At 50.7% G+C, this 144,179-nt stretch overlaps 2 protein-coding genes across 14 annotated transcripts in view; one reads left to right on the top strand and one right to left on the bottom strand.

Moving 5' to 3' along the window:
• The window catches only part of rabgap1l (RAB GTPase activating protein 1-like), a 626,729-nt gene extending 591,338 nt beyond the window's left edge, over positions 1–35,391 (top strand). For 5 of the 6 annotated variants that reach the window (XM_070887462.1, XM_070887464.1, XM_070887466.1 and 2 more), the window contains 6 exons: positions 13,579–13,689; positions 22,728–22,832; positions 23,196–23,279; positions 23,856–23,927; positions 29,774–29,971; positions 33,967–35,391. In XM_070887462.1, coding sequence (XP_070743563.1) covers positions 13,579–13,689; positions 22,728–22,832; positions 23,196–23,279; positions 23,856–23,927; positions 29,774–29,971; positions 33,967–34,113 — 717 coding nt within the window. In that variant the 3' untranslated portion in view covers positions 34,114–35,391. The remainder of the gene's footprint in view (positions 1–13,578; positions 13,690–22,727; positions 22,833–23,195; positions 23,280–23,855; positions 23,928–29,773; positions 29,972–33,966) is intronic. The other variant, XM_070887463.1, reaches the window with a different exon arrangement.
• A 5,234-nt stretch (positions 35,392–40,625) lies between these two features.
• LOC139268782 (2-5A-dependent ribonuclease-like) lies at positions 40,626–143,634 on the bottom strand. 8 transcript variants are annotated; one of them, XM_070887473.1, is made up of 10 exons: positions 143,438–143,632; positions 143,148–143,307; positions 136,799–138,470; positions 130,624–130,799; positions 123,341–123,558; positions 119,919–120,051; positions 118,162–118,298; positions 97,924–98,016; positions 65,913–66,004; positions 41,333–41,410 (listed from the first exon to the last, which is right to left on the bottom strand). In XM_070887473.1, exons 3-9 carry the CDS (start codon positions 138,435–138,437, stop codon positions 65,917–65,919), a joined length of 2,484 nt encoding a protein of 827 aa, XP_070743574.1. In that variant the 5' UTR covers positions 138,438–138,470; positions 143,148–143,307; positions 143,438–143,632; the 3' UTR covers positions 41,333–41,410; positions 65,913–65,916. The 8 variants fall into 8 exon arrangements, 7 of the variants coding, with proteins under 7 accessions (XP_070743570.1, XP_070743571.1, XP_070743574.1 ...); XR_011594107.1 differs by having other exon boundaries at positions 41,335–41,410; positions 63,461–66,004; XM_070887469.1 differs by lacking the exon at positions 65,913–66,004 and having other exon boundaries at positions 40,626–41,410; positions 143,438–143,634.
• Between the last annotated feature and the right edge of the window lie 545 nt (positions 143,635–144,179).

Here is a 144,179-nt window from a genome sequence, read left to right as displayed (position 1 = left end):
TCCTCCTCGGTGACTTCAACGCCAGGGTTGGCAAAAACACAGCCCTCTGGGGAGAGGCAATTGGCAGAGAGGGGGTAGGGAAAGCCAACTCCAGTGGACCCCTACTCCTGACAAAATGTCTAGAACGTGAACTTCTCATCACCAACACCTGTTCCGCCAGAGGGACAAATACAAGGCATCGTGGCAACACCCTCGCTCCAAACACTGGCACCTGCTCAACTATGTCATCGCAAGGAGGTGCGCATCACCCGCGCCATGACAGGAGCTGACGACTGCTGGACGGACCACCGTCTATTCCGCAGCATCATCAATATTAACATTGCCCCAAAGTGGCGGGGGCAGCAGAAGCAGTGCCAAAAAAAGTTAATGCCGGAGCACTTAAAGAACCAGCTAAGAGGGCCCTATACAGCCAGCGCCTCACAGCTAACCTGGCGTGCCTTGATGACCCTGAGAAGCAGAATGCCCACAGTGCTTGGTCTGCCCTCCAGGCCTCCATAACCAGTGCCTGTGAAGAGACACTTGGTCACTCAACCAAAAAACATCAGGACTGGTTTGATGAGAATGATCAGGAGATCGAAGAACTAATAGATCGCAAGCTTTGGCATTTCTGAGCCTCAAGTAACAGCCCAACTCTGGAGCAGCAAAGCAACATTACAGGCGGCTCAAGGCTGAGTTCCAACAAAAAACCTTGGACCTAAAGAACAGGTGGTGGATGGAGAAAGCACAGGAGATACAACAACTGGCCGACAGCCATGATATGCAAGGATTCTTCACTGCAGTCAAGGCCACCTACAGTCCAAACTCCCAAGGCCCCACCCCATTCCTGGCCAAGAACGGGGAAACTCATCAAGGACACCGAGGCTGTCAGGGCCCGATGGAAGGAGCACTTTGAAGATCTCCTCAATCGAGACTCTGCCTTTGACCCGAGTGTTCTCAACGCCATCCCGCAGCATGCGACCCGCCACCACCTCAGTGAAACTCCAACACCGCACGAGGTAGGTAAAGCCACAAGACAGCTCAAGAATAACAAGGCTATAGGTATGGAAGGAATCCCTGCTGAGGCGCTAAAGTATGGAAGGAGAGGCGCTGTTGGCGCGGATACATGACCTCATCTCTCTCATCTGGAGGGAGGAGAGCATGCCGGGAGATCTCGGAGATGCAGTGATCGTGACCATCTTTAAAAAAGGGGACAAGTCCGTTTGCTGCAATTACAGAGGAATCTTCCTGCTATCAGCCACTGGGAAAGCTGTTGCTAGAGTCCTCCTCAACCGTCTTCTCCCTGTGGCTGAGGAGCTCCTCCCAGAGTCACAATGCGGATTTCGTCCCCTCCGGGGCACAACGGACATGATCTTTGCAGCGCGACAGCTGCAGGAAAAATGCAGGGAGCGGCGCCAGCCCTTATACATGGCCGCCTTCGACCTTACAAAGGCCTTTGACGCTGTCGGCCTCGAGGGTATATGGAGCATCCTCCTCCATTTCGGATCCCCCCAAAAGTTTGTCAACATCCTTTGCCTGCCCCATGACGACATGCAGGCCGTGATCCTTACCAACGGATCCATTACAGACCCAACCCACGTCCGGACCAGAGTCAAACAGGACTGAGTCATCACTCCAACCCTCTTCTCAATCTTCCTCGCTGCCATGCTCCACCACATGGTCAACAAGCTCCCGCTGGAGCGGAACTAAACTACAAAACCAGTGGGAACCTGTTTAACCAACGCTGCCTCCAGGCCAGGTCCAAGACCACCCCAACCTCTGTTGTTGAGCTACAGTACACAGACGGCGCTTGTGTCTGTGCACGTTCTGAGCTGAACTCCAGGATATAGTTGACATATTTCATCATCATAGGCAGTCCCTCGAGTCGAGGATGATTTGCTTCCACGTCAAAAAGTTCACTGGTGTTTCAATGATGGACCTAAAATTCCAGATCCGAACTAAATCTTCAAGGCTGGAAGATGCCTATGCGTGGATTTTTTTAATGTGTGGTGGCCGTTGCACACCAGCCACCACACAGGCTTGACAGAGCTAGGTCTTGGTCCAGTAGCAAGGATTAACCAAGACAACTGGAGACCAGCTCTGCTGCACAGACCTAGTGCACACACACATCGCAGTGTGGGCTGGCCCGTGCTGCCCCTGGGCCCTGGGCCCCGATCACGTCGCTGTACAATCTCTCGCCGCTCCTTCGCCCCGACCTCACCGCTCCTGCTGTTCCTGCCCACGCTCCAATCACTGACCTGGACCTTGCTGATGTCCCTTTTCGAAGCACTGACCACACTTGATCAGCTCCGCTGGGCAGGCCACATTGTTCGCACGCCAGACACAAGACTCCCAAAGCAAGCACTCTACTCGGAACTCCTTCACGGCAAACGAGCCCCAGGTGGGCAGCGGAAACATTACAAGAACACCCTCAAAGCCTCCCTGATAAAATGCAACATCCCCACTGACACCTGGGAGTCCCTGGCTAAAGACCGCCCTAAGTGGAGGAAGTGCATCCGGGAGGGTGCTGAGCACCTCGAGTCTCATCGCCGAGAGCATGCAGAAATCCAGCGCAGGCAGCAGAAAGAGCGTGCAGCAAATCTGACCCACCCTCCCTTATCCTCAACCACTGTCTGACCCACCTGTGACGGGGACTGAGGCTCTCGTATTGGACTGTTCAGTCACCAAAGGACTCATTTTGGGAGTGGAAGCAAGTCTTCCTCGATTCTGAGGGACTGCCTATGATGATGATCTAGGAAATGGTGCCGAACACATTTCTGAACACATTCTCTAGACTACCTACCCGTTTAATCTCCTTCCACACACCATGCCCTCGCTACCCATCTTGGACTCTGCCACCCATTTAACAGTTGTACACACATCATGAACAATCTGCCCGATCCTGGAGTTCATGACCTCACTGCGGGTGTTGCTGTATTTAATGTCCCCCTCACTGCGGGTGTCGCTGTATTTAATGTCCCCCTCACTGCGGGTGTCGCTGTATTTAATGTCCCCCTCACTGCGGGTGTCGCTGTATTTAATGTTCCCTCACTGAGGGTGTCACTATTTAATGTCCCCTCACTGAGGGTGTCGCTGTGTTTAATGTCCCCCTCACTGGGTGTCGCTGTATTTAATGTCCCCCTCACTGCGGGTGTCGCTGTGTTTAATGTCCCCCTCACTGCGGGTGTCGCTGTATTTAATGTCCCCCTCACTGAGGGTGTCCTGTATTTAATGTCCCCTCACTGAGGGTGTCGCTGTATTTAATGTTCCCTCACTGAGGGTGTCGCTGTATTTAATGTTCCCTCACTGAGGGTGTCACTATTTAATGTTCCCTCACTGAGGGTGTCACTATTTAATGTCCCCTCACTGAGGGTGTCGCTGTATTTAATGTTCCCTCACTGAGGGTGTCGCTGTATTTAATGTCCCCTCACTGAGGGTGTCACTATTTAATGTCCCCCTCACTGAGGTTGCTGTATTTAATGTCCCCCTCACTGAGGTTGTCGCTGTATTTAATGTTCCCTCACTGAGGGTGTCGCTGTATTTAATGTCCCCCTCACTGAGGGTGTCGCTGTGTTTAATGTCCCCCTCACTGAGGGTGTCGCTGTATTTAATGTCCCCCTCACTGAGGGTGTCGCTGTATTTAATGTCCCCCTCACTGAGGGTGTCCTGTATTTAATGTCCCCCTCACTGAGGGTGTCGCTGTATTTAATGTCCCCCTCACTGAGGGTGTCGCTGTATTTAATGTTCCCTCACTGAGGGTGTCGCTGTATTTAATGTTCCCTCACTGAGGGTGTCACTATTTAATGTCCCCTCACTGAGGGTGTCGCTGTATTTAATGTCCCCTCACTGAGGGTGTCACTATTTAATGTCCCCCTCACTGAGGTTGTCGCTGTATTTAATGTCCCCCTCACTGAAGGTGTCGCTGTGTTTAATGTCCCCCTCACTGAGGGTGTCGCTGTATTTAATGTCCCCCTCACTGAGGGTGTCGCTGTATTTAATGTCCCCCTCTCAGGGTGTCGCTGTATTTAACGTCCCCTCACAGGGTGTTGCTGTATTTAACGTCCCCTCACTGAGGGTGTCGCTGTTAATGACCCTCACTCTGAGGGAGTCACTGATGGAAGATGCCAAGGGTGCCCAAGGTGGAGAATTCCATCGAGGGAGCACGAGTGGGTTAATCCCTGGGATTAGGGTAGAGTCTAATGGTGGTGTCACCCCAGTCTTGCTTGCGCCAGCTCTCGTGTTGCAGCCTTGTATTTTACCGAGTTTAGTTGCAGCCTTGTTTTTCTGTTTCTGGAACCAAAGCAATTTGCCACAATTACTGTCGCAGCTGTTCCTCAAAGTATAATAGCATAATTTGAAACTAAGTTTGGAAAGCCGATTTTAATTCTCAGAACACTGTCCTTATTGATAAAACTATTGAAATTAATAGATATTTTTTAGGAAAAAAGACTTGTATTTATATAGCGCCTTTCACGGCCACCGGACGTCCCAAAGCACTTTAGAGCCAATGAAGTACTTTTGGAGTGCAGTCACTGTTGTAATGTGGGAAACTTGGCAACCAACTTGCACACAGCAAGATCCCACAAACAGCAATGTCATAATGACCAGATAATTTGGTTTTTTGTTATGTTGATTGAGGGATAAATATTGGCCTGGAGCATTTTAATGTCGCTGTGTTTCATTGATACCAGCTCCTCTCTGACGACACCAAGTTAGAACCGAGCCATATTTATCCCTGAGAATTTGCAACACCGTGATTGTCAGCCTGTTATCCAGCACTTAGCCTTCCAGAAGGTAAATGGAAGTAATGCCATCATCACTTGTGCGCAAAGCTCCTCTGCCCCACAGATTGTGTGCGGAGCAGTGCACTAAATCCAGGTGGGCCTCGCCCTCCATTCCATCGTGCCACGGGCTGGGAGATCATCTCAGTAACGTATGGGGCCCGGTACAGTGAGCATGCCTGGTGACAGCACGACCCAGGTAAATCAGGCCGCAGTGACGGTATGATGGAGTTACTTTGCACTCCGACTGCGGGCGTGGAGTTCTACAGTCCGAAGCCTGGTCAGAGAATAAGTTCACCAAGAGATGCTTTGTTGATTCTTGGTTTGAACACTGGGAGGGGGGAGAGTGATGAAGGCGAGGGGGCGGGACGGAGAGGAGGGGGCGGGGGTGTGGCAGGGAGTGGGGGGGGAGGGCATGGGGAGAGGAGGGTTGGAGCGGAGAGGGGGAGGGGAGAGGAGAGGAGGGCTGGAGCGGAGAAGGGGTGGGGTGGGGAGAGGAGAGGGCCTGGGGAGAGGGGACGGAGAGATGGGGGGGGGGGAGGGAGGAGGGGAGGGAGGGGGGGGGGTGGAGGGGAGGGGAGGGAGGGGGGGGTGGAGGGGAGGGAGGGGGGAGGGGAGGGAGGAGGGGGGGGTGGAGGGGAGGGGAGGGAGGAGGGGGGGTGGAGGGGAGGGAGGAGGGGGGGTGGAGGGGAGGGGAGGGAGGAGGGGGGGTGGAGGGGAGGGGAGGGAGGAGGGGGGGGTGGAAGGGAGGAGGGGGGGGTGGAGGGGAGGGGAGGGAGGAGGGGGGCGTGGAGGGGAGGGGGGAGGGGGGCGTGGAGGGGAGGGGGGAGGGGAGGGAGGAGGGGGGGGTGGAGGGGAGGGGAGGGAGGAGGGGGGGGTGGAGGGGAGGGAGGAGGGGGGGGTGGAGGGGAGGGAGGAGGGGGGGGTGGAGGGGAGGGAGGAGGGGGGGGTGGAGGGGAGGGAGGAGGGGGGGGTGGAGGGGAGGGGAGGGAGGAGGGGGAGTGGAAGGGAGGGGGGGGTGGAGGCGAGGGGGGGTGGAGGCGAGGGGAGGGAGGAGAGGGGGGGTGGAGGCGAGGGGAGGGAGGAGAGGGGGGTAGACGGGAGGGGGGGTGGTGGGGAGAGGGGACGGAGAGGAGGGGGGGGTATTCGGAAGGGGAGGAGGGGGCAGGGTTGAGAGGGAAGTCGACGGGCAGGAAGCGGGAGTGGGGAGGAGGGAGTACAGCCGTTGAAAATAGGCCCCTGTCAACAGCCGCTAGTCCTATAAATAAATAACTTTTTGTCGTAAGTAATTAACAACGCCTTGCCTTTATATAGCATCTTCAGCATAGTAAAAAGCGTTACACAGGAGCGTAATCGGACAACAATTGACACCGAGCCACATAAGGCGATATTAGGACAGGTGACCAAAAGCTTGGTGAAAGAGGTAGGTGTTGAGCGTCTTAAAGGAGGAGCGAGGGGTTGAGGGAGGGAGTTCCAGAGCTTGGAGCCGAGGCAACGGAAGCCACAGCGCCGATGGTGGGGTGAAGAGAATCAGCGATGTGCCAGAGGCCAGAGTTGGAGGAGGGCAGAAATAGAGTATAGCGATGGGGAAGGGGCGAGGCCATGAGGGGATTGAAGCAATCAAATGATCCTTTATATTCCTACCTGGTGGAGACGGATTGTAAAATGAGTTGGGGAGGTCAGGGTTGCAAATCATTTGCCACCCAGTGGCCAGTGCCCACAACTGCATGCAGACACAAACCAAATTTATAGGAGCAGGAGTCGGCCATACGGTCCCTCGAGCCTGCACGACCATTTAATAAGATCATGGCTGATCTGATCATGGATTCAGTTCCACTTCCCTGCCCGCTCACCACAACCCTTTACTCCCTTATCGCTCAAAAATCAGTCTTTCTCCATCTTAAATATATTCAATGACCCAGCCTCTACAGCTCTCTGGGGTAGAGAATTCCACAGATTTACAACCCTCAGAGAAGAAATTCCTGCTCAACTCAGTTTTAAATGGGCGATCCTTTATTCTGAAACTATGCCCCCTAGTTCTAGATCCTCCCACGAGGGGAAGCATCCTCTCTGCATTTACCCTGTCAAGCCCCCTCAGAATCTTATATGTTTCAATAAGATCACCTCTCATTCTTCTAAACTCCAATGAGTATGGGCCCAACCTTTCTTCATATGTAATAGAAAGAAAGACTGACTTGCATTTATATAGCACCTTTCATGACCACCGGATGTCTCAAAGCGCTTTACAGCCAATGAAGTACTTTTGGAGTGTAGTCACTGTTGTAATGTGGGAAACGCGGCAGTCAATTTGGGCCCAGCAAGCTCCCACAAACAGCGATGTGATAATGACCAGACAATCTGTTTTTTTGTTATGTTGATTGAGGGATAGAAGATTGCACAGTTAAAACCCTGACCCAGATCCACCAACCTGGGAAAGCCTAGTTACAGCGTCAGCAACAGGCCATCACAGTTAACATTGAAAACCCCATTAAAACTGTACAAGAAAGACTTGCATTTATATAGCACCTTTCATGGCCTCAGGATGTCCCAAAGCGCTTTACAGCCAATGAAGTACTTTTGAAGTGTAGTCACTGTTGTAATGTGGGAAACATGGCAGCCAATTTGTGCACAGAGGATAATGACCAGATCATCTGTTTTTGTTATGTTGATTGAGAGATAAATATTGGCCAGGACACGGGGGGAAAACTCCTCCACTCTTCTTCGAAATAGTCGCCATGGGATCTTTTACACCCGCCTGAGAACAGACGGGGCTTCGGTTTAACGTCTCATCCAAAAGACGGCACCTCCGACAGTGCACCACTCCCTCAGTACTGCACTGGGAGTGTACAGGGAGGAAGGTAGAACAGACCTGCCGATTGCACTAACTATTTAGATGTAAACACTTCATGACTGCTTGGGTTTGTGGTTGACTGACCACTCCATTTTAACTTCCAGTGGTTTGATATTCAAAATCCAGCTGATCTTGGTCACGATTTTCTGGAATAATAAAGACAAAATTCTGTTTGGATTAGGGAGATTGCCGGAGAGAGGCTGTTTAGTTGAAAAATGAGAAGAAGCAGTTTGACAACCTCGGTGGAGACAGGTTTATAATCTCGAAAGATTGAGAACTATTATGTCTGATTAAAATAATTTCTAAAAGTTTAGATCAGCTATGGTTGTGCTCTCGTTATTCTGTCTATTCAGAGTTAGTAGACATTTATAACTGTTAATCTGGTCAAATTATTCACTGGTTCATTGTTGCAAAAATATTGTTTGATTATTTTAAAGATAAAGAGATCTGGCGTGAGATGTTCCAGTAGTCTTGGTGTCTTCCAGCAATGAACCAACAGGGTTTGCTATGCCTTTAGCCCACAAAGCTTTGTCGAAAGCTCCCAAAAGTCGACACAAGGATTGAGGATTTGGGACAGAGGGAAACAAAAAGGAGACAAAAGCAAAAGACAGAAAGGAGATGAGTAAAAGTGGAGGGCAGAGAAACCCAAGTCAAAAAACAAAAAGGGCCACTGAATATAAAGGGGCTGCAGGAGGGTCAAAACTAAAAATCATGGTTTAAAAACTAGGATTAAAACACTCTACCTAAATGCACGCAGCATTCGAAATAAAGTAAATGAGTTGACGGCACAAATCATTACAAATGGGTATGATTTGGTGGCCATTACAGAAACATGATTGCAGGGTGGCCAAGACTGGGAATTAAACATACAGGGGTATCTGACGATTCGGAAGGATAGACAAGAAGGGAAAGGAGGTGGGGTAGCTCTGTTAATAAAGGATGATATCAGGGCAGTTGTGAGGGATGATATTGGCTCTAATGAACAAAATGTTGAATCATTGTGGGTGGAGATTAGAGATAGTAAGGGGAAAACATCACTGGTCGGCGTAGTTTATAGGCCCCCAAACAATAACTTCATGGTGGGGCGAACAATAATCAAGGGAATAATGGAGGCATGTGAAAAAGGAACGGCAGTAGTCATGGGGGATTTTAACCTACATATCGATTGGTCAACTCAAATCACACGGGGTAGCCTGGAGGAGGAATTCATAGAATGCATACGGGATTGTTGCTTAGAACAGTATGTAACAGAACCTACAAGGGAGCAAGCTATCTTAGATCTGGTCCTGTGTAATGAGACAGGAAAAATAAACGATCTCCTAGTAAAAGATCCTCTCGGAATGAGTGATCACAATATGGTTGAATTTGTAATACAGATTGAGGGTGAGGAAGTTGTGTCAGAAACAAGCGTACTATGCTTAAACAAAGGGGACTACAGTGGGATGAGGGCAGAGTTGGCTAAAGTAGACTGGAAACACAGACTAAACGGTGGCACAATTGAGGAACAGTGGAGGACTTTTAAGGAGCTCTTTCATAGTGCGCAACAAAAATATATTCCAGTGAAAAAGAAGGGCGGTAAGAGAAGGGATAACCAGCCGTGGATAACCAAGGAAATAAAGGAGAGTATCAAATCAAAGAACAATGCTTATAAGGTGGCCAAGGTTAGTGGGAAACTAGAGGATTGGGAAAATTTTAAACAACAGCAAAGAATGAATAAAAAAGCAATAAAGAAAGGAAAGATAGATTTCGAAGGTAAACTTGCGCAAAACATAAAAACAGATAGTAAAAGCTTTTACAGATATATAAAACGGAAAAGAGTGACTAAAGTAAATGTTTGGTCCCTTAGAAGATGAGAAGGGGAATTTAATAATGGGAAATGTGGAAATGGCTGAGACCTTAAACAATTATTTTGCTTCGGTCTTCACAGTGGAAGACACACAAACCATGCCAAAAATTGCTTGTCACGGGAATGTGGGAAGGGAGGACCTTGAGACAATCACTATCACTAGGGGGGTACTGCTGGACAGGCTAATGGGACTCAAGGTAGACAATTCCCCTGGTCCTGATGAAATGCATCCCAGGGTATTAAAAGAGATGGCGGAAGTTATAGCAGATGCATTAGTTATAATCTACCAAAATTCTCTGGACTCTGGGGAGGTACCAGCGGTTTGGAAAGCAGCTAATGTAATGCCTCTGTTTAAAAAAGGGGGCAGACAAAAGGCAGGTAACTATAGGCCGGTTAGTTTAACATCTGTAGTGGGGAAAATGCTTGAAACTATCATTAAGGAAGAAATAGCGGGACATCTAGATAGGAATAGTGCAATCAAGCAGACGCAGCATGGATTCATGAAGGGGAAATCATGTTTAACTAATTTACTGGAATTCTTTGAGGATATAACGAGCATGGTGGATAGAGGTGTACTGATGGATGTGGTGTATTTAGATTTCCAAAAGGCATTCGATAAGGTGCCACACAAAAGGTTACTGCAGAAGATAGAGGTATGCGGAGTCAGAGGAAATGTATTAGCATGGATAGAGAATTGGCTGGCTAACAGAAAGCAGAGAGTCAGGATAAATGGGTCCTTTTCGGGTTGGAAATCGGTGGTTAGTGGTGTGCCACAGGGATCGGTGCTGGGACCACAACTGTTTACAATATACATAGATGACCTGGAAGAGGGGACTGAGTGTAGTGTAACAAAATTTGCAGATGACACAAAGATTAGTGGGAAAGCGGGTTGTGTGGAGGACACAGAGAGGCTGCAAAGAGATTTGGATAGGTTAAGCGAATGGGCTAAGGTTTGGCAGATGGAATACAATGTCGGAAAATGTGAGGTCATCCACCTTGGAGAAAAAAAACAATAAAAGGGAATATTATTTGAATGGGGAGAAATTACAACATGCTGAGATGCAGAGGGACCTGGGGGTCCTTGTGCATGAAACCCAAAAAGTTAGTTTGCAGGTGCAGCAGGTAATCAGGAAGGTGAATGGAATGTTGGCCTTCATTGCGAGAGGGATGGAGTACAAAAGCAGGGAGGTCCTGCTGCAAATGTATAGGGTATTGGTGAGGCCGCACCTGGAGTACTGCGTGCAATTTTGGTCACCTTACTTAAGGAAAGATATACTGGCTTTGGAGGGGGTACAGAGACGATTCACTAGGCTGATTCCGGAGATGAGGGCGTTACCTTATGATGATAGATTGAGTAGACTGGGTCTTTACTCGTTGGAGTTCAGAAGGATGAGGGGTGATCTTATAGAAACATTTAAAATCATGAACGGGATAGACAAGATAGAGGCAGAGAGGTTGTTTCCACTGGTCGGGGAGACTAGAACTAGGGGGCAAAGCCTCAAAATACGGGGGAGTCAATTTAAAACCGAGTTGAGAAGGAATTTCTTCTCCCAGAGGGTTGTGAATCTGTGGAATTCTCTGCCCAAGGAAGCAGTTGAGGCTAGCTCATTGAATGTATTCAAATCACAGATAGATAGATTTTTAACCAATAAGGGAATTAAGGATTACGGGGAGCGGGCGGGTAAGTGAAGCTGAGTCCACGGCCAGATCAGCCGTGATCTTATTAAATGGCGGAGCAGGCTCGAGGGGCTAGATGGCCTACTCCTGTTCCTAATTCTTATGTTCTTATTATGGGACTCGCCTACATGGGTTGTCTGAAGTACAGCTGCAATAATCTAGAGTTACGAGGTTAGAAAGACTCAAAACCTAAAAGAGACCATCAGAATTTTGTCGAAGTACAGAAAATGGAAGATTAGACAAGCGGTAGTGATAAAGCTACTGTAACCGTGACGGTGGGATTGATGCTTTTTCTGCCTTCTCCCTCATGGTCTCTGTGTCTTGGCCTCTACTTGTCTCCTAACTCTTTGTGTCCCTCTTTCTGTTCCCTCGGTGTCTCTGCAACTCTGCGCTGGTCTGCCTGCTCTCCCGCCCACCCCACCCCCGGTCTCTCCTCCCCCTCCCCTCCCCTCCCCCTCCCCTCCCCTCCCCCGGCCGGTTCTCTCTCCCGCCCATCCCCCGCCGGGTTTCCGGTATCTGTGTGACATTGGTTTGGTGACTCAATATTTCGCATTGCTCATTTCTATGACCACTCTACCTGTCCCCGGATCCCCTTTGCTGTTTTGTTTGTGTCTCAGTCAGTCTCTGAGCTATTGCCGGAGCTGCTGTGCAACCAGAGTTGGTGACTCCTGTGTACAGATCTAACAGTGGGAATTTCTCTCTGTGACCCTGTCTATTTTCCAGTGACTGCTGTTTCTCTGTTGCTGTCCATGTATTTGTGTCTCCTTTTTCTGGTTTTGTGTTTAACTCTGATTGCCTGCCTCCATCTCTCTCTGCCTTCGCCTGCGTGTCTCCACATCCTATTACGGTTTGCCGGCGTCGGTGTGTGTGGCACCGTGTTGCCGGCGTCGGTGTGTGTGGCACCGTGTTGCCGGCGTCGGTGTGTGTGGCACCGTGTTGTCGGTGTGTGTGGCACCGTGTTGCCGGCGTCGCTGTGTGTGGCACCGCGTTGCCTGCGTCGCTGTGTGTGGCACTGTGTTGCCTGCGTCGCTGTGTGTGTGGCACCGTGTTGTCTGCGTCGCTGTGTGTGTGGCACTGTGTTGCCTGCGTCACTGTGTGTGTGGCACCGTGTTGCCTGCGTCACTGTGTGTGGCACCGTGTTGCCTGCGTCGCTGTGTGTGTGGCACCATGTTGCCTGTGTCACTGTGTGTGGCACCGTGTTGCCTGCGTCGCTGTGTGTGTGGCACCATGTTGCCTGCGTCACTGTGTGGCACCGTGTTGCCTGCGTCGCTGTGTGTGTGGCACCATGTTGCCTGCGTCGCTGTGTGTGGCACCGTGTTGCCTGCGTCGCTGTGTGTGTGGCACCATGTTGCCTGCGTCACTGTGTGTGGCACCGTGTTGCCTGCGTCGCTGTGTGTGTGGCACCGTGTTGCCTGCGTCACTGTGTGTGGCACCGTGTTGCCTGCGTCGCTGTGTGTGGCACCGTGTTGCCTGCGTCGCTGTGTGTGTGGCACCGTGTTGCCTGCGTCGCTGTGTGTGGCACCGTGTTGCCTGCGTCGCTGTGTGTGGCACCGTGTTGCCTGCGTCGCTGTGTGTGTGGCACCGTGTTGCCTGCGTCGCTGTGTGTGGCACCGTGTTGCCTGCGTCGCTGTGTGTGTGGCACCGTGTTGCCTGCGTCGCTGTGTGTGGCACCGTGTTGCCTGCGTCGCTGTGTGTGGCACCGTGTTGCCTGCGTCGCTGTGTGTGTGGCACCGTGTTGCCTGCGTCGCTGTGTGTGGCACCGTGTTGCCTGCGTCTCTGTGTGTGGCACCGTGTTGCCTGCGTCGCTGTGTGTGGCACCGTGTTGCCTGCGTCGCTGTGTGTGGCACCGTGTTGCCTGCGTCTCTGTGTGGTGTACCATGTTGTCGGTGTCTCTGTGTGTGGCACCGTGTTGCCTGCGTCCTCTATTGCTGTGCCTCCATATCATGGTGCTGCAATCTCTCAATATCCAGTCTTTGGCTGATGATTCCATTCTACTTTAAACAGCTTCCTGCAGACCACATAACACACACTGCCATCACCTCTGGTGCCCCAACTCATTGCTTCTTCCCTCCACGTCTTTCGATGGAGCATCAGAGGCTGGTTTATTTCAATACTTCAAAGTTGCAATTTCTTCCCACCTCCTACCCAGACTGTGAGACCGAGGGTGGGGCCCCGGGGAGTCGAGCCCTGGGGGGGGGTCGAGGGTGGGGCCCCGGGGGGGTCAAGGGTGGGGCCCCGGGGGGGGTTTGGGGGGGTCGAGGGTGGGGCCCCGGGTGGGGGGGTTTGGGGAGGGTGGGTTTGGGGGGGGTCGAGGGTGGGGCCCCGGGGGGGTTTGCGGGGGGGAGTCAAGGGTTGGGGCCCTGGGGCCGAGAGTGTTGCAGTACTCTCCTGATGAAGCCTTTGCCTTTGGCTGAGTGACTGAACACCTGTTAATTTATTCCCTACAGCGAGAGAATCGGCGGCTACAAGAAGCCAGCTTGCGCCTGGAGCAGGAGAACGACGACTTGGCCCATGAACTTGTGACTAGCAAGATCGCCCTGAGGAATGACCTGGATCAGGTGAGTGAAATAACCACCCACACTGTGTAGAATGCCTGCGTTTACCAGCACCAAAAATGGAAAGACAGACTTGTATTTATATAGCGCCTTTCACAATCGCCAGACGTCCCCAAGCGCTTGGCAGCCAATGAAGTACTTTTGGAGTGTAGTCACTGGTGTAATGTGGGAAACGCGGCAGCCAATCGGCGCACAGCAAGATCCCACAAACATCAATGAGCAGATAATCTGTTTGTGATGTTAGCTGAGGGATTAATATTGGCCAGGTATCATGTATGTACATGTTTTTAGCCACCAGATGGTGTCATTGTTGGAGGTCACTGAGCAGCTGCACGCACATGGTGCTGCTCTGGTATAAAAGGCCAGCCATTTTGTGAGTCAGGCACTTTGGGCCTAAATAAAGCAGAAGCAAGTTTGTACCTTGCTTAGTTAAACAGTACTCAGTGTGAACCTTTATTGCATACATAACATTTGGCGACATTTGTTTGCAAAATGAGCACGATTGGATTTGTAGAGCAATTTGTGGAGGGAGAAGATTGGGCCTTTGTGAGCCGTTTGAACCAGTACTTCGTGGCCAACAAAATAAAGGGGGTCGACGATGCAGATCGGTGCCGGGCCCTGTTCCTCACTGTGTGCGGTTCAACGATCGACAGTCTGATAAAGAATCCACTCATGCCTAGTGATCCAACAGAGAAAACATACGAGGAGTTGTGTACATTGGTATGGGAGCACCTCAAGCCAGACGACGGCATCATCGTCTTGAGATACAGGTTTTATACACATGTTCGATCGGAGGGCCAGAGCATGGTGGAATTCGTTACCGACCTGAGACGTCTAGCGGGACCGTACAGGCTCGGGACGGTGTTGGCAGACATGCTGCGGGACTTCTTTGTTATCGGTATCAACCACGAGGTGATCCTGAGCAACTTCTGGCGGTGGAGGAGTTGGATTTAAAAAGGGCCATCCAGATCGCTCAATCATGTATGACGACGGACAGGAGTCTAAAGCAAATATTGGTGAAGGACCGAACCTCGGCAAGTACTGTAAATACGGTTGATTCAGCATTCGGCAGAGCGGCACATGGCAGGGCCTATTCGGCTGCGTTCGTGAAACCTGTGGCTGCCCAAAGTCCGCCAGCGGGAATGTATCCGACTTCTCCATGTTGGCGTTGTGGGGGAATCATCGGCACCAGCAGTGCCGATTTAAGCAATATAGTTGCAAAGGCTGTCTGAGAGTGAAGCATCTCCAGCGCAAGTGTCTGCAGATGTGCAAGCGAGCTGCAACACACCACATGGAGGATGAGAGTCAGAGCGTGGATCCGGATACGCAATCCGAGATGCCAGAGGAGGAAGTGTGCAGACTGTACTTCTTCATAACCAAGAGTAAACCAATTTTGTTTAATGTGAAGTTTAATGGGATACCGGTATCGATGGAACTGGACACCGGGGCGAATCAATCGATCATGAATGAGAGGGCATTTAATAAGCTGTGGGATACTAAGACTGTGAGGCCCAGGCTGAGCCCTGTTAACGCCAAGCTGCGCACGTACACCAAAGAACTGATAAAGATGATTGGCAGTGCACAAATTAATGTGTCATATAACGGTGCGGGTCACGAGTTGCCGCTGTGGATTGTTCTAGGCAATGGCCCAACACTGCTCGGCAGGAGCTGATTGGAGAAAATCAGATGCGACTGGAACAACATAAAGGTGTTGTCATCGGAGGAAGATACATGTGTTCAAGTATTGAGCAAGTTCCCCTCGCTGTTCGAACTGGGTATCGGCAACTTCACGGGAGCCAAGGTGCAGATCCATGTGGACTCCGATGCAAGACTCGTCTATCATAAAGCTCGGGCGGTGCCGTATATGATGAGGGAGAAGGTCGAAATTGAACTGGACAGACTCTAGCGTGAAGGGATCATATTACCGGTCGAAAATAATGAATGGGCCAGCCCCATTCTTCCTGTGCTGAAAAGTGATGGCACAGTCAGAATCTGTGGCGACTGCAAGCCTACGATCAACAGGGTTTCGAAATAAGATCAGTACCCATTACCGAAGGCTGATGACTTGTTTGCAACTCTAGCCGGAGGGAAGTTGTTCACAAAACTGGACTTGACGTCAGCCTCTATGACGCAGGAGTTGGTTGAGACGTCGAAGAGACTCACGTGCATTAACAAGCACAAAGGACTGTTTATTAGCCACAGGTGCCCTTTTGGAATTCACTCGGCTGCAGCAATATTCCAGAGGAAAATGGAAAGTCTACTGAAGTCCGTTCCCAGAACCGTCATGTTCCAAGATGACATCCTGATCACCGGTCGTAACTCCATGGAACATCTAGACAACCTGGACAGAGTGGAACTCCGACTTAAACGCTCGAAGTGCGTCTTCATGGCACCGGATGTCGAATTCCTCGGGAGGAAAATCACCACTGATGGTATCAGACCTACTGACGTGAAAACCAAAGCCATCAAGAATGCACTCAAGCCGCAGAACGTGCTGGAGCTGCGTTCGTTTCTGGATCTACTCAACTACTTTGGTAACTTCCTACCTAAATTGAGCACTTTACTTGAACCACTGCACGTGCTATTGATAAAAGGCAACAACTGGGTGTGGGGCACATTGCAAGACAGAGCTTTCGAGAAAGCCACCAATCTGCTTTGCTCGAACAAGAAGCTGGTACATTATGACCCATGTAAACGTTTAGTTTTGGTCTGTGACGCATCGTCATATGGAATTGGTTGCATGTTACAACAAGCCAATGAGTCGGGGAAACTTCAACATGTCGCGTATGCATCCAAAATTTTGTCTAAAGCAGAAAGAGCCTACAGTATGATAGAAAAAGAAGCTTTAGCTTGTGTGTACGCTCCTGACGGTCTGCGTTGCGGAGTTGGAGCTGAGGGTGGATTCACTCTGGAGCATCCACGATGCTGAGAATGACGTGAGTAGCACGTGGAGCGAGTTGGTCTTGCCGCAGGAGAAGGGTCCACAGCCAGCGAGGGAATGGAAGACCAGCAGGAAGAGTAGTGCAAGGAAGGTAGTGCAGGGGTCCCCTGTGGTCATCCCACTGCAAAACAGATACACTGCTTTGAGTACTGTTGAGGGGGATGACTCATCAGGAGAGGGCAGCAGCAGCCAAGTTCATGGCACCGTGGGTGGCTCTGTTGCACAGGAGGGCAGGAAAAAGAGTGGGGGAACGATAGTGATAGGGGATTCAATTGTAAGGGGAATAGATAGGCGTTTCTGCGGCCGTAACCGAGACTCCAGGATGGTATGTTGCCTCCCTGGTGCAAGGGTCAAGGATGTCTCGGAGCGGGTGCAGGACATTCTAAAAAGGGAGGGAGAACAGCCAGTTGTCGTGGTGCACATTGGTACCAACGACATAGGTAAAAAAAGGGATGAGGTCCTACGAAAAGAATTTAAGGAGCTAGGAGCTAAATTAAAAAGTAGGACCTCAAAAGTAGTAATCTCAGGATTGCTACCAGTGCCACGTGCTAGTCAGAGTAGGAATTGCAGGGTAGCTCAGATGAATACGTGGCTTGAGCAATGGTGCAGCAGGGAGGGATTCAAATTCCTGGGGCATTGGAACCGGTTCTGGGGGAGGTGGGACCAGTACAATCCGGACGGTCTGCACCTGGGCAGAATCGGAACCAATGTCCTCGGGGGAGTGTTTGCTAGTGCTGTTGGGGAGGAGTTAAACTAATATGGCAGGGGGATGGGAACCAATGCAGGGAGATAGAGGGAAACAAAAAGGAGGCAAAAGCAAAAGACAGAAAGGAGATGAGGAAAAGTGGAGGGCAGAGAAACCCAAGGCAAAGAACAAAAAGGACCATTGTACAGCAAAATTCTAAAAGGACAGTGGGTGTTAAAAAAACAAGCCTAAAGGCTTTGTGTCTTAATGCAAGGAGTATCCGCAATAAGGTGGATGAATTAACTGTGCAAATAGATGTTAACAAATATGATGTGATTGGGATTACGGAGACGTGGCTCCAGGATGATCAGGGCTGGGAACTCAACATCCAGGGGTATTCAACATTCAGGAAGGATAGAATAAAAGGAAAAGGAGGTGGGGTAGCATTGCTGGTTAAGGAGGAGATTAAGGCAATAGTTAGGAAGGACATTAGCTTGGATGATGTGGAATCTATATGGGTAGAGCTACAGAACACCAAAGGGCAAAAAACGTTAGTGGGAGTTGTGTACAGACCTCCAAACAGTAGTAGTGATGTTCGGGAGGGCATCAAACAGGAAATTAGGGGTGCATGCAATAAAGGTGCAGCAGTTATAATGGGTGACTTTAATATGCACATAGATTGGGCTAACCAAACTGGAAGCAATACGGTGGAGGAGGATTTCCTGGAGTGCATAAGGGATGGTTTTTTAGACCAATATGTCGAGGAACCAACTAGGGGGGAGGCCATCTTAGACTGGGTGTTATGTAATGAGAGAGGATTAATTAGCAATCTCGTTGTGCGAGGCCCCTTGGGGAAGAGTGACCATAATATGGTGGAATTCTGCATTAGGATGGAGAATGAAACAGTTAATTCAGAGACCATGGTCCACAACTTAAAGAAGGCTAACTTTGAAGGTATGAGGCGTGAATTGGCTGGGATGGATTGGCGAATGATACTTGAGGGGTTGACTGTGGATGGGCAATGGCAGACATTTAGAGACCGCATGGATGAACTACAACAATTGTACATTCCTGTCTGGCATAAAAATAAAAAAGGGAAGGTGGCTCGACCGTGGCTATCAAGGGAAATCAGGGATAGTATTAAAGCCAAGGAAGTGGCATACAAATTAACCAGAAATAGCAGCGAACCTGGGGACTGGGAGAAATTTAGAACTCAGCAGAGGAGGACAAAGGGTTTGATTAGGGCAGGGAAAATGGAGTATGAGAAGAAGCTTGCAGGGAACATTAAGACGGATTGCAAAAGTTTCTATAGATATGTAAAGAGAAAAAGGTTAGTAAAGACAAACGTAGGTCCCCTGCAGTCAGAATCAGGGGAAGTCATAACGGGGAACAAAGAAATGGCGGACCAATTGAACAAGTACTTTGGTTCGGTATTCACGAAGGAGGACACGAACAACCTTCCGGTTATAAAAGGGGTCGGGGGGTCTAGTAAGGAGGAGGAACTGAGGGAAATCCTTATTAGCCGGAAAATTGTGTTGGGGAAATTGATGGGATTGAAGGCCGATAAATCCCCAGGACCTGATGGACTGCATCCCAGAGTACTTAAGGAGGTGGCCTTGGAAATAGTGGATGCATTGACAGTCATTTTCCAACATTCCATTGACTCTGGATCAGTTCCTATGGAGTGGAGGGTAGCCAATGTAACCCCACTTTTTAAAAAAGGAGGGAGAGAGAAAACAGGGAATTATAGACCGGTCAGCCTGACATCGGTAGTGGGTAAAATGATGGAATCAATTATTAAGGATGTCATAGCAGTGCATTTGGAAAGAGGTGACATGATAGGTCCAAGTCAGCATGGATTTGTGAAAGGGAAATCATGCTTGACAAATCTTCTGGAATTTTTTGAGGATGTTTCCAGTAGAGTGGACAAGGGAGAACCAGTTGATGTGGTATATTTGGACTTTCAGAAGGCGTTCGACAAGGTCCCACACAAGAGATTGATGTGCAAAGTTAGAGCACATGGGATTGGGGGTAGTGTACTGACATGGATTGAGAACTGGTTGTCAGACAGGAAGCAAAGAGTAGGAGTAAATGGGTACTTTTCAGAATGGCAGGCAGTGACTAGTGGGGTACTGCAAGGTTCTGTGCTGGGGCCCCAGCTGTTTACACTGTACATTAATGATTTAGATGAGGGGATTAAATGTAGTATCTCCAAATTTGCGGATGACACTAAGTTGGGTGGCAGTGTGAGCTGCGAGGAGGATGCTGTGAGGCTGCAGAGCGACTTGGATAGGTTAGGTGAGTGGGCAAATGCATGGCAGATGAAGTATAATGTGGATAAATGTGAGGTTATCCACTTTGGTGGTAAAAACAGAGAGACAGACTATTATCTGAATGGTGACAGATTAGGAAAAGGGGAGGTGCAAAGAGACCTGGGTGTCGTGGTACATCAGTCATTGAAGGTTAGCATGCAGGTGCAGCAGGCGGTTAAGAAAGCAAATGGCATGTTGGCCTTCATAGCAAGGGGATTTGAGTACAGGGGCAGGGAGGTGTTGCTACAGTTGTACAGGGCATTGGTGAGGCCACACCTGGAGTATTGTGTACAGTTTTGGTCTCCTAACCTGAGGAAGGACATTCTTGCTATTGAGGGAATGCAGCGAAGGTTCACCAGACTGATTCCCGGGATGGCGGGACTGACCTATCAAGAAAGACTGGATCAACTGGGCTTGTATTCACTGGAGTTCAGAAGAATGAGAGGGGACCTCATAGAAACATTTAAAATTCTGACGGGGTTAGACAGGTTAGATGCAGGAAGAATGTTCCCAATGTTGGGGAAGTCCAGAACCAGGGGTCACAGTCTAAGGATAAGGGGTAAGCCATTTAGGACCGAGATGCGGAGGAACTTCTTCACCCAGAGAGTGGTGAACCTGTGGAATTCTCTACCACAGAAAGTTGTTGAGGCCAATTCACTAAATATATTCAAAAAGGAATTAGATGAGGTCCTTACTACTAGGGGGATCAAGGGGTATGGCGAGAAAGCAGGAATGGGGTACTGAAGTTGAATGTTCAGCCATGAACTCATTGAATGGCGGTGCAGGCTAGAAGGGCCGAATGGCCTACTCCTGTACCTATTTTCTATGTTTCTATGTTAAAAAGATGTATCATTACCTGTTCAGTCTGAGCTTTGAATTAGAGACCGATCACAAGCCGCTCATTTTGTTGTTTTCCGAGAGCAAAGGTATCAATATCAATGCTTCATCCCGCATCCAAAGGTGGGCGCTGACATTATCTGCCTATAATTATGTCATTTGCCATAGACCTGGCACCGAGAATTGTGCCGATGCTTTGAGCCGGTTGCCGTTGCCCATGCCGGAGGATATGCCACAATCGGCAGATTTAATGTTAATCATGGATGCTTTTGAGAGTGAAGGTACCCCTGTCACGGCTCAACAAGTTAAGACCTGGACCAGCCAGGATCCGATATTATCAGTGGTAAACGGTTGCATCCTCAAAGGGGATTGGTCTGCCATACCTAAGCAAATGTGTGAGGAGGCCAAACCGTACATTTATCGCAAGGACGAACTGTCTATTCAAGCAGATTGCATATTGTGGGGCAATCGAGTTGTAATGCCTAAGAAAGGGAGAGAGAAGTTTATGCATGAGTTACATAGCACACATCCTGGTATAGTGATGATGAAGGCCATCGCCAGGTCTCATGTATGGTGGCCAGGAATTGATTGAGCTGGAAGCATACGTGCATCAGTGCAACACCTGCATGCAGCTCAGCAAAGCACCAGCGGAATCGCTGCTGAATCTGTGGTCGTGGCCATCCAAACCTTGGTCCAGGATCCATGTAGATTTTGCAGGTCCCTTCCTGGGCAAGATGTTTTTAGTAGTGGTGGATGCCTATTCAAAATGGATAGAATGTATAATCATGTCATTCAGTACGTCCACAGCAACCATAGAGAATCTCAATGTCATATTTGCGACACATAGTCTGCCTGACATAGTGGTGAGCGACAATGGCTCGTGCTTCACCAGTCAGGAGTTTCAGGAGTTTGTAAAACTTAACAGCATAAAACATGTAATGTCAGCACCGTCCAAGCCTGCGTCCGACGGGCAAGCAGAACGTGCAGTACAAATTATCAAGCAAAGCATGAGGAGAGTAATCCAAGGGTCAGTGCAGACCCATTTGTCTTGCATACTGCTGAGTTACAGGACAAGACCCCACACACTCCGAGATCTCGCCTGCTGAACTCATGATGAAAAGAGGTCTTAAGACCAAGTTATCTCTTGTACACCCGGATTTAAGTAATCATGTTGAATACAGAAGACAGAGTCAACAAGGGTACCACGATCGCGCAACTGTGTCACATGAGATTTCTGTTCATGATCCTGTATATGTGTTGAATTATGGTCAGGGTCCCAAATGGATCGCCGGTACGGTCATGGCCAAGGAGGGCAACAGAGTGTTTGTTATTAAACTCAAGAATGGACAAATTTGCAAGAAACACATGGATCAAACAAAGCTGAGGCACACAGACAAACCAGAACAGTCGGACGAAGAAACCGTCGACGACCAACCAACCTACCAGCAGCCTTCAGTGGACCCGAGGGTCATCAGTGAACCTGGAATTTCCATCACGGACTTGTAATTCCTGACATGGCCACTGCCACCCCAGCCACCAGCCACAACAGACCCCGCATATTCACTCAAGGCTGGAATCGAACCAACACAGTCAACCCAGGAGCATAAAGCACGGACCGTCTCAACCTGTGAAAGACTGTGATAAGATCTGAGAGGATATTGTAATGTATGTACATGCTGTTTGTAGCGACTAGATGGTGTCATTGTTGCTCTGGTATAAAAGGCCAGCCATTTTGTGAGTCAGGCACTTTGGGCCTAAATAAAGCAGAAGCAAGGTTGTACCTTGCTTAGTTAAACAGTACCCAGTTTGAATCTTTTTTGCATACATAACACCGGGATACTAGGGAGAATTCCTCTGGTCTTCGAAATAGTGCCATGGGATCTTTTACATCCACCTGAGAGGACAGATGGGGCCTCGGTTTGATGTCTCATCTGAAAGACGGCACCTCCAACAGTGCGGCACTCCCTCAGCACTGCACTGGGAGTGTCAGCCTGGATTATGGGCCTTTAACCCACAACCTTCTGGCTCAGAGGTGAGAGTGCTACCCAGTGAGCCATGGCTGCCGTGCTGAGCATTGCTGCAACAGAGAGTTGCTCGCTTCAGTTATAATCCATGGTCTGGCCGGTGACGGCTGAGAGGGGGCAGGGATCGAAGCAAGGGGTGCCTACACCAGACATTGGATGGAGCATCGTTGTCAGAGCAGGCACAGTGCTTGGTGCGTGTCCACACTCGGTGCACTGACACCCTGCTCATTCTACCCACACAGATCGAAGACAAAGCCGATGTTCTCAACAAGGAACTCTTGCAGACCAAACAGAAGCTGGTGGAGACTGAAGATGAGAAGAGGAGACAGGAAGAAGAATCAGCACAGGTGTGGAAAGGAGAGGGGTCTGGCAGTGGGGCCCTGGATCTGGGAGTGAGATGGAGGGAGGGCCAGGCTTTGGGAGTGTGGGAGTGAGGGTCTGGGAGTGGGGCATTGGGAGTGGGTCCCTGGGCCCTGGGAATGAGGCAGTGGGAGTTGAGCCCTGGGAGCTAGGCCCTGGGAGCGGGGCCCTGGGTGTGGGAGCGGGGTCCTGGGAAATGGGCCCTGGATGTGGGAGCAGGGCCCTGGGTATGGGAGCTGGGAGCTGAGCCCTGGGTGTGGGCCTGGGGCCCTGAGGTGATTGCTGGATGCTGGCTGAGCCTGACACAATGGTCTGATCTGTGATTTCCTGCTGATCTTTCTCCACCACAGATTAAGGAAGTTTTCCGCAGGGAGTTGGAGAAAGCTGAATCTGAAGTCAGGAAGACGAGTGCGATCATTTCAGAATACAAACAGGTAATTACACACTGGCTCTCTCAGGCCGCTGCCCCTGTTGGGAGATTAGAGCCCAGCACAGCTCGTGTTTGGGGAGTCGGGGGCTTGGGATGTGTGTGACACAGACTGTGGTGTGTGTGTGAGGCGGGCGTGTTCCCTTCCGTCTTGGCCCAGCCTTCGAGCGTTGGCTGCGAATCCGGCTGGCAGTTAGTATCCTGGGCCCAGCTCCCAGGGTGTGACCTCAGAGGCCTGGATTAAAGCTGCTGGCACTGAGTCAAGGCACTCGCCCGGCTCCTGCTCCCAGCCGCTGTCTCCCCCGGGGCTCATCGTGTGGGGCAGCAAGTGTCTCCATTCAGCTCACAGTGTGGGGGGGTCTGGGGAATCTCCCCCACTCTCTTTCCCCCCCCCGTCTTCCCCCCGCCTCCCCCATTCCCCCTCTTTCCCCCCCTCTCCCCCGCAACCCCCTCTCCACCTCCCCTCCTCCCACTCTGCCTCCTCCCCTCCTCCCACTCTGCCTCCTCCCCCGTTCCTATGCAATGCTCACTCACCACATTGATTAACAGGCCCAGCAGTAATTGTCCTTCTTGTTCTGACCAGATTTGTTCCCAGCTGAGCACGCGTCTGGAGAAGCAGCAGGCGGCGAGTAAGGAGGAGTTGGAGATGGTGAAGGTAGGAGTGGGCGTGAGTCTGGCTGGGCAGCCTCTGAATGTCGCCGTCCTATATCGCACTGTCTCCACACTGTAACATCCATTGTACATCGGGTATGGCCTAACTCTCTAACTACCAGCTAAATGCTCAGTGATGGACCCGGGCCCTCACGCACCGGGGGCCCTCACGCACCGGGGGCCCTCACACACCGGGGGCCCTCACGCACCGGGCCCCGGTCTCACAGGTGAGCAACACAGCTCAGGACAAGCGCCGCGATATCCTCCTCCTCACCACAGCCCGTGGCTCTAACCACTGGAGTTGAGGGCTTCTTGACAAGCTCGAGGGCTGGTATATAAAGGGCTGGAAGTGATGCTCCAGTTATATAAAGCTCTGGTTAGACCCCATCGGGAGTAACTGCCTTCAGTTCTTACACCGCACCTCAGGAAGGATATATTGGCCTCAGAGGGGTGCAGAGCAGATTCACCGGAATGATACCCGGGCTGAAATCCAGCCTTAAATTATGAGGACAGTTTGCATAGACTCCGTTTGTATTTGCTGGAGTTAGTTGATCGATGGCCAACCTGATTGAGGTGTTTAAAATGTTCATTGGATTTGGTGACGTAGTTAGAGAGAATCTATTTCCTCCAGTGGGGGAGTCCAGAACAAGGGATTTAATCTGAAGGTTAGTGCCAGGTCGTTCAGGGGAAATGTCAGGAAACACTTCTTCACACAAAGGGTAGTGGGAATCTGGAACTCTCCCCCAAAAGGCTGAGGATGCTGTAGGTCAATTGGAGCTTGCAAGAGACTGACAGAGGTAAATGTTTGTTAGGCAGGGGTATTAAGGGGTGTAATGAAATGGCAGGACAGGCTTGAGGGGCTAAATGGCCTCCTCCGAATCCTATGATGATCTGGAATGCGCTGTCTGAAAGGTTGCTGCTGGATTCAATAATAACTTATTAAAAGAGATCTGTAGATATATAATATAGACCTGAAAAAGAACATTTGCAGAGCTATGGGGAAAATGTGGGATTAATTGTGTTTTTATTCGTTCACGGGATGTAGGCGTCGCTGGCAAGGCCAGCATTTATTGCCCGTCGAGAAGGTGGTGATGAGCCACCTTCTTGAACCACTGCAGTCCATGTGGTGAAGGGTCTCCTACAGTGCTGTTAGGGAGGGAGTTCCAGGATTCTGACCCAGCGACAGTGCAGGAACGGCGATATATTTCCCAGTCAGGATGGTGTGAGATTGGGAGGGGAACGTGGAGGTGATGGTGTTCCCATGTGCCTGCTGCCCTTGCCCTTCTAGGTGGTAGAAGAGATGCTGCCGAAGAAGCCTTGGCGAGTTGCTGCAGTGCATCTTGTAGATGGTACACACTGCAGCCACGGTGCGCCGGTGGTGGATGGGGTGCCAATCAAGAGGGCTGCTTTGTCCTGGATTGTGTCGAGCTTCTTGAGTGTTGTTGGAGCTGCACTCACCCAGGCAAGTGGAGAGTATTCCATCACACTCCTGACTTGTGCCTTGTAGATGGTGGAAAGGCTTTGGGGAGTCAGGAGGTGAGACACTCGCCGCAGAATACCCAGCCTCTGACCTGCTCTTGTAGTCACAGTATTTATGTGGCTGGTCCAGTTAAGTTTCTGATCAATGGAGACCCCCAGGATGTTGATGGTGGGGGATTCGACGATGGTAATGACGTTGAATGTCAAGGGGCGGTAGTTAAACCCTCGCTTGTTGGAGATAGTCATTGCCTGGCACTTGTGTGGCGCGAATGTTACTTGCCACTTATCAACCCAAGCCTGGATGTTGTCCAGGTCTTGCTGAATGCGGGCATGGACTATTTCATTATCTGAGGAGTTGCGAATGGAACTGAACACTGTGCAGTCATCAGTAAACATCCCAGCTTCTGACCTTATGATGGAGGGAAGGTCATTGATGAAGCAGCTGAAGATGGTTGGGCCTAGGACGCTGCCCTGAGGAACTCCTGCAGCGATGTCCTGGGGCTGTGATGAGTGACCTCCAACCACCACAACCACCTTCCTTTGTGCTGGGTATGACTCCAGCCAGCGGAGAGTTTTCCCCCTGATTCCCATTGACTTCAGTTTTACTAGGGCTGCTTGGTGCCAGACTGTCAAATGCAGCCTTGATGTCAAGGGCAGTCACTCTTCCCTCACCTCTGGAATTCAGCTCTTTTGTATGTGTTTGGACCAAGGCTGTAATGAGGTCTGGAGTCGAGTGGTCCTGGCGGAACCCAAACCGACATCGGTGAGCAGGTTATTGGTGAGTGAGTGCCGCTTGGTAGAACCTTCGACAAAATCTTCCATCACTTTGCTGATGATTGAGAGTAGACTGATGGGACGGTAATTGGTTGGATTGGATTTGTGGGCAGGACATTCCTGGGCAGTTTTCCACATTGTCGGAAAGATGGCAATGTTGTTGCTGTAGTGGAACTGCTTTTCTAGAGTATCCAGTATCCATTTGGCCCCTCGAGCCTGCTCCGCCATTCAATAAGATCATGGCTGATCTGATCCTGGCCTTAACTCCACTGAAGTATAATGTGGATAAATGTGAGGTTATCCACTTTGGTGGTAAAAACAGAGAGACAGACTATTATCTGAATGGTGACAGATTAGGAAAAGGGGAGGTGCAAAGAGACCTGGGTGTCATGGTACATCAGTCATTGAAGGTTGGCATGCAGGTGCAGCAGGCGGTTAAGAAAGCAAATGGCATGTTGGCCTTCATAGCAAGGGGATTTGAGTACAGGGGCAGGGAGGTGTTGCTACAGTTGTACAGGGCATTGGTGAGGCCACACCTGGAGTATTGTGTACAGTTTTGGTCTCCTAACCTGAGGAAGGACATTCTTGCTATTGAGGGAGTGCAGCGAAGGTTCACCAGACTGATTCCCGGGATGGCGGGACTGACCTATCAAGAAAGACTGGATCAACTGGGCTTGTATTCACTGGAGTTCAGAAGAATGAGAGGGGACCTCATAGAAACATATAAAATTCTGACGGGGTTAGACAGGTTAGATGCAGGAAGAATGTTCCCAATGTTGGGGAAGTCCAGAACCAGGGGTCACAGTCTAAGGATAAGGGGTAAGCCATTTAGGACCGAGATGCGGAGGAACTTCTTCACCCAGAGAGTGGTGAACCTGTGGAATTCTCTACCACAGAAAGTTGTTGAGGCCAATTCACTAAATATATTCAAAAAGGAGTTAGATGAGGTCCTTACTGCTAGGGGGATCAAGGGGTATGGCGAGAAAGCAGGAATGGGGTACTGAAGTTGAATGTTCAGCCATGAACTCATTGAATGGCGGTGCAGGCTAGAAGGGCCGAATGGCCTACTCCTGCACCTATTTTCTATGTTTCTATGTTTCTATGTTTCTATGTTTCCCCGCCCGCTCCCAATAACCCTTGACTCCGTTATCATTCAAACATCTGTCTATCTCCACCTTAAATATATTCAAAGATCCAGCCTCCACAACTCCTTGGGGTAGAGAATTCCAAAGATTCACGACCCTCTGAGAGAGGAAATTTCTCCTCATTTCTGTCATAAATGGGTGACCCCTTATTCTGAAACTGCCCCCTAGTTTTAGATTCCCCCACGAGGGGAAACATCCTCTCTGCATCTACCCCGTCCAGCCCCCTCAGAATCTTATGTTTTAATAAGATCACCTCTCATTCTTCTAAATGCCAATTGGTATAGGCCCAAACTGCTCAACCTTTCTTCATATGACAACCCCTTCTCATCTCCGGAATCAACCTCGTGAACCTTTTCTGAACTGCCTGCAATGCAAGTATATCCCTCCTTAACTATGGAGACCAAAACTGTACGCAGTATTCCAGGTGTGGCCTCACCAATACCCTGTACAATTGTAGCAGGACTTCTCTGCTTTTATACTCTATCCCTCTTGCAATTAAGGCCAACATTCCATTTGCCTTTCTGATCACTTGCTGTACCTGCATACTCACTTTTTGTGTTTCATGCACAAGGTCCCTCTGTACTGCAGCACTTTGCAATCTCTTCCCATTTAAATAATAATTTGCCTTTTTTATCTTTCCTACCAAAGTGGATAATCTCACATTTGTCCACATTATACTCCATCTGCCAAAATTTTTGCCTGTCTTTATCCCTTTGTAGATTCTTTGTGTCCTCCTCACAATTTGCTTTCCCACCTATCTTTGGATTATCAGCAAATTTGGCTACATTACACTCGGTCCTTTCATCCAAGTCATTAATATAAATTGTAAGTAGTTGAGGCCCCAGCACTGATCCCTGTGGCACCCCACTGGTCACTGATTGCCAACCTGAAAATGACCCATTTATCCCGACTCTCTGTTTTCTGTTAATTAGCCAATCCTCTATCCATGCTAATATATTACCCCCAACCCCGTGAACTTTTATCTTGTGCAGTAACCTTTTAATGTGGCACCTTATCGAATGCTTTCTGGAAATCCAAATACACCACATCCACCCTGCTCGTTACATCCTCAAAGAACTGCAACAAATTTGTCAAACATGATTTCCATTTCATAAAACTATGCTGACTCTGCTTTTTAGCATGCATGTTGTCCTGTGTTGCAGCTTCCCTAGGTTGGCACCTCATTTTTAGGTACTCCTGGTGCTGCTCCTGGCATGCTTTTCACTCCTCATTGAACCAGGGTTGGTCCCCTGGCTTGATGGTAATGGCAGAGTGAGGGATATACCTGGCCATGAGGTTACAGATTGTGGTGGAATACAATTCTGCTGCTGCTGATGGCCCACAGCGCCTCATGGATGCCCAGTATTGAGCATCAGTTCTGACTCTAGCCCTTTTAACATGGTGGCAGTGCCACACAACACGATGGAGGGTGTCCTCAGTGTGACGATGCGACAATGGCTGTGTGGTGATCACTGCTGCCAATGCTGTCAGGGACAGATGTATCAGTGACCGGTAGATTGGTGAGGACGAGGCCAAGTAGGTTTTTCCCTCGTGTTGTTTCTCTCACCACCTGCCGCAGGCCCAGTCTGTCAGCTGTGTCCTTCAGGACTGGGCCAGCTCGGTCAGTAGTGGTGCTACTGAGCCAGTCTTGGTGATGGACATTGAAGTCCCCCACCCAGAGTATATTCTGTGTCCTTGCTACTCTCAGTGCTTCTTCCAAGTGGTGTTCAACATGGAGGAGTACTGATTCATCAGCTGAGGGAGGGCGGGAGGTGGTAATCAGCAGGAGGTTTCATTGCCCGTGTTTGACGTGAAGCCACGAGACTTCATGGGGTCCAGAGTCAATGTTGAGGACTCCCTGGGCCACTCCCTCCCGACTGTATACCACTGAGCCACCACCCCCGGTGGGTATGTCCTGCCGGTGGGACAGGATATCCTCCTGTGATGAAGGAGCCTGAGACATTGGCAGAAAGGTATGATTCTGTGAGTATGACTATATCAGGCTGTTGCTTGCCTAGTCTGTGGGGCAGTTCTCCCAATTGTGGCACAACTCAAAAGATGTTAGTGAGGAGGGCTTTGCAGGGTTGACTGGGCTGGGTGTGCCGTTGTCATGTCCGAAGACGGTGCCGAGGTCGATGCCGGGTGGTCCGTCCAGTTTTATTCTTGTTTTTTGTAGCCATTGTGTACAACTGAGTGTCTCACTGGGCCATTTCAGTGGGCAGTTAAGAGTCAACCACATTGCTGTGGGTCTGGATTCATACATAGGCCAGACATCACCTCTGAAGGGCCTGGCTCTAATTTTGTGGGGTTATGCCCCTTATTCGGGATATGTCCACTGAGAGAGTGGAAGGGCTGAAGGCTTGTTGCTGTGTGGGGCAATCTGTGCCACTGAAAGCCCTGGGCCTGTGTCCATGGATGGTGACTGGCTGATCTCTCGTCCCTCCCTCCCCAGGGCAAACTGCTGTCGTGTGAACACTGCTGCCAGCTCTTCAGGAAGGATGGTGAGCTGCAGCCCCCGGACCCCGGCACGGACCACACCCACCGGGACCGGGACGAGGAGAAGGAGCTGCTGAAGAAGCAGCTGAGGGAGATGGAACTGGAGCTGGCACAGACCAAACTGCAGCTGGTGGAGGCCAAGTGTAAAATACAGGTACAGGCCCGAGAGTGGTGGTGGGGGGGCGCGGAAGAGGGATGGTGGGGCGAGGGGGGGAGCCTACTGCGGGGAAGGTGGGAGGTGACGCACCTCGGGGCGGGGATGGGGTGAGGAGCCAACTGCAGCCTGGGGGTGGGAAGGGGGAGGCCTACTCCTGGGGGGAGGGGAGGGACCGATTGCAGCTCGGGGGAGGGAGAGAGTGTGGCTCGGTGGAGGGGAGGGTAGAGACCGACATTGGCTTCCGGCCACAATTTTTTAAATTCTCATCCTTGTTTTCAAATCCCTCCATGGCCCTCGCCCCTCCCTATCTCTGTAATCTCCTCCAGCCTCACAACCCCGAGATCTCTGCGCTCCTCTAATTCTGCCCTCCTGAGTATCCCTGATTGTAATCGCTCCACCATTGGTGGCCGTGCCTTTTGTTGCTGAGACCCCAAGCTCTGGAACTCCCTCCCTAAACCTCTCCGGCTCTCTACCTCTCATTCCTACTTCAAGATGCTCCTTAAAACATACCTGTTTGGTCACCTACACTAAGCTTCTTGTGTGACTTGGTGTCAAATTTTGTATCTCATAATACTCCTGGGAAGTGCCTTGGGACGTTTCACTACGTTAAAGGCGCTATATAAATACAGGTTGTTGTTGTTATTTGACACAAAATCTGGTATTCTGGATGTCGCCGCTCCTTTTAACGCCCTCTCCAAAGCTCGCACAGCAAATGTAACGCCCCTATTTAAAAAAAAAAATGAGACAGACAGAAAGCAGGAAACTATAGACCAGTTAGCCTAACATCTGTGGTTGGGAAAATGCTGGAGTCCATTATTAAGGAAGCAGTAGCAGGACATTTGGAAAAGCATGATTCAATCAAGCAGAGTCAGCATGGTTTTATGAAAGGGAAATCATGTTTGACAAATTTGCTGAAATTCTTTGAGGATGTAACGAGCAGGATGGATAAGGGGGAACCAGTGGATGTGGTGTATTTTGATTTCCAGAAGGCATTCGATAAGGTGCCACATAAAAAGCACAAGATAAAAGTTCATGGGGTTGGGGGTAATATATTAGCATGAATAGAGGATTGGTTAATTAACAGAAAACAGAGAGTCGGGATAAATGGGTCATTTTCCGGGTGGCAAAAAGTGACTAGTGGGGTGCCGTAGGGATCGGTGCTGGGGCCTCAACTATTTACAATCTATATTAATGACTTTGATGAAGGGACTGAGTGCAATGTAGCCAAGTTTGCTGATGATACAAAGATGGGTGGGAAAGCAAATTGTGAGGAGGACACAAAATCTGCAAAGGGATATAGACAGGCTAAGTGAGTGGGCAAACATTTGGCAGATGGAGAATAATGTGGAAAAATGTGAGGTTATCCACTTTGGCAGGAAAAATAGAAAAGCAAATTATTTTTTTAAATGGAGCAAAATTGTAAAGTATTGCAGTACAGAGGTACCTGGGGGTCCTTGTGCATGAAACACAAAAAGTTAGCATGCAGGTACAGCAAGTGATCAGGAAGGCAAATGGAATGTTGGCCTTTATTGCAAGGGGGATAGAGTATAAAAGCAGAGAAGTCCTGCTACATCTGTACAGGGTATTGGTGAGGCCACACCTGGAGTACTGCGTACAGTTTTGGTCTCTGTATTTAAGGAAGGATGTACTTGCATTGGAGGCTGGTCAGAGGAGGTTCACTGGGTTGATTCTGGAGATGAGGGGGGTTCACTTATGAAGATAGGTTGAGTCGGTTGGGCCAATACACATTGGAGTTCAGAAAAAATAGAGGCGATTTAATCAAAACATATAAGATATTGAGGGGGTTTGACAAGGTAGATGCAGAGAGGATATTTCCACTCATAGGGGAATCTAGAAACCTGGAAAATAGGTGCAGGAGTAGGCCATTTGGCCCTTCGAGCCTGCAACGCCATTCAATAAGATCATGGCTGATCCTTCACCTCAGTACCCCTTTCCCGCTTTCTCTCCATACCCCTTGATCCCTTTAGCCGTAAGGGCCATATCTAACTCCCTCTTGAATATATCCAATGAACTGGCATCAACAACTCTCTGCGGCAGGGAATTCCACAGGTTAACAATTCTGAGTGAAGAAATTTCTCCTCATCTCAATCCTAAATGGCCTTATCCTAAGACTGTGTCCCCTGATTCTGGACTTCCCCAACATCGGGAACATTCTTCCCGCATCTAACCTGTCCCGTCCTGTCAGAATCTTATACGTTTCTATGAGATCCTCTCTCATCCTTCTAAACTCCAGTGTATAAAGGCCCAGTTGATCCAGTCTCTCCTCATATGTCAGTCCAGCCATTCCTGGAATCAGTCTGGTGAACCTTTGCTGCACTCCCTCATTAGCAAGAATGTCCTTCCTCAGATTAGGAGACCAAAACTGAACACAATATTCCAGGTGAGGCCTCACCAAGGCCCTGTACAATTGCAGTAAGACTTCCCTGCTCCTATAGTCAAATCCCCTAGCTATGAAGGCCAACATTTGCCTTCTTCACCGCCTGCTGTACCTGCGTGCCAACTTTCAATGACTGATGAACCATGACACCCAGGTCTCGTTGCACCTCCCCATTTCCTAATCTGCCATTCAGATAATTTGCCTTTGTGTTTTTGCCCCCAAAGTGGATAACCTCACATTTATCCATACATTTGCCCACTCACCTAATCTGTCCAAGTTACCCTGCAGCCTCTTAGCGTCCTCCTTATAGCTCACACCGCCACCCAGCTTAGTGTCATCAGCAAACTTGGAGATATTACAATCAATTCCTTCATCTAAATCGTTAATGTATATTGTAAATAGCTGAGGTCCCAGCACTGATCCCTGCGGCACCCCACTAGTCACTGCCTGCCATTCTGAAAAGGACCCGTTTATCCCGATTCTCTGCTTCCTGTCTGCCAACCAATTCTCTATCCACGTCAGTACATTACCCCCAATCCCATGTGCTTTGATTTTGCACACCGATCTCTTGTGTGGGACCTTGTCAAAAGCCTTTTGAAAGTCCAAATACACCACAGCCACTGGTTCTCCCTTGTCCACTCTACTAGTTACATCCTCAAAAAAATTCCAGAAGATTTGTCAAGCATGATTTCCCTTTCATAAATCCATGATGACTTGGACCGATCCTGTCACTGCTTTCCAAATGCGCTGCTATTTCATCTTTAATAATTGATTCCAACATTTTCCCCACTACTGATGTCAGGCTAAACGGTCTATAATTACTCGTTTTCTCTCCCTTTTTAACAAAGTGGTGTTACATTAGCTCACCCTCCACTCCATAGGAACTGATCCAGAATCGATAGAACTAGGGGACATAGTCTCAGAATAAGGGTTCGCCCATTAAAAACTGAATTGAGGAGGAATTTCTTCTCTGAGGTTTGTAAATCTGTGGAATTCTCTGCCCCAGAGAGCTGTGGAGGCTGGGTCATTGAATATATTTAAGGTGGAGATAGACAGATTTTTAAGCAATAAGTATATAAAAGGTTATGGAGAGCGGGCAGGGAAGTGGAGCTGTGTCTATGATCAGACCAGCCGTGATCTTATTAAATGGCGGAGCAGGCTCGAGGGGCAAGGTGGCCTATTCTTGCTCCTGTTTCTTATGTTCTCTCTATCTCTGTAATCTCCTACAGCCCCATAACCCCCCCAAAATGCTCCTTTAATTCGGCCCCCTTGAGCATCCCTGATTGTAATCGCTCCACCATTGGTGGCCATGCCTCCTGTTGCCTACGCCCCAAGCTCTGGATCTCCCTCCCTAAACCTCTCCGCCTCTCTTTCCTCCTTTTAAGTTGCTCCTTAAATCTACCTCTTTGACTAAGCTTTTAGTCACCTGCCCTAATATCTCCTTATGCGGCTCGGTGTCAGATTTTGATTGATAACACTCCTGTGAAGTGCCTTAGGATGTTCACTAAGTTAAGGACGCTATATAAATACAGGTTGTTGTGGCGACGGGACATTTCGGGCTGTATTCAGTGTCTCCCACCTTTACCGTCCCCAGGAGCTGGAGCACCACCGGGGAGTTCTCCTCAACGAGATCCAGGCTGCCAAGAACTCCTGGCTCAGCAAGACTCTCAACTCCATCAAAACTGCTGCTGGCACACAGGCCCCTCCCCCGCCCCCTCCCCCTCCCAGAGAAAGCACATAGTCTCCGCAGGACACTGATGGTGCCGGAGAACCAGCCTGAGCCTCAGATTCTGAACTCCCCACTGCAACACTGGACTGAGACAGAGGGAGCAGAGTGTGTGCAGAGTGGGGACTGGCTGGTCCCCGAGACCCCCCTCCCGCGTAACCTGGTCCCCCGGGACTCCTCCCCCCCCCCACAGTCCCCACCCTGGTTCCTGAGACCCACCCCGTACCCTGGTCCCCCGGGACCCCCCCCCCCCCCCCCCACCCCTGGTGCCCCGGGACCCCTCCCACCCAAGTAAACCCTCACCCGGGTCCCTTGAGACCCCTCCCACTCGCCCGAGTAAACCCTCACCCTGGTCCCCTGAGACCCCTCCCACCCAAGTAAACCCTCACTCTGGTCCCCTGAGACCCCTCCCACCCGAGTAAACCCTCACCCTGGTCCCCTGAGACCCCTCCCACCCAAGTAAACCCTCACCCTGGTCCCCTGAGATCCCTCCCACCCGCCCGAGTAAACCCTCACCCTGGTCCCCTGAGACCCCTCCCACCCGAGTAAACCCTCACCCTGGTCCCCTGAGACCCCTCCCACCCGAGTAACCCTCACCCTGGTCCCCTGAGACTCTTCCCACTCGCCTGAGTAAACCCTCACCCTGGTCCCCTGAGACCCCTCCCACTCGCCCGAGTAAACCCTCACCCTGGTCCCTGGGACCCCTCCCACCCGAGTAAATCCTCGCTCTAATACCCCGGGACTCCCCTCACCCTGGTCCCCCTGACCTTCACGTGATCCTCCCCCGATCGCCTGGTTTCCCCCCCCTCCCCCCCCCCCCCCCAGGTTCCACACAAGGTCAACCTCCGATCACCCCCCCGTCCCCCTCACGGGCTCCCCTTTCTCTCCAGGTTGGTGGGGGTTGGAAAGGGTACCCTACCGACCCTCGACCTCCCCACCTTAGTCTTACCTAGCCCCTCCCCTGGTCACCCCTGTCGTCGTTGTCCCCCACTCTTCCCCCATCCTGTCACTCCCTCCCCTCCCCTCCCTCCCGGTCACCCCCGACCCACCGCCCCCCCCGACCCACCGCCCCCCCCCGCCCCCCCGCCCGGGGTCAGCAGCTTGGGACGGGCTGTTCACCTTTGGCCTTTTTGTACATTCAAGTCGTTGATCATTATTGAATCCAATGTGAGCAATGGTTGGGCTGTATATTGTATAGCAAGAAATGTTACTGTATTTTATAATCAGACCCTGTCGTCCCGTTCATGGCCATCAGTGGGTGATCGATATGGTTGCAGGTTAACACAGTGAGAGGGGCAGTCTGCCTGAGAGGGGAGTGTCTCTTTGTGTTATACTCACCCTGTACACACGGACTGGGAACGGTCTCTCTCTCTCTCTCTCTCTGTACACGGACTGGGAACGGACTCTCTCTGTACACACGGACTGGGAACGGTCTCTCTCTCTCTCTCTCTCTGTACACGGACTGGGAACGGACTCTCTCTCTCTCTCTCTGTACACGGACTGGGAACGGACTCTCTCTCTCTCTCTCTCTGTACACGGACTGGGAACGGTCTCTCTCTCTCTCTCTCTCTGTACACGGACTGGGAACGGACTCTCTCTGTACACACGGACTGGGAACGGTCTCTCTCTCTCTCTCTCTCTGTACACGGACTGGGAACGGACTCTCTCTGTACACACGGACTGGGAACGGTCTCTCTCTCTCTCTCTGTACACACGGACTGGGAACGGACTCTCTCTGTACACACGGACTGGGAACGGACTCTCTCTGTACACACGGACTGGGAACGGACTCTCTCTGTACACACGGACTGGGAAAGGACTCTCTCTGTACACACGGACTGGGAACGGTCTCTCTCTGTACACACGGACTGGGAACGGACTCTCTCTGTACACACGGACTGGGAACGGACTCTCTCTCTGCACACGGACTGGGAACGGTCTCTCTCTCTGCACACGGACTGGGAACGGACTCTCTCTGTACACACGGACTGGGAACGGACTCTCTCTCTGCACACAGACTGGGAACGGTCTCTCTCTGTACACACGGACTGGGAACGGACTCTCTCTGTACACACGGACTGGGAACGGACTCTCTCTCTACACACGGACTGGGAACGGTCTCTCTCTCTGCACACGGACTGGGAACGGTCTCTCTCTCTGCACACGGACTGGGAACGGACTCTCTCTGTACACACGGACTGGGAACGGACTCTCTCTCTACACACGGACTGGGAACGGACTCTCTCTGTACACACGGACTGGGAACGGTCTCTCTCTCTGCACACGGACTGGGAACGGACTCTCTCTGTACACACGGACTGGGAACGGACTCTCTCTCTACACACGGACTGGGAACGGTCTCTCTCTCTGCACACGGACTGGGAACGGACTCTCTCTGTACACACGGACTGGGAACGGTCTCTCTCTGTACACACGGACTGGGAACGGTCTCTCTCTCTCTCTGTACACACGGACTGGGAACGGACTCTCTCTGTACACACGGACTGGGAACGGACTCTCTCTGTACACACGGACTGGGAACGGACTCTCTCTGTACACACGGACTGGGAACGGACTCTCTCTGTACACACGGACTGGGAACGGTCTCTCTCTCTCTCTGTACACACGGACTGGGAACGGACTCTCTCTGCACACGGACTGGGAACGGTCTCTCTCTGTACACACGGACTGGGAACGGTCTCTCTCTCTGCACACGGACTGGGAACGGACTCTCTCTGTACACACGGACTGGGAACGGTCTCTCTCTCTCTCTGTACACACGGACTGGGAACGGTCTCTCTCTCTGTACACACGGACTGGGAACGGTCTCTCTCTCTGTACACACGGACTGAGAACGGTCTCTCTCTCTCTCTGTACACACGGACTGGGAACGGACTCTCTCTGTACACACGGACTGGGAACGGTCTCTCTCTCTGTACACACGGACTGAGAACGGTCTCTCTCTCTCTCTCTCTCTCTCTCTACACACGGACTGAGAATGTTCTCTCTCTCTGTACACACGGACTGAGAACGGTCTCTCTCTCTACACACGGACTGAGAACGGTCTCTCTCCCTCTCTCTCTCTCTCTACACACGGACTGAGAATGTTCTCTCTCTCTCTCTCTCTCTCTCTCTCTACACACGGACTGAGAATGTTCTCTCTCTCTCCCTCTCTACACACGGACTGAGAATGTTCTCTCTCTCTCTCTCTACACACGGACTGAGAACGGTCTCTCTCTACACACGGACTGAGAATGTTCTCTCTCTCTCTACACACGGACTGAGAATGGTCTCTCTCTCTCTCGCTACACACGGACTGAGAATGTTCTCTCTCTCTCTACACACGGACTGAGAACGGTCTCTCTCTCTCTCGCTACACACGGACTGAGAATGTTCTCTCTCTCTCTACACACGGACTGAGAACGGTCTCTCTCTCTCTCGCTACACACGGACTGAGAATGTTCTCTCTCTCTCTACACACGGACTGAGAACGGTCTCTCTCTACACACGGACTGAGAATGTTCTCTCTCTACACACGGACTGAGAATGTTCTCTCTCTCTCTACACACAGACTGAGAATGTTCTCTCTCTCTCTCTCTCTCTCTACACACGGACTGAGAATGGTTTCGCTCTCTCTCTCTCTATACACGGACTGAGAATGTTCTCTCTCTCTCTCTCTACACACGGACTGAGAATGGTCTCTCTCTCTCTCGCTACACACGGACTGAGAATGTTCTCTCTCTCTCTCTCTACACACGGACTGAGAATGGTCTCTCTCTCTCTCGCTACACACGGACTGAGAATGGTCTCTCTCTACACACGGACTGAGAATGTTCTCTCTCTCTCTACACACGGACTGAGAACGGTCTCTCTCTACACACGGACTGAGAATGTTCTCTCTCTACACACGGACTGAGAATGTTCTCTCTCTCTACACACAGACTGAGAATGTTCTCTCTCTCTCTCTCTACACACGGACTGAGAATGGTCTCGCTCTCTCTCTCTCTATACACGGACTGAGAATGTTCTCTCTCTCTCTCTACACACGGACTGAGAATGGTCTCTCTCTCTCTCTCTCTCTATACACGGACTGAGAATGTTCTCTCTCTCTCTCTCTCTCTCTCTCTACACATCGACTGAGAACAGTCTCTCTCTCTCTTTCTACACGGACTGAGAACGGTCTCTCTCTCTACACGGAATGAGAATGTTCTCTCTCTCTCTCTCTCTCTCTCTCTACACACGGACTGAGAATGTTCTCTCTCTCTCCCTCTCTCTCTCTCTACACATCGACTGAGAACAGTCTCTCTCTCTCTTTCTACACGGACTGAGAACGGTCTCTCTCTCTCTACACGGAATGAGAATGTTCTCTCTCTCTCTCTCTACACACGGACTGGGAACGGTCCCTCTCTCTCACTGCACACATGGACTGTGACTGGTCTCTCTCTGTACACACGGGCTGAGAATGTTCTCGTTCTCTTTACCCTGACTGAGAATGCTCTCTCTCTCTCTCCCACCACTCACCCACATAGATGGAGAAGCTTTGCTCAGGTTGGTTCCCAGGCCCCCTCCGGCCCTCACTGGACATACAGTGCACGCGCTAAACATTCTGCCAGGATGGTCCCGCAGGATATCCCCACCTCCTTCCCTTTCAGTCTTCACAAACTGATGTGTGTGGACACGACAGAGTCACGGATCAAGAACTCAATTTGCACAATGTATAAAGAACAAATGATCTATCTTGTTTCTTTAATTTTCAAACGGGTTAGATATTAAAAGTAGTTGGAATAGTAGAGATTTTATGCTTAACCTACAGTCTGTTATTCCCAGTGACCAGGCTCGGTCATTGTGTGTGTGTGTGTGTCTGTAATTCCCAGCTCTCCTCCTCCATGGCTCACTGCTGCAGCCATCCCTAGGACCCGCTTGTATTTGTAACAATTGTATTTTCAAGAATAAACAAACTCACTGTGGCTTGTGTCTGCCTGTGTTCTGTGACCCGCCCAAATCTTGGGCCCTGCACAGCAAGATCCCATTCACATCTCCTTCACTTCAACACATCATCCCATTGGCGTCAGTCGCAAGGCTCCACACAACTGAGCAACTGAAAGACTTTGTCCCGTTGGCCACTGGGACCAGGGTCACCGGCCTGATTGACCAGGCCCCTGTATATGCAGCGTCTTAACTTCCTGACAGCGGCAATTGCAGACACACCAGCATTGCAGGCATCCAGTCTCCTGAGTGTAACTGACATGGGGGGGAAGTAAGGCACCAACTTTATAATGGCTGTCGTCTTCCATTCTGTAAAATGGCCTGGGCTCCATACGGCTCAAATCACACATCACGCAGGGAAGGGAAACAAGGTGAGGGAACTACAGACAGTCTGGGTAACAGTCTCTCTCTCACACACACTCCCAGACTGTCTGTAGCTGTATGTGTAACAGTCACACACACACACACACCTACAGACAGTCTGGGTAACAGTCTCTCACACACACTCCCATACTGTGTGTAAGTGTATGTGTGTCACACACACACACACACACCTACAGACAGTCTGGGTAACAGTCTCTCACACACACTCCCATACTATGTGTAAGTGTATGTGTGTCACACACACACACATCCCCACAGTCTGGGTAACAGTCTCTCTCTCTCGCACACACATACCCAGACTGTAGGTGTGTGCGTGTGAGACTGTTACCCAGACTGTCTGCAGGTGTGTGTGTGCGAGACTGTTACCCAGACTGTCTGCAGGTGTGTGTGTGCGAGACTGTTACCCAGACTGTCTGCAGGTGTGTGTGTGTGCGAGACTGTTACCCAGACTGTCTGTAGGTGTGTGTGTGAGACTGATGCGCACACACACACCTACAGACAGTCTGGATAACAGTCTCTCTCACACACACCTACAGACGGTGCTGGGTAACAGTCACACACACACACACATCTACAGGCGGTGCTGAGTAAGCCACACTAACACTCAGGGACATGTACACGGTGATACACTGACTGCTCCTCTCCCTAAGCTGAGGCCTCACTCGGTACAGTTTTGTGCTGCCACGAGCCACATGTTAAGGAGAGAGAATGCAACATTATGACTGTGGCCTCCTGGCCCCAGTTTGCCCCCAGCAGTCAGCACAGAGAGCACAGTGCGATCCCACCATCGGGGGCTGCCCCAACACCTCCAGTGTGCAGAGTGAGAGCCAATGCTCAGACTGGGAGGGTTTAATCCCAGCAACTTTGTGTCTCTGTGTTTAATCTTGTGCATTCCAGGGGTTTGAGGTCAAATTGATCGTTTTAAAATGATTGATAATTGGCTTTGAATCAAATCTCCTGCTTACGTGCCATTGATTGGCTGGGTGGGCTGTCAATCAGGACAGACACTTACTGAAATGTAGCCAATCCAGCTGAGGGGGAGGTGGGACATTTCCAAATCACTCGCCTGACACAGACTGAATATTCTTCACGTTTATTGCCTTTTACAGATTCACATTTACAGAAACAAGACTTGAATAAACAGCCCAGCGAGAGCGAGCTGGAGACATTCACAGGGAGAATGCAGCTTTATTAAAACAGTTGTGGGGATTTTCTCCACACCGTGAGAATCCTGTCCCTTTAAATGTGGACAAAACCTTGAATTGTAACAGCAGGGAGGGGGTCTGCTTACTGAAGCGGCACTTCGCAGTTTAACATTAGTTTTACTCTGCTGACAGTCTTCAGCATCTTCGAGAGGTTTTACTTGGCAGCACGAGTCTACACTGTCCCATCAAACCCTCCCAGGGCAGGTACAGCACGGGTTAGATACAGAGTAAAGCTCCCTCTACACTGGCCCAATAACGTGCCTTACCCCCTGACCCTCAGATGCTTTCCCTGACCCAGTCCCGAGAAGGAAGAGAGTAGAAATGCAGTGCTGACAATGACCTTTGCCCTCCCGGCTCACCCCCTGTTCTATTTAAAGTTGCGTCTCCCCGCGGACTGTCCCTGACACACTACGCACATTCTGCTCTCCTGATGCCCTTGCTGAGGGGAGAGGAGAGGCTCTCGTGGGTGAGGCTGCAGGAGAATCTGGCGTTGGACTCCCAGTCGGAGCCAGAGAGGGTCAGCAGGCTGCTGACACTGTAGGTGTTGTCCGAAGCTCGCAGGTAGTCGCTGGTCTGGACCCCGGCCGAAATGGTCGCCCCGTCCTTCTTCCACTCCACCTCCACCGCATCGGGGTAGAAGTGATCGGCGAGGCACACCAGGGTGGCAGTGCCCTTGGTCGTGACCTCCTCCGGGGAGGGGGGCAGCAGGGTCAGCGTGGGTGGTGTCTTCCCTCGGCCTGAAAGGGAGGAGAAGGATGTTTAATAGGTGTATATTAGTCTGTATGTTTGTGTGTCACTGTGAGTGTTTCCGTGTGGGGATAATTCACATCTGATAACGGAGAGTTGGGTTAATGAACTCCTGGCTGGTGATTAACCATTAGAGGCGAGCAACACTAATTCTTCATCTTCTTTGTCTCACTTGATAAGTTTAATCTAAATATAAATACGTTTGATGTTAAGGTGATTAAAAAAATATATACAGCGTCTTTCACAACCACCGGACGTCTCAAAGCGCTTTGCAGCCAATGAAGTACTTTTGGAGTGTAGTCACTGTTGTAATGTGGGAAACACGGCAGCCAATTTGCGCACAGCAAGCTCCCACAAACAGCGATGTGATAATGACCTGATAATCTGTTCTTTTGTCATGTTGGTTGAGGATAAATATTGACCAGGACACCGGGGAGAACTTCCTTGCTCTTCTTCAAAATACTGGCATGGGATCTTTTACATCCACCTGAGAACAGACGGGGCCTCCGTTTAATGTCTCATCCGAAAGACAGCACCTCCAACAGTGCAGCACTCCCTCAGCAATGCACTGCAGTGTCAGCCTAGATTTTTGTGCTCAAGTCCCTGGAGTGGGACTTGAATCCACAACCTTCTGACTCAGAGGCGAGAGTGCAACGCACTGAGCCACGGCTGATACTCAAAATCATATTGGACTGTTGTATAAACATCTGCAGTGCAGGGTTGGCACACATTCAGCACTGAAATGGTTAACAGTAAGAGTCGGTAAAGACTGAGTGTCCCGTTAAGACGCTGTTCACTGGCAGGAAGCTCGAACTGTAGATGGGTGGATACAGGGGAAACAGGCTCAGCAGTGAGAAAGCTCAGATCACACACAGATCGGGAGAACTTTATCCGGGAACATTGCGACACACTTGTATAAACACACTTCAGCAAGGCTTCATGTTGGGTGTCGGTGTAGAAGCTTCTAGATTGCATCTAAAAGCTTGCTGCCCAGCACCGGGGTGAGGTCAAGGGTGAGGCTACAATTAGCCTCAGTGTACCGGGGTCAGGCAGGGTCCTGGAAGGTCCGAGTGCACGGACAAAGGGCGAGGGTCAGGATCAGGGCCCTCCCATTTCAATGAAAGAAAGCCTTGAATTTATATAGCGCCTTTCACAACTTCAGGATGTCCCAAGGTGCTTTACAACCAATTGCACACAGGAAGATTTACAAGGATGTTGCCTGGACTGGAGAATTTTAGCTTTGAGGAAAGATTGGATAGGCTGGGGTTGTTTTCTTTGGAATAGAGGAGGTTGAGGTGTATAAAATTATGAGGGGCCTATTTCCCTTAGCAGAGGGGACAACAACCAGGGGGCATAGATTTAAAGTAATTGGTAGGAGGTTTAGAGGGGAAATGTCTTCACCCAGAGGGTGGTGGGGGTCTGGAACTCACTGCCTGAAAGGGTGGAAGAGGCAGAAACCCTCACCACATTTAAAATGTACTTTATTGTGCACCTGAAATGCAGTAACCCACAGGGCTACAGACCAAGAGCTGGAACGTGGGATTAGGCTGGGTAGATCTTTGTCGGCCGGCGCGGACACGATGGGCCGAATGGCCTCCTTTCATGCTGTAAATTTCTCTGATTCTATGAAGCTCCCAGACTGCAATGAGATCATGACCAGATCATCGATTTTAACTATGTTGGTTGTGGGATAAATATTGGCCAGGACACTGGGAAGAACCCCCTTGCCCTTCCAGTAGTGATTATGAGATCTTTCATGTCCACCTGAGAGAGCAGACGGGACTTCGGTTTAACGTCTCATCTGAAAGATAGCACCTCTGACAGAGGGATGATATGTTAGAAGGATCATCAAATGAGGCTATATGGGTTAAACTGATGAACATAAAAGGGGCGATCACACTGCTGGGAGTGTACTATAGACCCCTAAACAGTCAGAAGGAGATAGAAGAGAAAATATATCGGCAAATTGCTGAGAAGGTCAAAAACAATCGGGCAGCAATAGTCGGGGATTTCAACTCCCCTCACATTAACTGGGATGGAATCAGTGTCAAAGGTATAGAGGGCGCAGATTTCTTCAAATGCATTCAGGAGAACTTTTATAGCCAGTACGTAGCAAGCCCAACAAGGGAGGGGTCGGTTCTGGGCTTAGTTTTAGGGAATGAAGCTGGGCAGGTGGAAGGGGTATCAGTGGGAGAGCATTTTGGTGCTAGTGATCATAATTCAGTTAGATTTAGCATAGTTATGGAAAAGACCAAAGCTAGAGCAGGAATAAAGGTTCTCAATGGGGGAAAGGCCCATTTTACTAAGTTGAGAGGTGATTTAGCAAAAGTGGGCTGGAAACAGCTACTTGAAGGTAAATCAGTGTCAGGGCAGTGGGAGGCATTCAAGGGGGAGATAGTGAAGGTTCAGAGCAAGTATGTTCCCACAAAGGAAAAGGGTGGCACTCCCAAATCTAGTGCCCCCTGGATGGCAAAGGGCATACAGGGTAGGATAAGGCAAAAAAGGGAAGCTTATGTCAGATACCCAGAGCTAAATACTGCAGAAAGCCCAGAGGTGTATAGAAAGTGCAGGGGTGTAATTAAAAAGGGAATTAAGAAAGCAAAGAGAGGGCATGAATAAATACTGGCAAGTAAAATCAAGGAAAACCCAAAGATGTTTTGTAAATACATAAAGAGCAAGAGGATAACTAAGGAAAGAGTGGGGCCTATTAGAGACCAAAAAGATAACCTGTGTGTGGAGGCGGAAGATGTGGGTATAGTTCTTAGTGAATACTTTGCATCTGTCTTCACAGAAGAGAGGGACTATGCAGACATTGTAATTAAGGAGGAGAAGTGTGAAATATTAGATGAGATAAACATAGTGAGAGAGGAAGTATTAAGGGGCTTAGCAGCTTTGAAAGTGGATAAATCACCAGGCGCGGATCAAATGTATCCCAGGTTGTTAAGAGAAGCAAGGGAGGAAATAGCGGAGGCTCTGACCATCATTAGCCAATCCTCTCTGTCTACAGGTGTGTCGGAGGACTGGAGGACTGCTAACGTGGTACCTTTGTTTAAAAAGTGAGAAAGGGATAGACCGAGTAATTACAGGCCAGTCAGCCTAACCTCGGTGGTGGGAAAATTATTGGAAACAATTCTGGGGGAGAGAATAAATTGTGATGTAGAAAGGGACGGATTAATCAAGGACAGTCAGCATGGATTTGTTAAGGGAAGGTCGTGCCTGACTAACTTGATGTGAATTTTTTGCGGAGATAACAAGGAGGGTCGATGAGTGTTGCGCCTTAAATGTAGCCTACATGGATTTTTGCAAGGCTTTTGGCAAGGTCTCACATGGCAGAAAAGTAAAAGCCCATGGGATCCAAGGGAAAGTGGCAAGTTAGATCCAAAATTGGCTCAGTGGCAGGAAGCAAAGGGTAATGGTCAACAGGCATCTTTGTGACTGGAAGGCTGTTTCGAGTGGGGTTCCGCAGGGCTCAGTACTAAGTCCCTTGCTCTTTGAAGTCTAAATTATTGGTGTATATTACAATGTAGGGGACATGATTAAGAAGTTTACAGGTGATACAAACATTGGCCGTGCGGTTGATAGTGAGGAAGAAAGCTGTAGACTGCAGGAAGCTATCAATGAACTGGTCAGGTGGGCAGAACAGTGGCAAATGGAATTCAATCCAGAGAACTGTGAGATAATGCATTTGGGGAGAGCTAACAAGGCAAGGGAATACACATTAAATGGTACAACACTCAGAAGTGAAGAGGAACAAAGGGACCTTGGACTGCATGTCCACAGATCACTGAAGGTAGCAGGCTAGGTTTATAAGGCGGTTAAGAAGGCATACAGAATACTTGCCTTTATTAATCACAGCATAGAATACAAGAGCAGGGAGGTTATGCTATAACTGTATAAAACACTAGTTAGGCCGCAGCTAGAGTACAGATTAGATTTACAAGGATGTTACCAGGACTGGAGAATTTTAGCTATGAGGAAAGATTGGATAGGCTGGGATTGTTTTCTTTGGAACAGAGGAGGCTGAGGGGAGACCTTATTGAGGTATATAAAATTATGAGGGGCCTAGATAGAGTGGATAGGACAGACCTATTTCCCTTAGCAGAGGGGTCAACAACCAGGTGACATTGACTTAAAAGTAATTGATAAAAGGATTAGAGGGTAGTTGAGGAGAATCCTTTTCACCCAGAGGGGTCTGGAACTCACTGCCTGAAAGGGTGGTAGAGGCAGAAACCCTCACCACATTTAAAAAGTACTTGGATGTGCACTTGAAGTGCCGTAACCTACAGGGCTACGGACCGAGAGCTGGAAAGTGGGATTAAGCTGGATAGCTCTTCGTCGGGCGACACGGACACGATGGGACAAATGGAGTCAGGAAGTGGCTCAGTTGGTAGCACCCTTGAGTGAGAGATTGTGGGTTCAAATCCCACTCCGGTGTCCTGGCCAATATTTATCCCTCAATCAACATAACAAAACCAGATTATTTGGTCATTAGCACATTGCTGTTTGTGGGAGCTTGCTGTGCACAAATTGGCTGCTGCGTTTCCTACATTACAACACTGAGTACACTTCAAATAGTACTTCGTTGGCTGCAAAGCACTTTGGGATGTCTGGTGGTCATGAAAGTCGCTATATAAATGCAAGTCTTTCTTTTCTCAGAGCCGAGCATGCTAGTGACTGAGCCACGGCTGACACCTCATGGTCGATTAGCTTGACACGCTCAGTCTCTGGGCTCACACTGGGACAGTGAGCCCACTTGGGGAGCTCAGTCTCTGGGCTCACACTGGGACAATGAGCCCACTTGGGGAGAACAGAAGAATTAGGAACAGGAGTAGGCCATCTAGCCCCTCACGCCTGCTCCGCCACTCAACAAGATCATGGCTGATCTGGCCGTGGACTCAGCTCCACTTACCCGCCCACTCCCCATAACCCTTAATTCCCTTATTGGTTAAAAATCTATCTATCTGTGATTTGAATACATTCAATGAGCTAGCCTCAACTGCTTCCCTGGACAGAGAATTCCACAGATTCACAACTCTCTGGGAGAAGAAATTCCTTCTCAACACAGTTTTAAATTGGCTCCCCTGTATTTTGAGGCTGTGCCCCCTAGTTCTAGTCTCCCCGACCAGTGGAAACAATCTCTCTGCCTCTATCTTGTCTATCCCTTTCATTATTTTAAATGTTTCTATAAGATCACCCCTCATCCTTCTGAACTCCAACGAGTAAAGACCCAGTCTACTCAATCTATCATCATAAGGTAACCCCCTCATCTCCAGAATCAGCCGAGTGAATCGTCTCTGTACCCCCTCCAAAGCCAGTATATCCTTCCTTGAGTAAGGTGACCAAAACTGCACGCAGTACTCCAGGTGCAGCCTCACCAATACCCTATACAGTTGCAGCAGGACCTCCCTGCTTTTGTACTCCATCCCTCTCGCAATGAAGGGCAACATTCCATTCGCCTTCCTGATTACCTGCTGCACCTGCAAACTAACTTTTTGGGATTCATGCACAAGGACCCCCAGGTCCCTCTGCACCACAGTATGCAGCATGAGAGCTGAGTCTCTGGGCTCACACTGAGACAATGATCCCACTTGGGGAGGGGAGCTGTGCCCCAGCCAGAGGTAGTGCCTTCAGGAGTGAGATGGGGAGCAGATGACAGGCAGCCTGTGGTGTAGAGGGGGGACATTTCACCGGCCGAGGGCAGGTGCTGAGCCCGTTTACCTGTAAGAATGTGGTAAGTGGATGGGGAAAGTGGGCCGGGCACTGAGGTAACGTCCTGTGTTGCTGGTGGAACTCCTGCTGTCTGCTCCGTCACGTGTGACAAACACACAGACACATCAGACGGACATCTGGGATGGGGGGATTGTCCTATGGAGAGATTGAGTAGACTAGGCCTATATTCTCTAGTGTTTAGAAGAATGAGAGGGGATCTCATTGAAACATACACAATTCTGACAGGGCTTGACAGGGTAGATGCAGGGAGGATGTTTCCTCTGGCAGGGGTCACAGTCTCAGAATAAGGGGTCGGCCATTCAGGACTGAGATGAGGAGAAACCTCTTCACTCAGAGGGTGGTGAATCTCTGGCATTCTCTACCCCAGAGGGCTGTGGAGGTTCAGTCCTTGAGTATATTCCGGAGATCGATAGATTTTTGGATATTAAGGGAATCAAGGGATATGGGGACAGTGCAGGAAAGTGGATTGAGGTAGAAGATCAGCCATGATCTCATTGAATGGCGGAGCAGGCTCGAGGGGCCGAATGGCCTCCTCCTGCTCCTAATTCCCAAGTTCTTATGGAACATTAGTCCGTGTTCTGGGGATTTTCTGCTGGGTTCAGGTTTAATCAGCAGGGGAATTGTGCGAGTCCCAGTTAATAAAAAGAAAAGAGAAATTAAAGAAAGGCCTGCATTTATATAGCGCCTTTCACACCTCAGGAAGTCCCAAAGTGCTTCACAGCCAATGAAGTACAGTCACTGTTGTAATGTGGGAAACACGGCAACCAATTTGTGCACAGCAAGCTCCCACACACAGCAATGAGGTAAATGAGCATTTTAAGCGATGTAGGTTGAGGGATAAATATCAGCCTGAACTCGAGCCACAGAAACAGCAACTGAGAGTCTCCCCACAACCCTGGAGCACTGCAGCCGCCGGATTGCGAGCCCTGCTGCCCCTGTTTGTGATCAGAAGTTGGACAGGAGGTGAGCGGGGGCTGGACAGATCAGAGTTGGAGCTGGGGGAGGCAGGACCTCGGGAGTGTCAGTGTGCTGAGGCTGAGCTCAGTTATATCAGAGACTGTGACAGGAGCACAGACTGCCCCCAGCGAGCTCACTCACTCACACCCACACTCTGCCCGTGTCTCACACACCGTGTCTGTCACACTGAGACAGGCAGGAGGCTAGGGAGCGATTTCCGGGGATGGTGCAGGGATGGGACCGCAGTGTGCCAACGTCCAGATCTCCTCCACACGGTGGGTAACAGTTCGTTACTTATACTTTGCTGGGTGAAGGGGGAGTGTGGGTAAAGGAATACAGCCGGACTCCCTGTCATACACAGCACTCTTCAATTAACCCTTTCATTCACCGCAGCTCCCCACCATATTATATAACCCATACAGAGGCACAGGAGAGGGTGCAGAGAAGGTTTACAAGGATGGGACCAGAAATGCGAGGGTGTACATATCAGGAAAGGATGAACAGGCTGGGGCTCTTTTCTCTTGAGGCTGAGGGGGTGACCTGATCGAGGTCTTTAACATTTGGAAAGGTTTTGATAGAGTGGATACAGAGAGAGTATTTCCACTTGTGGGGAAGAGCAGAACTAGAGGCCATCAATATAAGATAGTCAGCAAGAAATCCAATCGGGAATTCAGGAGAAAATTCTTTACCCAGCAAGTGGTGAGAATGTGGAACTGGCTACCACAGGGAGTGATTGAAGTGAATAGTATCGATGTATTTAAGGGGAGGCTAGACAGGGATATGAGGGAGAAGGGAATAGAGGGTCATGCTGATAGATTTAGATGAGGAAAGACGGGAGGCTTGAATGTAATCATATGTAAACTAACACCTTCGCATATTCAGCATTTGTGTCTTAGAAAGATTCAGTATTTAAAGTGTTAATAACGGAGCATTGGGGTTTACTTACTCAGTCTGAGCTTGGTTCCTTTACCGAACGTGAGCCACAGTGACAGCTTCCAGTGCAGCGGCTGTACAATATCCTCCGTCCCTGGCTCACTCAGTCTGTGTGTGTGTGTGTGTGTGTGTGTGTGTGTGTGTGTGTGAATCTGTCTGTCTGTGTGTGTGTATGTTTGTGTCCGTCTGCAAGCGAGATGTTTGTGTTGCTGACACAGGCCTTCCTCGGGGATCATTATAAAATAACGAGTTTCAGGGGCTTTAGAAACCTGTTTCCTCAGTCCGTGAACCGTGTGTACATGGAGTGTGAGAGGATGCAGCCCCTCTTCCACTATTTGAAGGGGCTGCTCCTCGATTTCTGGCTCCACTCCACCCTCCTGGTCTTTGGTCACCCGGTGCGGGGAGAGCGGGCAGGTCGGAGGGCCTCCCCGTGGGCCTGCTCCTGGGCCTGGCCACCTGGTGCGGGGGGAGCGGGCAGGTTGGAGGGCCCCCCTTGGGCCTGGTCACCCGGTGTGGGGAGAGCGGGCAGGTTGGAGGGCCCCCCGTGGGCCTGGTCACCCGGTGTGGGGGGAGCGGGCAGGTCAGAGGGCCTCCCCGTGGGCCTGATCCCCCGGTGTGGGGGGAGCGGGCAGGTCGGAGAGCCTCCCCATGGGCCTGATCCTGGCCAAGGTGGCCATCCACAGGTCCCAGTTGGACGGGGCCCATGGAATGGTCGTACTGCCTGCCTGCCTCCCTTCGGGGGGCTTTGTCTGCCCCGTGGTGGCCCTGGGGACGGAGCCCAGGATAGTCCTGTGGCCTTCTGTGACAGGAGGGCACCGCAGGGCCTGGGGTGTGGGGTGGGCAGGGAAAGAGCACGACCATTTCACTTGTTCACTGTCCTTTCATGTTTATGTTTTGGGTTTTATAAGTTGTGGCCCTCTCAATAGTGGGGGGTTTGTGAGATGATTTGGATTGAGGACACAGGGACCACTCAGTGTCTCCGTGCTGTCTGAATGTACAGAGTAGAGCTGTGAGATTGTCAGTGATGAAGACACCAGCCCCAACTCCTCTGACCCACTCCATCCTTTCCCAATTCACTGCAGCTTCCAGCTGAATATTCCTGCCGTCACTCCCATCGAGCTGTGTGTCAGTCAGGTGTAAAACCGTACAGGAGGTGGGGCTGTGTGTCCATTATTATATATTATATATAACTGTGGGGTGAGTCAGTACAGGAGGTGGGGCTGTGTATATTGTCTATCACTGTCTGCCTTTCTTTCTTTCTCTTTCTCTCTCCCCGTCCCTCACTTTCTCTCTCACACATTCTCTCGCACTCTCTACCTCTCTGTCTCCCTCTTTCCGTCTCCCCGGTGCAGCACACTGAAATGCAGAATAAACCTCCCTGTGCCCTACCCCACCAATGGATGTTAACCCTTGACCCCAGAGCATGCCTTCTCCTGGAGTAAGGCCCCATTCCCCACAGTGACCATCCCTTGGCCTCTCTCAGTACACTGGCTGTTTATTGCCCAATTAAGGGCCGTTCTGTGCTGTGGGCCTATTCTCAGTGGGGACCGGTTTGGACAGACAGCTCATTTCTTCATGAAGGCCCAGCAGAGGGAGGAGATCCTCACCCCATCAGTGTGAGCTGGAGCGACAGGACAGGGCCTGACCCACTGCCCCATCCTGTCCGCTCAGAACATCTTCGAATCCCTTCTCCTCTCCTGCCCCTTCCATGGCCCCGCTCTGGGTCAGGGCGTTTTTACTGGGATCAGGTGCTGACGATCCCACATTTACAACAGGAAGGGTCCGCACTCCACGTCTACCATGGACTCCATGTCCACTAGTCCTCCAATAAGGCTGAGGAAACATGGCTCCTTCCTATTAGTCCCCCAATAGAGACCAGGAAATATGGCCCCTTCCTATTGGTCCCCCAATATGGCCCAGGAAACATGGCTCCTTCCTATTGGTCCTCCAATAGGGACCAGGAAACATGGCTCCTTCCTATTGGTCCTCCAATAAGGCTCAGGAAACATGGCTGCTTCCTATTGGTTCCCCAATAGGGCCCAGGAAACATGGCTGCTTCCTATTGGACCTCCAATAGGGACCAAGAAACATGGCCCCTTCCTATTGGGCCTCCAATAGGGACCAGGAAGCATAGCCCCTTCCTATTGGTCCTCCAATAGGGCCCAGGAAACATGGCTCCTTCCTAATGGGCCTCCAATAGGCCCAGGAAACATGGCTCCTTCCTATTGGCCCCCGAATAGGGACCAGGAAACATGGCTCCTTCCTATTGGTCTTCCATCATGTGAGGTGGAGCATTGCAACGAAGAAGAGAGTTGGTGTGATGGTCCGGACGTGGATTGGGTCTGTGGTGGATCCGTTGGTCAGGATCACGGCTTGCATGCCATTATGGAGCAGGCGGAGGGCGACAAACTTTTGGAGGCAACCGAAATGGAGGAAGATGCTCCAAAGTCCCTCGCGGTTAACAGTGTCGAAGGCCTTTGTGCGGTCAAAGAAGGCCATGTACAAGGGTTGGTGCTGTTCCCTGCATTTCTCTTGCAGTTGTCACGCCTTAAAGATCATGTCCATTGTACCCCGTAGTGGACGGAATCCGCACCGTGACTCCGGGAGGAGCTCCTCAGCCACAGGGAGAAGAAGGTTGAGGAGGATTCTAGCAATGACTTTCCCAGTGGCTGACAACAGGGAGATTGCTCTGCAGTTGCTACATTCGGACTTGTCCCCTTTTTTAAAGATGGTCACGATTACTGCATCTCTGAGATCTCACGGCATTCTCTCCTCCTTCCAGATGAGAGAGATGAGGTCATGCATTCGAGCCATACTTTAGTGCCTCAATGGGGATTCCATCCGCTCCTGACACCTTATTGTTCTTGAGCTGACGGACAGCCTTTTCCATCTCGTGCAGGGCTGGGGTTTTACTGCAATGGTGGCGGGTAGCATGCTGTGGGATGGAGTCGAGGACTCTCATGTCAAAGGCAGAGTCTCGTTTGAGGAGATCTTCAAAGTGCTCCTTCCAGTGGGCCCTGACTGCCTCTGTGTCCTTGATGAGTGTTTCCCCGTCCTTGGCCAGCAGTGGGGTGAGGCCTTGGGTACTTGGGCCGTAGGCGGACTTGACTGTGGTGAAAGTATTTTACCTACCCCTACATCCCTAAAATCCCGTGCTGCAAGGTCCCACTACCCATCCCCCAATCTCGGCCTACCTTCCAGGTCGACCTCCCTGTTACCAAGTCCCTCCAACTGGACTTTCGCTTCTCGCTCCCCATTGGCCGACTCAGCTGCTCCAACCGACCCCCGGTGATCTCAACGACGGCGAGCCTCCGATCCACTCCATCCACAGGTTTGGGCCAGAATTTCATTCCTCGCCCTCACACACGGGCCTTCACCCCCCCCCGGCAACATTCGGGGGAGGCCCCCGTGATGTTTGGGCCTTCCCTCCGGCGACGTTCGGGCCTCCCCTCAGCCGCTGACCCCACTCAGCGGCGGAGTCTCTGTCAAGTACATGGTGTGCACAATGGCTGTGGTCACGCTGATCTATTTGACCTCTCCTTCCACAAAATGGACCTCTGACCATCACAATGCCTGCCCTCAGATAGGCCTCAGTCTTCTCACCACCTCACCAAGGCCGCTTCTCCTCCAATAGGGACCAGGAAACATGACTCCTTTCTATTGGTCCTCCAATAGGGACCAGGAAATATGGCTCCTTCCTATTGGTCCTCCAATCGACACCAGGAAACTTGGCTCCTTCCTATTGGCCCTCCAATAGAGACCAGGAAACATGGCTCCTTCCTACTGGTCCCCGGTAGAGTCCAGGAAACCTCACTGACCTACTGCCCCTGACCTCACTGACCTACTGTCCCTGACCTCACTGACCTACTATCCCTGACCTCACTGACCTTGTCATGTATTCAACTATCATTGTAACCTATGTATAAGCTGACCTAAGTTGTACATCTTGAGAACATTGACCACAAGGGGTGAACTTCTGGGAGACACTCCTAACCTGGACTTTCCGGTATAAAAGGGGAAGCTCCACCCACCTTCATCACTTGAGGTCTTGGTAATAAAGGTAACTGGGCACAGAGTGACCTTCTCTCAAGTATGGGCCTCGTGTGCATTTATACTATATAGTAAAGACATATCATTGGCGGCGAGAAACTGGGATTTAAACCACACGAGCATGGCCACTAGCAACACAGAAGAGAGGTACTGTGTTGGTGATGATTGGGCCGAGTTTATTGAGAGACTACAGCAAAGTTTTGTCACTAAGGAATGGTTGGGACAGGATATGGCCGACAAACGCAGGGCTCATCTCCTGACGGTTTGTGGATCCAGAACATACTCCCTGATGAAGGACCTTCTAGCGCCAGAGAAGCCGGCAGACAAGACGTTCGAAGAGCTCAAGAATGTGTGCATCACCCGCGCCATGACAGCTGACAACTGCTGGACGGACCACTGCCTAATTCGATCCATCATCAACATTAACATTGCCCCAAAGCAGAGGGGACAGCAGAAGCAGTGCCGCAAAAATGTTAATGCCGGGGCACTTAAAGACCCAGCTAAGGGAGCCCTATACAGCCAGCGCCTCACAGCTAACCTGGCGTGCCTTGATGATCCTGAGATGCTCAGTGCCCACAGCGCTTGGTCTGCCCTCCAAGCCTCAATAACCAGTGCCTGTGAAGAGACACTTGGTCACTCAACCAGAAAACATCAGGACTGGTTTGATGAAAATGATCAGGAGATCGAAGAACTAATAGATCACAAGCGCAAAGCATTTCTGAGCCTCAAGCAACAGCCCAACTCGGGAGCTGCAAAACAACATTACAGACAGCTCAAGGCTCAGGTCCAACAAAAAACCCTGGACCTAAAGAACAGGTGGTGGGTGGAGAAAGCACAGGAGATACAACAACTGGCCGACAGCCATGATATGCGAGGATTCTTCACTGCTGTCAAGGCCACCTACAGTCCAAACTCCCAAGGCCCCACCCCACTTCTGGCCAACAACAGGGAAACACTCATCAAGGCTGTCAGAGCCCAATGGAAGGAGCACTTTGAAGATCTTCTCAATCGAGACTCTGCCTTTGACTCGAGTGTTCTCGATTCCATCCCGCAGCATGCGACCCGCCACCACCTCAGTGAAACTCCAACTGACGAGGTTGCACAAGGCAAGAAAAGCCATAAAACAGCTTAAGAATAACAAGGCTGCAGATGGAATCCCTGCTGAGGCGCTAAAGTATGGCGGAGAGGCGCTGTTGGCGCGGATACATGACCTCATCTCTCTCATCTGGAGGGAGGAGAGCATGCCGGGAGATCTCAGAGAGGCAGTGATCGTGACCATTTTTTAAAAAGGGGCATCTAACAGCGGCAATCTCCCTGATATCAGCCACTGGGAAAGTTGTCGCTCGAGTTCCCTGTGGCCGAGGAGCTCCTCCAGGAATCACAATGCGGATTTCGTCCCCTACGGGGCACAACAGACATGAGCTTTGCAGCGCGACAGTTGGAGGAAAAATTCAGGGAACAGCCCCAGCTCTTATACATGGCCTTTTTCGATCTTACAAAGGCCTTTGACACTGTTAACCGTGAGAGTCTATGAAGCGTCCTCCTCCGTTTCGGATGCCCCCAAAAATTTGTCAACATCCTTTGCCTGCTTCATGATGACATGCAGGCTGTGATCCTTACCAACGGATCCATTACAGACCCAATTCACGTCTGGACCAGGGTCAAACAGGGCTGCATCATCGCTCCAACCCTTTTCTCAAACTTCCACGCCGCCATACTCCACCTCACAATCAACAAGCTCCCCGCTGGAGTCAAACAAAACTACAGAACCAGTGAGAAGCTGTTTAACCTACGCAGCCTCCAGGCCAGGTCCAAGATCACCTCAGCCTCTGTTGTTGAGCTGCAGTATGCGGATGACGCCTGCGTCTGCACACATTCAGAGGCTGAACTCCAGGATATAGTCAATGTATTCACTGAGGCATATGAAAGCATGGGCTTTACGCTTAACATCCGTAAGACAAAGGTCCTCCACCAGCCTGTCATCGCCACACAGCACTGCCCCCCCAGTCATCAAGATTCACGGCGCGGCCCTCGACAACGTGGACCATTTCCCATACCTCGGGAGCCTCTTATCAACAAAGGCAGACATTGATGCGGGGATTCAACGTCGCCTCCAGTATGCCAGCGCAGCCTTCGGTCGCCTGAGGAAAAGAGTGTTTGAAGACCAGGCCCTCAAATCTACCACCAAGCTCATGGTCTACAGGGCTGTAGTAATACCCGCCCTCCTGTATGGATCTGAGGCATGGACGATGTATAGAAGGCACCTCAAGTCGCTGGAGATAAGAACATAAGAATTTGGAACAGGAGTAGGCCATCTAGCCCCTCGAGCCTGCTCCGCCACTCAACAAGATCATGGCTGATCTGGCCGTGGACTCAGCTCCACTTACCCGCCCGCTCCCCGTAACCCTTAATTCCCTTATTGGTTAAAAATCCATCTATCTGTGATTTGAATACATTCAATGAGCTAGCCTCAACTGCTTCCTTGGGCAGAGAATTCCACAGATTCACAACCCTCTGGGAGAAGAAATTCCTTCTCAACTCGGTTTTAAGTTGGCTCCCCTGTATTTTGAGGCTGTGCCCCCTAGTTCTAGTCTCCCCGACCAGTGGAAACAACCTCTCTGCCTCTATCCTGTCTATCCCTTTCATTATTTTAAATGTTTCTATAAGATCACCCCTCATCCTTCTGAACTCCAAGGAGTAAAGACCCAGTCTACTCAATCTATCATCATAAGGTAACCCCCTCATCTCCGGAATCAGCCTAGTGAATCGTCTCTGTACCCCCTCCAAAGCTAGTATATCCTTCCTTAAGTAAGGTGACCATATATCACCAACGATGTCTCCGCAGGATCCTACAAATCCCTTGGGAGGACAGACGCACCAAAATCAGTGTCCTCGACCAGGCTAACATCCCCAGTATTGAAGCACTGACCACTCGATCAGCTTCGCTGGGCAGGCCACATTGTTCGCATGCCAGATACGAGACTCCCTAAGCAAATGCTTTATGCGGAGCTCCTTCATGGTAAACGAGCCAAAGGAGGACAGCGGAAACGTTATAAGGACACTCTCAAAGCCTCCTTGGTAAAGTGCGACATCACCACTGACACCTGACCGCAGGCCGCCCGAGGTGGAGAAAGTACATCCGGGAGGGCGTTGAGCTCTTTGAGTCTCGATGCAAGAAGCATGAAGAGGCCAAGCGCACGCAGCGGAAGGAGCACGCGGCAAACCAGCCCTACCGACCCCATCCCTCGACGAATGTCTGTCCCACCTGTAACACGGTCTGTGGCTCTCGTATTGGATAGTTCAGCCATCAAATAACTCACTTTGGGAGTGGAAGCAAGTCTTCCTCGATTCCGAGGGACTGCCTATGATGATGATGATGATGACTACCCCTGACCTCACTGACCTACTACTTCTGACCTCACTGACCTAATACTCCTGACCTCACTGACCTACTACCCATGACCTCACTGAACTACTGCCCCTGACCTCACTGAACTACTACCCCTGGCCTCACTGAACTATTGCCCCTGGCCTCACTGAACTACTGCCCCTGACCTCACTGAACTACTACTCCTGACCTCACTGACCTACTACCCCTGACCTCACTGAACTACTGCCCCTGACCTCACTGACCTACTACCCCTGACCTCACTGACCTACTACCCCTGACCTCACTGAACTACTGCCCCTGACCTCACTGAACTACTACTCCTGACCTCACTGAACTAATGCCCCTGACCTCACTGACCTACCATCCCTGACCTCACTGAACTACTGCCCCTGACCTCACTGACCTACTACCCCTGACCTCACTGAACTACTGCCCCTGACCTCACTGAACTACTGCCCCTGACCTCACTGAACTACTACTCCTGACCTCACTGACCTACTGCCCCTGACCTCACTGAACTACTGCCCCTGACCTCACTGAACTACTACTCCTGACCTCACTGACCTACTGCCCCTGACCTCACTGAACTACTGCCCCTGGCCTCACTGAACTACTGCCCCTGACCTCACTGGCCTACTGCCCCTGACCTCACTGACCTACTGCCCCTGACCTCACTGAACTACTACCCCTGACCTCACTGAACTACTGCCCCTGGCCTCACTGAACTACTGCCCCTGACCTCACTGACCTACTACCCCTGACCTCACTGAACTACTACCCCTGACCTCACTGAACTACTGCCCCTGACCTCATTGACCTACTACCCCTGACCTCACTGACCTACTGCCCCTGACCTCACTGAACTACTGCCCCTGACCTCACTGAACTACTACCCCTGACCTCACTGACCTACTGCCCCTGGCCTCACTGAACTACTTCCCCTGGCCTCACTGAACTAATGCCCCTGACCTCACTGGCCTACTGCCCCTGACCTCACTGAACTACTACCCCTGACCTCACTGACCTACTGCCCCTGGCCTCACTGAACTACTTCCCCTGGCCTCACTGAACTAATGCCCCTGACCTCACTGGCCTACTACCCCTGACCTCACTGAACTACTGCCCCGACCTCACTGACCTACTGTCCCTGACCTCACTGACCTACTGCCCCTGACCTCACTGAACTAATACCCCTGACCTCACTGACCTACTGCCCCTGACCTCACTGAACTACTACCCCTGACCTCACTGACCTACTGCCCCTGGCCTCACTGAACTACTTCCCCTGGCCTCACTGAACTAATGCCCCTGACCTCACTGAACTACTGCCCCTGACCTCACTGACCTACTGCCCCTGACCTCACTGACCTACTACCCCTGACCTCACTGAACTACTGCCCCGACCTCACTGACCTACTGTCCCTGACCTCACTGACCTACCATCCCTGACCTCACTGAACTACTACCCCTGACCTCACTGACCTACTGCCCCTGGCCTCACTGAACTACTTCCCCTGGCCTCACTGAACTAATGCCCCTGACCTCACTGAACTACTGCCCCTGACCTCACTGACCTACTGCCCCTGACCTCACTGACCTACTACCCCTGACCTCACTGAACTACTGCCCCGACCTCACTGACCTACTGTCCCTGACCTCACTGACCTACCATCCCTGACCTCACTGACCTACCATCCCTGACCTCACTGAACTACTGCCCCTGGCCTCACTGGCCTACTGCCCCTGACCTCACTGACCTACTGCCCCTGACCTCACTGAACTACTACCCCTGACCTCACTGAACTACTGCCCCTGGCCTCACTGAACTACTGCCCCTGACCTCACTGACCTACTACCCCTGACCTCACTGAACTACTACCCCTGACCTCACTGAACTACTGCCCCTGACCTCATTGACCTACTACCCCTGACCTCACTGACCTACTGCCCCTGACCTCACTGAACTACTGCCCCTGACCTCACTGAACTACTGCCCCTGACCTCACTGACCTACTACCCCTGACCTCACTGAACTACTACCCCTGACCTCACTGAACTACTGCCCCTGACCTCATTGACCTACTACCCCTGACCTCACTGACCTACTGCCCCTGACCTCACTGAACTACTGCCCCTGACCTCACTGACCTACTGCCCCTGACCTCACTGACCTACTACCCCTGACCTCACTGAACTACTGCCCCGACCTCACTGACCTACTGTCCCTGACCTCACTGACCTACCATCCCTGACCTCACTGACCTACTGCCCCTGACCTCACTGAACTACTGCCCCTGGCCTCACTGAACTACTGCCCCTGACCTCACTGACCTACCATCCCTGACCTCACTGACCTACCATCCCTGACCTCACTGACCTACTACCCCTGACCTCACTGAACTACTGCCCCTGACCTCACTGACCTACTACCCCTGACCTCACTGAACTACTGCCCCTGACCTCACTGACCTACTGCCCTTGACCTCACTGAACTACTGCCCCTGACACCTCTGACCTACTATCCCTGACCTCACTGACCTACTACTCCTGACCTCACTGAACTACTGCCCCTGACCTCACTGACCTACTGCCCCTGACCTCACTGAACTACTGCCCCTGACCTCACTGACCTACTGCCCCTGACCTCACTGAACTACTGCCCCTGACCTCACTGAACTACTACCCCTGACCTCACTGACCTACTGCCCCTGGCCTCACTGAACTACTTCCCCTGGCCTCACTGAACTACTACCCCTGACCTCACTGAACTACTACCCCTGACCTCACTGAACTACTGCCCCTGACCTCATTGACCTACTACCCCTGACCTCACTGACCTACTGCCCCTGACCTCACTGAACTACTGCCCCTGACCTCACTGAACTACTGCCCCTGACCTCACTGAACTACTGCCCCTGGCCTCACTGAACTACTTCCCCTGGCCTCACTGAACTAATGCCCCTGACCTCACTGAACTACTGCCCCTGACCTCACTGACCTACTGCCCCTGACCTCACTGACCTACTACCCCTGACCTCACTGAACTACTGCCCCGACCTCACTGACCTACTGTCCCTGACCTCACTGACCTACCATCCCTGACCTCACTGACCTACTGCCCCTGACCTCACTGAACTACTGCCCCTGGCCTCACTGAACTACTGCCCCTGACCTCACTGACCTACCATCCCTGACCTCACTGAACTACTGCCCCTGGCCTCACTGAACTACTGCCCCTGACCTCACTGACCTACCATCCCTGACCTCACTGACCTACCATCCCTGACCTCACTGACCTACTACCCCTGACCTCACTGAACTACTGCCCCTGACCTCACTGACCTACTGCCCTTGACCTCACTGAACTACTGCCCCTGACACCTCTGACCTACTATCCCTGACCTCACTGACCTACTACTCCTGACCTCACTGAACTACTGCCCCTGACCTCACTGACCTACTGCCCCTGACCTCACTGAACTACTGCCCCTGACACCTCTGACCTACTATCCCTGACCTCACTGACCTACTACTCCTGACCTCACTGAACTACTGCCCCTGACCTCACTGACCTACTGCCCCTGACCTCACTGACCTACTACCTCTGACCTCACTGATCTACTGCCCCTGACCTCACTGACCTACTACCCCTGACCTCACTGACCTACGCTGCCTCCCTCATCCCCCAACACATCAAGTTTGGAAGCCTTGTCTCTGATTCCCACCATGGCCTCGCTCCACCGTACCTCTGCATACGCTGAGCTACAACCCCCTGCCCCGGAGCCTTTGGTCTCCTCACTCTGGCATCCTGCCCATCGCTGGTTCCTTCATCCCACCATTGATGGCAGAGCCTTCGGACACCTCGGCTCTGATCTCTGAACTCCCGGCCTTAATCCTCCCCCTCTCCAACTCTCTCTCCTCCATCAAACACCATCCTTTCACCCAGGCCTTCAATTACCCTTCCTAAAGCCCCCCCACCCGCTCCCCTTGTTCTTACAGCAGTGATGTGAAGCGTCTTGAGACCTTTGGCATGTTAAAGGTACCAGATCAATTCAGGCTGTGTGTGGATTTCGGGTGAGGACAGTGCTGGACACAGTGGTGAGGCCTCCTGCTGTCGGATATCCTGCTGAGAGGGTCCAGGCTTACACACGTGGAATGGGGAAGTGGATGAGGTCGGAACGTGCTGTTGGGGCCCATGGAACTGGACCCCAGCATGAAGCCTTCCTCAGGAGAGGAGAGGGAATGTTCAGAGCCCTGGGCTCCATTTCCCACACCAGGCATTTCCTGTCCCAGTGAATAGAAACATAGAAAATAGGTGCAGGAGTATTGCACCACCATTCAATATGATCATGGCTGATCATACAACTTCGGTATCCCATTCCTGCTTTCTCTCCATACCCCTTGATCCCTTTAGCCGTAAGGGCCACATCTTACTCCCTTTTGAATATATCTAATGAACTGGCCTCAACAACTTTCTGTGGTAGAGAATTCCACAGGTTCACAATTCTCTGAGTGAAGAAATTTCTCCTCATCTCGGTCCTAAATGGCGTACTCCGTATTCTTAGACTATGTCCCCTGGTTCTGGACTTCCCCAAAATCGGGAACATTCTTCCTGCATCTAACCTGTCCAATCCCGTCAGAATTTTATATGTTTCTATGAGATCCCCTCTCATTCTTTTAAATTCCAGTGAAATACAAGCCTAGTCGATCCAGTCTTTCTTCATATGTTGGTCCTGCCATCCCGGGAATCAGTCTGGTGAACCTTCGCTGCACTCCCCCAATAGCAAGAATGTCCTTCCTCAGATTAGGTGACCAAAATTAATGAGATGCCAATGTTGTGCCCAGGTTAGGGGCAGTCTAGTGCTGTGGGCCTAGGTCTGCAAGTGGGAATTGGATATATACTTGAAAAGGAACAATTTGCTGGGTTACGGGGAAAGAGAGGGGGAGTGGGACTAATTGGGTAATTCTTTCAAACAGCCGGCACAGGCACGATGGGCCGAATGGCCTCCTTCTGTGCTGTAAGATTCGAGGCTGTGAGCGCGGTTCACAGTTTTCTCCCGTGTCATTAACAAACGTACAGCTGTGACAACCTCCCTCTTTCACTTCTTCTGTGGGTGAAGTTTCATTCTTCCGATCTGACAGTCTCTTCAGTTATTTTTTGCACGGGGGATTTCTGCTGTGGTCTGAGTCTCTAATAATAACTGTCCAATCAGGCAGAATAACAGCAGCTCGGACCGGCTCGGACAGTGGACCCAGGCTCAGTGATGACCCTGCAACGTCCTCCTCACCAACATCTGGGGACTTGTGTCAAAAGTGGGAGAGCTGCCCCACAGACTAGTCAAGCATCAGCCTGACATAGTCCTACTCACAGAATCATACTTTCAGCCGGTTATGTTCAGAATAAATTCACAGGACTATATCGCAAGCTCAAACTATTGTGACCTTGGTCTCTTTATTCAGACTCCAGATTGAGGAAGCAGCATGGTGAATTACCGTTTATACCTGCTTGCCCCAGGGTGCACAGGTGACCCTTAGGTCTCCCACAGGTGTGCCCCCTAGTGGCAAGTCTTACATTTGGGTAAGGTCTACATACATACATAACATCACACCCTCCCAAAGTCTTATTGTGCAAGTTATTTGCAAGCTGAGGCAATCTGGCGCCTCGTGTCCCTGGGTCGATCGCCTGGGTTGAAATCCTGACGTGGTGGGTTCATCCTCGTGGTTGCCGGCGAAGTTCGTGGGTCGCTGGGGGCCAGGTCCTTTCACAGTGGTTCCTGGTTATCTGTTGTTCGCAGTTTGGTCTTGTCCAACTGCTTTACTCATTAGCCCGGTACATGGTTTCACGATCAAACGCTCCGTTTTCATCACATACACTCTATCCCCCCCCCCCCCCTTGGCTAATGCAGTGCTAGCGGCCTGACTGGGGCCCTGAACATGGTCTACAACACTTGTTCTGATGACGCGTGGAGGGGCCGTGCACTTATGGTGCATTCTCTGCTCTGAGTGATTCCGTCTGGTGATTGTGTAGCACCCAGGATAGCCGGGTCTGTGGGGAGTCTACCGTGATACACGTGGTGCTTGACTCAGTGATTTGGGCTGCCTGCTCCGGACTATTGTCGCTGAGGTTGAGCAAGCCCAGGATGGCCACAATGGCTTTGAGACTTTCGGTAGTGATGGGAGCCTGGTGGTCCCCGTGGACCTTGGGCCGTAGTATGGGGGCCCGAGACCACCGACTGCGTGTAGCTGCCCTGCCTTGCTTTGCAATGTTGGGATGGGCCTTTCATCTCTGCGACGGATAGGTTGTCACATCCCGTCTAGCAGTTCACCTTTGGCAGGCGGTAACGTGGGATCCTGGCTGGTCCAGGTCCTAAGCTGGGGGGCCATTACGGTTGATCCCTGGCTTTCTAGCACTTCCTTGACCGCGAGTGGGTCTGCAGGCTGTGTCGTTACCACCCCGGGGGTGTGGGTAATGGTGACCACCTGAAAGCATGGGTGCTGCTCTCTGTGCCTGGCCCGTGGCGGATCATGTTACAGTGCACAGACAGTGTTGGACATTTTCAAAACAACGCATCGATAATGATGCCTCTGCTCTCCCAAGCTTGTGGGATGAGCAGCTTGTCTGACTCGAGTATATATTGGGACACTCTTTGGTACGTCTCTTTGGTTCCGTGAACACAGGCTGCTGCCTTGGTTAACTTATTGGATACATGTTCAATCATTTGGGGTTCGCCCGCTACTTTTGCTTGCTGCACAACACACCCGACCCCGTGTGATAACACATCACTTATTACAATTACTTTATCAGATACATATACGACCGGTTGGTGTTCGCCCGCTACTTTGGCTTGTTGTAAGGTACCTCCAACCCCATACAATGGTACATCATTGGCCGCGAAAGACCGCTCGCAAGGGTTACATGGTGCACACAATTTATTTGAGCATAGTGGGTTCCTGGCCTTCACCACGGCCACCCCTTTACCTTTGTCCCAGTCATTTTCCTTGCTGGGTGACGCATTCCTCCGTTCCATTGTGGTGACCTTCCATGGTCTGGGCGCTCTCTTGTCCCGTGGCCTGGATGCACTCTCGCTCCGTGGCCTGGATGCACTCTCGCTCCGTGGTCTGGACGCACCTTTGTCCCGTGGTCTGGACGCCATCTTGTCCCGTGGTCTGGGCGCCCTCTCGTCTGTGTCCATGATGCCGACTGCCGCGATCTTCCTCCCCAGGTATTTTGCCTCTGGCATCGGGAAGACGCGTTCGGATCATTTTGGCTGGAGTCCCACTCTGCATGGTCGACCTGGAACCTATTCCATCGTCATGAAGGGGTCATCGACTTTGGCTGGTGGGTACCGCGCCTGTACCACTGCTCAGTTGAGCTTTACCTCCTCATGGTTGTAATGAGCGGCCTGTACCTCGGGGATCTGCAAATGGATCTGCATTTTGATGCCTGGTTCAGTTAGAAGTGGGGGTTTGCTCGGCCTTTGAGAAAGGGAGGCCTCATTCGCCGGAGAAGGTACACAGGGGGCTTCCCAGTTCCATCGAATCTTCCCCATCCACCTCCTACCAAGCAGCATTGGCCCATCACCTGAAACAATCCACAGTGGTAAATCGTGCACTGCTCCCTCATGGAATACTCTTATGTCCTCACTACCAATAACTGGTATCAGTTTCTTGGTGTAGGTGCGCAGCTTTGCCTGAATCGGGATCAGCTTGGGTCACTGTGCTTTGTCACTTCACAGCCTCTCGAAAACCTTCTGGCTCATAACTGATTGACTCGCCCCCATGTCTAGTTCCATGGAGACTGGAGTGCCATTAAGTTCAACTTTTAACATTATCGGAGGGCTTTTGGTGGTGAAGGTGTGTATACTTTCTCTTCATCCTCAGGTTCAGTTGCCTCTTCTGCTCGTTCATCGTGATCCTCGCTGGATCGGTCGTCCTTTCCTGACTCTGCCACCGGGTGAGTCAGAGATCGTTTGCACATTCGCTGGAGGTGCCCCATCGTTCCACAGCCCTTGCACACATATGGCTTGAATCTACATTGATGAGCTCTATGGCTGCCCCCGCAGCACCAACACGGTGCTAATGGATACGTATTCACGCCCCACGGCAGACTCTGAGTCACTCTAGGCCTAGGTCTGGCTTCTGCAATTGGGTGGGCCCTGCCCTATGCCGTTCTGCCTGCTGCAAACATTATTTTGTGCACGGAGCTTGCCGGTGAGTTCCGATTCTGTGAAGATATCTGTTTCGTGTTATCGCTCGTGGATATGAAAGCTTGGGCTATCGTGATGCTTGGCTATTGCTCAGATCTAGGGATTCGGCAGACAGCAGTTTGCGAAGGATGACCTCGTGGCCAATTCCATGCACGAAAAAGTCCCACAATATTTCCCTCCAGGATCCTGCAAAGTCGCACTGCCCTGCAAGGCGTCTTAGATCAGGGACAAAACTCGCCACGTTCTGGCCCTCAGAGCGACAGTGCATGTAAAAGTGGTACCTGGCCATCAGGATGCTCTCCTTTGGCTTGAGGTGTTCCTTAGCCAGCGTACACAGCTCTGCGGAAGATTTGTCCGTTATTTTGACTAGTGCCAGCAAATTTTTAAGGAGGCCATATACCGATGACCCACATAGGGTGAGGAGAATCGCCCTGCGCTTGGTTGGAGTCTCAGCCTTGTCCAATTCGTTGGCCACAAAGTACTGGTTGAGGCGTTCCACGAAGGCTTCCCAATCATCACCCTCAACAAATCTCTCAAGAATACCAACGGCCGCCATTACGACGTGAAAGTTCTTGTTCCGTTACTCGTCGCCAATTTATGATGTTCAGAATAAATCCACAGGACTATATTTCAAGCTCAAACTGTTGTGACCTTGGTCTTTTTATTCAGACTCCAGAGTGAGGAAGCAGCATGGTGAATCACCTTTTATACCTGCTTGCCCCAGGGTGCACAGGTGACCCTTAGGTCTCCCACAGGTGTGCCCCCGAGTGCCAAGTCTTACATTTGAGTACGGTCGACATACATACATAACTCAGCCAATGTCCCAGACTCCTCCATCACCCGAGGTGGGGGCTCAGTGGTACACAGTCGGGAGGGAGTGGCCTTGGGAGCCCTCAACATTGACTCCGGACCCCATGATGTCTTATGGCATCAGGGCAAACACGGGCAATGAAACCTCCTGCTGATTACCACCTCCCGCCCTCCCTCAGCTGATGAATCAATACTCCTCCATGTTGAACACCACTCGGAAGAAGCACTGCGAGTAGCAAGGGCACCGAATATACACTGGGTGGGGAACTTCAATGTCCATCACCAAGACTGGCTCAGTAGTACCACTACTGACCGAGCTGGCTGAGTCCTGAAGGACACAGCTGACAGACTGGGCCTGCGGCAGGTGGTGAGAGAACCAACACGAGGGAAAAACCTACTTGGCCTCGTCCTCACCAATCTACATGTCGCAGATGCATCTGTCCATGACCGCATTGGCAGCAGTGATCACCGCACAGTCCTTGTGGGGATGAAGTCCTGTCTTCACACTGAGGACATAAGAACATAAGAACATAAGAATTAGGAACAGGAGTAGACCATCTAGCCCCTCGATCCTGCTCCGCCAGTCAAAAAGATCATGGCTGATCTGGCCGTGGACTCAGCTCCACTTACCCGCCCGCTCCCCATAACCCTTAATTCCCTTATTGGTTAAAAATCTATCTATCTGTGATTTGAATACATTCAATGAGCTAGCCTCAACTGCTTCCTTGGGCAGAGAATTCCACAGATTCACAACCCTCTGGGAGTAGAAATTCCTTCTCAACTCGGTTTTAAATTGGCTCCCCCGTATTTTGAGGCTGTGCCCCCTAGTTCTAGTCTCCCTACCCAGTGGAAACAACCTCTCTGCCTCTATCTTGTCTATCCCTTTCATTATTTTAGATGTTTCTATAAGATCACCACTCATCCTTCTGAACTCCAACGAGTAAGGACCCAGTCTACTCAATCTATCATCATAAGGTAACCTCCTCATCTCCGGAATCAGCCTAGTGAATCGTCTCTGTACCCCGTCCAAAGCTAGTATATCCTTCCTTAAGGTGACCAAAACTGTACGCAGTACTCCAGGTGCAGCCTCACCAATACCCTATACAGTTGCAGAAGGACCTCTCTGCTTTTGTACTCCATCCCTCTCGCAATGAAGGCCAACATTCCATTCGCCTTCCTGATTACCTGCTGCACCTGCAAACTAACTTTTTGGGATTCATGCATAAGGACCCCCAGGTTCCTCTGCACCGCAGCATGTTGTAATTTCTCCCCATTCAAATAATATTCCCTTTTACTGGTTTTTTTCTAGGATGGATGACCTCACATTTTCCGACATTGTATTCCATCTGCCAAACCTTAGCCCACTCGCTCAACCTATCTAAATCTCTTTGCAGCCTCTCTGTGTCCTCTACATAACCCGCTTTCCCACTAATTTTTGTGTCATCTGCAAATGTTGTTACACTACACTCTGTCCCCTCTTCCAGGTCATCTATGTATATTGTAAACAGTTGTGGTCCCAGCACCGATCCCTGTGGCACACCACTAACCACCGATTTCCAACCCGAAAAGGACCCATTTATCCCGACTCTCTGCTTTCTGTTAGCCAGCCAATTCTCGATCCATGCTGATACATTTCCTCTGACTCCGCGTACCTTTATTTTCTGCAGTAACCTTTTGTGTGGCACCTTATCGAATGCCTTTTGGAAATCTAAATACACCACATCCATCGGTACACCTCTAACCACCATGCTCGTTACATCCTCAAAGAATTCCAGTAAATTAGTTAAACATGATTTCCACTTCATGAATCCATGTTGCGTCTGCTTGATTGCACTATTCCTATCTAGACGTCCCGCTATTTCTTCCTTAATGATAGCTTCAAGCATTTTCCCCACTACAGATGTTAAACTAACCGACCTAGTTACCTGCCTTTTGCCTGCCCCCTTTTTTAAACAGAGGCGTTACATTAGCTGCTTTACAATCCGCTGGTACCTCCCCAGATTCCAGAGAATTTTGGTAGATTATAACGAATGCATCTGCTATAACTTCCGCCATCTCTTTTAATAGCCTGGGATGCATTTCATCAGGACCAGGGGACTTGTCACCTAGCCTGTCCAGCACTACACCCTTAGTGATAGTGATTGTCTCAAGGTCCTCCCTTCCCACATTCCCGTGACCAGCAATTTTTGGCAAGGTTTTCGTGTCTTCCACTGTGAAGACCGAAGCAAAATAATTGTTTCAGGTCTCAGCCATTTCCACATTTCCGATTATTAAATCCCCCTTCGCATCTTCTAAGGGACCAACATTTACTTTAGTCACTCTCTTCCGTTTTATATATCGATAAAAGATTTTACGATCTGTTTTTATGTTTTGCGCAAGTTTACTTTCGTAATCTATCTTTCCTTTCTTTATTGCTTTCTTAGTCATTCTTTGCTGTCGTTTAAAATTTTCCCAATCTTCTAGTTTCTCACTAACCTTGGCCACCTTATACGCATTGGTTTTTAATTTGATACTCTCCTTTATTCCCTTGGTTATCCACAGCTGGTTATCCCTTCTCTTACCGCCCTTCTTTTTCACTGGAATATATTTTTGTTGAGCACTATGAAAGAACTCCTTAAAAGTCGTCCACTGTTCCTCAATTGTGCCACCGTTTAGTCTGTGTTCCCAGTCTACTTCAGCCAACTCTGCCCTCATCCCACTGTAGTCTCCTTTGTTTAAGCACAACACCCTCCATCGTGTTGTGTGGCACTACCACCGTGCTAAATGGGATAGATTCAGAACTGATGCTCAAAACTGGGCATCCGTGAGGCGCTGTGGGCCATCAGCAGCAGCAGAATTATATTCCACCACACTCTACCATTACCATCAAGCCAAGGGACCAACCCTGGTTCAATGAGGAGTGCAGAAGAGCATGCCAGGAGCAGCATCAGGCGTACCTAAAAATGAGATGCCAGCCTGGGGAAACTGCAACGCAGGACTACATGCATGCTAACCAAGGGAAGCAGCATGCTATAGACAAGGCTAAGCGATCAAATAAATCAGAACAAAGTTCTGCAGTCCTGCCACATCCTGTCGTGAAGGGTGGAGGACAAACTACTAATGGGAGAAGGAGTCTCCATGAATATCCTCATCCTCAATAATGGCAGAGCCCAGCACACGAGTGCAAAAGACCATCTTCAGGCAGAAGTGCCGAGTGGATGATCCACATCGGCCTCCTCCTGAGGTCCCCACCATCACAGAAGCCAGTCTTCAACCAATGCGATTCACTCCACTTAATAGCACAAAATGGGTGAGCGCGCTGGATACAGCAAAGGGTCTGGGCCCTGACAATATCCCAGCTGTTGTGCTGAAGACTTGTACTCCAGAACTAGCCGTGCCTCTAGCCAAGCTGTTCCAGTACAGCCATAACATTTGCATCTACCCGACAATGTGTAAAACTGCCCAGGTATGTCCTGTCCACAAAAAGCAGGACAAATCCAATCCGGCTAATTACCGCCCCATCAGTCTACTCTCAATCATCAGCACAGTGATGGAAGGTGTCTTCGACAGTTCTATCAAACAGCACTTACTCACCAATAACCTGCTCACCGATGCTCAGTTTGGGTTCCACCAGGACCACTCAACTCCAGACCTCATTACAGCCTTGGTCCAAACATGGGGTGGTAGAGGCAGAAACCCTCACCACATTTAAAAAGAACTTGGATGTGCATCTGAAGTGTTGTAACCAAGGGCTGGAAAGTGGGATTAGGCTGGATAGCCAGTTGTTGGCCGGCGCGGACACGATGGGCCGAAATAGCCTCCTTCCGTGTTGTAAATTTCTGTGATTCTTTATGATTCTATGGACAAAAGAGCTGAATTCCAGTGGTGAGTGCCTTTATATCAAGGCAGCATTTGACCGAGTGTGGCATCAAGGAGCCCATCAAGAAGTCATTGGGAATCAGGGGGAAAACTCTCCATTGGCTGGAGTCATACCCAGCACAAAGGAAGATGGTTGTGGTGGTTGGAGGTCAATCCTCTTAGCCCCAGGACATTGCTACAGGAGTTCCTCAGGGCAGTGTCCTCGGCCCAAACACCTTCAGCTGCTTCATCAATGACCTTCCCTCCATCATAAGGTCAGAAGTGGGGATATTCACTGATGACTGCACAGTGTTCAGTGCCATTCACAACTCACTGAATCATAGAATGGTTACAGCACAGGAGGAGGCCATTCGGCCCATCGAGCCCGTGCTGGCTCTCTGCAAGAGCACTTCAGCTAGTCCCACTCCCCCGCCCTTTCCCCGTAGCCCTGCAATTATTTTCCTTGAGGTACTTATCCAACTCCCTTTTGAAAGCCACGATTGAGTCTGCCTCCATCACCCTTTCAGGCAGAGCATTCCAGATCCTAACCACTCGCTGCGTAAAAACGTTTTCCCTCATGTTGCCTTTGGTTCTTCTGCTAATCACCTTAAATCTGTGTCCTCTGGTTCTCGATCCTTCTGCCAATGGGAAAAGTTTCTCTCTATCTGCTCCTCATGATTTTGAATAACTCTATCAAATCTCCTCTCAACCTTCTCTGCTCTAAGGAGAAACAACTCCAGCATCTCCAGTCTATCCATGTAACTGAAGTCCCTCATCCCTGGAATCATTCTTGTAAATCTTTTCTGCACCCTCTCTAAGGCCTTCACATCCTTCCTAAAGTGTGGTGCCAAGAATTGGACACAATACTCCAGTTGAGGTCGAACCAGTGCTTTATAAAGGTTCATCATAACTTCCTTGCTTTTGTACTCTGTGCCTCTATTTATGAAGCCCAGTATCCTGTATGCTTTTTAAAAAATCGCTTTCTCAACCGGCCCTGCCACCTTCAACGATTTGTGCCCATATACCCCAGGTCTCTCTGTTCACGCACCCCCTTTATGATTGTACCCTTTAGTTTATATTGCCTCTCCTCATTCTTCCTACCAAAATGTATCATTTTGCCCTTTCCTGTGTTAAATCTGCCATCTGCCATATATCGCCCATTTCACCAGCCTGTCTATGTCTTGAAGTCCATCACTATCCTCCTCACGTTTTGAGTCATCTGCAAATTTTGAAATTGTGCCCTGTACATTCTTAGCCAATTTCATATCCATGCTGCTGCTGTCCCTTTTATTTGTTTTATTTGTTCCTGGGATGTGGGCGTCACCGGCAAGGCCAGCATTTACTGCCCAGACCTAATTGCCCTTGAGAAGAACCGCTGTTCCTTTCTTTAATAGCAGTTTGGTACAACGGAGTGGGGTAAGATTTTGTACAAGTTTGCTGTAACTTGACCAGATTTTATGTACCAGCATGCCTCGCGAGGCCAACAGGACTTTCTGCTGCACAAATGTCCATTAAAGCTGCTGAACGCTGCAAGCTGTCCTGTGGTTGAGCTACTTCGAAAGCTGTGTTTCACAGGTAAGGGAAATAGTGGCCTTCAGACCGTGAGAGCTTTGCGAGAACAGACCCAGAAACAGGAACATCTGCAGATATGAAGTCTCCAGTTTTGAGACCCACTGATTAACTGTCTAGTTGGTTGATCAGGAGAGAAGAAGAACATCTACGGCCATTACTCCCATCGAATGAGACATGGACACACTGAGGGACTGCCCATTACTCCCATCGAATGGGACACGGACACACTGAGGGACTGCCCATTACTCCCATCGAATGGGACACGGACACACTGAGGGACTGCCCATTACTCCCATCGAATGGGACACGGACACACTGAGGGACTGCCCATTACTCCCATCGAATGGGACACGGACACACTGAGAGACTGCCCATTACTCCCATCGAATGGGACACGGACACACTGAGGGACTGCCCATTACTCCCATCGAATGGGACACGGACACACTGAGGGACTGCCCATTACTCCCATTGAATGGGACACGGACACACTGAGGGACTGCCCAGTTTTGGGGTATAAAAAGAGCTACGAAAAGATACTTGGTCAGTTTCCAGTTAAAGAGCTACCTCTAGTCACCACCGAACCGACCACTTGTCGGTGTTAGTACGTGTGAGGTTATTGATGATTGCTTGAGCTTAAAGTCAAGAAATAGATCTGTGCATGCTCATTTATAATCCGGGATTACCCTGTGTAACAGTATTATTCAAGGCTAATTTATAATCCAGGATTAATGAGTGTAACAGTACTATTAGAGGCTTATTTATAATCCAGGATTACTGTGTGTAACACGACTATTAAAGGCTTACTTGTAACCTCTTGTTGATTTGAAGTAAAGAGAACTTATTCCAGAAATCTTTGTCTTGAGCTGTCTGTTCCGCGGGTCCGAACTCTATAAACTATTGGATGGGGTGAGGGGTAAATCCATACATTTTACAGTGGCTCACTGGGCAGTTAAGTGTCAAGTCCAGGAGGAGAAGTGCGAGCAGGAGTCTGGGGACATCGGAGTGGCCTATAAAGGCCCAGCAGTCGTTCAGGAGGTGGGAGTGCAAGCAGCATGAGTCCGGGGACGTTGGAGCGGCCTATAAAGGCCCAGCAGTCAGGAGTGCGAGCAGGAGTCCGGGGACGTTGGAGCGGCCTATAAAGGCCCAGCAGTCGTTCAGGAGGAGGAGTGCGAGCAGCAGGAGTCCGGGGTCGTTGGAGTGGCCTATAAAGGCCCAGCAGTCAGGAGTGCGAGCAGGAGTCCGGGGACGTCGGAGCAGCCCATAAAGGCCCAGCAGTCGTTCAGGAGGCGGGAGTGCGAGCAGCAGGAGTCCGGGGACGTTGGAGTGGCCTATAAAGGCCCAACAGTCGTCCAGGAGGCCTACCAGTGCAGCTGCAGCAGGGAGGCAAAAAAGTAGAAAGAAATCAAAAGGTGACGTCACAGCCAAGGGGTAAGTGATTGGCTGGTGATTGGTAAGTAGCTTTTCTTTTTTCTTTTCTATATCAGTAAGTAACCTTTAGCATTGTTGTTGCCAAATTAAGTTTATCTAAGGGTTAAGTCATGGCAGGAGAGCTCGGATACGTGGTGTGCTCCTCCTGTACTATGTGGGAAGTCAGGGATGCCTCCAGTGTCCCTGACGACTACGTGTGTGGGAAGTGTATCCTCCTCCAGCTCCTGACGGACCGCGTTGTGGAGCTGGAGCTGCAAGTGGATACACTCTGGAGCATCCACAATGCTGAGAATTATGTGAATAGCACATTTAGTGAGTTGGTCTTACCGCAGGTAAAGGGTCCACAGCCAGATAGGGAATGGAAGACCAGCAGGAAGAGCAGTGCAAGGAAGGTAAGTGCAGGGGTCCCCTGCGGTCATCCCCCTGCAAAACAGACACACCGCTTTGGGTACTGTTGAGGGGGATGACTCATCAGGGGAGAGCAGCAGCAGCCAAGTTCATGGTACCGTGGGTGGCTCTGCTTCACAGGAGGGCAGGAAAAAGAGGGTGAGAGCGAATGTGATAGGGGATTCAATTGTAAGGGGAATAGAGAGGCATTTCTGCGGCCGCAACCGAGACTCCAGGATGGTATGTTGCCTCCCTGGTGCAAGGGTCAAGGATGTCTTGGAGCGGGTGCAGGACATTCTGAAAAGGGAGGGTGAACAGCCAGTTGTCGTGGTGCATATAGGTACCAACGATATAGGTAAAAAACAGGATGAGGTCCTACGAGATGAATTTAGGGAGCTAGGAGTTAAATTAAAAAGTAGCACCTCAAAAGTAGTAATCTCAGGATTGCTACCAGTGCCATGTGCTCGTCAGAGTAGGAATCGCAGGATAGCTCAGATGAATACGTGGCTTGAGCAGTGGTGCGGAAGGGAGGGATTCAAATTCCTGGGGCATTGGAACTGGTTCTGGGGAAGGTGGGACCAGTACAAACCGGATGGTTTGCACCTGGGCAGGACTGGAACCAATGTCCGAGGGGGAGTGTTTGCTAGTGCTGTTGGGGAGGAGTTAAACTAATATGGCAGGGGGATGGGAACCTATGCAGGGAGACAGAGGGAAATAAAATGGAGTCAGAAGCAAAAGATAGAAAGGAGAATAGTAAAAATGGAGGACAGAGAAACCCAAGGCAAAAAACAAAAAGGGCCACATTACAGCAAAATTCTAAAGGGGCAAAGTGTGTTAAAAAAACAAGCCTGAAGGCTTTGTGCCTCAATGCGAGGAGTATTCGGAATAAGGTGGACGAATTAACTGCGCAGATAGCAGTTAATGGGTATGATGTAATTGGCATCACGGAGACATGGCTCCAGGGTGACCAAGGCTGGGAACTCAACGTCCTGGGGTATTCAACATTTAGGAAGAATAGACAGAAAGGAAAAGGAGGCGGTGTGGCATTGCTGGTCAAAGAGGAAATTAATGCAATAGTAAGAAAGGACATTAGCTTGGATGATGTGGAATCGGTATGGATGGAGCTGCGGAATACCAAAGGGCAGAAAACGCTAGTGGAAGTTGTGTACAGACCACCAAACAGTAGTAGTGAGGTTGGGGACAGCATCAAGGAAGAAATAAGGGATGTGTGCAATAAAGGTACAGCAGTTATCATGGGCGACTTTAATTTACATATTGATTGGGCGAATGAAACTGGTAGCAATGCGGTGGAGGAGGATTTCCTGGAGTGTATTAGGGATGGTTTTCTCGACCAATATGTCGAGGAACCAACGAGAAAGCTGGCCATCCTAGACTGGGTGATGTGTAATGAGAAAGGACTAATTAGCATCTTGTTGTGCGAGGCCCCTTGGGGAAGAGTGACCATAATATGGTAGAATTCTTCATTAAGATGGAGAGTGACACAGTTAATTCAGAAACTAGGGTCCTGAACTTAAGGAAAGGTAACTTCGACGGTATGAGGCGTGAATTGGCTAGAATAGACAGGCAAATGATACTTAAAGGGTTGATGGTGGATAAGCAACGGCAAACATTTAAAGATCACATGGATGAAATTCAGCAATTGTACATTCCTGTCTGGAGTAAAAATAAAACAGGGAAGGTCGCTCAACCATGGCTAACAAGGGAAATTAAGGATAGTGTTAAAGCCAAGGAAGAGGCATATAAATTGGCCAGAAAAAGCAGCAAACCTGAGGACTGGGAGAAATTTAGAATTCAACAGAGGAAGACTAAGGGTTTAATTAAGAGGGGGAAAATAGAGTACGAGAGGAAGCTTGCAGGGAACATAAAAACTGACTGCAAAAGCTTCTATAAATATGTGAAGAGAAAAAGATTAGTGAAGACAAACGTAGGTCCCTTGCAGTCGGATTCAGGTGAATTTATAATGGGGAACAAAGAAATGGCAGACCAATTGAACAAATATTTTGGTTCTGTCTTCACGAAGGAAGACACAAATAACCTTCCGATTGTACTAGGGGACAGCAGGTCTAATGAGAAGGAGGAACTGAAGGATATCCTCATTAGGTGGAAAATTGTGTTTGGGAAATTGATGGGATTGAAGGCCGATAAATTCCCGGGGCCTGATAGTCTGCATCCCAGAGTACTTAAGGAAGTGGCCCGAGAAACAATGGATGCATTGGTGATCATTTTCCAACAGTCTATCGATTCTGGATCAGTCCCTGTGGACTGGAGGGCAGCTAATGTAACACCACTTTTTAAAAAAGAAGGCAGAGAGAAAACAGGTAATTATAGACCGGTTAGCCTGACATCAGTAGTGGGGAAAATGTTGGAAACAATCATTAAGGATGAAATAGCAGCACATTTGGAAAGCAGTGACAGGATCGGACCGAATCAGCTTGGATTTATGACAGGGAAATCATGCTTGACGAATCTTCTGGAATTTTTTGAGGATGTAACTAGTAGAATGGACAAGGGAGAACCAGTGAATGTGGTGTATTTGGACTTTCAAAAGGCTTTTGACAAGGTCCCACACAAGAGATTAGTGTGCAAAATCAAAGCGCATGGTATTGGGAGTAATGCACTGACGTGGATAGAGAACTGGTTGGCAGACAGGAAGCAGAGAGTCGGAATAAATGGGTCCTTTTCGGAATGGGAGGCAGTGACTAGTGGAGTCCTGCAGGGCTCAGTGCTGGGACCCCAGTTCTTTACAATATACATTAACGATTTAGATGAAGGAATTGAGTGTAATATCTCCAAGTTTGCTGATGACACTAAACTGGGTGGCGGTGTGAGCTGTGAGGAGGACGCTAAGAGGCTTCAGGGTGATTCGGACAGGTTAGGAGAGTGGGCAAATGCATAGCAGATGCAGTGTAATGTGGATAAATGAGAGGTTATCCATTTTGGGGGCAAAAACACAAAGGCAGAATATTATCTGGATAGCGGCAGATTAGGAAAAGGGGAGGTGCAACAAGACCTGCGTGTAATGGTTCATCAATCACTGAAAGTGGGCATTGCAGGTAAATGGTATGTTGGCCTTCATAGCTAGGGGATTTGAGTATAGGAGCAGGGAGGTCCTACTGCAGTTGTACAGGGCTTTAGTGAGGCCTCACCTGGAATATTGTGTACAGTTTTGTCTCCTAATCTGAGGAAGGACATTCTTGCTATTGAGGGAGTGCAGCGAAGGTTCACCAGACTGATTCCAGGGATGGCTGGACTGTCATATGAGGAGAGACTGGATCAACTGGGCCTTTATTTTCTGGAGTTTAGAAGGATGAGAGGGGATCTCATAGAAACATATAAGATTCTGGCAGGACTGTACAGGTTAGATGCGGGAAGAATGTTCCCAATGTTGGGGAAGTCCAGAACCAGGGGACATAGTCTTATGATAAGGCGGAGGCCATTTAGGACTGAGATGAGGAGAAACTTCTTCATTCAGAGAGTTGTTAACCTGTGGAATTCCCTGCCGCAGAGAGTTGTTGATGCCAGTTCATTGGATATATTCAAGAGGGAGTTAGATATGGCCCTTACGGCTAAGGGGATCAAGGGATATGGAGAGAAAGCAGGAAAGGGGTGCTGAGGGAATGATCAGCCATGATCTTATTGAATGGTGGTGCAGGCTCAAAGGGCCGAATGGCTTACTCCTGCACCTATTTTCTATGTTTCTAAACACATGGTCACCATTATTAACACTAGCTTTTTTTATTCCAGACTTATTTAATTAACTGAATTTAAATTTCCCAGCCGCTGTGATGGGATTTGAACTCATGTCTGTGCATCATTGGTCCAGGTCTCTAGATTATTAGCCCAGTAACATTACCACTATGCTACTATGCTACCATTCCCCATTCCATGGGCTCTAACTTTGCTGGCAAGCCTATTATGTGGCACTTTATCAAACGCCTTTTGGAATACGTGAACCGCATTGCCCTCATCAACCCTCTCTGTTACCTCGTCAAATAACTCAATCAATTTAGTGAAACACAATTTGCCTTTAACAAATCCATGTTGGCTTTCCTTAATTAATCCTCCTCAGATAATGAAGCAGTCCGTGTCCGCATGCAGCAAGACCTGGACGACATTCAGGCTTGGGTTGATAAGTGGCAAGTAACATTCACGCCACACAAGTGCCAGGCAATGACCATTGTCCCAATAAGAGAGAATCTAATCACTGCCCCTTGACATTCAACGGCATTACCATAGCCGAACCCCCCACCACCAACATCCTGGGGGTCACCATTGACCAGAAACTTAACTGACCAGCCACATAAATACTGTGGTGACAAGAGCGGGTCAGAGGCTGGGTATTCTGCGGTGAGTGACTCACCTCCTGACTCCCCAAAGCCTTTTCATCATCTACAAGGCTCAAGTCAGGAGTGTGATGGAATACTCTCCACTTGCCTGGATGAGTTGCAGCTACAACAACACTGAAGAAGCTCGACACCATCCAGGACAAAGCAGCTCGCTTCATTGGTACCCCATCCACCACCTTCAACATTCACTCCCTCCACCACCGACACACCGTGGCTGCAGTGTGTACCATCTACAAGATGCACTGCAGGAGACACCGTGCTGTGGCCGCTCAATCCGCTGTGCTCGGCACCGGGGGTGCTCGGTGTGTGGGGGGGGCTCGATGCTGGGGGGCCTCTATGCCGGGGGTGGGGGGCGCTCAGAAACTGTGCTTGGTGCGGGGGTGGGCTCGATGCGGGGGGGGGGGGGGGGAGGTGGTGGGGCTCGGTACGGGGAGGGGCTCTCAGTGCGGCTCAGTGTGGGTGGGGCTCGGTACGGGGGGGGCTCTCGGTGTGGGAGGGGTTCAGTGCGGTGGGGGGCTCGGTGCAGGGGGGCGTTTGATGGAGGGGGGTTTCGGTGCGGGGGGTGCTCAGTGCGCCGGGGGTGGGGGGGTTCACTAGGTTGATTCTGGAGATGAGGGGGTTGTCTTATGAAGATAGGTTGAGTAAGTTGGTCCTATACTCATTGGAGTTCAGAAGAATGAGAGGTGATTTTATCGAAACATGTAAGATAATGAGGGGCCCGACAAGGTGGAGGCAGAGAGGACATTTCCACATAGGGGAAACTAAAACTAGGAGACATAGAATAAGAGGTCGTCCATTTTAAACTGAGATGAGGAGGAATTTCTTCTCTGACGGTTATAAATCTGTGGAATTCTCTGCCCCAGAGAGCTGTGGAGGCTGGGTCACTGAATATATTTAAGGCGGAGATTGACTGATTTTTGAACAATCAGAGAATAAAGGGTCATGGAAAGCGGGCAGGGAAGTGGAGCTGAGTCCATGATCAGGTCAGCCATGATCTTAGTGAATGGTGGAGCAGGTTCGAGAGGCAAAATGGTCTACTCCTGCTCCTATTTCTTATAATAAATGCTGGCCTAACCAGCAATGCCCACATTCCATGAATTAATAAAAAACCCATGGGCTGACAGTTCAGGAGAATAGGACACACTTTCCTCTTTCACGGAAACAGATTATCAGCTCATTATCACATTGTTGTTTGTGGGAGCTTGCTGTGCGCAAATTGGCTGCCACGTTTCCTACTATACAACAGTGACTACACTTCAAAAATTATTTAATTGGCTGTAAAGCACTTGTGACATCCTGAGGATGTGAAAGGCGCTATATAAATGCAAGTCTGTATTTTTCTTTCTTTCACCCAACCGTAATTTCCAAGGTCACGGGGAGTGAGCTGAACTTTCCCTGGTTTTATTTTCCTTCAAAATATCAAATACCTAGAATGAGAAAAGGCCTTTTACCCATTAGCTCATTGAATCCCCTCCCACATCCCATGTACACCCCACCCTATCATGGGCTCTACCACCCATTGAATCCCCTCCCACATCCCATGTACACCCCACCCTATCATGGACTCTACCACCCATTGAATCCCCTCCCACATCCCATGTACACCCCACCCTATCATGGGCTCTACCACCCATTGAATCCCCTCCCACATCCCATGTACACCCCACCCTATCATGGACTCTACCACCCATTGAATCCCCTCCCACATCCCATGTACACCCCACCCTATCATGGGCTCTACCACCCATTGAATCCCCTCCCACATCCCATGTACACCCCACCCTATCATGGACTCTACCACCCATTGAATCCCCTCCCACATCCCATGTACACCCCACCCTATCATGGACTCTACCACCCATTGAATCCCCTCCCACATCCCATGTACCCCCCCCCCACCCTATCATGGACTCTACCACCCATTGAATCCCCTCCTACACATGGTGCAGAATCTCTATGATCACAGACTCTATGGGGGATGAATTCGATAGGCCCTGCAAAGGGGCGCGAGAATCACGATGCGGGATTAACCCGCGCCAGTAGCTCCCGATGCAGGCAGCAGGCCAATGTTGTGCTGCCTGGTAACCTACATGATTGGTGCGTGCACCCAGCACTAACTGTGCTGTTGAGTGGCGACAGGCCTCAGCGGGGTTGTGTGAAGCTGGCTCTGTGCGGAGGGGATTCCTGTACGGGCTGCTCTTGCACAGTCTCCACATTGGCATTCTCATCTGACGTCCGGACACGCCATGGCACACCATCTTGCTATCCGGAGGAGGCGGGGATCCCCAATGGAGTGCTCTGTATGCGGGATTCCTCCCTCTATTTATTGGGGACTTGGCCTGGAGGGTGTTGCATGGAGCACTCCCGTGCAATAAGTTTTTAAGTCTGTTCACGGATTCCCAAGCTGCCTGCAATTTCTGCGGTCTGGAGGAGTCCGTGTTCCATGTTTTTATAGAATGTGTGAGGTTGCAGCCACTATTCCATTATTTGAAGGGGCTGCTCCTCAAATTCTGGTTGCACTTCAGTCCCACCCTCCTGATCTTTGGGCACCCTGTGCAGAGGGGAGCGGGCAGGTCGGAAGGCCTCCTCGTGGGACTGCTCCTGGGCAGGGCCAAGGGAGCCATCAGCCGGTCCAGGCAATGGGCAGTCGAGGGGGTCATTCAGCCCGACTGCCTGCCTCTCTTCCGTGGTTACATCCGAGCCAGGGTGTCCCTGGAGATGGAGCACACGGTGTCCACCGGTACACACGCGGCCTTCCGCGAGAGGTGGGCACCGGAGGAACTGGAGTGCATCATCACCCCGGCAATCCAATTTTAATTTGATTGAAGTTGAATGTCTAAAGTTGAATTTGTTTAAGTTTGTCGGTTTTAGTGCTCCCTTTAATCAGGGGGCACTTGTTCAACAACAAAATAGTTGTGTGAGGCTGGCACCAGTTAAATCTGGCCTGCACCTCTTAATGGACAGGTGAAATGTGTCTGGAGCAGGTGCTGGAAGTGGCTGTGGAAGACATTCTGACCTGGACCAAGACGTACTGATGACACAACAGGGGAGAGAGCCGGCTCCAAGATCCTCCAGCGCTGCACTGGAGGCCTTGGGGGAGGAGGTGCAGAGGGGGAGAGATGTTCTCTACCCACAGGGGGTGAGGAGGCTTCACCAGACAAACGTTTCGAAGGCAGTGAGACCAGAACCCGACGACTTGGATGCAGTGCTGCAAGAAATTCAAATACCTCACAAGAGTGGTCAAGGTCGGTGAATTTATCTTCAAATGCCATGTCCCACCAACTGTACCACTAGCCTCACACACTGCTCAATGCATCACACCCCCATCACCCACCTACCAACAATCTCTAGCAATCAGGACTCATACACAAGAACATAAGGAATAGGAGCAGGAGTGGACCATACGGCCCCTCGAGCTGGTCCACCATTCAATAAGATCATGGCTGATCTGATCTTGGCCTCAACTCCACTTCCCCGCCCGCTCCCCATAACCTGGGACTCCCCTGTAGTTCAAGAATCTGTCTATCTCAGCCTTGAATATATTCAATGCCCCAGCCTCCACAACTCTCTGGAGCAGAGAATTCCAAAGATTCATGATCTGCTGAGAGAAGAAATTCCTCTTCATCTCCATCTTAAATGGATGACTCCTTATTCTGAGATTATGCCCCCTAGTTCCAGATTCCCCCACGAGGGGAAACATCCACATTCACAGCTTCACCTCACCCTCACACACTTAGATTCTGCTACAAGCCTCACATCCACATCTCACAGCTTGCACACACTGCCAGCTATTCAACCATGACAGGCGCATCACCCAAACACATGGCACCACACTCACCGATACATTTCCCTCTCTTGCAGGGCAAGGTGGCCCAGAACCCGAGGCATCAGGAGCTCAATGGCGGGGGGCAGGCGCGCCCGGATGTTCTTACCCCCGTGGAGCAGACAGTGCTCGCCATCATTGGAGCGCCCATCGCTGAGCCCGTGGCCAGTGGCGGGGCGGAACCATAGAAGATGATGGTATGGCTATACCTAATCCTCCTTCCATGTGCTACTCAGGAAGGGGTGCGATTGGGACGCCCAGGAACGCGCCTTCAATAAGGCACGCAACCTTCTGTGTTCCAACAGTGTTTTGACTTTCTTTGACCCAGGTAAAAAGCTAGTTCTCACGTGCGATGCGTCAGCGTATGGGGTCGGGTGCGTTTTGCAACATGTCAATAGTGCGGGCAAATTACAACCCATAGCTTATGCCTCCAGGTCACTTTCGCAGGCGGAGCGCGGGTACGGAATGGTAGAGAAGGAGGCGCTTGCGTGCGTGTATGGTGTCAAAAAGATGCACCAATACCTTTTCGGGACCAAGTTCACGTTAGAAACTGACCACAAGCCCCTTACGTCCCTACTATCCGAGAGCAAGGCAATAAACGCCAACGCCTCGGCGCGAATTCAACGGTGGGCACTCATGCTGGCGTCCTACGACTATACCATAAGGCACAGACCAGGCACAGACAACTGTGCCGACGCGCTCAGCAGGCTACCCCTGGCGACCACGGAAGGGTCTGACGAACAGAACTGTGAGATAGTCATGGCAATCAATGCCTTTGAGTCCACAGGTTCGCCCATGACGGCTCGCCAAATCAGAGCCTGGACGGCCAGCGACCCCACGTTATCCTTCGTAAAAAGATGTGTCCTAATCGGTGACTGGGCAGAGGCTAGCGATGCCTGCCCCGAGGAATTAAAACCCTTTCACAGGCGCATGCATGAGCTATCACTACAAGCAGACTGCCTGATGTGGGACAGCCGAGTAGTCATGCCTCTGTGAGGCAAAGAGGCATTTGTCCGGGAGCTCCACCGCGAGCACCCAGGGATCGTTCTCATGAAGGCCATAGCCAGATCCCACATCTGGTGGCCTGATATTGACGTGGACTTGGAGCTCTGCGTCCGAAGGTGCATCATTTGTGCCCAACTCAGCAATGCCCCCAGGGAGGCTCCCCTGAGCCCCTGGCCCTGGCCTATCAAACCGTGGTCGCGGGTGCACGTAGACTATGCGGGCCCATTCATGGGCAAAATGTTCCTCGTAGTTGTAGATGCATTTTCAAAGTGGATCGAATGCACCATTTTAAACTCGAGCAGAACCTCCACCACTGTGGAGAGCCTCGCAACCATGTTTGCAACACACGGAATCCATGACATATTGGTCAGTGACAATGGTCCGTGCTTCACCAGCGCAGAATTCCAAGACTTTATAACTGACCATGGCATAAATCACGTCAAGACGGCACCGTTCAAGCCGGCCTCCAATGGCTAGGCGGAGAGAGCAGTGCAAATCATTAAACAAGGCATGCTTAAAATCCAAGGTCCCACGCTGCAGGGTCGCCTGTCGCGACTGCTACTGGCATACAGATCTTGTCCGCACTCACTGACTGGGATCCCCCCCGCGCAACTGTTGATAAAAAGGACTTTAAAATCAAGGCTCTCATTAATCCTCCCAGACATGCACAAAATCGTTGAGGCAAAGCGCCGTAAGCTGACTGAGTACCATGACAGAAATTCGAGGGGGAGATGGAATGAGATAGGGGACAAAGTGTTTGTACTAAACTATGGCAGGGGTCCCAAATGGGTTGCAGGGACAGTAACGGGCAAGGAAGGAAACAGGTTACTGGTAGTACAAATGGACAATGGCAAAACCTGCCGGAGGCATGTAGACCAAGTCAAAAGCAGATTTACCAACAACACTGCGGAACCAGAGGCAGACTACAATGTGGAACTCGCACCACACCTGGTGGACAGACAGAGGGAACAACCTGAGGAAAGGGCAATCCCAACAGACAGCCCAGGCGAGTCAACAACAATCACACCAATCGAAACAGACAGCCCAGGCGAGTCAACAACAATCGCACCAATCCCAACAGACAGCCCAGGCGAGTCAACAACAATCACACCAATCGAAACAGACAGCCCAGGCGAGTCAACAACAATCGCACCAATCCCAACAGACAGCCCAGGCGAGTCAACAACAATCACACCAATCGAAACAGACAGCCCAGGCGAGATACCAGCAACCACACCCAAAGAAAAACAGACACCAAGGCAAACAACTGAACCACAACTCAGACGCTCCACGCGAGAGCATAGACCACCTGAGAGACTGAACCTATAAAGACAATAAGACGTTGGGGGAGGGTGATGTCATGTATCTTACATTTTTATATATAACTGTATCCTAACATGCTATACATGACTGTAATAAGATATGACCTGTAACCACCAGCATACCTTACCACCAGGGGTGCACTTGTAAGAGACAGGTATATAAGGACAGGTCTCAGGTAAGTGCAGCATTCCAGAGCTGTTGAAATAAAGGTGCAGGTCCAGAGTGACCTTGACTTCACTACATGCCTCGTGTGAATCTGTACTGAGGGGACAGGACTTTACACTAATGGACTAACTTGCAGAAAGCATTTGGACCAAACCAAACTGCGATTCACAAACAGCCACGCGCAACCTGAAGATGACTTCACCAACTTCGAACCGCCAACACACACACAAGTGGCAGCCAACATCACGGTCAACCATGAAGCTGAACTCACCCACCCCAGCAGCCCGGCAAGGCCAGCTGCCCAGCAAAGAACCAACCAACTCACCCACAGCTGCATTTGTACCGAGACGATCGACAAAGGAGCAAAAAGCCCCAGATCGTCACACCCTGTAAATAAGTGTACTATTGACTTTGGGAGGGAGTGATGTCATGTATGCAACTCTAGGCAACCTGTATCATACTGCCACCAGAGGGCATACCTGTTGGAGTCCCAAGGGATCCCAGCATCCCTTGGGAGCATTGTATATAAGCAGGCCTCCCATGCTGTACCAGTACTCTGGAGTTTAATTAAAGGAGCTAAGGTCACAGTTACTCATTGTCTACAATACTCAGTTGCATTACTTTATTTTGAGCCTAACAGCCTCCATAACCAGGTCAAAGGTCAGGGGCAGTAGGACAGTGAGGTCAGGGCGAGTAGGTCAGTGAGGTCCAATAGGAAGGAGCCATGTTTCCTGGTCCTTATTGGGGGACCAGTAGGAAAGAGCAATGTTTCCTGGTCCCTATTGGGGGACCAATAGGAAGGAGCCATATTTCCTGGTCTCTATTGGGGGATCAATAGGAAGGAGCCATGTTTCCTGGGCCCTATTGGAGTCCATGGTAGACGTGGAGTGCAGACCCTTCCTGTTGTAAATGTGGGATCGTCGGCACCTGATCCCAATAAAAACACCCTGACCTGGAGCGGGGCCATGGAAGGGGAAGGGGAAGGAGAGGGGAAGGGATTCGAAGATGTCCTGTGCGGACAAGATGGGGCAGTGGATCAGATCCTGTCCTGTCGCTCCAGCTCACACTGATGGGGTGAGGATCTCCTCCCTCTGCTGAGCCTTCATGAAATGAACTTTGTGTCCAAACCGGTCCCCACTGAGAATAGGCCCACAGCACAGAACGGCCCTTAATTGGGCAATAAACAGCCAGTGTACTGAGAGAGGCCAAGGGATGGTCACTGTGGGGAATGGGGCCTTACTCCAGAAGGCATGCTCTGGGGTCAAGGGTTAACATCCATTGGTGGGGCAGAGCACAGGGAGGTTTACTTTGCATTTGTGTGCTGCACCTGGGAGTCTGTGGGGGAGGGACAGGGAGACAGAGCGAGAGAGAGAGAGAGAGTGCAAGAGAGAGTGAGAGACGTGGAGGCAGTGAGACAGAGAGGGAGGGAGACAGAGTGAGAGTGAGTGCGAGAGGATGTGAGAGAGAGACACAAAGCGAGAGAGACAGAGTGACAGAGAGAGAGAGAGAGTCAGGGACAAAGAGAGAGACAGACAGAGTGATAGAGACCGAGAGAGAATGAGAGCTGTGGAGGCTTTAAGACAGAGAGGGAGAGACAGAGAGATAGACAGTGAGAGGCTGTGAACCAGAGACAGAGAGGGGTAGAGGGAGGCTGTGAAACAGAGGGAAATGAAGACTGAGCGAGAGGGAGAGCATAACAGAGAGCGAGAGGTGGAGGCTGAGAGACAGAGAGTGACAGCGACAGATTCATACGGAGAGATGGAGTAGGTGAGACAGAGAGGGAGCGAGGGAGAGGGCAAGAGCTAGAGAAGAAGAGGAATTGAAATGTGCTGATGTGGCTTTCTCTGGGTGAAGACATTTACATACTGAGGGATGGGCAGTGAGACTCTCTCAGGCTGCAGGTTTATAAAGCAGGGCCCAGTGAAGGGCAGTTTATCAGTAAGCAGGCACAGGGACAGGAGCAGACACCATGATTTCACCCATCCAGCTGATCTGGCCTCTGGCATTCTGCGACGCAGGTACCAATCTCTCTCCTTCCACGTTTAATATCTCCCTGCTGTCGATTTCTGTCCAACTCTACTGACCAGTGATTGAAGGGCAAATGCTGACACTAGAGGAGAGCTCAGTGTCTCGAGCAATCTCTCATTTTACAGCGTCTTTCTGTGACAGTGCTTACTTCACTTTCTTTCCCCATTTCCCCCTCAGGTATCAGTGGGGACATCATCATGACCCAATCTCCCCCGGTGCTGTCAGTGAGTGAGGGACAGACTGCAACCATCACCTGTACCGCCAGTGCATCTGTTAGTGGCTACCTTGCTTGGTACCAGCAGAAAGCCGGGCAGAAACCCACTCTGCTGATCTATGCGGCAACAGATCGTTTCACTGGCACCTCCAATCGCTTCACCGGCAGTCAGCAGTCCAACACGTTCACCCTGAGTATCAGCAACGTTCAGAGCGAGGATGTCGCAGTCTATTACTGTCAGCAAGGGTACAGCTCCCCTCTACACTGTGATACACAGCTGTACAAAAACCTCAATATACACAGCCCCACCTCCTGTACTGACTCACCTCACAGTTATATATAATAATGGACACACAGCCCCACCTCCTGTACTGACTCACCCCACAGTTATATATAATAAAGGACACACAGCCCCACCTCCTGTACTGACTCACCCACAGTTATATATAATATATAATAATGGACACACAGCCCCACCTCCTGTACTGACTCACCCCACACCCCCCCAACACCTGGGCTGGTTGGCAATAGATGGCCATTTTTAAGGGGCGAAGACCGGAACACATGTCACAATGAACCGCTCTGATGTCACAACAAAATGCTCTGATGTCACAACCACTTCATGACGTCATTAAACAGTTTCAATCTCCAACACATGAAAATCCTAATTTGGAGGTGATGCTGCTGGAAATGTCTGTGGGACTCTCCCATTTCTGCACCTTTTGCCACAAGGACTTTGAGAGTCTGTGGTGCGGAGGGTTGTTATTAGGAAGAGCCAGCTGTTCAATCCAAAATGGCTGCACAAAGTGCTACAGACTGTGTATTTGTGCCTGAGAGAGCAACGAGGAGAGAGCTTCAATCTATTTAACCCTTCGATCCCTGGCTGCCGTCTGAACACTAAGCCCGAGTTGGCAGAGGCGGTGACTATACATTATTCCCGCTGTTATTCTGCGCCATGCTCATTCATCTCAACCCGTGTTAATGTTTCCCTGCTCAATGGTACTGCTCCCCACGGCAAATCCAACCAGAGAGATTTCTCAACTGGGTATGAAACATGGAGAAGCAGAGATGGGCATGGACTGTGTGGGGCACTAAAGGACAGTAGGTAATAAAACAGTAGGTAAGGACACGGGGAAAAGGGGGGGATGGGACCAAATGATGGACCTGGGCAAGTCCGACAAGGAGGCTGTCCTGCCGGCCAGAGCAATGGTGAAATACACTGGCCTCAGCCTGCCTGGCATTGTGGAAGGTCAAGCAGCTCCAATCCTTACCGCCCCAGACTGTCAGCCAATCACCGTGGCTTCCTCCTTCGGAGAGCTGTTCAAATCTCCACGGGTTTCACAGCTGCAGCTCACAGACACGCTGGTGAGCAGATTGTTGGGGTGTTTGCTCTACACTTGTCCAGTTGCTGTGTGTCACGGGCCTGGGCAACATTACAATTGGAGCTTATTTCTGGTCTCATAAAATGACGGGCACATTGATTAGTCTGAGCTTTCGACCATACATCTGCAGCATAACTAAGACCGCCTAGTTCCATCTCCGTAACATCGCCTGTCTCCACCCTTGCCTCAGCTCATCCGCTGCTGAAATCCTCATCCATGCCTTTATTACCTCTAGACCCGAATATTCCAATGCACTCCTGGCTGGCCTCCCACATTTTACCCTACGTAAACTAGAGATGATCCAAAACTTGGCTGCCCATGTCCTAACTAGCATCAAGTCCCGCTCATCCATCTCGTTGACCTACATTGGCTCCGGGTTAAGCAACACCTCGATTTCAAAATTCCCATCCTTATTTTCAAATTCCTCCATGGCCTCGCCCCTCCCTATCTTTGTAATCTCCTCCAGCCCCACAACCCCACCCCCTGCAAGATGTCTGCGCTCCTCTAATTCTGCCCTCTTGAGCATCCCTGATTGTAATCGCTCAAACATTGGTGGCTGTGCCTTCTGTTGCCTGGGCCCCAAGCTCTGGAACTCCCTCCCTAAACCTCTCTGCCTTTCTACCTCTCTTTCCTCCTTCAAGATGCTCCTTAAAACCTCCCTCTTTGACCAAGCACCTGCGCCAATTTCTACTTATGCAGCTCGGTGTCAAATTTGTATCCCATAATACTCCTGTGAAGCGCCTTGGGATGTTTCACTACGTCACTACGTTAAAGGTACTATATAAATACAAGTTGTTGTTGTTGTGGGGAACAAGGAGAACCAGAAGGAGGCGCTGTCGAGCCTCTCCAAGAACATAATCCAGTTGAGAGCAGACACGATCCAACTGTTTGTAGACAAAACCCACACAAGGATTCAACCGCTCTGCGATGCCGTGCGATAAAGTGCGGGCTGAAGCGCTCAGTGTGCTGGGGAACTTGGACAAGGGGGAAAGAGGAGGGTCCAGGTGTTGCTGCACCTGGATGGAAACAGTGAGCAGGTCACCAGGACCTGTCGTTAAACACTGCGCTCGGTATTCCCACGTATTGGATCTGCCGAGGCTTCCTCAGTAACTGAGAATGATCCAGGGGAACCCAACAGGGGCTACATGGACTTCCTCAGTAACTGAGAATGATCCAGGGGAACCCAACAGGGGCTACATGGACTTCCTCAGTAACTGAGAATGATCCAGGGGAACCCCACAGGGACTACATGGACTTCCTCAGTAACTGAGAATGATCCAGGGGAATCCAACAGGGGCTACATGGACTTCCTCAGTAACTGAGAATGATCCAGGGGAACCCAACAGGGGCTACATGGACTTCCTCAGTAACTGGGAATGATCCAGGGGAACCCCACAGGGGCTACATGGACTTCCTCAGTAACTGAGAATGATACAGGGGAACCCAACAGGGGCTACATGGACTTCCTCAGTAACTGAGAATGATCCAGGGGAACCCCACAGGGGCTACATGGACTTCCTCAGTAACTGAGAATGATCCAGGGGAACCCCACAGGGGCTACATGGACTTCCTCAGTAACTGAGAATGATCCAGGGGAACCCCACAGGGGCTACATGGACTTCCTCAGTAACTGAGAATGATCCAGGGGAACCCAACAGGGGCTACATGGACTTCCTCAGTAACTGAGAATGATCCAAGGGAATCCCACAGGGGCTAAATGGACTACCTCAGTAACTGAGAATGATCCAGGGGAACCCCACAGGGGCTACATGGACTTCCTCAGTAACTGAGAATGATCCAGGGGAACCCCACAGGGGCTACATGGACTTCCTCAGTAACTGAGAATGATCCAGGGGAACCCAACAGGGGCTACATGGACTTCCTCAGTAACTGAGAATGATCCAGGGGAACCCCACAGGGGCTACATGGACTTCCTCAGTAACTGAGAATGATCCAGGGGAACCCAACAGGGGCTACATGGACTTCCTCAGTAACTGAGAATGATCCAGGGGAATCCAACAGGGGCTACATGGACTTCCTCAGTAACTGAGAATGATCCAGGGGAACCCAACAGGGGCTACATGGACTTCCTCAGTAACTGGGAATGATCCAGGGGAACCCCACAGGGGCTACATGGACTTCTCAGTAACTGAGAATGATCCAGGGGAACCCCACAGGGGCTACATGGACTTCCTCAGTAACTGAGAATGATCCAGGGGAACCCCACAGGGGCTACATGGACTTCCTCAGTAACTGAGAATGATCCAGGGGAACCCCACAGGGGCTACATGGACTTCTCAGTAACTGAGAATGATCCAGGGGAACCCCACAGGGGCTACATAGACTTCCTCAGTAACTGAGAATGATCCAGGGGAACCCAACAGGGGCTACATGGACTTCCTCAGTAACTGAGAATGATCCAGGGGAACCCAACAGGGACTACATGGACTTCCTCAGTAACTGGGAATGATCCAGGGGAACCCCACAGGGGCTACATGGACTTCCTCAGTAACTGAGAATGATCCAGGGGAACCCCACAGGGACTACATGGACTTCCTCAGTAACTGAGAATGATCCAGGGGAATCCCACAGGGGCTACATGGACTTCCTCAGTAACTGAGAATGATCCAGGGGAACCCCACAGGGGCTACATGGACTTCCTCAGTAACTGAGAATGATCCAGGGGAACCCCACAGGGACTACATGGACTTCCTCAGTAACTGAGAATGATCCAGGGGAACCCAACAGGGGCTACATGGACTTCCTCAGTAACTGAGAATGATCCAGGGGAATCCAACAGGGGCTACATGGACTTCCTCAGTAACTGAGAATGATCCAGGGGAACCCAACAGGGGCTACATGGACTTCCTCAGTAACTGGGAATGATCCAGGGGAACCCCACAGGGGCTACATGGACTTCCTCAGTAACTGAGAATGATCCAGGGGAACCCAACAGGGGCTACATGGACTTCCTCAGTAACTGAGAATGATCCAGGGGAACCCCACAGGGGCTACATGGACTTCCTCAGTAACTGAGAATGATCCAGGGGAACCCCACAGGGGCTACATGGACTTCCTCAGTAACTGAGAATGATCCAGGGGAATCCAACAGGGGCTACATGGACTTCCTCAGTAACTGAGAATGATCCAGGGGAACCCAACAGGGGCTACATGGACTTCCTCAGTAACTGGGAATGATCCAGGGGAACCCCACAGGGGCTACATGGACTTCTCAGTAACTGAGAATGATCCAGGGGAACCCCACAGGGGCTACATGGACTTCCTCAGTAACTGAGAATGATCCAGGGGAACCCCACAGGGGCTACATGGACTTCCTCAGTAACTGAGAATGATCCAGGGGAACCCCACAGGGGCTACATGGACTTCTCAGTAACTGAGAATGATCCAGGGGAACCCCACAGGGGCTACATGGACTTCCTCAGTAACTGAGAATGATCCAGGGGAACCCAACAGGGGCTACATGGACTTCCTCAGTAACTGAGAATGATCCAGGGGAACCCAACAGGGACTACATGGACTTCCTCAGTAACTGGGAATGATCCAGGGGAACCCCACAGGGGCTACATGGACTTCCTCAGTAACTGAGAATGATCCAGGGGAACCCCACAGGGACTACATGGACTTCCTCAGTAACTGAGAATGATCCAGGGGAATCCCACAGGGGCTACATGGACTTCCTCAGTAACTGAGAATGATCCAGAGGAATCCCACAGGGGCTACATGGACTTCCTCAGTAACTGAGAATGATCCAGGGGAATCCCACAGGGGCTACATGGACTTCCTCAGTAACTGAGAATGATCCAGAGGAATCCCACAGGGGCTACATGGACTTCCTCAGTAACTGAGAATGATCCAGGGGAACCCCACAGGGGCTACATGGACTTCCTCAGTAACTGAGAATGATCCAGGGGAACCCAACAGGGGCTACATGGACTTCCTCAGTAACTGGGAATGATCCAGGGGAACCCAACAGGGACTACATGGACTTCCTCAGTAACTTAGAATGATCCAGGGGAACCTAACAGGGGCTACATGGACTTCCTCAGTAACTGAGAATGATTCAGGGGAACCCAACAGGGACTACATGGACTTCCTCAGTAACTGAGAATGATCCAGGGGAACCCCACAGGGGCTACATGGACTTCCTCAGTAACTGAGAATGATCCAGGGGAATCCCACAGGGGCTACATGGACTTCCTCAGTAACTGAGAATGATCCAGGGGAATCCAACAGGGGCTACATGGACTTCCTCAGTAACTGAGAATGATCCAGGGGAATCCAACAGGGGCTACATGGACTTCCTCAGTAACTGAGAATGATCCAGGGGAATCCCACAGGGGCTACATGGACTTCCTCAGTAACTGAGAATGAACCAGGGGAATCCAACAGGGGCTACATGGACTTCCTCAGTAACTGAGAATGATCCAGGGGAATCCAACAGGGGCTACATGGACTTCCTCAGTAACTGAGAATGATCCAGGGGAACCCAACAGGGTCTACATGGACTTCCTCAGTAACTGAGAATGATCCAGGGGAACCCAACAGGGGCTACATGGACTTCCTCAGTAACTGAGAATGATCCAGGGGAATCCCACAGGGGCTACATGGACTTCCTCAATAACTGAGAATGATCCAGGGGAATCCCACAGGGACTACATGGACTTCCTCAGTAACTGAGAATGATCCAGGGGAACCCCACAGGGGCTACATGGACTTCCTCAGTAACTGAGAATGATCCACGGGAACCCAACAGGGGCTACATGGACTTCCTCAGTAACTGAGAATGATCCAAGGGAATCCCACAGGGGCTAAATGGACTTCCTCAGTAACTGAGAATGATCCAGAGGAATCCAACAGGGGCTACATGGACTTCCTCAGTAACTGAGAATGATCCAGGGGAACCCAACAGGGGCTACATGGACTTCCTCAGTAGCTGGGAATGATCCAGGGGAACCCAACAGGGGCTACATGGACTTCCTCAGTAACTGAGAATGATCCAGGGGAATCCAACAGGGGCTACATGGACTTCCTCAGTAACTGAGAATGACCCAGGGGAACCCAACAGGGGCTACATGGACTTCCTCAGTAACTGAGAATGATCCAGGGGAATCCAACAGGGCCTACACACACCCCCCACCATACACACCCCTCACACACACCCCCTCACCCACACACACATACCCCCCACCCATACACACACACCCTCCACCCCCCCTCACTCACACACACCCGCTCACCCACACACACCCCCTCACCCATACACACACCCTTCACACACAAACTCCACCCTCACACCACCCCACCACCCCCCCTCACACACACATTCCTCGCGCACATCCCCCCCCCCCCCCCCACAGACAAGATTGTGCATGACTATATTGGTAGTAGTGATCATCGCACAATCCTTTTTGGGGACAAGGGGCTCAATGTTCTCCGGTCATTTGCGCCGTTTTTTTGGCGTATTTATTTTTTCCAAGTTTCCCATGCGATCTGCGCCGGCGTAACTGACTTAGTTACAATTTTTCTAAGCCAGTTTTTTTTGACGTTCCCTCTTGTCTGCGCTGGTTTTTTCAATTGTTCGCAGTTTGGCCAATATTTTTTTCTCTTCGGTCGGCGTATCTGGTCATTCCCGAAAAACCTTCTGGTGAGTTAAGAAAACCAGTGCACATTGACAAATCGGCGCTGAGAGACGCCATTGTTTTTAAATCGAAGATTTTGGAGGGAGTCAAGAACACTGTCAAAATTAGTAATAAAGTTCAACTTTTTTTTACCTGTCAACGTAGAAGTGTAAATTTGTTGGATTTCACATTTTTTTACTCACTCACATGCCATCAGCGAACGTCTTGAAGCAGGGCTGGAGGGTCGTAGGTTTGTCCGGCAGAATCGGACACAGTGGCTCAGGGTTCGGCTACAAAACAAGCCGTGGGTGGGGGAGGGTGAGGAGAGAGAGAGAGAGGTGCCGATCGGAAGGCTTGGAGCCCGGGGACAGGGAGGGAGAGACACAAGACTACAATTAGTAAAAGCTGGGGGCAGGTAGAGGAGAGGAGAGGTAGAGAGAGGTGCTGATCAGAAGGTTTGGAGCCCGTGGAGGGGGAGGGAGAGAGGTCACAAGACTCAAGGGGAGGGGGGGAGAGAGGAGAAGTCACAAGACCTTTGGGTGTGGTCCATCCATACAGACCTAAAGAGATACAACTGCGAACCTGTGCTGCCTGCTTTCCTGCCGTTTTAGCTTCTTTCAAAGGTTAAATTTAAGTATAGGGGCAATACTGACAATGCCATACCTTGTGCGAGCCTTCTGCATCATGGTGCTGCGTAGGAGACAATTGATTCGACTTCATCGCATCAGGAAGATCAGAGCCCATAGGGTGCTGGGCAGGAGGCCTTACCCACCCCGGGTACACCTGAGTGATGCAGACTGTGTCAGAAGGCTGCGTTTCCGCAAAGAAGTTGTAAGTGAGATCTGTAAGTTGGTCAAAGCAGACCTGCAACCTAGAAGCATCAGGAGGGCTGCTTTGTCAGTTGAAGTGAAGGTTACAGTTGCACTTTCATTCAATGCCTCAGGATCATTTCAAGCTACAACTGGGGATGTGTGCGCCATCTCTCAACATGCAACACATGTCTCCATTCGCCAGGTCACGGCTGCACTGTACGCCATAGGAATGACTTCATAAAGTTCCCCATGGCCGCCCAAGCAATCTCTGACAGGGCTGTGGGCTTCTCCAGGATTGCTGGCTTCCCAAAGGTACAGGGCTGCATTGATTGTGAGGAGGAGAGTATGGAGGGTGCGGAGGAGTAAGGTGCAGAGGAGGAGGAGGAGGGGGAGGGTGCGGAGGAGGAGGGTGAGGGGGGGAGCAGCAGGCATGGAGGATGGACGAGCCAAGGTGCGGTTTGGGAGGGCCGTGTGTGACCCTCATTATACAGAGGTTCCAGTAAACCAGAGATCAGACGCCGATTGTACTACACCAACAAAGGGCGTTGGGCACAGCACAGCCCGATCACCCTGCACACGGCACAAAATCAGCATCCACTGCCTCACTGGCGACCGACTTCAAATTGTCCCAGTGCCCTCCACCGAGTGGCCGTCCTCCCCCAGGGGGTCATCGCCAGCGTACGACCCGCACACCGCACAGAGTGCAGCGAAGCTCGGCCGCACCTCTATCACAATCCCACCCCCAGGATCGACAGCAGAGAGGTCCTCCCTGGGCTCTGGGGGTCTTGGGTAGGAGGGCGGCAGCAGTTAGGGGCCCCTCCACCTCAGGCCATCCTGAGTTTGCCCAACACACCCGGGGCAAACATGAGAGACGGAGATGGGGTGGGGGGGGGGGGATTTCCCTCTCCCCACCAGCACCCTGGTGGGCATGGGAGTTCGATTAAAATCATCGATCAGTTCGAGCAACACCCGGGGGATGTCAGGGTGCGGCTGCATAAGCTCAGCCTCATCAACCTCGCCCGCGCCCCACATCGGCCTCGCGCCCCCCCCCCCCCATCGGCCTGGCACCCCCCCCACCCCCCCAATCGGCCTCACCCACACCCCCCCCCCCCCCAAGCCTCCTGGATGCCCGGCTCGGCGACGAGTGACGCTGTGGATCCATGGTTCCCCCTCCCCCCGCAATGGATAGGGCTTCTTTCCCACCCCCTGGGGGGGCACAGGTGGAGCTGTCCTACCCTCTCGAGGGATGGGCGGCTCCCCCTGACTATGCAAGAGGGTGGCGACTCCCCCGACTGTGTGGGGGGGACGATGACTCCCCCTGACTGTGCGAGGGGAGGGAACTCCCCCTGACGGTGCGAGGTGGGGGGAGGTGACTCCCCCTGACTGTGCGAGGGGAGGGAACTCCCCCTGACAGTGCGAGGTGGGGGGGGGGGGGCGACTCCCCCTGACTGTGCGAGGCTGTGAGCGGGAGTGGAACTCTCCCTGACAGTGTGAGGCTGGGAGGGGGAGGGGAACTCCCTCTGACCGTGTGGGGGAGGTGGGGCGACTCCCCCTGACTGTGCGAGGGGGGGGCAACTCCCCCTGACTGTGTGAGGTTGGGGGGGGGGGGGGGAACGGATGTGGGACGGGCATAGGTGTGGGGACGGTGTGGCGATGGGTGAGGGGACGGGCATGGTGTGGGGGGGGGTACTTTCCAGTCGAGCCAGTAGGAATACTGAAGTCTTTATTCACAGAGACACACATTACATCCTGTGCACCCCAAGGTAAGTTCTTCCTTCACAAGCCTGCTCCCATATATATGAACACAAGCACGTCCCCAATTAATACCCACCACCGGAATACAATGAACACGGAACGGCAAAACACGGTATGTTAGTTAGTTCCTATCTACAGCCCATAGTGAGGGAACCTTTACTCTGCGGAAGCAGCCACCACTAGCCTGTCTTGCTCATTGACTCACACACCAGGAGCCCAGACCCAGAAGCTGCTGTGTGAATGCCTCTCCCACAGTAACTCTCAGCAGTGGCACAGGAACACTTCCTCCTGAGCAATAGTTTTAACTCAACAACTTTACATTTGCTGCAAATCAGTCTCCTGCCACCCCCTCATCTCCGTCACACTTACTCTTACTCTCGGGTGATGTCAGCAAGCCCCCTTCTCCCATCACCCACCCTGAGACGTACATCCCCCCCTCCCCCAACACCCACAGAGACACACTACACACTACACCACACAAAGGGCAGTGGGACTCTGGCACTCTGTTCCCCAAAAAGCTGTTGGTGGTGGGGGCGGGGAGGCGCAGGCTTCACTCCATCCAAAATCTCTCAGTCTCAATTCCCAGTAGGGTGGGTGATGGGGGCTGTAGGGTGGGTGATGGGGGGCTGTACGGGTGGAGGAGGGGGGCTGTACGTCTCAGGGTGGGTGATGGGGGAGGGGAGGCTGTATGTCTCAGGGTGGGTGATGGGGGAGGGGGGCTGTATGTCTCAGGGTGGGTGATGGGGGAGGGGGGCTGTATGTCTCAGGTTGAGTGATGGGGGAGGGAGGCTGTATGTCTCAGGGTGGGTGATGGGGGAGGGGGGGGCTGTACGTCTCAGGGTGGGTGATGGGGGGGGGGCTGTACGTTTCAGGGTGGGTGATGGGGGAGGCTGTATGTCTCAGGGTGGGTGATAGGGGAGTGGGGCTGTACGTCTCAGGGTGGGTGATGGGGGGGGCTGTATGTTTCAGGGTGGGTGATGAGGGAGGGGAGGCTGTATGTCTCAGGTGGGTGATGGGGGAGGAGGCTGTATGATGGGTGATGAGGGAGGGGGCTGTACGTCTCAGGATGGGGGAGGGGGCTGTACGTTTCAGGGTGGGTGATGGGGAGGCTGTATGTCTCAGGGTGGGTGATGGGGGAGGGGGGGCTGTACGTTTCAGGGTGGGTGATGGGGGAGGGGAGGCTGTACGTCTCGGGTGGGTGATGGGGGAGGAGGCTGTATGGTGGGTGATGAGGGAGGGGGCTGTACGTCTCAGGATGGGGGAGGGGGCTGTACGTTTCAGGGTGGGTGATGGGGGGGGCTGTACGTCTCAAGGTGGGTGATGGGGGGTGCTGTATGTCTCAGGGTGGGTGATGGGAGAGGGGTGCTGTACGTCTCAAGGTGGGTGATGGGGGGGCTGTACGTTTCAGGGTGGGTGATGGGGGGGCTGTACGTCTCAAGGTGGGTGATGGGGGGGCTGTACGTCTCAAGGTGGGTGATGGGGGGGCTGTACGTCTCAAGGTGGGTGATGGGGGGGCTGTACGTTTCAGGGTGGGTGATGGGGGGGCTGTACGTCTCAAGGTGGGTGATGGGGGGGCTGTACGTCTCAAGGTGGGTGATGGGGGGGCTGTACGTCTCAGGCTGGGTGATGGTGGGGGGGCTGTACGTCTCAGGGTGGGTGATGGGGGAGGGGGCTGTACGTCTCAGGGTGGGTGATGGGGGAGGGGGCTGTATGGATGGGGGATGGGGGCTGTACGTTTCACGTTGCTGTACAAGAGTTACCGTGCTGCAACTAAAGGCCGTGCGTTCGACGTTCTGAAGTTACAGCTAGTTTCAAACTCCTGACCTGACGGCTCAGAGATTGCTGGACAGATTGGACAGGTTGGGGCTTTTTTCCTGAGAAAAGATAAGACTCAGAGGTGACCTGATGGAGGTCTTCAAAATGATGAATGGGTCGGACAGATGTGGAGAGAATGTTTCCACTTGTGGGAGAACCCAAACCTAGGGGCCATCAATACAGGATAGTTACTGATGAGTCCAATAGGGAAATAAGAAGATATTTCTTCACTCAGAGAGCAGTGAGAATGTGGAACTCGTGACCACAGGAATCACTCAAATGCATGGGGGAAAAAGGATTAGAAAGATACGCTGACAGGCTGAGATGGAGTAGATGGAATGGGGGGAGACTCGAGTGGATTATAAACACCAGCACAGACTGGTTGGGTCGATGGGGGCCGGTTTCCGTGCGGTATATTCTATGTAATTCTGTGATTTTATGTAATTCTCTAGTATCAGCTGTGGCTCAGTGAGTAGCACACTTGCCTCTGAGTAAGAAGGTTGTGGGTTCATACTCCACTCCATAATCTAGGCTGACACTGAAGGAGTGCTGCACTGTTGGGGTGTCAGGTTTTGGATGTGACAGTTAAACCGAGGCCCGGTCTCTGTTTTTGGGACCTTGCTGTGTGCAAATTGGCTGTCATGTTTGTCTGCAAAACAAACTGAATACATTTCAAAAGTACTTAGTTGGCTGTGAAGCGCTATAGGGTGACCCGAGGAGCTGAACGGCACTATATAAATGCAAGTTATCTCTGAATATTGTAACATGTGGTTCTGGCTGATAACTCAACAATCCTCTGTGTAACCACCAAAGAGATAATCCTTTGGAGGCAGGAGGAGCGCTTAATCTGTTGGAAAGTGTTTGACCCACTTGGTGTCCTTCACAGCATTGTAGACCGAGATGACGAGATCTGGAAATAAACCGAAGCAATATTTCTCTGGGTGCACAACTATAGTCTGGATTCTGAAAAAAAGCAAATGAGAATAAATATATTTGAGCCAATGAAGATTTTTCTTACTGAGCCCGAAGTGCTGAGTTTTAGTCTTCAGCACTCACCAGGGTTCCAAATATCAATGTTAAAGACATCTAACTGGTCAGCTGGAGTTGCTCCATATAGAGTCAACAGAAATTTACAGCACAGAAGGAGGCCATTGCGGCCCATCGTGTCCGGACCGGCTATCCAGGATAATCCCATATTCCAGCTCTTGGTCCGTAGCCCTGTAGGTTAGGGCACTTCAAGTGCACATCCGTACCCCTGGTTAGGAACAGGTCCCTCAGCATTTCTGCAAGCTTTGAACAGAAACACTGTTGACGCCCGCCCTCTGCAAAAGGCAGCAGCTCACACTCGGGTACAATTGCACCGGCGCAAACCGCCAGAGAAGCAGCTGGAACCGCTGTTTGCATCAAAGCTATGGCTGTGGATCAGGGGAGCCCCGCACACACTGCCCTGTGGGGTTTGGGTTATCAGGGGAGCCCCGCACACACTGCCCTGTGGGGTTTGGGTTATCAGGGGAGCCCCGCACAAACTGCCCTGTGGGGTTTGGGTTATCAGGGGAGCCCCGCACACACTGCCCTGTGGGGATTGGATTATCTGGGGAACCCCGCACACACTGCCCTGTGGGGTTTGGGTTATCAGGGGAGCTTCGCACACACTGCCCTGTGGGGATTGGGTTATCTGGGGAGCCCCGCACACACTGCCCTGTGGGGATTGGGTTATCAGGGGAGCCCCGCACACACTGCCCTGTGGGGATTGGGTTATCTGGGGAGCCCCGCACACACTGCCCTGTGGGGTTTGGGTTATCAGGGGAGCCCCGCACACACTGCCCTGTGGGGTTTGGGTTATCTGGGGAGCCCCGCACACACTGCCCTGTGGGGATTGGGTTATCTGGGGAGCCCCGCACACACTGCCCTGTGGGGTTTGGGTTATCTGGGGAGCCCCGCACACACTGCCCTGTGGGGTTTGGGTTATCAGACGAGCCCCGCACACACTGCCCTGTGGGGTTTGGGTTATCAGACGAGCCCCGCACACACTGCCCTGTGGGGATTGGGTTATCAGACGAGCCCCGCACACACTGCCCTGTGGGGATTGGGTTATCAGACGAGCCCCGCACACACTGCCCTGTGGGGATTGGGTTATCAGGGGAGCCCCGCACACACTGCCCTGTGGGGATTGGGTTATCAGGGGAGCCCCGCACACACTGCCCTGTGGGGATTGGGTTATCAGGGGAGCCCCGCACACACTGCCCTGTGGGGATTGGGTTATCTGGGGAGCCCCGCACACACTGCCCTGTGGTGTTTGGGTTATCAGGGGAGCCCCGCACACACTGCCCTATGGGGTTTGGGTTATCAGGGGAGCTTCGCACACACTGCCCTGTGGGGATTGGATTATCAGGGGAGCCCCGCACACACTGCCCTGTGGGGTTTGGATTATCAGGGGAGCCCCGCACACACTGCCCTGTGGGGATTGGATTATCAGGGGAGCCCCGCACACACTGCCCTGTGGGGTTTGGATTATCAGGGGAGCCCCGCACACACTGCCCTGTGGGGATTGGATTATCTGGGGAGCTTCGCACACACTGCCCTGTGGGGTTTGGGTTATCAGGGGAGCCCCGCACACACTGCCCTGTGGGGATTGGATTATCAGGGGAGCTTCGCACACACTGCCCTGTGGGGTTTGGATTATCAGGGGAGCCCCGCACACACTGCCCTGTGGGGATTGGATTATCAGGGGAGCTTCGCACACACTGCCCTGTGGGGTTTGGATTATCAGGGGAGCCCCGCACACACTGCCCTGTGGGGTTTGGATTATCAGGGGAGCCCCGCACACACTGCCCTGTGGGGTTTGGATTATCAGGGGAGCCCCGCACACACTGCCCTGTGGGGATTGGGTTATCAGGGGAGCCCCGCACACACTGCCCTGTGGGGATTGGATTATCAGGGGAACCACACACTGCCCTGTGGGGATTGGATTATCAGGGTAGCCCCGCACACACTGCCCTGTGGGGTTTGGGTTATCAGGGGAGCCCCGCACACACTGCCCTGTGGGGATTGGGTTATCAGGGGAGCCCCGCACGCACTGCCCTGTGGGGATTGGATTATCAAGGGAACCACACACTGCCCTGTGGGGATTGGGTTATCTGGGGAGCCCCGCACACACTGCCCTGTGGGGTTTGGGTTATCAGGGGAACCACACACTGCCCTGTGGGGATTGGGTTATCTGGGGAGCCCCGCACACACTGCCCTGTGGGGTTTGGGTTATCAGGGGAACCACACACTGCCCTGTGGGGATTGGGTTATCTGGGGAGCCCCGCACACACTGCCCTGTGGGGATTGGGTTATCTGGGGAGCCCCGCACACACTGCCCTGTGGGGTTTGGGTTATCAGGGGAACCACACACTGCCCTGTAGGGATTGGGTTATCTGGGGAGCCCCGCACACACTGCCCTGTGGGGATTGGGTTATCAGGGGAGCCCCACACACACTGCCCTGTGGGGATTGGGTTATCAGGGGAGCCCCGCACACACTGCCCTGTGGGGATTGGATTATCAGGGGAGCTTCGCGCACACACTGCCCTGTGGGGATTGGATTATCAGGGGAACCACACACTGCCCTGTGGGGATTGGGTTATCTGGGGAGCCCCGCACACACTGCCCTGTGGGGACTGGGTTATCAGGGGAGCCCCACACACACTGCCCTGTGGGGATTGGGTTATCAGGGGAGCCCCGCACACACTGCCCTGTGGGGATTGGATTATCAGGGGAACCACACACTGCCCTGTGGGGATTGGGTTATCAGGGGAGCCCCGCACACACTGCCCTGTGGGGATTGGATTATCAGGGGAACCACACACTGCCCTGTGGGGATTGGGTTATCAGGGGAACCACACACTGCCCTGTGGGGATTGGGTTATCTGGAGAGCCCCGCACACACTGCCCTGTGGGGTTTGGGTTATCAGGGGAACCACACACTGCCCTGTGGGGTTTGGATTATCAGGGGAACCACACACTGCCCTGTGGGGATTGGGTTATCAGACGAGCACCGCACACACTGCCCTGTGGGGATTGGGTTATCAGGGGAACCACACACTGCCCTGTGGGGATTGGGTTATCAGACGAGCCCCGCACACACTGCCCTGTGGGGATTGAGTTATCAGACGAGCCCCGCACACACTGCCCTGTGGGGATTGGGTTATCAGACGAGCCCCGCACACACTGCCCTGTGGGGATTGGGTTATCAGGGGAGCCCCGCACACACTGCCCTGTGGGGATTGGATTATCAGGGGAACCACACACTGCCCTGTGGGGATTGGATTATCAGGGGAGCCCCGCACACACTGCCCTGTGGGGTTTGGGTTATCAGGGGAGCCCCGCACACACTGCCCTGTGGGGATTGGGTTATCAGGGGAGCCCCGCACGCACTGCCCTGTGGGGATTGGATTATCAAGGGAACCACACACTGCCCTGTGGGGATTGGGTTATCTGGGGAGCCCCGCACACACTGCCCTGTGGGGTTTGGGTTATCAGGGGAACCACACACTGCCCTGTGGGGATTGGGTTATCTGGGGAGCCCCGCACACACTGCCCTGTGGGGTTTGGGTTATCAGGGGAACCACACACTGCCCTGTGGGGATTGGGTTATCTGGGGAGCCCCGCACACACTGCCCTGTGGGGATTGGGTTATCTGGGGAGCCCCGCACACACTGCCCTGTGGGGTTTGGGTTATCAGGGGAACCACACACTGCCCTGTAGGGATTGGGTTATCTGGGGAGCCCCGCACACACTGCCCTGTGGGGATTGGGTTATCAGGGGAGCCCCACACACACTGCCCTGTGGGGATTGGGTTATCAGGGGAGCCCCGCACACACTGCCCTGTGGGGATTGGATTATCAGGGGAGCTTCGCGCACACACTGCCCTGTGGGGATTGGATTATCAGGGGAACCACACACTGCCCTGTGGGGATTGGGTTATCTGGGGAGCCCCGCACACACTGCCCTGTGGGGACTGGGTTATCAGGGGAGCCCCACACACACTGCCCTGTGGGGATTGGGTTATCAGGGGAGCCCCGCACACACTGCCCTGTGGGGATTGGATTATCAGGGGAACCACACACTGCCCTGTGGGGATTGGGTTATCAGGGGAGCCCCGCACACACTGCCCTGTGGGGATTGGATTATCAGGGGAACCACACACTGCCCTGTGGGGATTGGATTATCAGGGGAACCACACACTGCCCTGTGGGGATTGGGTTATCAGGGGAACCACACACTGCCCTGTGGGGATTGGGTTATCTGGAGAGCCCCGCACACACTGCCCTGTGGGGTTTGGGTTATCAGGGGAACCACACACTGCCCTGTGGGGTTTGGATTATCAGGGGAACCACACACTGCCCTATGGGGATTGGGTTATCTGGGAGCCCCGCACACACTGCCCTGTGGGGATTGGGTTATCAGGGGAACCACACACTGCCCTGTGGGGATTGGGTTATCAGACGAGCACCGCACACACTGCCCTGTGGGGATTGGGTTATCAGGGGAACCACACGCTGCCCTGTGGGGATTGGGTTATCAGACGAGCCCCGCACACACTGCCCTGTGGGGATTGAGTTATCAGACGAGCCCCGCACACACTGCCCTGTGGGGATTGGGTTATCAGACGAGCCCCGCACACACTGCCCTGTGGGGATTGGGTTATCAGGGGAGCCCCGCACACACTGCCCTGTGGGGATTGGATTATCAGGGGAACCACACACTGCCCTGTGGGGATTGGATTATCAGGGGAGCCCCGCACACACTGCCCTGTGGGGTTTGGGTTATCAGGGGAGCCCCGCACACACTGCCCTGTGGGGATTGGGTTATCAGGGGAGCCCCGCACACACTGCCCTGTGGGGATTGGATTATCAAGGGAACCACACACTGCCCTGTGGGGATTGGGTTATCTGGGGAGCCCCGCACACACTGCCCTGTGGGGTTTGGGTTATCAGGGGAACCACACACTGCCCTGTGGGGATTGGGTTATCTGGGGAGCCCCGCACACACTGCCCTGTGGGGATTGGGTTATCAGGGGAACCACACACTGCCCTGTAGGGATTGGGTTATCTGGGGAGCCCCGCACACACTGCCCTGTGGGGATTGGGTTATCAGGGGAGCCCCACATACACTGCCCTGTGGGGATTGGGTTATCAGGGGAGCCCCGCACACACTGCCCTGTGGGGATTGGATTATCAGGGGAGCTTCGCGCACACACTGCCCTGTGGGGATTGGATTATCAGGGGAACCACACACTGCCCTGTGGGGATTGGGTTATCTGGGGAGCTTCGCCACACACACTGCCCTGTGGGGATTGAGTTATCAGGGGAGCCCCGCACACACTGCCCTGTGGGGTTTGGATTATCAGGGGAGCCCCGCACACACTGCCCTGTGGGGATTGGATTATCAGGGGAGCCCCGCACACACTGCCCTGTGGGGTTTGGATTATCAGGGGAGCCCCGCACACACTGCCCTGTGGGGATTGGATTATCTGGGGAGCTTCGCACACACTGCCCTGTGGGGTTTGGATTATCAGGGGAGCCCCGCACACACTGCCCTGTGGGGTTTGGATTATCAGGGGAGCCCCGCACACACTGCCCTGTGGGGATTGGATTATCAGGGGAGCTTCGCACACACTGCCCTGTGGGGTTTGGATTATCAGGGGAGCCCCGCACACACTGCCCTGTGGGGTTTGGGTTATCTGGGGAGCCCCGCACACACTGCCCTGTGGGGATTGGTTTATCAGGGGAGCCCCGCACACTGCCCTGTGGGGTTTGGATTATCAGGGGAACCACACACTGCCCTGTGGGGTTTGGATTATCAGGGGAACCACACACTGCCCTGTGGGGTTTGGATTATCAGGGGAACCACACACTGCCCTGTGGGGATTGGGTTATCAGGGGAGCCCCGCACACACTGCCCTGTGGGGATTGGATTATCAGGGGAACCACACACTGCCCTGTGGGGATTGGGTTATCAGGGGAGCCCCGCACACACTGCCCTGTGGGGATTGGATTATCAGGGGAACCACACACTGCCCTGTGGGGATTGGATTATCAGGGGAACCACACACTGCCCTGTGGGGATTGGGTTATCAGGGGAACCACACACTGCCCTGTGGGGATTGGGTTATCTGGAGAGCCCCGCACACACTGCCCTGTGGGGTTTGGGTTATCAGGGGAACCACACACTGCCCTGTGGGGTTTGGATTATCAGGGGAACCACACACTGCCCTGTGGGGATTGGGTTATCTGGGAGCCCCGCACACACTGCCCTGTGGGGATTGGGTTATCAGGGGAACCACACACTGCCCTGTGGGGATTGGGTTATCAGACGAGCACCGCACACACTGCCCTGTGGGGATTGGGTTATCAGGGGAACCACACACTGCCCTGTGGGGATTGGGTTATCAGACGAGCCCCGCACACACTGCCCTGTGGGGATTGAGTTATCAGACGAGCCTCGCACACACTGCCCTGTGGGGATTGGGTTATCTGGGGAGCTCCGCACACACTGCCCTGTGGGGATTGGGTTATCAGACGAGCCCCGCACACACTGCCCTGTGGGGATTGGGTTATCAGGGGAGCCCCGCACACACTGCCCTGTGGGGATTGGATTATCAGGGGAACCACACACTGCCCTGTGGGGATTGGATTATCAGGGGAGCCCCGCACACACTGCCCTGTGGGGTTTGGGTTATCAGGGGAGCCCCGCACACACTGCCCTGTGGGGATTGGGTTATCAGGGGAGCCCCGCACGCACTGCCCTGTGGGGATTGGATTATCAAGGGAACCACACACTGCCCTGTGGGGATTGGGTTATCTGGTGAGCCCCGCACACACTGCCCTGTGGGGTTTGGGTTATCAGGGGAACCACACACTGCCCTGTGGGGATTGGGTTATCTGGGGAGCCCCGCACACACTGCCCTGTGGGGTTTGGGTTATCAGGGGAACCACACACTGCCCTGTGGGGATTGGGTTATCTGGGGAGCCCCGCACACACTGCCCTGTGGGGATTGGGTTATCTGGGGAGCCCCGCACACACTGCCCTGTGGGGATTGGGTTATCAGGGGAGCCCCGCACACACTGCCCTGTGGGGACTGGGTTATCAGGGGAGCCCCACACACACTGCCCTGTGGGGATTGGGTTATCAGGGGAGCCCCGCACACACTGCCCTGTGGGGATTGGATTATCAGGGGAACCACACACTGCCCTGTGGGGATTGGGTTATCAGGGGAGCCCCGCACACACTGCCCTGTGGGGATTGGATTATCAGGGGAACCACACACTGCCCTGTGGGGATTGGATTATCAGGGGAACCACACACTGCCCTGTGGGGATTGGGTTATCAGGGGAACCACACACTGCCCTGTGGGGATTGGGTTATCTGGAGAGCCCCGCACACACTGCCCTGTGGGGTTTGGGTTATCAGGGGAACCACACACTGCCCTGTGGGGTTTGGATTATCAGGGGAACCACACACTGCCCTATGGGGATTGGGTTATCTGGGAGCCCCGCACACACTGCCCTGTGGGGATTGGGTTATCAGGGGAACCACACACTGCCCTGTGGGGATTGGGTTATCAGACGAGCACCGCACACACTGCCCTGTGGGGATTGGGTTATCAGGGGAACCACACACTGCCCTGTGGGGATTGGGTTATCAGACGAGCCCCGCACACACTGCCCTGTGGGGATTGAGTTATCAGACGAGCCCCGCACACACTGCCCTGTGGGGATTGGGTTATCAGACGAGCCCCGCACACACTGCCCTGTGGGGATTGGGTTATCAGGGGAGCCCCGCACACACTGCCCTGTGGGGATTGGATTATCAGGGGAACCACACACTGCCCTGTGGGGATTGGATTATCAGGGGAGCCCCGCACACACTGCCCTGTGGGGTTTGGGTTATCAGGGGAGCCCCGCACACACTGCCCTGTGGGGATTGGGTTATCAGGGGAGCCCCGCACACACTGCCCTGTGGGGATTGGATTATCAAGGGAACCACACACTGCCCTGTGGGGATTGGGTTATCTGGGGAGCCCCGCACACACTGCCCTGTGGGGTTTGGGTTATCAGGGGAACCACACACTGCCCTGTGGGGATTGGGTTATCTGGGGAGCCCCGCACACACTGCCCTGTGGGGATTGGGTTATCAGGGGAACCACACACTGCCCTGTAGGGATTGGGTTATCTGGGGAGCCCCGCACACACTGCCCTGTGGGGATTGGGTTATCAGGGGAGCCCCACATACACTGCCCTGTGGGGATTGGGTTATCAGGGGAGCCCCGCACACACTGCCCTGTGGGGATTGGATTATCAGGGGAGCTTCGCGCACACACTGCCCTGTGGGGATTGGATTATCAGGGGAACCACACACTGCCCTGTGGGGATTGGGTTATCTGGGGAGCTTCGCCACACACACTGCCCTGTGGGGATTGAGTTATCAGGGGAGCCCCGCACACACTGCCCTGTGGGGTTTGGATTATCAGGGGAGCCCCGCACACACTGCCCTGTGGGGATTGGATTATCAGGGGAGCCCCGCACACACTGCCCTGTGGGGTTTGGATTATCAGGGGAGCCCCGCACACACTGCCCTGTGGGGATTGGATTATCTGGGGAGCTTCGCACACACTGCCCTGTGGGGTTTGGATTATCAGGGGAGCCCCGCACACACTGCCCTGTGGGGTTTGGATTATCAGGGGAGCCCCGCACACACTGCCCTGTGGGGATTGGATTATCAGGGGAGCTTCGCACACACTGCCCTGTGGGGTTTGGATTATCAGGGGAGCCCCGCACACACTGCCCTGTGGGGTTTGGGTTATCTGGGGAGCCCCGCACACACTGCCCTGTGGGGATTGGTTTATCAGGGGAGCCCCGCACACTGCCCTGTGGGGTTTGGATTATCAGGGGAACCACACACTGCCCTGTGGGGTTTGGATTATCAGGGGAACCACACACTGCCCTGTGGGGTTTGGATTATCAGGGGAACCACACACTGCCCTGTGGGGATTGGGTTATCAGGGGAGCCCCGCACACACTGCCCTGTGGGGATTGGATTATCAGGGGAACCACACACTGCCCTGTGGGGATTGGGTTATCAGGGGAGCCCCGCACACACTGCCCTGTGGGGATTGGATTATCAGGGGAACCACACACTGCCCTGTGGGGATTGGATTATCAGGGGAACCACACACTGCCCTGTGGGGATTGGGTTATCAGGGGAACCACACACTGCCCTGTGGGGATTGGGTTATCTGGAGAGCCCCGCACACACTGCCCTGTGGGGTTTGGGTTATCAGGGGAACCACACACTGCCCTGTGGGGTTTGGATTATCAGGGGAACCACACACTGCCCTGTGGGGATTGGGTTATCTGGGAGCCCCGCACACACTGCCCTGTGGGGATTGGGTTATCAGGGGAACCACACACTGCCCTGTGGGGATTGGGTTATCAGACGAGCACCGCACACACTGCCCTGTGGGGATTGGGTTATCAGGGGAACCACACACTGCCCTGTGGGGATTGGGTTATCAGACGAGCCCCGCACACACTGCCCTGTGGGGATTGAGTTATCAGACGAGCCTCGCACACACTGCCCTGTGGGGATTGGGTTATCTGGGGAGCTCCGCACACACTGCCCTGTGGGGATTGGGTTATCAGACGAGCCCCGCACACACTGCCCTGTGGGGATTGGGTTATCAGGGGAGCCCCGCACACACTGCCCTGTGGGGATTGGATTATCAGGGGAACCACACACTGCCCTGTGGGGATTGGATTATCAGGGGAGCCCCGCACACACTGCCCTGTGGGGTTTGGGTTATCAGGGGAGCCCCGCACACACTGCCCTGTGGGGATTGGGTTATCAGGGGAGCCCCGCACGCACTGCCCTGTGGGGATTGGATTATCAAGGGAACCACACACTGCCCTGTGGGGATTGGGTTATCTGGTGAGCCCCGCACACACTGCCCTGTGGGGTTTGGGTTATCAGGGGAACCACACACTGCCCTGTGGGGATTGGGTTATCTGGGGAGCCCCGCACACACTGCCCTGTGGGGTTTGGGTTATCAGGGGAACCACACACTGCCCTGTGGGGATTGGGTTATCTGGGGAGCCCCGCACACACTGCCCTGTGGGGATTGGGTTATCTGGGGAGCCCCGCACACACTGCCCTGTGGGGTTTGGGTTATCAGGGGAACCACACACTGCCCTGTAGGGATTGGGTTATCTGGGGAGCCCCGCACACACTGCCCTGTGGGGATTGGGTTATCAGGGGAGCCCCACACACACTGCCCTGTGGGGATTGGGTTATCAGGGGAGCCCCGCACACACTGCCCTGTGGGGATTGGATTATCAGGGGAGCTTCGCGCACACACTGCCCTGTGGGGATTGGATTATCAGGGGAACCACACACTGCCCTGTGGGGATTGGGTTATCTGGGGAGCCCCGCACACACTGCCCTGTGGGGATTGGGTTATCAGGGGAGCCCCACACACACTGCCCTGTGGGGATTGGGTTATCAGGGGAGCCCCGCACACACTGCCCTGTGGGGATTGGATTATCAGGGGAACCACACACTGCCCTGTGGGGATTGGGTTATCAGGGGAGCCCCGCACACACTGCCCTGTGGGGATTGGATTATCAGGGGAACCACACACTGCCCTGTGGGGATTGGATTATCAGGGGAACCACACACTGCCCTGTGGGGATTGGGTTATCAGGGGAACCACACACTGCCCTGTGGGGATTGGGTTATCTGGAGAGCCCCGCACACACTGCCCTGTGGGGTTTGGGTTATCAGGGGAACCACACACTGCCCTGTGGGGTTTGGATTATCAGGGGAACCACAAACTGCCCTGTGGGGATTGGGTTATCTGGGAGCCCCGCACACACTGCCCTGTGGGGATTGGGTTATCAGGGGAACCACACACTGCCCTGTGGGGATTGGGTTATCAGACGAGCACCGCACACACTGCCCTGTGGGGATTGGGTTATCAGGGGAACCACACACTGCCCTGTGGGGATTGGGTTATCAGACGAGCCCCGCACACACTGCCCTGTGGGGATTGAGTTATCAGACGAGCCCCGCACACACTGCCCTGTGGGGATTGGGTTATCAGACGAGCCCCGCACACACTGCCCTGTGGGGATTGGGTTATCAGGGGAGCCCCGCACACACTGCCCTGTGGGGATTGGATTATCAGGGGAACCACACACTGCCCTGTGGGGATTGGATTATCAGGGGAGCCCCGCACACACTGCCCTGTGGGGTTTGGGTTATCAGGGGAGCCCCGCACACACTGCCCTGTGGGGATTGGGTTATCAGGGGAGCCCCGCACACACTGCCCTGTGGGGATTGGATTATCAAGGGAACCACACACTGCCCTGTGGGGATTGGGTTATCTGGGGAGCCCCGCACACACTGCCCTGTGGGGTTTGGGTTATCAGGGGAACCACACACTGCCCTGTGGGGATTGGGTTATCTGGGGAGCCCCGCACACACTGCCCTGTGGGGTTTGGGTTATCAGGGGAACCACACACTGCCCTGTGGGGATTGGGTTATCTGGGGAGCCCCGCACACACTGCCCTGTGGGGATTGGGTTATCTGGGGAGCCCCGCACACACTGCCCTGTGGGGTTTGGGTTATCAGGGGAACCACACACTGCCCTGTAGGGATTGGGTTATCTGGGGAGCCCCGCACACACTGCCCTGTGGGGATTGGGTTATCAGGGGAGCCCCACATACACTGCCCTGTGGGGATTGGGTTATCAGGGGAGCCCCGCACACACTGCCCTGAGGGGATTGGATTATCAGGGGAGCTTCGCGCACACACTGCCCTGTGGGGATTGGATTATCAGGGGAACCACACACTGCCCTGTGGGGATTGGGTTATCTGGGGAGCTTCGCCACACACACTGCCCTGTGGGGATTGAGTTATCAGGGGAGCCCCGCACACACTGCCCTGTGGGGATTGGGTTATCTGGGGAGCTTCGCACACACACTGCCCTGTGGGGATTGGATTATCAGGGGAACCACACACTGCCCTGTGGGGATTGGGTTATCTGGGGAGCTTCGCACACACACTGCCCTGTGGGGATTGGGTTATTAGGGGAGCCCTGCACACACTCTGCCCTGTGGGGATTAGGTTGAGGTTTAAAAGCCTGTTGACTATCAGAGGAAGAGAAAATGTTCACGAGGAACCGAGGTCCATAGGTCGGAGGACCCGAGAAAGAATGAGATAAGACTCGAAGATACTGCAACAAGTGTTGATTTAAGCATGTGAAGAATAAGAACATAAGAATTAGGAACAGGAGTAGGCCATCTAGCCCCTCGAGCCTGCTCCGCCATTCAACAAGATCACGGCTGATCTGGCCGTGGACTCAGCTCCACTTACCCACCCGCTCCCCGTAACCCTTAATTCCCTTATTGGCTAAAAATCTATCTATTTGTGATTTGAATACATTCAATGAGCTAGCCTCAACTGCTTCCTTGGGCAGAGAATTCCACAGATTCACAACCCTCTGGGAGAAGAAATTCCTTCTCAACTCAGTTTTAAATTGACTCCCCCGTATTTTGAGGCTGTGCCCCCTAGTTCTAGTCTCCCCGACCAGTGGAAACAACCCCTCCGCCTTTATCTTGTCTATCCCTTTCATTATTTTAAATGTTTCTATAAGATCACCCCTCATCCTTCTGAACTCCAACGAGTAAAGACCCAGTCTACTCAATCTATCATCATAAGGTATACCCCTCATCTCCGGAATCAGCCTAGTGAATCGTCTCTGTAACCCCTCCAAAGCTAGTATATCCTTCCTTAAGTAAGGTGACCAAAACTGCACGCAGTACTCCAGGTGCAGCCTCACCAATACCCTGTACAGTTGCAGCAGGACCTTCCTGCTTTTGTACTCCATCCCTCTCGCTATGAAGGCCAACATGCCATTCGCCTTCCTGATTACCTGCTGCACCTGCAAACTAACTTTTTGGGATTCATGCACAAGGAAAAAACAGCTCTGGGCCCTGACTCCGTTAGGTGCATCGAGGAGGCTCAAGCACGTGGGGAGATCCCGTCCGAACTGACCCCCGTCCGGACGGAATTCCTCATCGGCGCCAAACCCCGGAACCTCCCTCGGGGGCCGGCGCCTCACAACTTGAGCCGCCTCGGGGAAATCCCCTCCGTGCCTTTCAGTTCCGCGCGGAGGGGTTTCCTGTACGGGCTGCTCCTGCACACCCTCAACTTTGCCATCCTCGCCGGCCGTCCGGACACGCCATGGCGTACCATCTTGCCGTCCGGAGGAGGCGGGGGTCCCCGATGGAGGGCACTCTACGCAGGGGTCCTCCCACTATTCATCGGGGACTTGGCCTGGAGGGTGGTGCACGGAGCAGTGCCGTGCAACAAATTTTTAAGCCGGTTCACGGACTCCCAGGCCGCCTGCAATTTCTGCGGTCTGGAGGAGTCCGTGTTCCATGTTTTTATTGAGTGCACGAGGTTGCAGCCCCTGTTCCACTATTTGAAGGGGCTGCTCCTGAAATTCTGGCTGCACTTCAGTCCCACTCTCCTGATCTTTGGGCACCCTGTGCGGAGGGGAGCGGGTAGGTCCGAAGGCCTCCTCGTAGGACTGCTCCTGGGCACGGCCAAGGGTGCCATCAGCCGGTCCAGGCAGCGGGCGGTCGAGGGGGTCGTTCAACCTGACTGCCTGCCTCTCTTCCGCTCTTACATCCGGTCCAGGGTGTCCTTGGAGATGGAGCACGCGGTGTCCACCGGTACGCTCGCGGCCTTCCGCGAGAGGTGGGCACCGGAGGGACTGGAGTGCATCATCACGCCCGGCAACCAAATTTTAATTTGATTTTACGTTTTAAAGTTTAATTTGTTTTAATTGCCGGTGTTTTTAGTGTCCCCTTCCCTTTTATAGGGGGCACTGGGGAAAATTGTGAATTTAGTGCCCAAAAAAAAAAAACAAAAAAAGAAAAACACAAAAAAAAAGGGGGGGAAAAAAAAAGGGCCTTGTAAATGTCTGGAGTGTCACCCAGGTCGGGTGGCACCGTTTAATGTTTTATGTTTTCGCAGGTAAACTCAAAAGAGTTTCATGCACAAGGAACGAGAGGTGGGCACCGGAGGGACTGGAGTGCATCATCACGCCCGGCAACCAAATTTTAATTTGATTTTACGTTTTTTAAGTTTAATTTGTTTTAATTGCCGGTGCTTTTAGTGTCCCCCTCCCCTTTTATAGGGGGCACTGGAAAAATTTGATTTTAGCGCCAAAAAAAAAAAAAAAAAAAAAAAAGGGGGCCTTGAAAATGTCTGCTGTGTCACCCAGGTCGGGTGGCATGGTTTTAATGTTTTATGTTTCTGCAGGTTAACTCAAAAGAGTTTCATGCACAAGGAACGAGAGGTGGGCACCGGAGGGACTGGAGTGCATCATCACGCCCGGCAACCAAATTTTAATTTGATTTTACGTTTTAAAGTTTAATTTGTTTTAATTGCCGGTGCTTTTAGTGTCCCCTTCCCTTTTATAGGGGGCACCGGAGAAATTGTGATTTTAGTGCCCAAAAAAAAACAAAACACAAAAAAAAAACAAAAAAAAGGAAAAAAAGGGCCTTGTAAATGTCTGGTCGGGTGGCACAGTTTAATGTTTATGTTTTGCAGGTAGACTCTAAAAGAGTTTCATGCACAAGGAACGAGAGGTGGGCACCGGAGGGACTGGAGTGCATCATCACGCCCGGCAACCAAATTTTAATTTGATTTTATGTTTTTAAGTTAATTTGTTTTAATTGCCGGTGCTGTTAGTGTCCCCCTCCCCTTTTATAGGGGGCACTTGGAGAAAAAATACGATTTTGTGCCCAAAACAAAACCAAAAAAAAACCCACAAAAAAAATAAAAGGGCCTTGTAAATGTTTGGTGTTTCCCCCAGATCGGGGGGCACGGTTTAATGTTTTTTGTTTGCTCCAAAAAGAGTCCATGCACAAGGAACCCCAGGTCCCTCTGCACCGCAGCATGTTGTAATTTCTCCCCATTCAAATAGTATTCCCTTTTACTGTTTTTTTTTCCAAGGTGGATAACCTCACATTTTCCGACATTGTATTCCATCTGCCAAACCTTAGCCCATTCGCTTAACCTATCCAAATCTCTTTGCAGCCTCTCGGTGTCCTCTACACAACCCGCTTTCCCACTAATCTTTGTGTCAGGTGTAATGTATGCACCTGTGAGTATGCTCACTGGTTGGTTGAGCTGTTGAGTGGGAGGGGCTTAGCCAGTCAAGTGATGTTCAACTGACTCAATAAAACCTCAGCCAGTTGGGTTCAGGGGGTCCATGATGAGGCAGGTGGTTATCGGGGGGAGGAAAGAAGATAAATAAGAAGTATGGGGGGTTCTTGCAAACAACTAGGCCCCACTGGAAGCACCCCTCCCCCATTGCCTGGAGCTACCTGGGTGTAATTTCTTTCCCATTAACTACTTAACATCGTTTGGAGGATTGTGCCTGGGTGGTTCCAGCCATCCCAGGTGAAGACATCTTCTCCCCCCGCCAGAAGATTATTGTTGGAGTGGATTTTCGGACATAGCAAAGCATGATTGGGTAAGCCAACTATCTGCCTTTTCACTAAATGAACTTTGTACCAAGAAGCCTAATGAAATCTGCAGCAACAAGTGACTCATGGCCAGTGTTTCATAGAAAGCTTTGCAACAGAATAACTAACCACAAAAGAAGATACAGAGGAAGGGCCCCCAAACTCACACCATGCTATCAGGTTTCACCTAGGACTAAAAGGTTGTGCAACAATATGATTGGTTGTATGTAAATGAATTGTGTTGCCATATGGATTGATTGGTTGTATGTAAATGAATTTAAATGATTGTATTCCGCCCTCTGTAAACTGCTTATAACCCCGCGGCACCAGGCACTCTGGGAGAAGGTGCTTCGCAGGTCGCGGGACCTCAACTCTTCTCCCAGAGCTCTGTTAGCAATAAAGTTGTCTCTCTTACCTTACCAGAGTCTATGTGAATTTATTTTCACTAACAAATATAGAGAGTTTGTTTGTGATTGAGGGAGTGCACCCCCTGCAAGCACCCACCCAACGCTGTGAGGAGTGCCAGATACCACAGCCTCCCTCTCTCTGTCTCTCCTCTCTGAGAGCCTCTTTTAAAATATATTTTATAAAACCAACAACTACTGAGCAGAGGGAAAAGGGCCCCTCCCCAATTGTCAAAAGTTGGGGAGAGGTGTGCCTTGTTAAGAGCTCCCTCTGCTCATCAACGAGGCCAATCAAGACCTTTCAGGCCTATGACTTTGGGGTGGGTGTGGCCCTTAAACGGACCCCGATATGGCGAGTCCATCTTCACTGGTGGCGGGACCAGCACAAACTTATGTGTGCGTGGCAGCAAAGGCCACGGCAGCTCCTGCTGCCCTTCCACCTTTCAAAATCATTACTAAAAAGAACGGGGTCAGGAGGAGTGCATGAGGGCAACGGCTGGGGTAGTCGCCCCTTGGCCATTGTCGCCGCCTCCAAAATGTACGGGAAGGCTGTGTTCTTCCTGGGGTCGGAGCGGGTGGTGCCCCTGGCCCTCAGTAAGGGGCTCACGGTGGGTGGGACCTTCCTGCCGGTGGATCCCCTCGAGGCCACCGCGTAGAGGGTCGTCATCTCAAACGTCCTGCCCTTTGTTCCCGGGGAGCTCCTCCTCCCCCACCTACGTCAACTGGGGGAGCTGAGGTTGGGGATAACGCCGATACTGCTCGGCTTCAGGGAGGCCAGCCTCTGTCATGTGTTCTCCTTCCGGCGCCAGCTTTTCATTCAGCTGGCCTGGGAGGACGTAACAGAGGGTACATTCAGTGTGGTCCACGAGGGGACTGCCTTCCGCGTCTTCTGGACATCGGGCGGAGTGGTGCCACGCCTGTAAGGAGGTGGGGCACGTTCGCAAGAACTGCCTCGCCTCCAAGGCTGCTAAAACAACCAAAGTGGCCAAGGCTGGTGCCCTCGCCACTCCTCCCCCTAGTACCGTCCACGTGTCGGGAGCCATAGGTGCATGGACATCATCGGAGGCCTTTGTCTTCGCAGCCTCCGGTGGGGGAGAGGGAGAGCGTCTGTGCAAAAAGGTGTGGAAGAAAACAAACACCCTCTGGATAGTCCCCTCAGTGGGCCACACAGCCCAGTCAACGTGCTCGCCTCCCCCTCACTATCGCCGGTGAGCGCGGTGCATTCTGAGCCCAAGCCCCTGACCGCACCCGCCTTTTCGGGGAGTTTGCCACCTGTGGTCGGGCTCGGGTAAGATAATCGGAAGGAGGGAATGGAGGCGGGAGCCCCAGCAGACATGGAGAGCTCCCTGCCTCCACGTCCCTCCAGGGAAAAAAAAGGAGGCACCACTCCGGGGAAGTGGAGGATGACCAAGGTCCCTCTGTGGAGGAGTTGGTGCCCAGCGCGAGTCCCGCATCCCCCACGGCACGGCACCTAAACTGGGCCGACGTCCGGCGCGCGGCCAATGCCATCGAGTCGCTAAAAACAGCACTGGGCCCTGACCCCGTTAGGTGTGTCGAGGAGGCTCAAGCACGTGGGGAGATCCCGCCCGAACTGACCCCCATCCAGATGGAATTCCTCATTGGCACTAAGCCCCGATACCTTCCTCAGGAGCTGACGCCTCACAACTTGAGCCTCCTCTGGGAAATCTCTGTGCCTTTCAGTTCTGCGCGAAGGGGTTTCCTGTACGGGCTGCTCCTGCACACTTTCAACCTTGCCATCCTCGTCTGCCGTCTGGACACGCCATGGCGTACCATCTTGTCGTCCGGAGGAGGCGGGGGTCCCCAATGGAGTGCACTCTACGCGGGAGTCCTCCCTCTATTTATTGGGGACTTGCTCTGGAGGGTATTGCACGGAGCACTCCTGTGCAATAAGTTTTTTTAAGTCGGTTCACGGACTCCCAGGCCGCCTGCAATTTCTGCGGTTGAGAAGAGTTCGTGCTCCATGTCTTTACGGAGTGTGCTAGGTTGCAGCCCCTCTTCCATTATTTGAAGGGGCTGCTCCTCAATTTCTGGTTGCACTTCAGTCCCACACTCCTGATCTGATCTTTGGGCAACCTGTGTGGAGGGGAGCGGGCAGGTCTGAGGGCCCCCTCGTAGGACTGCTCCTGGGCACGGCCAAGGGGGCCATCAGCCGGTCCAGGCTTCGGGCGGTCGAGGGGGCTGTTCAGCCCGACTGCCTGCCTCTCTTCCGTGCTTGCATCCGAGCCAGGGTGTCCCTGGAGATGGAGCACGCGGTGTCCACCGGTACGCTCGCGACCTTCTGCGAGAGGTGGGCACCAGAGGGACTAGAGTACATCACCCTCAGCAACCAAATTTTTATTTGATTTTATTGTCTAAAGTTTAATTTGTTTAATTTGCCGGTTTTAGTGCCCCCCCCCCCCCACTGCTTTTAGCCAGGGGGCACTTGTATAATTTGTGTGTTGGTGCCTTCAAAAAAAAAAGGGCACTGGAAAAAAAAATATTTTGGAATGTGACCCCTCTTGAACTGGTAATGTGTTTGTTAAACCTTTGCTAATAAACCAACTAGTTCTTAAAAGCAACATGTTATGAATTCTTAAGCAAAGAACCCATGAAGCAAATATATTACAGCAGGGATCAGGTATTTGAAGTTTCAGAACAACAAGAATGTTCAGAAACAATGAGCATAGTTGTGTGAGTAAAATAAAGAGCCAAGGCTGTAATGGAGATAGATTGGAGGCCTGAGGTGATAGAAGGATTATCTATCCCACATCAACTTTGTACTTGAGTGGGGAGAACCTTGAATATATTCAATCCTGGATGGACCTGGAAAAGGAGCATTTGTCACAACAGAAGAATCTGAGCTTCTAGGAGACAGCTTCAATGGTGATGTGGGAGGTCTATTTGAGATCAGAGTGGGTAGTGAGTCCAAGAATATCAATAGATGAAGGGGTAAAATTGGAGCCATTAAAAGTAAGAGGCAGTAGCTACAAGTTGGAGATGTAAGAGACATGAAACTGCCTTGTGAAAACCAGACAGAAGTAAAATTTTCACTGCCCCATTGAAGGTCATGGAGGAGATCAAGATTCAAATTGAGCTACAAGTGTGGGCAAGCTAAAGCTAATCTTGTGCTGATCACAGGCCCATATCTACACACATTCCATCAGAGGTCACTGGATAAAGGTCAGGAGCAGCAACATCGAGCTAGACCCCCATGCTCCTAGCTCAGGGTACTGAGGTCGAATGTAGCACGATGCCAGCTGAGTTCAACTAATTCAGCGTAGATCATGAATCAAATCTCGCATATTCATGGTCAGTACCACTCATCCTGTGCATTTACTAATTCAGCCATCACAGCACACCTTCCTATGTACTGTACTTCTCATGGTTATACCTTGGACTTTGAATCCAGTGACTCTGTGATTTGTCATGACTCTCCATTTCCATCATGTGTTAATCAGGACTTGCGTAAGATGCCACGATGCACAATTTCTACACTGTTGTTCTGTTGGTGGCCTCCGAGGTTATGGTGCACCACTGAGCCATTAAAGACCAGAAGGTCCTAGGTTTAATCTTCGATGTATGCTGATCTTAACCATTGCAGCAGTTAGGGTCTTACAATTACCCTCAGAGATCCTGCGTTGGGGAGGAGCAGCAATCAGCCAGGGTTCTTGCTCGTCACTGCTACTCAGTGACTCCTACATAAGAACATGAGAAATAGGAGCAGGAGTCAGTCACACGGCCCCTCGAGCTGGCACTGCCATACCTTGTCAAGCCCTCTAAAAATGTTATTTGTTTCAATGAGATCACCTCTCATTCTTCTAAACTCCAGAGAGTACAGGCCCGATCTCAAAGGACAACCCTGTCAGCCCAGGGATTGATCTAGTGAACCTTCTGCTGGGCAGTGGGCCCCAGTGAGACCGGTCTGGCCTCTGCTGCCCTCCGTTGTTGACCAGCCGTGTGGAACAGAACCCAGCCAAGGACAATTGTACCGCATCATCTGCACCTCATTAGGGGCTTTTAGTGGGGCAGAAAAGGGGAACAGTTGGCGCTTCATTTTGCTTTAAATCTACACTAAATATTACAAAACAGAAAGGGAAATATTGGCACAAAATTCACATACTCTTCAGGCTTTTCATTAAAATGCTGGCTCAGGTTTCTGATGAATTTCAGGAGGTCACTGGTGGTGTTGTTGTACGCGTTCTCATTCACTTTCTTGCGTTGCCCCATTTTCATGTTGTTTAGGACGTCGCAGTCGATCTAAAGTTAAAGGAATATCAGAGTTTTTGTTAAAAAGAAAATGTAATTCACTTTGTTTTCCTTCTGCGATCACATTCCTGCTGCAGCCTCCTGTTGTGCGTGTCCTTCCTCCTCCAGCCCAGGGTGTTGGGTCTTGCTTGTTTGCTATGGCCTCCATCAGAGAGGAGGCACTGTTCCCAATGGCACCACTGGTCCTTGTGTCAATTTCCACCCCCCCCCCAACCCCTTCCTTGAGATGTATCGCTCCACCGTCACTGAGATCAGCTAATGTCTGGTCCTAACACTGCCTTTACCGACCATCCCATCATGGACCCTACCCCAATGTAATCTCCTTCCCCAGCCCATGTACAATCTACCCCATGGACCCTACCCCAATGTAATCTCCTTCCCCAGCCCATGTACAATCTACCCCATGGACCCCACCCCAATGTAATCTCCTTCCCCAGCCCATGTACAATCTACCCCATGGACCCCACCCCAATGTAATCTCCTTCCCCAGCCCATGTACAATCTACCCCATGGACCCCACCCCAATGTAATCTCCTTCCCCAGCCCATGTACAATCTATCCCATGGACCCCACCCCAATGTAATCTCCTTCCCCAGCCCATGTACAATCTACCCCATGGACCCCACCCCAATGTAATCTCTTTCCCCTGCCCATGTACAATCTACCCCTTCATGGACTCCAGCTCACATTACTTAATCTGCTGAGAAGGTTTTGTAACAAATACTCCCAATTGGCTATTCTCCATACCTCCAAAGTACCTATTTACCCTCAGACCTCAGTCATTCGCTGTTAGATCCAGATTTCTAAAGCTAGGAGTCCTTTCAGAGCCTCAAATCCAGTTTTCCAGTAATTTGTGTTTTGTGCTGCCGTCACTAGTGGATTTAGTGAATAAAACTCCTCATATTGACATTGCATTTTGTAGAAACTACAAGGTGGAAACAGGCCATTTGCCCAACCAATCCGTGCTGGTGTTTATCCTCACCGGCATGTTAAACATCTCCGTCAGACAGCAGCAAGTAACCCGGGATAAAGAAATGGTGTGCTTTTTCTCAGTGAACATTTTTGTTTTAATTATTAGTTATAAGAATATTGGAGATGGGGGGGGGGGGAAAAGGCTGTTTGATTGGGCGGGGTGGTTGGAGATGGGAGGTCATGTGATGAAACCTCCAGCAACACACCCAGCCAGACTTAGCAACCCTACACCAACCTGTACTTCTCTTATGCTAACAGGTGGCTCCATTTGAACAAATTGCACCTCTCCCTCCATGACTTTCCACCTCCAATTTTCTCCCCTCTTCTTTAACCGTGCTCAGGTAAAGCATCATGTGGGGTGGGAAGCCAGGGTTCAGATTCCCCATACAGCTATATCAACAAGGGGAATGGGGAATTTGAAACCAAGCCCTCTCATTCAACATGGATCTATGTCTTAGTACGCCAATGCCTGGCACCAATATATCCATTAGCGGTGAATTATCTACCATATGTTTTGCTGGGGGCTTTAGCAGCTGCTACCTCATGGAATTTAACTCCCGTTAGACACAAACTCTACCAATCAGAAACCAGCATCTCAACGCTCTGAAAAGCAGTGTTGTTACAGGTTTGATGGTCTACCTTTTCTTTCCAGTTGTGAAATGATCTTTTCTCATCCTCGCTGGTCTTATTCAGAATCTGTACTAGCAGACTGTCCTGTTTCCGTCTTGTTACATCCTCTTCATTGGCAAGGCTTTGGACAAACTGGTTCTTTCTGGAGCGAACACCAAAAGTGGATTAATGCAGAGTGACCTCAGTTACACACAACTCCAGTAACATCTTGTGTCACATGGACACAGTATTGATGGAATGAGAATGTAATTAGAAATCTGGCTCACTTCAGTTCCCCAATAACCTAGTGAGTACAGGTACAGTGCAGTTTAATTCTAACTGTCCCCTCAGTAAAGGTACAATGCAGTTTAATACTAACTACCTCAGTAAAGGTGTAGAATTTCTAAACAGAAAAGGAGAAAAATATGAATTAAAATAATGTTCAGAAGACTTGCAACAAGTCTTTGATTGCGTTTCTACATTAATGGATGGATGTAAATACAAGTTACTATTGTGAAAAGGCACAAAGCATTTAACCTTTCGAGAGAAACCAAAAGACCAGGGGGCAGAAATTGCCCCTCTCCTTAAGGCCTGTTACCACCGCAAATCGACGGCCGCGCTGCGGAGTGGGGTGGCTGTCGACTTTTCATGGAATGGCCACTGCTAGCCCAATTGCCCTCCCGAGGTGTCCCAATCTCCCCGCCGCACCCCCCCCCCCCCAAAACATTCAGCTGCTGCTGATCCGTCTTAAATGTGGTATCACCGTGCGCACCACCGATCTACCCCCCCCCCCCCCAGCAACATTTCCCTCTGAAAATCTTCGGCCTGCCCGGCGGTGCCAAAGCAAGTGTTTTACCGTTGGTCCAGTGAGGCTGCGGCTTCCCTTCAAGGAGAGGATGTGTTGCCGCTGCCTCCATGGTTTTTGTTGTCGGCCTACTGCCAGGGGTGTGCGGCGGGTCAGGATTTCGGAACATTTTCCGGATTCCGGACGAGTACCCGACACGGATCGGCCCAGTGTCCGGATTCCGGAACATTCCGATTTCAGAACTCCGGATTTCGGACGCTCAACCTGTAATAGTGTGGAGGACGAATTCATGGTATGTATACAAGATAGTTTTCAAGATCAGTATGTTGAAGAACCAACTAGAGAACAGGTTATATTCGATCCAGTATTGTGCAATGAGAAAGGGTTAATTAATAAACTTGTAGTAAAGGGGCCTTTAGGGAAGAGTGACCATAATATGATAGAAGTTTACATTAAATTTGAAATTGATTTAATTAAATCCGAAACTAGGGTCTTAAATCTAAACAAAGCAAACTATGTAGGTATGAGGGGAGAGTTGGCTAAGGTAGATTGGGAAACTACAATAAGAGACAAGCAATGGCTAGCATTTAAAGAATATATAATTTACAACAAACATACATTCCTTTAAGGCACAAAAACCCCACAGGAAAAGTGGTCCAACCGTGGCTAACAGAAGTTAAAGACAGTATTACATCAAAGGAAGAGGCTTATAATGTTGCTAAAAGAGCAGTAAGGCTGAGGATTGGGAGGATTATAGAATGCAGCAAAGGAGGACCAAGAAATTGATAAAGGAAAATGAATGAGAAAACTAGCGGCCGGTTCCCAGTGGTTCTCCCCTCCCCTCCTGCCAGTGGGGGGCCCAGTGGAAACTGGCACCGAGGGGAGACCGCTGAAAAAACTTGCCGGCGGTAAGGCCACCAAGTTCTGGCCCTTTGTGTCTGTCTTCACGGAAGAAGTCACGAAAAACCTCCCAGAAATAGTGGAGTCCCAAGGGGCTAGTGAGAATGAGGAACTGAAAGAAATTAGTATTAGTAAAAAAAACAGTACTGGAGAAATTAATGGGACTGAAAGCCGATAAATCCTCTGGACCTGATGGCCTACATCCTAGGGTTCTGAAAGAGACGGCTATAGAGATAGTTGATGCATTGGTTGTCATCTTCAAATATTCCATAGATTCTAGAAGGGTTCCCGCAGATTGGAAGGTAGCAAATATAACCCCACTGTTTAAGAATGGAGAGAGAAAACAGGGAACTACAGACCTATTAGCATTTTCCCTACTGCTGATGTCAGGCTAACGTCTATTAAGGACGTGGTAACAGGGCACTTAGAAAATAATATGATTGGACAGAGTCAACACGGATTTATGAAAGGAAAATCACGTTTGACAAATCTATTAGAGCTCTTTGAGGTTGTAACTAGCAGACTAGATAAGGGGGACCAGTGGATGTGGTGTATTTGGATTTTCAGAAGGCATTCGATAAGGTGCCACACAAGAGGTTATTGAACAAAATTAGGGCTCATGGGATTGAGGAGTAATATACTAGCATGGATTGAGGATTGGTTAACCGACAGAAACCAGAGAGTAGGAATAAACTGGTCATTTTCGGCAGGCTGTAACTAGTGGGGTGCCACAAGGATCAGTGCTTGGTCCCAGCTATTCACAATCTAGATCAATGATTTGGATGATGGAACCAAATGTAATATATCCAAGTTTGCTGATGATACAAAGCTGGGTGGGAATGTAAGTTGCGAGCAGAATGCAAAGCGGCTTCAAGGGGACACAGACATGCTAAGTGAGTGGGCAAAAACATGGCAAATGGAATATAATGTGGAGAAACTTTAGTAGGAAAAATAGAAAAGCAGAGTATTTTTGAAATGGTGAGAGATTGGGAAATGTTGGTGTTTAGAGGGACCTGGATGTCCTTGTACATGAATCACTGAAAGTTAGCATGCATATAGCAAGCAATTAAGAAAGCAAATGGAATGTTGGCCGTCAAGAGGCTTTGAGTATAAGAGTAAAGACGTCTTACTGCAATTATATAGGGCCCTGGTGAGACCACACCTGGGGTATTGTGTACAGTTTTGGTCTCCTTACCTTACCTTGCCATTGAGGGAGTGCAACGAAAGTTCACCAGACTGATTCCTGGATGGGGGGGGATTGTCCTATGAGGAGAGATTTAGTAGACTAGGCCTATATTCCCTCGAGTTTAGAAGAAAGAGGTGATCTCATTGAAACATACAAAATTCTTACAGGGCTCAACAGTGTAGATGCAGGGAGGATGTTTCCTCTGTCTGGGGAGTCTAGAACCAGGGGTCACAGTCTCAGAATATGGGGTTGGCCATTTAGGACTGAGATGAGAAATTTCTTCACTCAGAGGGTGGTGAATTTTTGGAATTCTCTACTCCAGAGGGCTGTGGAGGCTCAGTCTTTGAGTATATTCAAGACAGAGATCGATAGATTTTTGGATATTAAGGGAATCGAGGGATATGGAGATAGTGGAGTTGAGGTAGAGGATCAGCTATGATCCCATTGAATGGTGGAGCAGGCTCGAGGGGATGAATTCTTATGTTCTTAAATTTTTCAGCACATTTAGGAATTGGGGAAACTCAAATCTTTTGTAACATGTTCTGTCCTAACCTGACTTACTCTGTTTTTGTCCACAGGAACGGATGGCCCTTGACCTCACTGAGCGTTGCTCGCTGCTCAGCTGGTGCTAACAGCCTCTCTATCAAATGCCTGACTTCAGCATTCTCGGGTTTGCGAAGATCCTCATCGAGAGAAGGGTTATTCTCGCATACATCCTCCTCACTCCTGTAGGGGTTCTTTCCTCCTGTCGTTATATGGTGCAATAGCTGTCCTAGTGCCTGTCCAGTAAAGAAAACAACTTCACACCTACACCTTGTTAAGGAGAAAGGATGCATTGTCAAATCCCATTAGGTCCCCAACCCACAAATATACAACACAAGTCATATTTTATAATATATTCTGCTTTACACCCCCCTTTTATAAACATTTATTTGTATCTGATCTTTCGAGAATTGTAGAAGTTTGCAATACAGAAGGAGGCTATTCAGTCAATCGTGTCTGTGCTAGCCCTCTGATAGAACCTTCCCATTTTCCCGCCCTTTCCCTAAGGCGGGTACAATTTTCTTAAATATTTAAGCATGTTCCTATTATGGATTCTGCGATCACCGCTGTTTCTGGTGGGTCATTCTGTGTCTGTATAAAACAATTGCTCTTAACCTCTCTGTTCCAAATTTCAGGTCTGCACCAAATATTCTCTCAGATTCAGCATCACTCCTGTAAACAGACCCCATGGGCCCTATGATCAGGAGTTTACCCTTACTGTCCAATATCTAGTCATATGTTAGCATGACCTGGGGGGCTGTTAGAATGAAAGCTCTCATTGTGTGTACTGGCCTCTGTAATCTCGCAAGTTCCCTCACGGACATTTCTCCTCTTCTGGAGGGTGGAACGATAACTCTCGTGAGATGAGGCTAATTGTAAAGCAACAAGTTGGTTAATTTTAATATATGAATAAACAGTAGATAGTTTTCAATGAATTCCAGTCTATTTCAAAACACTTCTCGTAACATAGAGAATAACAAAGTACGCCACACTACCCCTGTTAATGAGCTAAGTTCACTGATCAGACCAGAAAATCCCTGATACAAACCAACCTGAATTTGAATAAATGAGGTTCATGGAATCATAGAAATTTACAGCACGGAAGGAGGCCATTTCGGCCCATCGTGTCTGCGCCGGCCGACAGAGCTACCCAGCCTCATCCCACTTTCCAGCTCTGGGTCCATAGCCCTGTCGGTTACAGCACTTTAAGTGCACATCCAAGTATTTTTTAAATGTGGTGAGGGTTTCTGCCTCTACCACCCTTTCAGGCAGTGAGTTCCAGACCCCCACCACCCTCTGGGTGAAGAAATTCCCCCTCATCTCTCATCTAAACCTTCCCCCCAATTACTTTAAATCTATGCCCCCTGGTTGTTGACCCCTCTGCCATGGGAAACAGGTCCTTCCTATCCACTCTATCTAGGCCCCTCATAATTTTATACACCTCAATAAGGTCTCCCCTCAGCCTCCTCTGTTCCAAAGAAAACAGACCCAGCATCTCCAATCTTTCCTCATAGCCAAAATTCTGCAGTCCAGGCAACATTCCTGTAAATCTCCTCTGCACCTTTTCCAGTGCAATCACATCTTTCCTGTAATGTGGTGACCAGAACTGCACGCAGTACTCTAGCTGTGGCCTAACCAGTATTTTACACAGTTCTTGCATAACCTCCCTGCTCTTGTATTCAATGCCTCGACTAATAAAGACACGTATTCCATATGTCTTTTTAACCACCTTATCTACCTGGGCCTGCTACCTTTAGGGATCTGTGGACCTGCACTCCAAGGTCCCTTTGTTCCTCTGCACTTTTCAGTGTCGTACCATTTAATGTGTATTTCCTTGCCTTGTTAGACTCCCGAAATGCATTACCTCACACTTATCCGGAATGAATTCCATTTGCCACTGTTCTGCCCACCTGACCAGTACATTAATATCTTCCTGCAGTCTACATCATTCATCTTCATTATCAACCACACAGCGTATTTTAGTATCATCTGCAAACCAGGGCGCATAGATTTAAAGTAATTGGTAGGGGGTTGAGGGGATTTGAGGTGAAATTTCTTCACCCAGAGGGTGGTGAAGGTCTGGAACTCACTGCCTGAAAGGGCGGTCGAGGCAGAAACACTCACCACACTGAAATGCCGTAACCTATATGGCAATGGACCAAGAGTTGGAAAGTGGGATTAGGCTGGATAGCTCTTTGTCGGCCAGCACGGACACAAAATGGCCTCCTTCCGTATTGTATTCCTGACACAGATGAGGCTGCACACAGGGAGGTTAAAGTAACAGTGACCTCAGTCTTTAATAAGACACTCTAGAGTGAAGAACAGGCCTTGGGGGCCGGCTTATATACAGTGCTCCCAAGGGATGCTGGGATCCCTTAGGACTTCAGGGGATGCACTCCCTGGTGGCGGAACATGGAAGTGCATGCTTTACAAATACACATCACTATCCCTCCAGTCAAAGTGAAAACTATTTACAAGGTGAGGCGGTCGGGAGCCTTTCTTTCCCTGGTGAACTGCCTCGGTACAAATGTCTGTTCTGGTGTGTTGGCTGTGCCCTCGCTGGGCTGGCATGTTGTTGGCCCTGCAGGGCTGCTGGGTGAGCCTGGCGTGATGGGTTTGATTTCCTGGTCCGGGGTGGTGTCGTTGATCCTTTGGGTGTGTGTTGTGGGCTCGAAAAAGGTGGTGTCTGCTGTGGGTTGTTCAGGGCAGTCTGTGAACCACAGCCTCGTTTGGTCCAGGTGCTTTCTGCAAATTTGTCCATTGTCTAGTCTGACTACAAACACCCTACTCCCTTCTTTAGCTATCACCGTGCTCGCGATCCACTTGGGACCATGTCCATAGTTTAGCACATACACAGGGTCATTCAGATCAATTTCCCGTGACACAGTGGCGCGACCATCGTTTACATTTTGTTGCTGCCGCCTGCTCTTTACCTGATCATGCAGGTTGGGGTGAACCAGCGAGAGTCAGGTTTTAAGTGTCCTTTTCATGAGCGAGTGGGATCTCGTGCAGTAGCTGAGCAGTACTCAGGACAGGCAGGTTTGGACTGAGCCTTCTGTGACTCGTTTAAGGCTCTGTTTGATGGTTTGTACTGCCTGCTGTGCCTGCCCATTGGAGGCTGGTTTAAACGGGGCTGAAGTGACATGTTTGATCCCATTGTGGGTCATGAATTCTTTAAATTCGGCACTGGTGAAACATGACCTGTTGTTGCTGACCAGTATGTCAGGCAGGCCGTGGGTGGCAAACATGGCCCTCAGGCTTTCAATGGTGGCGGTGGCGGTGCTTCCCGACATTACTTCACATTCAATCCATTTTGAAAAAGCATCCACTACCACCAGGAACATTTTACCGAGAAACGGGCCCGCATAGTCAACATGGATCCTTGACCATGGTCTGGAGGGACAGGACCACAAACTTAGTGGTGCCTCTCTGGGCGTGTTACTCAACTGAGCACATACGCTGCATTGCCGTACACAGGACTCTAAGTCAGAGTCGATACTGGGCCACCACACGTGGGATCTGGCTATCGCTTTCATCATTACTATACCCGGGTGTGTGCTGTGGAGATCCGAGATGAACGTCTCCCTGCCCTTTTTTGGTAGCACTACGCGGTTATCCCACAACAGGCAGTCTGCCTGAATGAACAGCTCGTCCTTTTGCCGCTGGAACGGCTTGATTGGCTCTTGCATTTCAACGGGGATGCTTCCCAGCTCCCATGCAGTACACAGTTTTTTTTACAAGGGTCAGCAGAGGATCTTGGCTGGTCCAAGTCCTAATCTGGCGGGCCATGACAGGTGATTTATCATTTTCAAACGCTTCCATGACCATCAAGTCTGCGGGCTGCACCACCATCAACAAGTTTGCAGGCTGTGCCATTTCCACCCCCGTGGTGGGCAATGGTAGCCGACTGAGAGCATCCACACAGTTTCGGTGCCTGGCCTGTGGCAGATGGTATAGTTATACGCTGATAGCGCGAGTGCCCACCTTTGTATGCGGGCTGAGGCATTAGTATTTATCCCCTTGTTTTCAGCGAACAGGGATGTGAGGGGCTTGTGATCGGTTTCCAGTCAAATTTGAGGCCAAACAGGTATTGATGCATTTTCTTTACCCCGAACACACACGCTAATGCCTCTTTCTCAATCATGCTGTAGGCCCTCTCGGCCTTAAACAAGCTCCTGGAAGCATAGGCTATAGGTTGTAACTTCCCCGCAACGTTAGCTTGTTGTAATACACACCCGACTCCGTATGACGACGCGTCACATGCTAGCACAAGTCTTTTACACGGGTTATACAATACAAGCAGCTTGTTGGAGCATAAAATGTTTCTGGCTTTCTCAAAAGCAATTACTTGTTTTTTTCCCCATACCCAGTTCTCACTTTTGCGCAATAACACCTGTAGGGGCTCTAAAAGGATGCTTAACCCCGGTAGGAAGTGACCAAAATAGTTGAGGAGTCCCAGGAACGACCGCAGCTCCATGATGTTCTGCGGCCTGGGCGGTTCCTGATAGTCTCTGTCTTGGCGTCTGTGGGCCGAATGCCGTCCGCCGCGATCTTTCTCCCCAAAACTCCACTTCCGTTGCCATGAAGACGCATTTCGACCTCTTCAGCCGCAGCCCTACGCGATCCAGTCGCTGGAGGACCTCCTCCAGGTTTTGTAGGTGGTACCGACTTGAGTAGGCTCTCCATGTTTCTCTGGAAGATCGTTGCAGCCGACTAAAGTCCAAACGGGCATCTGTTCTAGATGAACAGTCCCTTGTGCGTGTTGATGCAGGTGAGGCCCTTCGAAGACTTCTCCAGCTCCTGCGTCATGTAGGCCGAAGTCAGGTCGAGCTTGGTGAACGTCTTGCCTCCTACCAGCGTCGCAAATAGATCGTCTGCCTTGGGTAGCGGGTATTGGTCCTGTAGCGAGAAACGATTAATAGTTACTTTATGATCACCGCAAATCCTGACCGTGCCATCACTTTTGAGTACTGGAACAATCGGGCTGGCCCACTCGCTGAATTCCACTGGGGAGAGGATGCCCTCGCGTTGCAGCCTGTCCAGCTCGATTTACACTCTCTCCCTCATCATGTGAGGTACCGCTCGTGCCTTGTGGTGAATGGGTCGTGCCTCTGGGACCAAGTGGATCCGCACCTTCGCCCCAGAAAAGTTTCCAATGCCTGGCTCAAAAAGAGAAGGAAAGTTGTTAAGAACCTGGGTACATGAGGCCTCATCAACATGTGATAGAGCTCGGATGTCATCCCAGTTCCAGCGGATTTTGCCCAGCCAGCTCCTTCCAAGCAGTGTGGGGCCATCTCCCGGGACAATCCAGAGTGGCAGTTCGTGCACCATGTCCTCGTAGGTGACCTTGACCATGGCGCTGCCCAGGACAGTGATCAGCTCTTTGGTGTACGTTCTCAGTTTTGTGTGGATGGGGCTCAGGGCTGGTCTGAATGCCATGTTGCACCACAGTCTCCCAAACATCTTTTTACTCCAGATGGATTGGCTAGCGCCAGTGTCCAGTTCCATGGCTACGGGTAAGCCATTCAATTTTATGTTTAGCATTATAGGTGGACATTTCGTCGCAAATGTGTGCACCCAGTGTACTTTAGCATCTGCCTCCTCTCTCTGAGGCTCGAATTTGCTTTGATCCACCATGGACTGATCTTCCTCTGCCACGAGGTGGTGAGCAAGTTTTGCAGAGCTTGCAGCTCGTTGGAGGTGCCCCATTGTTCCACAGCTCTTGCAAACATACCCTTTGAATCGGCATGAATAGGCTGAATAGAAGCCTCCACAACGCCAACAAGGTGTGAATTGCCTTGCATGGGGACTTTGAGTCATCTGGGTCACCTGAGGCCTGCTGGCAGTTGCAGACTCGTATTGGCAGGATTAGTGACTTGAAACCTTGAGACAGACTGTTAGCTATGCTGATGTTGCACTATTTGCAATCTGACATTCTCCCAGCTATTCTTCCATGGCTTATACATTTTCATATATCCCGTTTACTTTACTGTCCTTAATTCCATATATTCCGTTCAGATATCCACAATTTCTGCTCGCAAACACAGTTCCAGTTAATTTATGAACATTGCTAGCACTTGTGTGCTGAGAGATTTGTTTGGTGTTATCACTGGTGAACATAAACGCCTGTGCTATTGCAATGGCCTTACTAAGGGTCGGTGTCTCTACAGTCAAAAGTTTTCGTGGGATGGTCTCGTGGCCAATGCCCAGTACAAAAAAGTCTCTGAGCATTTGCTCCAGGTAGCCATCAAACTCACATTGTCCTGCAAGTCACCTTAGCTCGGCGACGTAGCTCGCCACTTCCTGACCTTCAGATCGCTGGCACGTGTAGAACCGATACCTCGCCATCAGCACGCTCTCCCTCGGGTTAAGATGCTCCCGAACCAGTGTACACAGCTCCTCATACGACTTATCTGTGGGTTTCACCGGAGCCAGAAGATTCTTCATGGGGCTGTAGGTTGGTGTCCCGCAGACCGTGAGGAGGACCACTCTCCTTTTTGCAGCGCTTCCTTCTCCGTCCAGCTCATTGGCTACAAAGTACTGGTCTAGCCGTATGACATAGGCTTCCCAGTCATCACCCTCCAAGAACTTCTCCAGGATGCCCACAGTTTGCTGCATCTTTGCGTTGGATTCGTATTCTCGTCGGCAGTTATTGTGTTCCTAACACAGATGAGGCTGCACACAGGGAGGTTAAAGTAACAGTGACCTCAGTCTTTAATAAGACACTCCAGAGTGAGGAACAGGCCTTCGGGGCTGGCTTATATACACTGCTCCCAAGAGATGCTGGGATCCCTTGGGACTTCAGGGGATGCGCTCCCTGGTGGCGGAACATGATACACAACATTCCGTGCTGTAAATGTCTATGATTCTATGATACATGCTGGCACATATAGAATATCATCTCCTTGACTCAATACAATATTCATATTAATGGAACTATACATAGCCCCCAACTTCTCTTTTTCTCTCTCCTTTCCTATTGTCTTTATTGCCTCATGTTCGTCCTGAACACCAAATGAGCTGTCTTACAAGCTCTTCACTGTCTCCATCCCTCACTGTGTCCTATTGTACCTCATTGTCCCCATTCTCAAACCTGTTGCACGACTTACCTCGCTCAACCTTCCCTCCCTCTCGCCAGCTGCAGGCTTTCAAACCTAACCTTGGCATCACCTAATCTAACAGGACCGCTTGATTTGTCTGCTCTCCCTTTTACTATTCTCGACCTTAGTTGCATCCTGTAGTAAGGACTATGGCCCTTTGCCGAGGTCACTCAATGAGAAAGAAGACGCCGCAGAGTGGACCTGTAAATCTGCTTTGAAAAGCTCGTCCTCTTCGAAGGTTGCCGTTGATGATCCTTTCAGTTTCTGCAGGATTTCAGAGGACTCCCAGGTCCCCGGGGATGGTATCGTCACAGCTGCATTGTCACCAAAGTGCACACTCTTGTCAAAATCTGCCAGACGGACCTGCTTTTCAACATCTGTGGAAAATCAAACCATTTTATTTCTCTGTGTTTTTACCAGACACACATGCAAAAGGGCAGACTGTTCAAAAGCCCAAAACAATTTTTAAGTCCATTTATTTTAAAACAGAATTTGAACTTGTGTTGTACAAGTTTCATCAATCACTGGCAGATCGGAGTTCCAATCAGAACACTGTTGGGAATTAAAGGGGAAGTTAGATAAACACTCGAGGGAGAATGGAATAGAAGGGATATGCTGATAGTTTGTTGAAGTAGGGTGGGAGAAGGCTCATGTGGAGATAAATACCGGCAGGGAGCAGTTGGGCCGAATGGCCTGTTCCTGTGCTATAATTGGAGACATTTATGTTAGTATTGCAGTGATCTGAACCGCATGAAATTAAGTTCATTTGCTCGTGCTCCACAGTTCCTTCTCCCCTGGAGGTTTCCATCATTCCATGTTGTAGAAGGACATCAGCAGTAACATGAATGAAATAGGCTGCCTACAAACAGGTCAATGGTTTCCTTTGATTCCAACCCAGACTAGGCTGGATGGATTCAGACTGGGGGGCCTTTCACTGTAGGGATGTAGATTCAAATCCAGCCCACCCAATGGAATTACAATTTCTTCTGATGGACATATATATGTCCCAACATTGTAAACCCAATTTAACACGGGTGAAGATCGACAGAATCTCTGCCGGAAACTGTCAAGGTGAAGGAAGTTCATGCCATGGAATGGAATATCTTCCTACTTTATTTTTAACCAGACTCCTATCAAGTATTCCAGGGTGAGCGACAGAACAAGTTGGATCAATGTGCCCCGAAATCCCCAACAACATAAAGCAAGAACTTGCATTTGTATCGCGCCTTGTATGGGCTCAGGACGTCCCAAAGTGCTTCACATCCAATGGAGTACTTATAAAGTGTAATCGCTGTTGTAAATTGGGGAAACACGGCAGCCAAGATATGCACAGCAAGGTTCCATAGACAGCAATGAGGTAAATGGTCAGATAATCTGTTTTAGGTGTTGATTCAGAGGTAAATATTGGGCAGGATATCATGCAAACTCCCCGGCTCTTCTTTGAATAGTGCCATAAGAACTTTTACATCCACCTGAGAGGGCCGACAGGGCCTCGGTTTAATGTCTCATCCAAAAGATGGCAGTGCAGCACTCCCTCAGTACTGCAATGATGTCAGCCTTTATTTTTTGCTCAGGTCGTGGAGTGGGGTTTGAACTCATGACCTCTGACTCAGAGTCGAGAGTGCAACAAACTGAGCCAAGTCTGACCCCAACGTGTCTCAACTCCAGCCCTGAAACAGCACTGCCCTGCAGTACGCTGCCTTCTGGCTACTCTGAGGCAGCTTTTATATTGCTGTGTCAGTGTCATCGACTCCCAACGTACAGATCTCACACAGCCAGTGGTCACCCCAAAGTAAGCTTGCTAGGGCTGGCCATGAGGAAGACCTCATTAAAAAAAGGGCCTTCCCATCCACTAGCCATAGTGAAATTAGCGAGTTTATTTTGGGGTTACTGTCAACCAAGGTTCCCTCTTACTTAAAACAAATTTAAAAGCTCTTTTTCTGAATGCACGCAGCATTCATAACAAAATAGATGAGTTGACGGCACAAATAGATACAAATGGGTCTGATCTGATAGCCATTACAGAGACATGGTTGCAAGGCGACCAAGGCTGGGAACTAAATATTTAGGGGTATCTGACAATTTGGAAGGACAGACAGAAATGAAAAGAAGGTGGGGTAGCTCTGTTAATAAAGGATGAGATCAGTGCGTTAGTGAGAAACGATATTGGCTCAGAAGATCAAGATGTTGAATCAGTTTGGGTGGAGATAAGGAATAATAAGGGGAAGAAGTCACTGGTGGGTGTAGTCTATAGGCCCCCTAACAGTAGCTACACTGTTGGACGGAGTAAAAATCAAGAAATAATGGAGGCTTGTAAAAAAGGAATGGCAATAATCATGGGCGATTTTAACCTTCATATTGATTGGACAAAGCAAATTAGCCAGGGTAGCCTTGAAGAGTTCATAGCGTGTATCCGGGATAGTTTTTTTGAACAGTACGTTGCGGAACCAACCAGGGAGCAGGCTATCTTAGATCTGGTACTGTGTAATGAGACAGGATTAATAAACGATCTCAGAGTAAAGAATCCGCTAGGAATGAGTGACCATAACATGATTGAATTTCAAATTCAGTTGGTGGGTGACAAAGTTGGATCTCTAACCAGTGTCCTAAGCTTAAATAAAGGAGACTACAAAGGTATGAGGACAGAGTTGGGTAAAGTTGACTGGGAAAATAGATTAAAGAGTGGGACGGTTGATGAGCAGTGGCAGACATTTCAGGAGATATTTCATAACTCGCAACAAAAATATATCCCAATGAGAAGGAAAGACTGCAGAAGGGATAACCATCCGTGGCTAACTAAGGAAATAAGGGATGGTATCAAATTGAAACCAAGGGCATACAATGTGGCCAAGACTAGTGGGAGGCCAGAGGATTGGGAAACTTTAAAAGCCAGCAAAGAATGACTAAAATGATAGAGAGGGAAGATAGATTATAAAAGTAAACTAGCACGAAATATAAAAACAGACAGTAAGAGTTTCTTTCGGTAGATAAAAAGTAAAAGAGTGGCTGAAGTAAATGTTGGTCCCCTGGAGGATGAGACTGGGGAATTAATAATGGAGAACAGGGAAATGGCAGAGATGTTGAACAAATATTTTGTATCGGTCTTCCTGGTAGAATACACGAAAAACATCCTAATAGTGGATAATCAAGGGGCTATAGGGAGGGAGGAACTTAATGCAATCACTATCACTAAAGAAGTAGTACTCGGTAAACTAATGTGACTAAAGATGGACAAGTCCCCTGGACCTGATGGCTTATATCCTAGGGTCCTCAAAGAGGGGGCTGCAGAGATAATGGATGCATTGGTTGTAATCTACCAAAATTCCCTGGATTCGGAGGAGATCCCAGTGGACTGGGAAACTGCAAATGTAACACCCCTATTTAAAAAAGTTTTGCTCTGTGAGATGTTTGTGAAAGAGAAGGAATGCGAGCTTTTGGTGTGGGGCAGAAGTAATGTTATTTGATGGAGAAACGACACAATCTCAATCGGTGCAGAGAGAGGTGAGTCAGCAGCATGCGGTGGCCCGGCCCGGAAATCGGTGCGGTCCCGGCCTGCAAAACCATCAGCAGGCCAGGGCCATTAGAGAGACCAGCATGCGGCAGCATACCACTGCAGGGAGCAGCACGTGCTGCTGCAGGAGAGCGACGACTGCGAAGCCAGGTCGCTGATTGCAGTGCGGGCAGGCACAGCAGGAGCGGCGAAGGAGTGGCAAGAGTTTGTAGAGGGATGTGATCGGGGCCCAGGAGAGGCGTGAGTTTGGGGCCCAGAAGAGGCGAGGGCCCAGAGGCAGCACCAGCTAGCCCACACTGCGATATGTGTGCGCACTAGGTTCGTGCAGTAGACCTGGTCTCCAGTCGTCCTGGGTAATCTTTGCCACTGGATCAAGACCTAGCTCTGTCAAGCCCGTGTGGTGGCTGGTGTGCAACGGCCACCACACGTTAAAAAAATCCAAGCACAGGCATCTTCCACCCTTCAGGATGTAGTTCGGGTCCTGGAATATTAGGTCCTTCATTGAAACACCTGTGAACTATTCCCTTTTTGGCGTGGAAGCAAGTCATCCTCGCTTTGAGGGACTGCCGATGATTCTTGATGATTTAAAAAAGGAAGCAGACAGAAGCAGGAAACTATAGACCAGTTAGCTTAACATCTGTGGTTGGGAAAATGTTGGAGTCCATTATTAAGGAAGCAGTAGCAGGATATTTGGAAAAGCATGATTCAATCAAGCAAAGTCAGCATGGTTTTATGAAAGGGAAATCATGTTTGACAAATCTGCTGGTGTTCTTTGAGGATGTAACGAGCAGGGTGGTAAGGGGGCACCTATGGATGTGGTGTATTTGGATTTCCAGAAGACATTCGATAAGGTGCCACATAAAAGGTTACTGCACAAGATAAAAGTTCACGGGGTTGTGGGTAATATATTAGCATGGATTGAGGATTGGCTAACGACCAGAAATCAGAGAGTCGGGAAAAATGGGCCATTTTCCGGTTGGCAAACAGTAATTAGTGGGGTGTCGCAGGGATCGGTGCTGTGTCCTCAACTATTTACAATCTATATTAATGACTTTGATGAAGGGACCGAGTGTAATGTAGCCAAGTTTGCTGATGATACAAAGATGGGCGAGAAAGCAAATTGTAAGGAGAACACAAAAAATCTGCAAAGGGATATAGACAGGCTAAGTGAGTGGGCAAACATTTGGCAGATGGAGTATAACGTAGAAAAATGTGAGCTTATCCACTTTGGCACAAAAAATAAAAAAGCAAATTATAATTTAAATGGAGAAAAATTGCAAAGTGCTTCAGTACAGAGTCACCTGGGAGTCCTTGTGCATGAAACACAAAAAGTGAGTATGCAGGTACAGCAAGTGATCAGGAAGGCAAATGGAATGTTGGCCTTTATTGCAAGGGGGATAGAGTATAAAAGCAGAGAAGTCCTGCTACAACTGTACAGGTTATTGGTGAGGCCACACCTAGAGTACTGTGTGCAGTTTTGGTCTCCGTATTTCAGAGAAGGTTCACTAGGTTGATTCTGGAGATGAGGGGGTTGACTTATGAAGATATGTTGTATAGGTTGGGCCTATACTCATTGGATTTCAGAAGAATGAGGTGATCGTATCGAAACATAAGAGATAATGAGAAGGCTCGACAAGTTGGATGCAGGGAGGATATTTCCACTCAGAGGGGAAACTAAAACTAGGGGACATAGTCTCAGATTAAGGGGCCACCCATTTAAAACTGAGATGAGGAGGAATTTCTTCTCTCAGAGGGTTGTAAATCTGTGGAATTCTGTGCCCCAGAGAGCTGTGGAGGCTGGGACATTGAATGACGGGGATAGACAGATTTTTGAGAGATAAGGGAATAAAGGGTTATGGGGAGCGGGCAGGGAAGTGGAGCTGAGTCCATGATCAGATCAGCCATGATCTTATTAAATGTCGGAGTAGACTCGAGGGACCATATGGCCTACTCCTGCTCCTATTTCTTATGTTCTTATGACAGAAAACAAGAATAGGAATAAACGGGTCAGTTTCAGGTTGGCAGGCAGTAACTAATGGAGTACTACAAGGATCAGTGCTGGGGTCTCAGCTATTTACAATATATAACAATGACTTAGATGAGGGGACCGAGTGTAATATATCTGAGTTTGCTGATGATACAAAGCTAGGTAGGAAAGTAAGCTGTAAGGAGGATGCAAAGAGGCTGTAAAGGGATATAGAGAGTTTAAGTGAGTGGACAAGAAGGTGGCAGATGGAGTATAATGTGGAAGCTATGAAATTACCCACTTTGGTAGGAAGAATGGAAAAGCAGAATATTTTTTAGAAGGTGAGAGACGAGTTAATGTTGGTATTTAGAGGGACCTGGGTATCCTTGTACACAAGTCACTGAAAGTTAACACACAGAGACAGCAAGCAATTAGGAAGGCAAATGGTATGTTGGTCTTTATTGCAAGGGGGTTTGGGTCAAAGAGTAAGGAAGTCTTACTGCAATTCTGTCTATATCCCAAAGTAAAGTTGCTTGGCACTTAACCCAATGTGAAGTCAGGTTGCTCATTCCAGCCAGATCAGAGCTAGAAATGAAAGTGCATTAGGAAATGGACTGAGGAACGTTTACAGGTTGCACAAGTATTAACTTCAGCTGCTGTTTGGCTCGGTCAGTTGTCCATCCAATGGGTAATGGTGGTGATCATGTGCTTTTTTTTTTTTACACAATTATTTCAGCAAGCCAAAGGCAATGAATTAAATAGTTGAGATGCACAACTAGAGGCAGTCTTATTAGCTATTCTAATCATTAGTTGGGAGTATCTGAGCCAGGCAAAATTTAATTGGGGACGCCTCAGAATTTGTTACAGTCCTAAATATGTGAAAATACAACAGAAATTACCTCGGAGGACATTTGTTGGATGCAAATCCCGGTGAGCAAATTTAGCTCCATGCAAAATCTGAAGAGCCAGAACCAACCGCTTCATTATTTCAGGGGCTTCCGTTCGAATTGTGTCAGGCCATCGATCCACACATTCCTCGAGATTGTACTCGCAGAGATCCAGGCATATGTAATGGCAAGACTCATCCTCTACACAAGCCACGTGTTTAACGAACAGATTACTCTCCCTGATCTTTGGGTCTGTGAGGCACTGCTTTTCCTTTTTGGCTTCTTCACTGAACCTCCTGTGACATTTCACTGCCACTTCAGTGTCATTTTCGTAGAAACCAAGGCAGACTTCTGTTGTGTTGTTTCCTGTAATCTTAAAATCCTCCATTCTGGACAGTTTCATTTTCCCAATGGGGGAACGTTCTACTCTCTGCAGTTTCTCCAGAGCTCCATGCCAGCGTTCACTAATCTCCTTCCATTTTGAAGGAGCTCTTACATTCGGTTTAATCTTCTCTGCCCCATAGTCAATCAACACCTTTTTCGTTTTATTGTCATAGTTTCTTCTGGCTACCAATAACGGTGTGTTCCCACGATTGTCCTCACAGTATACATCAGCTCCCTTCTTACACAACATTTCAGTCAACAATGCATTTTTACTTTCCACTGCTGCCAGAAGGGCTGTCCGCCCTGACTTATCTTGTGCATTGATTTCAACACTTGCCCCTTCCAGCAGTAGTTTAACCACCTCTTTGTTCTTCTTTTCTACTGCAAGAATCAATGGCGTTTTCCCATCGTTATCTGGAACATTTAGATTCGCTCCACGTTTCATCAGCATTTCCACCACATGGATATTCAAGGGAGACTTGGTCAATGCGGTACTCAGAGGTGTGCTTTGATTTTTGTTTATGGAGTTAACATCGGCCTCATGGTACAACAGAGTTTCCACAATTGCCTGGCTGTCTTTCTGCAAGGCATGAATTAATGCTGTTCTGCCTAGGTTGTCGACCGCATTAACATCTGCATTCATTTTACCCAACAAGATCTTAACAATGTCCTCATGGCCTTTTACCACAGCATCCATCAGGGCAGTCTTTCCGCCTAAAGTCAGATTCTTTTTGGTGTCACATACTTCCCTGTGCTTGTTCACATCAGCATTTTTCTCGAAGAGGAAGCGTAATGCGTCCTCGTTACCGTACTGTGCTGCTTCCATAAAGGCAGTAAAACCATTGACGTCTGTCTCGTTGACATCTGCACCCAGGGATAGAAACGTCTGGAGCAAACTCACATTGCCACCTATTGCAGCAATAATGAAAGGAGTCGCTCCATTTCTTTTCCTGAGATGTGGATCGGCCTCATGTTTCAACAGTAAGTGGACAATGTTTTCATGATCTGATTGTACAGCATTAAGGAGCGGTGTCCAACCAGAATCCACCGTCTGATAGTTAACATTTGCTTTGTTCTTCAAGAGCAACTCAGCAATATCTTCATGACCTTTACTTGCAGCAAAACATAAAGCTACACCACCAGCGTCGGAATTCAGCAATGCACCGTCTTTAATTAATCCTTCTACTTGTGTGCGATCAGGCTTGTTGGACTGACAGAGGTCTCGAAGCTTCTTACCAAGTGCTGTTACATCCAGAGTGTCAGCCATTGTTTCTTTTATTGTTGAAGTTTAACCTCTTTCCTATTAAAAAAAAATACAAAATAATGATTACAATGGAATGGTTAAACTGACTTCAGGACATCTAACTTGATCTTCTAGACATGCAAGTGATCTTTAAACTCCTATTATGAACATAACAAAGTATTAAAGGCGAAATCAAGTGACTCGCCTTCTGACTCCCCAAAGCCTTTCCACCATCTACAAGGCACAAGTCAGGAGTGTGATGGAACATTCTCCACTTGCCTGGATGAGTGCAGCTCCAACAGTTCTCAAGAAATTTGACACCATTCAGGACAAAGCAGCCCGCTTGATCAGCACTCCATCCACCACCTTAAACATTCACTCCCTCCACCACCGGCGCACCATGGCTGCAGTGTGTACCATCTACAAGATGCACTGCAGCAACTCGCCAAGGCTTCTTCGACAGCATCTCTCAAACCTGCGACCTCTACCACCTAGAAGGATAAGGGCAGCAGGCACATGGGAACACCACCACCTCCACATTCCCCTCCCAGTCACACACCATCCTGACTGGAAAATATATCAGCCGTTCCTTCATCGTTGCTGGGTCAAAATCCTGGAACTGTGGAAGCACCTTCACCACACGGACTGCAGCAGTTCAAGAAGGTGGCTCACCACCACCTTCTCAAGGGGCAATAAATGCTGGCCTTGCCAGCGACGCCCACATCCAGAGAATGAATTAAATAAAATTGTTGCACAGATTGTGCACAATCTGCTCTATGGTGGATTCTATATCACACCTAATCTCTTGAGCGAGCGTTCTCCAATATTTCTCCCAAACCTCAAGACGGTTGAACAAATCTCCAGTTATTAACAATAAACCCTTTGTTTTTCAACTCTGTTTAATTGCTTCTCATCTAATAAAATATTTCGTCAGTCCCAGCAGCACAAGCATCATGTTTCCTGGGGTATTTGAGTCAGTCTACTTGGGGGTCCTTGTGCATGAATCCCAAAAAGTTAGTTTGCAGGTGCAGCAGGTAATCAGGAAGGCGAATGGCATGTTGGCCTTCATTGTGAGAGGGATGGAGTACAAAAGCAGGAAGGTCCTGCTGCAACTGTATAGGGTATTGGTGAGGTCGCACCTGGAGTACTACGTGCAGTTTTGGTCACCTTACTTAAGGAAGGATATACTAGCTTTGGAGGGGTTACAGAGACGATTCACTAGGCTGATTCCGGAGATGAGGGGTATACCTTATGATGATAGATTGAGTAGACTGGGTCTTTACTCGTTGGAGTTCAGAAGGATGAGAGGTGATCTTATAGAAACATTTAAAATAATGAAAGGGATAGACAAGATAAAGGCGGAGGGGTTGTTTCCACTGGTCGGGGAGACTAGAACTAGGGGGCACAGCCTCAAAATATGGGGGAGCCAATTGAAAACCGAGTTGAGAAGGAATTTCTTCTCCCAGAGGGTTGTGAATCTGTGGAATTCTCTGCCCAAGGAAGCAGTTGAGGCTAGCTTATTGAATGTATTCAAGTCACAGATAGATATATTTTTAACCAATAAGGGAATTAAGGGTTTTGGGGAGCGGGCGGGTAAGTGGAGCTGAGTCCACGGCCAGATCAGCCATGATCTTATTGAATGGCAGAGCAGACTCGAGGAGCTCGATGGCCTACTCCTGTTCCAAATTCTTATGTTCTTATGTCTCTGTAACTCTCAATCCCGTTCCTAACCAGATATTTACCCAGCACTTCTCATCCTGTTTAATGGTGAGAAAACCCTCGATCCCATGTGCAAAAGTCAAAGTGGGTATGAGAGTAAATATTACAGACATAACGGGGAAAATAATGAAGCACTCCATTATTAAAATAAGTCTTTTTATGGATTTTCTGTCACGCCTCAGTGCTGCATTATTTGTTGTGTTAAATGGTGGCCTTGTTCAATTGATGTTCACTAACAACAGGATCAGTCCTGGCATCCTGGGAATCCCAGAGCCAGGAAACTGGGCAGTGATTGCTCTCCCTAGATTCCCCGTCAATTCGAGCTGTGTGCAATCTACCACACAGCCTGTTCCGCTGGTCTGAAGTGTTCTCGCACATGCCATGTGATAGTTTCACTGTACTCTTTGAATTCATAGCAATGGACCCATGGAATTTTTGGTCCATTAGGATGAGTTTGCTTTGAGTGCTTGACCTGAGGGGGTGAAAAGGAAGATCCACCTTTAACCAGTTCCTTTGTGTCATTTTGTTTTTACATTTATTTTTATAACACTGTTGTTTGTATACCTATTTTAGAGGTTTTTTGGAACTACAACTATGGTCTAGACTTTCCATTATTGTGCAGATCGCCCAAAAATGGGCATTATTTCCAGCCTTGGCGTTTATTATGGGTTTTGACATCGCCGGATTATCGCCCATTTTCAAAACCCCAACTTTCCACTTTATAAAATGGGCGCTAGCGGGAGCAATGTGAAATGGACGTTAGCAGTCAGTTTTTTTTCTTCTGCCGTAAAATGTCTGCGTCCATAGCAATGCCATGGCAACGGTCGTTTCCCTCATTTCAGGAGGTCGGGGTCATCAATACATGCGCAGAAGAGAAGAGAGAACAGAGAGGAAGTGAAAGCATGTGTGGGTGTATTGTCTGGTTGTTTGTTGTGGGAGGTAGGAAAGATATTTTGGAGGAGTACGAAGAATTGAGAGCACAATTTAGTTTGTTTACATTGAAATTTTTTGGGAAAACAATTATTTACATGGAAGGCATGGAGGAGGCGAGACAGCATGATGTGGAGAGGGAGGAGGCTGGTGAGAGCAGTGAAGTTGGAGAGGAAGTCAAATTGGGAGGACGAAAATGAGCAAAGAGATTCTCCGACGAGGCAAATGCCGCCCTCCTGCAGGAGGTGGAGTCACGCTGGAGTCAATTGACCTGGGGTGGGCCAGGGAAGCCCACCCCAAAGGTTTACCAGAAAATCTGGGCCTCCATAGCTGAGATGGCCTCGTCAATGAGGCACAAGGTGCGTGAGGGCAACCAATGCCGCAAGCGCTGGAACGACCTTGTCGGATCCACCAGACCAGTACATTTATTTACCTTTACTTATATATTTATATAATTGGAATTGTAAGTGTAATGTGTGAGTAAATTCAGATCTGATGTATGGCACTTAGACCGGGAATGTTTAATAACTCAAAGCCTACGTTTACGGTGTACGTCTTTAGGTTATTAATAATAATAATTATAACATCTGTCGGTTATGTGTTGTATCAGTTTCTCTGACAGTACCTAGCAATGATCTTACGCAATGATCTTATGCCATGTCGTCCTGTTGTTACCTTTTGCAGAAGGAGTTTTCGAAGAATAGGGCTGAGCAGCGGCGCACGGTGGTGGCCCACCAGTCACCAGTGAGCTGACTGACCTTGAAGAGTGAGCGCTGGCACTAGTGGGGAGCCACCCCCAGTCGGCCACACAGGCAGCAGCAAAACTGATGTGATGCCACGTGAGTAAAGTATACACCATTGCGTGATGTAAAGTCAATAGATGCCACACCCACTCATTTCCGAACAATATGATAGATGAAAGTGTTATCTAATTAATGATGGGCTCATGAAAATCATTGTAATGTAGAATTTGGTTATGCTCATGAAATGTGATGTCTGTGATCATTTTGATAGCGGTAGTGCTTTTGTCGTGCATATGCTGTGTGTAGTGTTTGAATCACCCTGTGACCCTAGCACCTCTTTCTCCTCTAATAACCTAATTTATGTTTCGTAGCTCAGCCAACAGCGCAGTCACAGGCAACACCACCGAGGCAAGGTGCAGATTCAGCGGCGGCCTTGGCAGGGGATCGTCATTCTGGTGGTGAGGAGCCCCGAATCTCACCCGTGGAGCTGCAGGGTGCCTTCTCCACTGATGACAGTGACAAGCTCCATCATCTCTACAATCCCGATGACATTTAGTGTTCCTGCGGCCATGTCCTCCTCCACTGTGGAGGTAGCGGGCCAAAGCACTTTTCCACAGGGCACCCCAAGTGTCCCCATGCCGGCGCCGACCCTGTGGAGGTTGGTCTGACGCAGCAGGACTGCTCCATGAGCGGCATATCTAAGCGGGGACATCGTTAATTTGTCCAAGAGTGTTGAAATAGGTCAGCAGATCCTTCAGACAATGGATGGCATATCCCAACAGCTGGCCACCATGACAGAGTACGTGCCACGGATAGCGGAGGCGATAGCTAGGAACGTTGGTGTCACAGGGCTACCAGTGATCCCGGAACACGGCACTGAACCCCAAGATGCTGCACCTCCATTGCCAACAACACATGCGAGCCAGGAGGAAGCTCTTGCTTCTGGCTAGGAGGCCGTTCCCTCCTCGGAACCATCCTCTCCAGTATCCGGCCAACCAGCAGATCTGCTGTCATTCCCCCCCAATGAAGCAGCGCCTGAGGAGCACTTCGGCAAGGTGGCTTGGTGTCGGGAGGGGAAGGGGTAGAGGTGGGGAGAAGGCTGGTAGGAAAGTGAGGTGCATGGACGCAGGAGTTGTATTTGTGACAGTATTTTGATGGTGTTGTTGCTATTCTGTTAGGATGTTTAGGGGAAGGGGGAAGGGGATACCTTGTTTTTTTGCATTCTATGTTTGAAGTGTTAAAAATATAATAGGTTTAAAGGTTTTAATTTTGTGGTGGGGTGGGGTGTTTTGTACAGTTCTTAGTTTGACTTAATACACATTTTTAATTTATTTTATTTTACCTAACATTGTTGAGCATTTTCTCAGATAAGACCGCTTCTCCCGGTAAGTGCATCGGGTGTATGTTCTCGTCCTTCTCCTCCTCAGTCTGCCACCTCTTTGCTCATCAATAAACCTTCTGCCATCTCTAGTCTGCAGCATATGCGTAGTCATCAAGACAGGCTGAGAAATTACAGGCCCCATTACAATAACTATCAGTATTAGACCTATTGTTCACAAACAATAAATTTACCGACTAAAACCAATAAAATAAATTCAATTCATTCACAGTATGATAAGATGTTCAAATCACCTTAAAATAACTCCAGATTACATCAAAACGCCCCAGAAGTTGAAGTCTTTTTTATGAAAACTCCTCCAATTTACAACATGGCGTCCATAGCGCTGGGTTTTGTTCAGGTGAGAGCAACTTTTTCTCAGCGTTTGTTTCTGTTATACATATAAACTTGTATATACTCTGTACAGCTGCCAGAGGACTCATCCCCTGGAGTCCCAAGGGATCCCATAATCCATTCGGAGCACAGGTATTTAAGGAGGCTTCATAGGCTGGAGAGGCACTCTGGAGACCTGCAATAAAAGACTAAGGTCACACTTTACTTTGAGCTCAATGTTCAGTCTGACTCTTTCTCCATACACAACAACTGGTGACGAGATTCAGATTGCGAACCCAAAGATGTAGAGAACAGTGGGCATCCTGGAGAAATTCTCAGGTGATTGGGAAACATTTGTGGAGCGACTCGACCAATCGACCAATACTTTGTGGCCAACGAGCTAGATGAGGAAGAGAGCGCTGCCAAACGAAGGGCGATCCTCCTCACCGTCTGTGGGGCACCAAAGTATGGTCTGAAGAAGAATCTGCTCACTCCAGTGAAACCTACGGAGAAATCGTACGATGATTTGTGCACACTGGTCCGAGAGCATTTGAACCCGAAGGAAAGCGTTCTGATGGCGAGGTACCGGTTCTACATCTACAAAAGGTCTGAAGGCCAGGAAGTGGCGAGTTATGTTGCCGAGCTAAGACGCCTTGCAGGACA

The sequence above is a fragment of the Pristiophorus japonicus genome, chromosome 8 (assembly GCF_044704955.1).
Source record: "Pristiophorus japonicus isolate sPriJap1 chromosome 8, sPriJap1.hap1, whole genome shotgun sequence".
NCBI classification, from domain to species: Eukaryota; Metazoa; Chordata; class Chondrichthyes; family Pristiophoridae; genus Pristiophorus; species Pristiophorus japonicus.
This window is presented reverse-complemented; position numbering and strand designations above follow the sequence as displayed.

Coding starts and splice junctions, on each gene's coding strand:
- LOC139268782 (XM_070887469.1), bottom strand. CDS start 138,437: ATGGCTGACACTCTGGATGTAACAGCACTTGGTAAGAAGCTTCGAGAC. Junction 118,299..119,918: donor TTCACAACTGGAAAGAAAAG/GTAGACCATCAA, acceptor CTTTAACTTTAG/ATCGACTGCGACGTCCTAAA. Junction 98,017..118,161: donor TTTAATGAAAAGCCTGAAGA/GTATGTGAATTT, acceptor GCTTTTTTTCAG/AATCCAGACTATAGTTGTGC.